The sequence below is a fragment of the Myiozetetes cayanensis genome, unplaced genomic scaffold, assembly GCF_022539395.1.
Source record: "Myiozetetes cayanensis isolate MyiCay16 unplaced genomic scaffold, myiCay2020 scf1, whole genome shotgun sequence".
Taxonomy (NCBI): domain Eukaryota; kingdom Metazoa; phylum Chordata; class Aves; order Passeriformes; family Tyrannidae; genus Myiozetetes; species Myiozetetes cayanensis.
The window spans coordinates 108,380,438-108,509,611 of record NW_026086604.1 but is presented as its reverse complement, the minus strand read 5'-3'; the positions used below and the strand labels follow the sequence as shown (position 1 = coordinate 108,509,611).

General features: G+C 41.1%; 2 protein-coding genes across 3 annotated transcripts; one reads left to right on the top strand and one right to left on the bottom strand.

The window, feature by feature from the left end:
- The first annotated feature begins 23,248 nt into the window (after positions 1-23,248).
- On the top strand, positions 23,249-75,621 carry SH3BP5 (SH3 domain binding protein 5). Its single transcript, XM_050315620.1, has 9 exons — positions 23,249-23,391; positions 25,475-25,537; positions 35,735-35,863; positions 55,844-56,008; positions 63,518-63,648; positions 67,711-67,753; positions 69,733-69,952; positions 73,197-73,457; positions 74,158-75,621. The coding sequence occupies exons 1-9, from the start codon at positions 23,311-23,313 to the stop codon at positions 74,337-74,339; spliced, it is 1,275 nt and encodes a 424-aa protein (XP_050171577.1). The 5' UTR covers positions 23,249-23,310; the 3' UTR covers positions 74,340-75,621.
- Positions 75,622-76,718: 1,097 nt separating this feature from the next.
- On the bottom strand, positions 76,719-109,670 carry CAPN7 (calpain 7). Of its 2 annotated transcripts, XM_050315517.1 has the most exons (21): positions 109,496-109,670; positions 105,261-105,369; positions 103,419-103,576; positions 101,028-101,095; positions 99,742-99,942; positions 99,260-99,346; positions 98,256-98,382; positions 97,444-97,529; positions 96,539-96,632; positions 94,809-94,955; positions 93,083-93,189; positions 91,473-91,593; positions 91,074-91,218; positions 89,221-89,320; positions 87,439-87,574; positions 86,934-87,009; positions 84,871-85,016; positions 84,134-84,196; positions 81,621-81,751; positions 80,875-80,967; positions 76,719-80,792 (listed from the first exon to the last, which is right to left on the bottom strand). In XM_050315517.1, the coding sequence occupies exons 1-21, from the start codon at positions 109,595-109,597 to the stop codon at positions 80,648-80,650; spliced, it is 2,442 nt and encodes an 813-aa protein (XP_050171474.1). In that variant the 5' UTR covers positions 109,598-109,670; the 3' UTR covers positions 76,719-80,647. The 2 variants fall into 2 exon arrangements, with proteins under 2 accessions (XP_050171474.1, XP_050171482.1); XM_050315525.1 differs by lacking the exons at positions 105,261-105,369; positions 109,496-109,670 and having other exon boundaries at positions 103,378-103,555.
- Between the last annotated feature and the right edge of the window lie 19,504 nt (positions 109,671-129,174).

The following is a 129,174-nucleotide window of genomic DNA, read 5'->3' as shown; positions in this document are numbered from 1 at the left end:
CTATCCAATCTAAACCTCACCTGCTGCAATTTGAGGCCAGTTCCTCTAGTCCTGCTGCTTTCGTTGCTTGGGAGAAGCAGCCGACACCCACTTTGCTACAGCCTCCTGTCAGGTAGTTGTAGAGATCACTAAGTTCTCCCTTAAGCCTTCTCCAGTCTAAACAGCCCCAACTCCCTCAGATGCTCCTCACAGGACTTGTGCTCCAGACCCTTTACCAGCTTTGTTGCCCTCCTCTGGACTTGCTCCAGCATCCCAATGTCTTTCATGAGGGCCTGAAACTGAACACAGTACTGGAGGTGCAGCCTCACCAGTGCCCAGTACAGGGCACTGTCCTGCTGGCTGCACAGGTGTAGTAGCTCACTGACAATTTCCTCTTGGATTCTGGGATCTTAATTCTACTCCCTGCCCCTGTCTTCCAACTGGGTGGGTTCCTGGAGAACAGCTGGTCTTACAGTTAAAGACTGAGGCAAAGGCAACATTGAGTACCTCAGCCTTTTCATTATCCTTTGTCACTATGTTTCCTCCTGCATCCAGTAAAGGATGGAGATTCTTCTTAGCCCTGTTTTTTTATTGCTAATGTATTTATAGAAACATTCTTACTGTCTTTTACAGTAGTAGCCAGATTAAGTTCTAGTTGGGCTTTGAGCCTTCCAATTTTCTCCCAGGATAACCTCAAGACATCCTTGTAGTCTGTTTAAGTAGCCTGCCCCTTATTACAAAGTTCATAAACTCCTTTTTTTCTTGAGGTTCAGATAAAACTCTTTGTTCAGCCAGGTTGGTCTTCTTCCCCACTGGCTTGTCTTTGGGCACAGGGGGACAGCCTGCATCTGCAACTTTAGGATTTCCTTCTTCAAGAGTGTCTAACCTTCCTGGACTACTTTGCCCTTCAGGACTGCCTTCCAAGGGACTCTGTTAATCAGTCTCCTAAGAAGACCAAAGTCTGCCCTCTGGAAATCCCAGGTAGCCATTCTGCTGATCCCCAGCCTTATTTGTTTGAGAAACAAAAACTCTTATCCTTTTGTGATCACTGTGCCCAACACAGCCTCCAGCCACCACATCACCTACCTGCTCACAAACAGGTCCAGTGGGTGCATTCCCTACTTGGCTCACTCACCAGCTATGTCACAGAGTTTTCTTCCACATACTCCATGAACCTCCTAGAGTGCTTCCTCTCTGCTGTATTGTATTTACAGCAGAAATCTGGTGAGCTGAAGTCCCCCACAAGAAATTGTACATAAGAAACCAGGAGCAGTATTTGGTCTGAATTCTAGCTCTTATTTTCCTACTACTGTTACCATCAAGTCTTCTAAGTCTAGGAGATTAAGAGTTTACCACAATGGATTCTTGAAAAGGAAAGGATTGGGTACAAAGGCAAAACTGGAAGTACTTTCCCAAATCGGAAAAGGACATGATAAAAGGCTCTTTCTGTCAAAGTGAAGGGGAAAAGTACATCTGGCTTCCTTGAGAGCTGGTGGCAGATCTGAGATACCAAAGGGACTCACACTTTAGAATGTGAGATCTAGTGCACCCTTCTTCTTGATGACCCTTGATCTTGGGAAAAGAGGATCCACTGATGCAGCCAAACCTGATCATAAAAACTGATGAAGTAGGTACATCCATGAGATGGAGTGGGTCAGGGGGAGGGGTGGTGGGCAGGGAGGAGAAAAAGATATAGAAGTGCCTTGATAAGGGATACAAAATAATTTTGGATTTAGTGGAAGAGTTTCAGTTATAATTGCATAGTGCCAGTAGCAGACAGTGTAATAAAAATTGTTAGAGAAGCATCAGTGTTGCTCTTCTCCTGATCTCTCCTGTTTTTCCTGTCTGCTCCTGGTCAGAACACTGCAAATCCAACTCTTGTGAGGTCCAGAGGGAGGTTGGAGAGTCGGTGAGCCCTGTGTTTGTCAGCCTGATGATTTTATAGCATAAACTCCTTTATATTCAATAGTTTTAGTACAACTTTGTCTTCTGCTGTTCGAAACCCAAGTGCAGATGAAACAGAGGTTTTAAAAAGAAACTGACCAAAAAAGGAAGGAAGGTTGGCCTGTCAGTGCTGGTTAGCAAAGTCTGCAGCTGACATGCTGTGCATTTCTGGACTGAGAGTAACATTAGGTATCGTTTGCAATGCAAGGAGAAAGGAATAGCTTCTCTTCCCATCAGCTGTACTGTAAAGTATCTATCTTCTTTATAGACTGTCTCTACTTTATCAAGCTCTTGTCTGGCCTGGTTGGAGGCTTAGTCTCATGTTTTGTTCCTAAATACGGAGCTCTTATCATAAAGTTACTTATTGTAAAAAAGTTGGATTTTTTTTCCCTATACTGTGCTGCATAGGTGCAGTTTGGCTAATAGGGTGAGGGAAGGGTGTTTGGGATTTTGTTCACAAGATGGCACTAGCCACTAACCAGTGCTACATTCCTTTTCATCCCGGCACTGAATTATCTAAGTCTTTAGCAGGGTGGTAGGAAGAGCTGGTAATGATTAACTATAAACAAGACAATTAGAGGCTTTTCTTGTATGCATCGAAGTCATCTTTTTGTCTACTTTAATAGTTCTTGCATATCAAAGAAAGTAAACCTGTTTGTTTTTTAAATAAAATATAATTGTACCTCAGAGTTAATTGTTATTTAGAGGGAATGTTCTTGGCACAATGTGAAGGAGTGTAAGGTGAAATAATATTACTGTTGATGATGGCTGGGATTCTAATTGCCTTTACCCATGAGGCAATAATTTGTTGCATTGACCACTTGCTGTTTAATTTGTGTCTCCCTAAATTGTTACCTTAGAAACTGCAGTGACTTAGACAGATTTCAAAATGTGGTGCCTTAATACAATATTTCTTTAGTTCCTCAAAAATGTTAGACAAATTTCTGTTTATATTGCCTGCTCCCATTTTCTTCCTGCTTCATTTGTTGTTTCATAGATGAGGTGCTCTCCAGTTGAGCAGCCATTCAAGCAGAGATGCGTAAGGTGCACATGACCAGAGAGTCTGTGATTCTCATTATTTACTGTGTGAAGTCAGCTGTAGTTTAGTTTGCCACTTTACAGTTTTTCCTACTTCAATATTCCCTATTTTGTCTCCAGCAAGCCTTTCTCATTTCAAGGGAAAGAGGCAGGATAGAATAAAATTACATTTCAATCTTGCTGGCTTTATACCTCACTACATAACACACTATGGTGTGTTCAGTATAATCCATTACTGCTAATAAGCTCTGTGTAAAATTGCCTCAGCTGCATTTTATGCAGCAGTAATTCTTTCAGATATTAAATATTTGAATTAGTGTAAATGATAATTAGCTGCCAGTGCAGAAACTGATTTGTAAGAACATAGCTCCTCTCCTTGCCTTTCTTACCCTTTTCCTTCTCTTTATTTAGGACTGGCTCATCCTTGCCTTTTGCTTGAGTGGGACCTGCCAACCCCCAGAATAAGTGACTTCATGGAAAGGCTTCTGTGAATGAAATCTCTAACCAAGCAAAGTGCAGAGGCTGTATGCAAGTAGTTCCTTCCCAGCAACTGGATGATAGGCAGAAATGGAACAGACTGAGAGCTGCTTTTTCCTACTTCCCAAGACAGTGGTGAGTGGGACTAGTGGGTGTGTTCAACCCAGAAGTGTTGCAAAGGACTTTCTTCCTATGGGCAGCCTGTTCAGGCACAGTTCTTTCCTGGCCCATTTCTAAGCAGCATGTCTATCTACTAAATCTTCTTGTAGGCTTTCTTGCTCAGAGCCACCTTATTTGTTATCAGGGGCCTGATCCTACAAAATGCTGAGTTGTGCCATCAGTTTCCACTGACTTTCATGGAGGGACCACAGCATCCCACAGTTTTGGGCCTTGAGACATTTCAAGAAAAGGGGAACTACAATAGGGGTTAACAAGTGAGTACTAATATTGTGGTACTGGCCTGCTATTATTCTTCCTTCCCATTCCACCAAACTTGTGCTGATTTCCACCATGTAGAAGTATTGTCTGGTCTGCTAGTTCCTCTCTAAATGGCAAGTGATCAAAAAGAAAATGTGTCATTGTCATATCAACATTCATTTGTCTGTACAGGCTGAGAGCTCAGCAAACCCAGAGACAGCATCAGCTGAGAGTGTACTGGTGTGGTTAGGCAGGACAAGAAGTCTTCCCTGTTTGGTTAACATGGGCTGCTGGGGTGTCACAGAGCTGTGGGACTGGCAAGTTGCCCTATTTAGGTCAGGATTGTGTTCAGACTTGGCATCTTTTTCCAGCAGACACCGAAACAGAGGTGGAGCAGCGGTGTAGAGTGATACCCTGGACTGTGGTGTTTCTGTTGGCAGGTTGGTCTGTGTCACTGCCTGTGGCTCTGAGGAGCTTTGGCCCATTTAAAGGGGAGAAGGGTTGAGACTGGATTGCTTGCATTCTACAATGCTGGCAGCAAGGTTGAGAGCCAACAGCTGTACAGCCTGCTAGAGGGGACTAAACCTGGCATCTGCCTCTTTTTCAACAGGTTAGATGATCCTCACACATACTTACTGAGGCTGCATCCAATACAAAGCTAGAGAAAACACTATAACCCCAGCCTTCCTGCTCCCTACCCCTCCAGCATTCTTCAACAGCAGCCAAGACAGTAGAATCACTCAGATAATTTGTATAAAGGATGTGCAGTGCTTTGCTCAGCCCCCAGTCTCACAGCCTCTTCCTTTCTGCCACGTTCTCAGCATGAAACTGGGAACAAAGGGCATCTGTAGGCCTACAGAGTGGTCGCTCCCTCCTGTCTTCAGAGAAGTTGAATGGAAGCATGACTGTTCTGTGTTGGAACTAATTGGTGGTCACAGCTGCCTCTGAGACTGAGCTGGAGCGTTGTACCCCTGAGAAACCATGGCACGAGCAGTTGGAGTTGGATGCCGCACTATGCGGCTCACGTTGTGCTGGGCCAAGCAATTAGGGCTCGTCCACTGAATAAAGCAGACTGTGACCAGGCTTCTTGGCAGTGTATGACTATTGTACAGCAGATGGTACACAGAGTATAATGGACTAAGAAAATACTCTGAGTGGGGGAAATGTCACAGCTAAAAATGGCACCACAACTGACGTTGCTCTGGAAAAGCAGAGGCCAACTGAAAAAGCCTTTTATGCAGACAGTGGGTACCAGCAAAAGATGAAGACAGTCACTAGATATTTTTTTTCCCCTCCCATTCTGAATCAGTTGATATGTCTCAGACATATCTTCTCTTAAGATAGGAGGGGAGGGTGTGGGTTTTTTGTTTTGTTTTAATACAGGAACACAAATTGAAAATGCAAACTGAGGCAGCAGCTTTTTCCATCAAGGGTGTTAATACAGTCCCTGTTACATTGCTATACACTGAGTGCGATCTGAAACAAAGCAATCAGAGAAAATGATTACTAGATAACACTAAACTGACTTATTATATTAAACAATTGTAATTTGCAAAGCAGAGGAAAACACCCAGGCTGTTCTATGAAATTTTAAGAAGGTTGAACAACTGTCCAATACTGTGGAGGTACTCAAAAATGAAATCTACTTGCTACAAGTAATGCAGAAAGGCATGCCAGAGCTCAGAATGTGTTGATGCAGAGGCTCTGGCAAACATTGTTAACCAAGACAATGCAGCATTTGAAAGAAGAATGTGAGAACACCCGTGGGTTGTATTATTTGCTAGTGGAATACAGGGAGTATAGGTTGGACTGGAAGACAGTGAGCTTCAGAAAGGAAGAAAAAGAAGATAGTGCTGCAGCTGAAGCAAATCTCCCCTAAACCAAATAGTTGTGTTAGCAGTGAGTTAGCCAGTGTGTGACAAACTGACGTGAATGTCAAATATGGGAATATCAACGTAGAAACAGTGCTGATATAACTGAAGAGAAACAGAAAAAGCCTAACTGATGATGGCAAGAGATGTGAATTGACTGTCTTGGTAGGTTGTGAGTGGGCACTATCGGTTTGCTGGGGACAGGAGGTGGGAGGATAATAGTTGTTATGGGAAACTGGGACTTACCTAGTTGTTGATCTCTTCAGATGAATATGCCCATTAGAGAGGCAGGAGGGAAAAAAAAAAAAAAAAAAAAGGTAGCATTTGAGAGTGTGTGTTCATAGATCAGCAGTATTTGCACCAAACAGCACCAACAGAGATAGTCCAACTGTCCCATACCATTAGTATAGCTCTCCTTGCCCTGAGGCAGAAGTCTGGGGAAAGACAGGCAAATTGATTACACTATGAATTACAAAATCAATAGGGGAGCTAACAGAATGGATACCCATTTGTCCACTTGCTCATTATGGTGATAGGGCAAAAATCTAGAATCATCCACTTCATATATGAACCCAAAGAAATTTAATAAGCATTTAGAAAGGGAGCATTCTCCATGGCCTAGAAGAAAAATGCTTGAAGATGTCAAACATTTAAGCATGGTGTACCAGCAAAGTTCTGAAAGCCTCAAAAGGGTGCATTCATGTATTTAAACCTGCATTCCTATGGCACTGCTTTCTCAGATAAACTGTGGGATTTGGACCTGCACTCTGGCCCTGAAATGAGTGAATGTTGGGATAAGACTTGTTGGTGCATCATTTCCCATTCTCTCTCTTGAAGTCCTAGTTTGCATTTAGAAGGAGCATAGCTGTGCAGACAGGGGGAGAGCCAGAAGTGTCTCCATGGGTACTCCCATGTGGCTGTATTATGGAATATACTCATCCTGGATAGCCATAAGATGCCATTGTTGATTTCTTGGCACTTGAAGGGTTTCACTGGAAAGTGCAAAGGATGGTAAAGGTTAAGAGGAGCAAATGTTGTCCAGAGTGCTTCTTTGGCAGCCTGGGTCACTGCCTGGGCCTCTTTTTCTCAGAGACAGTTGTGAGATAGATGTTCTTCTAACTGCTAGAAGCTCTGAGTGGTCAGGCCTGTGCAGTGTGTGGATGCTGAGAAGTACTGGCTGTGCACAGCTGGGAAGGGAAGCAGTGCTGCACTTTCTGTGAGGGTCCTCTGCGGTGTCCCACGTGCACAGGGGTGTGTGGTTGCAGCCCACAGACTGCACAAGGCAGACCTCTGTGCCTGCTTGGCTTGAGGTGACTTCTGAACCAGGAAATTGAGCCCATAAGCAAGTCACCTACTATCCAGCCCTTCTCCCTATTTCTTCCTTCAGTGATACCAGCTACCATATAATAACACTTGCTATCCGTGATAAACATTTCCTTCCTCCTCTGCTTTTATTGCCTCTATGCTGCAAATATTTGGGGCCGGGTTTGGCTTCTTGTATGTTTATGTGGTACTTCAAACAGCAGAACCCAAATTTGGGCTGAAACTATCAGAATTTAGTCACTCTCGTTCTTATTTATCATATACAGAAGATAAGTTCTACTGGTAAGTGCTCTGGAAAAAGCACTGCTGCCTCCATTGGTCTTAGTTCCTGCTGTGCCTCATTTGTGAAAAGGATGTGCTGGAGGAAATTGCTCTACACACATCATGGAGTTAATTGCTCCTTATTATACCCTTATTCAACATCACTCTTTTATATATATATATTTTTTTTCCTTTTTCTATTAAGCACTAACAAAAATATATACAGTTCAGATTATTTTTCTTTTATGAGCAGTAATAGCCTTCTCTGTCTCCTTGTTATGCTGACTACTGAGTTCAAACAGTTTCACATCACTCTTCACGTAGAGCTTAGCAGTGTATGCCATCTAACCTCTTCCCTTCAGACATTTGTTCCCATCTCAGCAAGTTCTTAAGCTAAAAAAGTTCCTAAATTGCCTTAATTGGTCTGTGAGCCTACATATAATTCAGCCTGGATTGTGATGCTGCACAGAAAGAGAGGAAACCTCATTCATTGTAAGCCAATGTTGTCCTAATTTCTTTCAGCCAAGTGGTGCTTGCAGATATTTATGCAAAGAAAGCACCTATTCTCTGTAGAGCCAGTCCTAGTGGCTAGACCCAATTTTGGGTCATGTTTCTTGCAGAAAGTAGGGGTGAGAGAAAGAGCAGCTCAGCTGAAGAGGAGAAGTGAGAGATTTGTGGAGAGGAGAATGGTGTTTGAATTACTGTCTCTGGCATGTATGAGAAAACACACAGAAGCTGGTGGGCTTCTGCTTTGGTTGCAAAAACCAAAGGTTCTGGGATCTTGTAATCACTAGAGAAGCATGTGAAGAGAGAAAATCATTACCCAGAGACTTGATTTGGTTGATGATTCTCACTGTAACATGAACACAGACAAAAGTCAACAGTGGTGGAAGACAACCTGAGTGCTACTGCTAGCTGTGCTCCAAGCAGTTTGCTTTGTTCCTAAGAGTTACCTGGCCAGTGGGATTTACACTGGCCAGGTAACTCTTGCCTAACTAGCTAAAAAGTGGTTAGCAAATGCATGGTAGTGCATAGTCTGGAGAAACTTAAAGAGCAGCTCCTGTTTCTTGAGGTAGGGAAGGATTAAGCTGTAGAAAGTGATGGACAGGCTCACTAACACCTGTATCACTAAGCTTGTATGGAGACTAACTAGGCTTAAATGGCTGCAAGGGCATGGACAAGGAAGAAAATGCTGGGTTAAGCACGTCTGAAGGTATTTTGGCCACTCTTGCAGTCTGTTTAGAACATGAAAAAAGGACCAGAGGGAGGTGGGCTCCGGTTTTCCTTGACACTGGAGTTTCTTGGCTGTGTTTGCTTGCTTTCAGCTCTGTAGTTCTCTGTGCTCTCAGAGTGAGTGTAGTCTGTGTGTCAGGCTGGGCTGAGAGCTTCAGAGGTGAATCCCCTCTTCCTGTGTTTCCCAAGCATCTCTAGGTGGCTCAAGGCTCTTAGCATAACATACCATACAGCAGCATGAGGCTCAAACTCTAAGTCAGTATAAATAGTGAGGATTGCTCACTTAGCAAGACTTGGCTTTAGCTCTCAGGAAATCTTTCATTGTCTTGCTTCAAGTTCAAGACCCTACCAAAAAAAAAAAAATTGTTCAGAGGGCCTTAAAGTAGGGAACACTTTTTGGGGAGAAGGAGGATTTGACATGAGAAGGATATTTGGCTGTACTGTACAGAAGCAGCAGAATTCCCTTCCCACACCCGCAGTTCTTGTAGAAGAGGTGGGAAATGTACCAGATTACTTGGAGTTGATGAGGGAAACCTACTTAGGATTTCTTGATTTAAAAACTGCTGGACTTCTTGTATTGTCACAGAAATACTTTACAAAACTCTGCTGTGTTTCATGTGTGTCTCTCCTCAGTAATTTTTAAAGTAATTTTTAAAGGTGTCCTAAATATAATGCACATAAAACCTATTTTGGATACTACAGACAAGAATGCATGCGTATAATGGCTGTTAGTATTTGCAGGATAGGAATCTAACTCAGTAGGTGTGTTAGAAACACCTAGAAGAGAGATCTGCTCATCTGAGAAACCACAGAGAACTGCAGACTCGAAAGCAAACTGTGTGGCTTATAAAAGCAACCAGTGCCTTTTGAACTTCTTGATGATTTTTTTATTGCTATGTGTAAGACAGCTCTGAGACCATTTTAATGCAACTTTTGTAAGGAAGGGTAGTTTTAAAACTGAAGTTTTATTTCTTTCTTGCATTTATTTTTCCCCTTCAGGGCATACAGGTGTTTCTTTGCTGTCTCTGTGCCTGCTCATACTGCAATCTTCCATTGCAGTGCTCGAGGCAGGAGTGGGCAGCGGCAGCCTGGCTCTTGGTCAGGCTGTGGCAAGCTCATTAGGAGGTATCTGGCAGACTGTACACTTGTTCTCCACCTCTGTTTTGAAACAGGCAGTGGATGGCTCTAGCCAACAACCCTTCAGTTAGACCATGTGGATTTGTGAAAATATCATTTGAAATGCCTGTCTGAAAACTATGATTTAGTAGAAAAGTATGTCAGTGTTCTTACTGAATTATACCAATGTAAAGAATTCTGGCAGTTCTAATAATAACCTCTCTTTACACATATTAAAAAAACCCCTCTAGTGTTCCTTTTCTACTTATTTTTCAGCAAGTTCCTCATTGTGAACTGTGGAATACAGCTTTCTGGAGGAAGTGTTTCTATTTTTCTACTGCCTAGAAGAATCAATGTTCTTTGTTGTGAAACAAGACTGTAAATATGTAACTCCCAAAAGCTTAAAGTTTATCTCTTGCATGAGAAAGCAAATTCAGATCAGGAGTCCAAATTTCAAGGTTCTCTTTATCTTAAGTTTTAAAGATTATGACTGGGGAGAAGTAGGAGGATATGAACTAATAACATTCCAGAGGAGACTTCTGAGCTCTGAATTTGGCATTCATCAGCAATGTTGAAGTTCCTAAAGTTTTTCTTATTTTAAGCCATTTATTTACTTTGCCTGTAGTCAAATTATCATAAAATTAGGAAACACATTAACCACACATCTGTTATCACAGTGGTTCTATCAAAGCCTGATTATAGTAATTTTTAAAATCAGAGTCTGTAAGTGAAGTCTGTAGTATCTGTTTTCATCTGGATAAAAAGCTGCACTCTTTTCTGAAGAGAAATTGATCTGACTCTGCACACTTGGATACCAATTAGGAAGAAATTCTCACTGCAAAAGCACAAGGAAGAGTGGGGGGAAGGTTGTACATCTCTTTAAAAAGGAACTGTAATAATACCGTCTTTACAGTCATACTAATCTTACCATATGAATCACAGAGTATCTGAACACAGATATCTGAACACAGGCTTCTGGGTGTGGGGAAGGTGCACCTGAAAACAAGCCATAACTGATGAAAGGATGCTGGGCCGTGCTCTGTTCCAGCAGTGAGATACTCTTAAATGTTAATGCAATGAACCTCTTTAGGTGAAGCTGTGATATGCAGTTTTTGCACCCATTTATGTCTTTTTGGTAGAGAACCTGTTTCCTTCCAAAACAGCCACGGTTACTGTAACCCTGTGTAAAAGGTATCATTAGCTTAAAAAGAGCTGTTGCTGTATCCTCTGTGGTTGTAAAGTCAGATCCATCTTGCACATCCTGCATGATGAGACTTAGGTAATAACTGAGTCTCAGGTGTGCTCTGCTGCGCTGCCTTCATGTCCAGCTTTGTGTGTGACTAGGATGGAGGAGAGGTCACAGTGTTATGGTGCAGCTGGGGTAGGTTTTGGAGCCGAGGGACCTCTTGCTAGAAGGTGATTTTCTATCAGTATCTTCATACCCGTGGCTCTTCCTCCATCCTGCACTTGGGAGTCAGCTTTGTGCCTTGCCATGAGATGCATCTGGTGATGCTGGACTGAAAGAAGGTGGGTAAGGTGCCTATGGGCTCAGATGGACAACGTGTGGGTGGCTGTCCATGGGCACACTCCTCTCCTTGGGAAACGCAGGGCAATCTGAACTAACTTCACCCTTCTTCTGGGTTTCTTTGTCTGTACAAAGATGGTTGTACTATAATACGTAATGGTTTTTGCATGCAGGCAAGTCATGTCTAACCCCATTGCCTCTGAGTCATAAAATTGTCCCTGCTGCTGCCAAGGCTATGGGCAAGCCTTCTTCTCCATAAGGGACCTGAAGGAGGTTACTCTGCACCCTCACCCTTCAGGGCTCCTCTGGCTTCTGTTTCCCCAGCTCTTGCATGTTGGACTGGCTCTTCAGCTAGGAAAGAGGCCCAGCTCCCTTGAACTCAGCTCTACCAACCAGTATGGGTGGTATATATGATCTATTATTATTAGTGTTCCCAGAGAGTGATATGTGCCCAGATGCTGTTACTGTAGGCAGGGAATAAGAAGCCACAGTTTTGTCCTTAATCTGTATCTTTGTAATGCTGTTGTGGGGGGAAAAGGTGAAGAAGCATCTTGCCTTCTCTCACTTCTGCTAGTATTTACTCATGGATGTGACAAGCTGTCATTTTCTAGTTTGTGTGAAAAGTGACACTTATTTCCCTTCCCCTCATTGCAACCTTGCCAATGTATTTGCTGCATGCAGATATAGATTTGTGTTCATTTCCCTAGCAGATGTCACAGTGATTCAGTGCAAAATCTGCTCGGGGACATGATGATAATCGAACTGTTCTCCAGCAAGAGGAGATGAATGTGTTGGTGTTTTCTGCTTTTGTTACAACAGTAGAGCTTTATATTCCAGATCCTCTGTTCAGAGTTTTAACTTTCCGTTTTGCACAAGAAGGCGGCAATGTGTGGAACTGTTTTGAACACTTCAGACTTCTGTAGAACCAAATATAAATAACTAAAATATCTGATCCTAAAAAATAACAGATCTCTGCTGATTTCTGCAACAGGGTTCCGAATGTCCAGGCAGTGGCATATAGTGCAAACTGCTATTTCTAAAGTGTTTTAAGCAAGGCTGGATGGGATCTACTGACATACTGATCTGTATTCAAGATGATGTTTCAACTGTGCATTGTCTAAAGTGTTTAGGAACTGACTTTGTAGTCGGTGCTGTTGCGAAGTGACAGTTTGATATATAGATGCAAGAAATGTCTACGAATAGAAGGTAAATGCTGCTGTTATTTAAATTAGGGTTTAATTAAATGCTGGCTCCTATTAGTCAAAATTTACTGAGAATGCTTTATTTCACTTCTGCATCCATTTATATGGAAAAATCACTCTCTGCCAAGGAGGTGGCTTGAGAAGGTTTGGTATTTTTACAGTGACAACCCAGGGGCACCACTTCCCTCTTCAGAATACAGGTTGATTATATAGCTGCAGCAAAATAAGAGAGGAGCCAAATTAAAAAAGAGTGAAAAGCAGTAACTAGCTGCTCACATTGCTGCTGCCGCCATGCTAATTGTTTGATAGATGTATAGTTGCTGGGATATGCAATTTCCAGTTTGCGTGCATGCTCGATGCCTATATATTCTTTCAGGAGTCCCAACTGCCTGCTATTTTCTGTTGTCACAAGTAGATGCTTACATAGAGTGCATCTCCAGCTGGCACTTGACCAAGCCTTCTCAGGGCTCATGGAAATACCCCTCCTTTAATAAAGTTAATGTCAGCAGAGATTGCCATCTTCAAGCATTTTGATATCCTTGGCACAAAGGAAATGCTGTTTCCTCCCTCTGGAGGATTAGACAGCATTAAAGCTGCTCCGTCTGTGAAGATTAACACACTGCTGGGTGGCTGGTTTTTCTCCCCTTCCCCCCCCTTGAAGGAATTACTGCTCCAAAGGAGTGCCTGCAAGAGGAGAGCCACACTGCAGACTGCCTGACATCTGCTTTGTTCTTTTTGCTCTGTCTGCAGAATGCCTGCATCTGAAAAATCAGTTTCATCTCCTGCTGTTTGGAGAGGGTGTTCCTGTGCTGGTATCCCATTGCGCATCCCTGGCACTGTGCAGTGGCAGCCAGAGGACCGAGGCTGCTGCTGCAGCTGTTGTTGTACCGGGATGCTCTCCCAGTCCTGCTTACTGGGACTGGGGAGTGGTGCAGATGCCAGACTCAGTTGGAGCAACTGCCCTTTTAGATGAAAGGGAGCAGTTTTTAAATCCGGTTACCTGCACAAAATAATAGAAGAATTTGCAGTAAGTCTTCCCTAGGGTTGAGCATGTTTTCTGTGGCAAAAGAAACTCGTCTCAACAGTACCGCAAAAATTCTCTAGTTTCTGCAACAGATGAGCAAACCTAACCCCAGACTGGAAGGTGGAATGATGAAGCTGCATCATTTTGACAAATGGTGGTGTTGAACCATGGCTAATGGCAACTGCTATGTAACAGTTTACATATGAAAAAAAGTGCCTATTTTTGAAAGAATTTATTACTGTAGCAAGAATTACTTTTTTTAGTTGTGTAACTGATGCTATGGAAATCTTAGTGAGTTTTTTTTTGGTTTGGGTTTTTTTTTTTAAGGACTGTGCAGTAGGGCCTGGCTCCTAAATGGGTAATTTTAATTCAAAAGGAGAAAAGGCCTCTTGCAGAATTAGTGGAATAGAGCAAGGATGAAGCATACCAAAACAGACAGTCCAAAAGAGCGGTTAAAATAAAATTTAAGAAGTGATTCTTGGGGTCTGCTTTTGAATTTTTTGATGGAGCTCCAACCACTCAGTGTAACAAAACTCTGAGGACCCCTTTCTCCTCCTACTCCTGCATACCTACACTGTACTTCCTAGACATAATGTCAATTTGTAGAAGCTGTGAGGTTATTCTCTAATCCTCAGAAGTCCCCAAGGCAGTGGGCAGTTTTTCTTTTTTCTTTTTTTTTTCTTTTTTATTTCCCCAGAACCTAAGCTGAGCCTTCTTCCTACTGCCTCTGTTCCTCCTTAGGTCACTCAGGCAGCTCCAGCAGCCTCTGCTTTATGCCTGCCTTGTTTGAGGGACCTGTGGGGAAGAGCTGATGAAGGGTGGGATGGGGGAAGGTTGGCCCGAGGATTGTTGTCCAGTCTGGGCTGCAGCACTGAGAGAGTGCTACTTGAGACTGTGTTTTGGTGGTGGAAAGTTGGGGTGTGGGGAAGTGATTGAGAGTTGGGGTGAAACAGAGAAACGAGGGGAAAATTTTCAGCTGGGGGGAGTGAACATACAGTTGAGGCATTTGAGAGAGGGGGAAGAGAAATGAAGGCCAAAGACTAAAAAAAGGAGAGAAGCAATGGGTTAAATGATACTTGTGATGATAGAAAGAAGGGGAAGGTATTGAGACTGAGGAAGAAACAAGGCAGAGCTTGGAAGCTGAGGGAGAAATAGAAGTGACAGAGCTGAAGAGCGGGAGCAGAGGTGAGAGGGGGAGCCTATTGTCTGCATTGCAATCCAAAGTGTTTATTCAACTCATGGGGATGTGAGACATTTGATCAGACACTGCTGGCAGCATGGTTGTGGCAGGGAGGCTTCCCTGTGTGACTGACTTTCGTTTCACAGCCTTGGTGCTGCTCTGGGCTGCTCTTAGACACCAAGATGGAAATGCAGGGATGTGGCTCTGCAGCATCGTGCCCCTGCAGGTTATGCCATGGGGAAAGGCAGGAGAGGGAACACAGTTAATCACTACTTCTCCTGGTATATAAAGTTGGGTGCTAAAACAGACTCTACTTCACTCCTACACACAATGTGCTCAGTCACTCCATTTTTATGTAACTGAAAAATATGGTTTTGCCAGGGCAGAAAATCTTTGTGTTAATGGTAAGAGAAGGAAAAAAAGGCTTTGTACACAGGAAGCATTATCTGTTGTACAAAGCTAAGACAGATTTTCAAAATTCAAGTATTTTAAAGATTTGTGGACTTCGATACATATCTGGAAGGAGACACTTGATGTGTGGACAATTTTGATCTTGCAGGCATCAAGCTTGAATTTGTTAAGCTGACAATTTTTTCAATATCCAGATACTTGATAAGCTCTTTTTTTTTTTTTTTTTTTTTTGGCACAAAGTAAATTAGGCTGGAACCAGCCTGAAAAGGAAACTAAAGATGAGGGTAGAAAAAACATTTCCTATTTCTTCTGTTGCTGTTTATGGGCAGTAGAGTGTGGTTAGGAAGCAAAGAGACTGTGCAAAGAATTTTCTTAATATCTTGCTAATGAGACTTGGCTGTGGAAGGGTCTGTCCCCATCTCTGGGCTTCCCAGCTGTTTCTCTCTTGGCTGCCAGTCTGCCTTCTCTACTTGAAAGCAGGAATTCCCCTTTGGATGCCAGCCCCTGTCTATTGTTTCTCTTTATATAGACCAGGATTCTGCCTTTCTTTGCTCTTGAGCTGGTCATGATGATAATGAGGTCTCAAATGTTTCTGTAGCTACATGGTCTACTCAGCCCCCTGTTTGGAAGCTCATTTTGAATAGGTAACTGTTGCCCCAATCCTCTGGGCCATCCTTGTACTTGAAATGTCAGCGCTGTTTCCCTTTGTTTAATCAACCTGTAAGAAAAGGGATTTGTGCTGCAAACCAAAGGAAAAGTTTCCCTGGATAGCCGATGCTAGAAGGAATGCCCCGAGATCCTCTGGAGGTGTTCTGGAAGCTCAAGGTGCTCATGTTGTGTGCTCAGCAGCTTAAAATAGTGTATGGGTGAATTTCCTGTCTGAGAGCAAGATTAGTAAGAAGCAAAGTCTGTGGTCGAGGAGCCTTCAGCGGTCCCCAGGTTGCTTTTGCACAGAGCTGTGCTCCAGCCTGCCCACAGCGGGTACCTTTGCTCCGTAGGAGATGACTCACTGGAGGTGGGAAGATGGCTGTTAACGGTGTCACAAAACATCTGTCAGGAGCATTGCCTGTGACCGGGAGGCATAAGGAGACCCTTTCCTGGTGAGCTGGAATGTGCCAAGTGCACAGAGTAACCGTGCTGTGTGAGGGAAAGGTTGTGGAAATTGCCACCTTGGGGCAACCCTTCATGGCTCTCTCACAGAAAGTGCAGCAGATACATGAATACCCTGAACCAGACCCATAGGAACTTCAATGCCTTGACTTTCTTGTTTGTCGTTGCATTTTCATAGTGCAGGGACTCCTGCCTTTGTCTGTCAGTGTTGCATTTGGTATCATGAGCAGTGTGGACTAGTGGCAAGAGATCAGTGAAGGGACTTTATCCTGTAAATTTACCAGTGAGAAACCTACTGATACAGTTAAATAGCCACAAATATGGAATCAGTCTGAACATTAAGCAAAATGAGATATATCCTTGCACATGGGTAATGTTATTTAAGAATTAAGAGGTGGTTCTTTAAATAAATGCTTTAAATGTGGTTTGCATAGATGTCTAAATATAAAGAATAAAAGATGAGGGTGGGTGTTTTTGTACTGAATAGCAATGATGTATCTGCAGTGCTGCAGAGCATTAGTGAATTGTTGGGCTGGGCAGATGAGAATGACACTTGCATCTCATTTTGGCTCTCATGAGCCAATGCCTCTTGTCCAAGGCCTTATTTTGAGTACAGAGTAACACCTTTCCATTTGATCCTGCTGCCATTGAAACTGATGGGAGACTGCTTATCAATGAAAGCAGATAGCAGGGCCAGGAACCTGGGCAGATATATTCAACTTAAAAGGGTGCCATGTGGGGTTTTTCCCTGTTCAAGTATCAAGCACTGTAAAAAGGGATCTTCCTTATCATTCAGCAGCAGATCTGAGGAAGAGTCTTATGCTACTCTGTTATTTTCTGGATCTGCAAAAGCAGCACACACTGTATTTTGGCCAGAGGAGCAGCAGGACTGCTTTGCTCCTCTGCAGATGCAGTGTCATTGCACTGACGGTTTCCAGTGGGAAATTCCACCACCACCAGCCTTGCCAAAAGATAGCCTGGAGGAGGAGGAAATGTCCCGTGGTAATGGGGGTTCTTTCCCAATGAAATAACAACAAGCAGGGAAATCCATCAAGCTGTTAGTCATGCATTTTATACGCATATATATCCATAGCATAGCGGGTGTGAGTGTGGATATATATGTATATAAAATACTATATTGCGCTCACACCACGTGTATGACGCACCATCAGTTTCAGACTTCAGAGTAATAACAAAAGTAGCTCATGGGATATAAATGTATATGCTGTAGAAATTGGCCCAGCAGATAATTTTCTAATAAGCTCTGTATTTAGTTTTTATGAAATATACTAAGATTAGTGTGGCTACAGAATAGGTTGTACCTCTTTAAATGAGCCTCCTTTCTTTGTAGCCCTGTGAAGCCTGAAGGTTATTTTTAATTTTAAATGGTGCTTGTTAAAAAGAAGTGAAATCAAAGGGTATTTTGGAATGTGGCTTTTTCTTTAAATACATTCCTTGTAGGTGGGGAAGTCTACAATTTTTTGTACCACAGATGCTCAAGCTCCATTCATGTGTCTTTGTGTGCAAGTTCATAAGGCGATACCATCTTCCAAACTGGTGTAGGAGAGGTAATTGATTTTTAGTGCTTTCTAAAATGCAGAGCACAGACATGTCACGATCATTGTGAGTATGGAAGTGTGAAAATTTACTTGAGAAATAAGCCAGGGGAAGTTTTGATTCTGACCACTTCTAAAGCGTTTAGTACCCTGCATGTGCGTTCAGGAAATTTAAAATCTTCCATAAATGCAGGACATATCTTCAAAAAAATATGTGCTTAGCCTCTTAGATTAAATTATGGAGGGCCAGATCTTCAAATGTACTGTCACTGTGGGTGAGATCCTACTTAATGTTTAAAAGTGCTTTGAACACATGCAGTCTACTTCTGAGGACCAGAAAAGCATATGGGATTTGAATGGTGACAGAGCAATGTCTTTGCTGCAGTTTGGAAGGTGGAGATGGTGGCTTTGGTTTTAAATGCGACATTCCCTGAGCTAAACTAATTTCTGGTGTAACATTGCAAACGTGAGTGGGGTAAACTGATCTTCAGTGTTAATTCAGTTAAGAAACTACATGGTGGATTTTATGGTAACAAAAATATAATATAATATAAAGCAAAATATAAAATATAATAAATATATTTTGGGGACTATGTTTTATTTTTCTTTTTTTTCTCCTTAGAATTGGACTGTTTATGCTTCTGTGTTTGTTTGGTGGTAAATTATTTAAAGTCAAATTGCAACAGTGCTTCAATAGTTGAAGGCAATTGGAAGTTAGCCTCTAGCATCATCAGCAATGGAAGCAGAAGAATTTTTCCAAGCAGAACTATTTCTCCAGTCCCCTTGAGGAGAGGGGCAGTGTTCTGTAAGGAAGGCTCTGTCTCTCAGGCAGTTTTCTTCTCAAAGGTTTCCATGAACTGAAATGTAATCAAATGTGCATTAATTAGTCCTGAACTCTGCTCAGTATGCTATCAGTGTTCAAAAAGAGAAGATATATGTTTCTGAGGAAGGAAATTAAACTTTGGTTTGTATTTTAGGCCCTTGCCCCTAGTGCTTGGGCAGAAGCAAGCTTTGAGGGCAAGCACAAGCAGAAATTTGAATGTAAGATGAGATTTGGAAAAAAGCAACAACTCTTCCTTAAAATCCATTCAGAATCTACTATTATCAAATATATGTAAAATTACACTATCCATTCCCTTTGAATTTTAGCCCCTAAATTAACTACAGTCATTAGGATGTTTCCTCAGGCAGTTCTTCACAGATGCATACTTCTTCCCAGCTGATTTTATTTAAAACCCAACTTCTAGTTCCCCAACGGCTATTCAGAAATGTAATACCTAATCTACAAACCATCCTCCAGAATGAGGGACGGAATTCCTCCCTGTATTCCTCCCTCAAAGTACAAACATTTCAGTCTTTCCTCTGCCAAATGTTGCCTGTACACTGAGAATTTCCATAGGACAAAAAAAAAAAAAGAGATTACCTAGCGACTTCTCCCAAAAGTATGATTGTAGCAGTGCTCTCGGCCAGAGCATCACCCTTGCAGAGGAGTTTCTGTGCTCCGGGATCTAATGCTAATGATAAGGCTTGTACCCCAAATGTTTGCTGTCATGTCACAACACGGAGGTGTTGCCTGTTGCAATTGAACTGGGCGTTGAAGCAACTTGGATCATGGCTTTTCCTGCACCAGAACCTCTCCTTGTGCTTTTTAGTTGAGCTGTACCATCTCCAGCATAGCTCATGTTAAGCTGCAGCCCAGCCTGACAGGTCTGGGCTAATTTTCTGCTGCAGCCGCTCTGGAATCCCATTAGTGAAAGAGCAAGCCGTTTCTTCCTGCCTTAACTTCAGAGTGCTTTGTTCAAATATTGAATACTTGGGACCAGGGTTTTGAAATATTGATACAGGAGAAAGCACAGACTGTCTCGGTCAAGCCTCGCGAAGGCTTTACTCAGACGCCTTGGCGCATGTAGGACCTGTGGGGGAAGCGAAAAGGTCAGTATGACTGGCTTTCTGGGGGTGGGGTGAGGCTGGGGAGGAGTCTGGCTTTTAACAGATTGCGTAGGAGAGATTTGCTGGGATGAGATCACACATGATTTGGCAAAGATAATACCCAGATGCCATCACCTGGAGTTGACTTCTTGCATAGTATTGACTTTAAGTGGGGCACAGAATAATAGAGTCATGGAACTGTTTGGGTTGGAAGGGACCTTAAAAATCCCTTCCAACTCCTCTGCCACAGGCAAGGACGCCTTGCACTAGACCAGTTTGCATAAAGCCCCATCCAACCTGGCCTTGAACATTTCCAGGCACGGAACATCCACAGCTTCTCTGGACAACCTGTCTCAGTGCCTCACCACCCTCACAGTAAAGAGTTTCTTCCCCATATCTAATCTGAAGCTACCCTCTGTCAATTTAAAGCCATTTCCCCTTGTTCTATCATTACATGCCCTTGTAAAAGTTCCTCTCCAGCTCTTTTGCAGGTCCCTGTCAGGTACTGGAAGTCTGCTATAAGAGTCTTCTCTTCTCCAGGCTGATCAACTATCTCAGCCTGTCTTCATAGGAGAGGTGCTCCAGTCCTCTGATCGTCTTCATGTCCCTCCTCTGAACTTGCTCCAACAGGTCTGTGTCCTTCTTATTTTGAGAATCTGAAGGCTGGCTGCAGTACTCCAGGTGGGGTCTCACAACAGCAGAGCAGAGGGGCAGAATCACCTCCGTTGACTGCTGGTCACACTCCTGTTGATGCAACCCAGGATGTGCTTGGCTTTCTGGGCTGTGAGTGCACACTGCCGAGTCACGTCGAGCTTCTTGTCCGTCAACATCCCCAAGTCCTCCTTAGGGCTGCTGTCAATGCATTCTCCTCCCAGCCTTTATTTGTGCTTGGGATTGCCCTGACACAGGTGCAGGACCTTGCACTTGGCCTTGTTGAAGTTCATGAGGTTCCCACAGGCCCACCTCTCACGCCTGTCAAGGTCCCTGTGAATGGCATCCCTTCCCCGTTGACCTCACCACACAGCTTGGTGTCACTGGTAAACTTTCTGAGAGTGCAGTCAAACACGAAGTCTGCCAATGTGATGTGCAGGATTATTCCCTGGATATTTGCGAGGTTCTGCTGCCCTTTGCATGTGACAGCTGTTTCAGCCAAAACTATTTCATGGAGAAGAGAAAAAATGGAACATGTAAATAATAGTCTTGACTCTTTTATTGATCATTATGTGTACTGAATGGTCTCCCTTTCCCTTTTTTGTCAATTCTTTTCCTTAAGGCCACTTTTCTGTTTATGCTTTAGTGATATCTGCAGCGATGACAGACATATGACGTCTGCATTCTTATATTTACATATAACAAAAACAAGTGGTTTTGTTATATGTAAATCTTCCCAGTGTCTTAATTTGATATAAAATGATCTCGGTAGCCTCTGGGCTCTGTTAGAGATTTCAGAGCTGTGGGGAAAGGGGCTTGTGTATCCGTACCATGTCTTGCACTATGCTATGCTCTGCGGGCAGCTCTCCCAACTTGCTAAATCCATAGTACGACTGAGGAAAGAGACAGCTTGCTCTGCCTCGATGGTAGCAGATTGATGAATTTGGCTGGAGATTTTTTCAGCTGTAACAGTCACAGGGATTGTCATGGTGGCAGTGGAAGAATGGAATCCTTTGTGCAAACATCACAAACCCCTTTGGGAGAGCACGTCTGTGCAAGAGCATTTCTGTACCCCAAGCAGTGGGCAGTGCTTTTGTGTGACATTGCTGTGGGTCAGCCTGCGTTAGTTTTGGAGCAACATGGCATAGCTGTAGTAGCTGTTTTACATAGCCTTGTTTTCTAGAAATAAAAGCAGGATTGCCAGCATTAACCCTTTCCTGTGCAGCTTTGTGTTTTCTGTGCTCTTTCAGGATGATGAGAATGTTGAACATTTGAGCACTCCAGTCTCGGCAGGAGCCACAGCACACTAGGGATGAGAGACGCCAGGGCCCTGGGAACTTCTGGCTGTGTGTGCACATTGGATTCTCTTAATGGACAGCAGTAAGAGTAAACACTTGGCTTTGGTTGATTTGTTTTTGGTTTTGTTTTTGTTTTTTTTTTTGTTTCGTTTCCTTCCCCTTTACATGATTTTTTTCTGCTGTGAGAAGTGAAGATGTTGCAAACAACCCATCTGCGTTTTTGCAACACCTCCTCTGTTCCTTGATTATTTTAGTTTGTTGGTGTCACTTTGCATGTTTATACTGTTTTCAAATGTTTGTGTCACTTTCCTCACATCCTTTTCTTTTTTTTCCCCTGGTTGCTTTATAGTGTTTGGAAGACCTTCACTGCTTTTCTTTTTCCTCTTTTTTTACCTTAGTTACCTTACGAATGTGAATTTTTATCTTATGCTTTGCTGAGATTTTTTTTCACCTTCAGTCTCATAAAGGGAGTTTCTTTCCTCACCACATCTAAACTTTCATTCTGATTTTTGTGTTATCTTTTGAGGAGTTTTATAACAACAATAGGGTTAAATCAAAGGTGGAGATATATTCTTCATCTGTTTGAAATGACTTGTTATCCTCCCAGAGGGAGTGATGAAAACATTTCAGTGTGGCTGGTGTGAACTGGGGAATGGTCTTGGCTCAGTCAGTTGCCACTTCTTGTCTTGTTTTTCCTACATGGGTTGCTTGGTCCATGTGCCTTGGTGGGACTGTCTTCTGTGCATCTTGAGGAGGGAAAAGACAAAGCATCTTGTTTTTTCTTTTCAGCATCAAGGGAATGTGCTGTTAATCTCCCGTGGGGTTTACTGTGAGAAGGGAAGAGAAAGTAATTGCTTAAAATTTTATTTCTTTGCTGCAGACCACAGAAGGGGTTTCAGCTGTGCCTGAGACCAGTGAGGTAAAGAGCTGCTGGCGCCCATCCCTGCTGGTACACTGCTCGTCAGAAGGGTTGCCCATTCTTTTTCCATTAGTGTTTGGGTACCAGTTTGGGCACTGCCCCTGTGATTAAGGAGACCCTACTCGGAAATGCTCTGCTAGACAGGGGCCATGCATGTACATATTATAAGTGCTTCTTATATAAGTGCAAGAAGTTCCTTTCTACTGACAACAAAGGAATGTGTCTTCAGTATGCCTTTTTCTGCTGCATGCAGTAGCTACAATAGTTGCTTGCCTAGCTGCCACACAATAGAAATCTGGGTTTCATTTGAATTTTCAAGGTTGTTGAAAGTGCCTTTAGTATTTTTCTCTCCTCCCCTCTCTCTGCTTTTCTTCTCCATAGGCATGTCAGCCTCCAACAGAGCTTGAAAAAGAGGAAGGAAGAAAAGAAGGTGGTGGTGGTGGTGGTGGGGAAGCCAGCAAGGTGTCGTTAGCATTTCCCAGCACCTGAAACTACTCATCCTGGTTTCACGCAGTGCCATCGCGGGGAGGAGTGAAGGTGGGGGGGGGATGGACGGCGGGGGGAGCATCAAGCGCGGCAAAACCCACAGGCTTCGGCACACCAAAAAAAGGGGCGTGAGGAAGGCTTTAAAAAAAATAAAAAAAAAAAAAAAAAGAAGAAGAAGAAGTAGGAAACCCCGCAATTTTGCGCCAATTTCCTCGTTGCGGAGCGAACGCACAAAGAGACGGGGGGGGCGCTGTGGGGAGGGAGGGGTTCCCTCTGGAGGCGGGGCCGGCCGCGGAGCCGGAGCCGGAGCCGGGAGCGGCGGAGCGGGAGGTGCCGCTGGAAGCAGCAGGAGCCGCCGCCATGGAGCCGGGGGGCCGGCGAGGCCGCCCCGCCGAGGAGCCACCGCGCCCCGAGGAGGAGGAGGTGGACCCCCGCATCCAGGTGAGGGCCTGCCTTCCGGCGGGGGTGTGTGGGTGTGTGTGCTTAATTTCTAAATTTATTTTAATACGTATGTAATGTATATAATAATTGCATAGAGTAAGGATTGCCTTTTATTTTGTGCTGCATATGTTCATATATATATATATGTACGTATATTTTTTTTTCTTCCCCTGCCGAGCGGCGGTGCGGAGCAGCCCCGAGTGCCTGGGCGCCCGCCGGGTGCGGGGGAAGCGGCCCCGGGGAGCCCCAACCCTTTGTTACCCCGGGCATCGCTCTGCGCCGGGCTCCGTTCGGCATCCCTCCTTCTCCTCCTGCTGAAATCCCCCCTCCCCTTTTTATTTTTTGACCATGACGGCGTGACCTTGCTGGTGGAACAGGGCTGGTGCTCAGAAATTCTTAATGCGGGAAAACGTCGATTTTTTTAATTATCATTTTTATTTATTTAAAAAAGGAGCGTTGGTGGAATGTGGTGTTTCCTCTGTGAATGCCTTCTGCGATGATTTTTTATTTTTGCATGGTTTCTAAACAAAGCTTTTCTCCCCCAAATCGTGTCTTGACCAATAGCCTGGTGCAAACTTCAGCACGCTCTGGTCCCCAAAATGAAATGTATTTTTAGGTCTCTACAGATTTATGGCTTTTGCCTCCAGCATTTCTGGGATTGTTTGTCGTGAGTGAATATAACGTGAGTACATTGCTGAGAGGATCCTTGGCGGAGGTCCCTGCTCGCTGTATTTGTCATTCTTTTCTCCATCGTGAGCATTTCTTTTTCCAGGGCTGAGCAGAGCAATTGCAAAATTCACAAAACATGGTTACATAGACCGAGGCCCTCAGCCAAAAGCCAGCCTGTTACTGCCCTGATTTTGAGAAGCTAAGCTCGGGTAGTGCCCATTGATCGGGTTTTGTCCTTAGGTTCTTCAGCTTGAAATGTGTTTCCATGTACATGATTTGTACATTGTTGGCAAAATAGTGTTTTTGTTAAGTTTTCTGTTTATTTGAAAAAACAGGCTGCTGTGTCTACTTCCCTGACAGCTGTAAGGTTTTTAGCTTTACAGTAAGAGACAGGTAATTTTCATATGAGTGTCATTTTTGGACAACATGAGTACACAAATAGGTATCTTTCAAATCCTAGGAGTGGGAAATGCAATCTGACCTCCGAGGATAAGAGAGCTAAACTGTTGCAATTAATTCTTTTCTCGTTGTAACCAGAGTCATTCTTGTAATCTAGTGGGAAATGGCTCAAGTGACAATCAATTTACAGTGTTTGGTTTATACAGCTAAACACTTGAAGGCGGATTCTGTTACACTGGTTGACAATTAAATAACGTTTGAACACTCCTGCTGAAATCGTAGGATCTCACATGGAGTAACATGTTGCTCAAATAAAGAAACCTATCAGAGTCTGCTCCTGAGGGTTGCTTTTCGTGGTAAGAAAGTAATTAAGAATGAGCTTTATTTTTACAGTAACTTCATTCATGCCAACACCACCTCTACTACATATTTATTCAAGGGATTTAACACCTTTGTTTTTGCTGTTAAGAGATCAAAATCTTGGCACGAAGGCAGGCTATGTAAACATAATCGTACGTCCCATTGACTGGTTAGGTTGTGAAACGGTTTGCCAAAAATCCAGAGTGAAATGTCTCTCGCGCTGCAAGAGCATTTCTTATCAATTCTGTGCATTCCCTGCATGTCTCATTTGATAGTACTAACTTAATGCTAATCCTTCTAGGGTGGGTGTGTCTGCCTCCTTAGTACCTCGCAGATACTGTCTATACTGATTAATAAGACAGAACTTAGTGTACCTTATGTTTATTTGTAATAGTGAAGAATTAGCAAGAACAGGAAAGGTATTGCCTTCACATAAAACTGTAGAGCTTTTCTGATTGTTTTTCTTGTGAGTAGCAAAGTAGAAGACCAGTGGCAAAGTTAAACTAATCATCTCAAGGTTTCCCCTTTTCACGGAAGCCACAGCCCTTGTGAGCTTGCAGTGGGGATGCTGAATGAGCCTTCTCGGACACGTTTTTTCCCCAGATTTCTTAACATGCATCTGATTTTCTTTCTTTCTTTCTTTCTTTCTTTCTAGGGGGAGCTAGAAAAACTGAATCAGTCCACAGATGATATCAATCGCAGAGAGACGGAGCTGGAGGTACAGCATTTATCCTTGCGTTTTCCTTTTGTGCATGTTGGATTTTGTGAACAGCAGAACAGTATTTCTGAGTAGGTTGCCTCCTGAATTGTGTGCATCCTGTGGTAATTTGGTTTCTAGAGTCTGGTGGTGATTTTTTTAAAGGTATGAATTGAACTAACAGCTGGAACAGAAAGGGAGAAGGTTGAGATATGCTGACAGTATAAATCCTTCACACCCCACCGCTCCAAACCTTATTTTTAGGTTTTGAAACTAAGCTTAGACAAGTTTTATTTTTACAAGGCACTGTTTTGGGTTTGCGTTCTTGTAATTACAGACAGGGAAAGTTTGTTTGGTTAAGAGGTTTTTTGCCATACAACTGTCTGCCAGGATCTTCTCTTTGGTGGCTGTTTGGGTGTTTTTTAGCTTGTTAACTTTGCCTTTTTTGTCAATACTTTCTGAGCAAGGAAGGTAATGAAAGAAAGTTAGAGGAAAAGACTTCCTAGTTGTAAAAAGAGGTTTTCTTGAATACCTAAAAATCTAATAGAAAGTTCTGAAGAAATTGTTTCTAAATCCCCAAACTTGAGCTTCAACTACTTGTTAGTCATTCTGGAAGGCTCAACATGATTGATCTAATAATGAAGCAAAACAAACTGGCCTACTTGTGTTTCTAAATTTTCTTTTGTTTGCAAAACAAAGAAGATAAACCCAGTGGAAGTGTAAGATGAACGTGCTGCTAAATAAAAACTGGCATAAAATATGACTTTGCATCCTAAATAATTTTGATGTCATTACAACATTTTGAATACTGTATCAAAACATGCTGAGGTTGCCGTGATGAACATACTCAAAAAGTACATAGATAGATGTACTTCTGTCTGCACCTTCCAAATGTCAGAGTCTGTGTTTTGTTGTATTTTTTCTTGTGTGTGTGTGTTTTCATGAGATGGATACCTGGAGCTTGGGATGATTCCTGGTAGTATTTTAAAATACTGGAGTATCCACTGGGTGCACTGAACAGAAAATAGGGTTGTGAACTTCTCTGGAAACAAAGCAGTCTTGTTGTGTCTTTTTTCTTCTTCCCACTTGTTTGCATTTTCTGTCGTTTGTGGAATGTAGATCATACATTTATTGGCAAAAAAACGTAACAGAATGGGAAACTATTTGTTATACCAAATTAAACTATATTTTAGCTGTGAAAACTGTTCAGTGTCACTAGCTTGATTTAAATTTTATGAGTGAACTCTAAAAATCAGTATGCTAGTCTGCAACAATATCAATTAGATGGACTTCAGGACCCTTTATATAGATGTGTTGAAGAAAATAATCATTATATATATCTTTTCACTCTCCTATTTCATGCTGAGGTACTGAAATTGAAAGATGATACTATGGATAGTTGCCTGGATTTCATTAATTTTGTCATAACCCTTCAATGAGGCCATATTATGAAGCAGATGGAATAGTAATAATAATGCAAAGGCATACTCATGGAATAAGTCCCAGTGACTTTAAGATGGGATTTCACTGCTTGATTAAAATTATTCATGTGTTCAGGTGTTTGTCGAGCTGGCAGATTTGTAGCTTGTATGACACATGCTGAGGTGTAAGGGCTGAAAGACTCATGGATATATAACTGTAAATAAAAGAGCAGTGTTTCCACGTTAGCTTGATCTCACATTGTTGCTTACTTTATGCAGTGTAATAAATACTAGGTGTCAGATAGTGCAGAGAATGATTATATGATTTCTACCTCTATGTCATTAAATCTTTACTGCAGATCTGTCTGCAGATACTTACTGTAAGCAGTCTTTGATGGAATGAAATTGAAATATCATCAACAGTATGCCTTCATGAATGTTTCCTCTTCATTTTTCATTCAAAAATCTTACTGGATTGAAGCCAGTTTGTGGTATCATGCAACTGCATTATTTCTAATCTGTAAAGGTTTTCTTCTGATCTGCTTAAATTTTGAAGACAGATGGAGTTGGATGATGTAAACAAGGCTTAATTTATATACATGTTGATAAATTCATTTTAAATGGACTTCAGACCTTCCTGCAGGAACCCCACAACACCCAACACAGAATATCTCTCCATTCATTCTCTGAATAAGAAAAGAAAGCTTTGCCAAGCCACCTTATAGGATAAATCCAAAGTTGGGAAGGAGGAGTTTAGAACTGGGTTCATTCTGCTTCAAAGACTTGCAAAATCCATGAATTCTGCTTAAAATGTGGGCTTCTGGGAGAGCCATGCTATGTTTGCCTTTAAAGATTTGCTCAATTGGCTGTTATTAGCTGCTTTGGGTCCCTCTTGCTACCCGTTCCTAGTTTGTGGTGCTCCTGCTATTGCAAGATAATTTCATTAGAAGAAAGATGTGTGTGGGTGCTTTTTAGCCAGACAATGGAGTTATATTTAGCCTGGCTTGCTAGTATCATTTTCTTCATCTTTTCAGTATCTTTAATGGGAACATGGATGTATCATTATGCTATTTACAGTACAAGATGCTGACTGCCAACTTCCTGTAGCATTACTTTGTGGTCCATACATTCCCACTGTTGATTATTTTTTCCCCCAAAATAATGTGGAAAAGCAATGAGAGTGTTTGAGTAGGAGGTATATTTCTTTGAAAGAAGTTTAGAAAAAGACACTCATGTTTTTGTGACCTGATAAGCAGGAAGAGTAACCTTGTGGCATCTGAGTTTTGCAAAGCTGTTCTGGACTTCTTGTGTGTAGCTTTGTGTGAGTTTCTTTAAATGGGACTGCTGACTTTTCCATTAAATGGAAAAAAAGGCTGTTAAATGCCTCCAAACCCCATGTTTTTGTTCTTCTTGTGCCTCAGGCCTGAATTCAGTAGAGGCTTGTAGGATTTTGAGACTACACTGTCTTGGTGTAGCCAAAGGCGCGTCCACGTTTGGACGATGTAGAAAATATTGACATCTGCTGATTACAGAGGTGATAAAATGAGGAATTCTGTTTTAAGTCAACCTGACATTTTTTAAAAGTTTTGCACTGAAACTGCCATGTGATCTGTTTTTAAGTTGACCGGCATACCTTTTTTTATCTTTTAAAATAAGTTTTGCACCCAAACCGCCTGTGAGAGCAGTGGATGTACATGCATGGTGTGACATGGACAGATGTGTTGAAGTTGGCTACACGTCTGTTCTTTTGGTCAGAAGAATTACTCATTTTTTGCTCTTTTGACCTATCCTATTAAACCCTGGAGGAATATCCTGACCTGGTGATGCTTGCAGCCTGTTCAGGAGTTGTGGGGCTGCTAAAGGGCACTGAGTGGCTGGTAGTTATATGTTGCGTTAATGTATTGCCTGTTAATGAATCTTTGATTAGGCTTGATTTAAAATCCATAATGCTGCTCATCCTAAGTGCAGCACTGAGTGTTACTGACACAGCGAAAGGATGATAAGGGTCCTCTGAGGGATATAACACTTGGCTTCGCTAATGTCCCTGTTTATGTTTGAAGTGTCTGTGAAGAGGTGGGGGAAACATCTTGCAGTGGAGATACAAGTATGTTTTGGCCAAATGCAAGTTAGAGCGGCGCCTTGCTGTTTAAGCTTTTTTCCTGTTTACTGGAAATGCATCTCCATCTGAACTCGCATCAGGAGTTGCAAATGTACTTAACAAATGTTCATGACTCACCAGTCCAGCCAGCTTATACACGGGCTTTGACTGGCTCTTGAAAGTACAATTCAGATGTAACAAATTCACCCAGAGACCCTCTGGCAGCATTGCAGGGAGGGGAAATGCAGCACATACCATTAAAATTACCACTGGAATCCCAGCTATCCCAAATGTGGTTTTTTTTAGAGAGGGTTTTTGTGTTGCTGGAGCTACGAACTTGCCAGTGTTTGTTCAGGGGAGATGGCTGCACGCGGAAACTGGAGCTGAACAGTACTGCTTTCAACGGTGCTTGTTATAAGAGGGCCTGGTTAGGATCCTTCTTCTATGCTTGCCTAGATGCTCTAGTCCTGATCTGCAAGACTTGGTGTTAATTTTGGTCCTGGATTTATCATAAAGGTCACCCTGGGTTAGTGCTGGATAGAGTCAAAGGGAAGGGGTGTATCAGCTGTGGTGCTCTTTCATATGTGAGCTTTGTCAGCATTTGAACCCCTCTCAGACGGGGAGGGACTGTTTGTCATGGTTTAACCCCAGCTGGCAGCTAAGCACGACAGAGCAGCTCACTCCCTGAGGGTGGGATAGGAGAGAGAATCAGAAGAGTGAAAGTGAGAAAACTCGTGGGTTGAGATAAAGACAGTTAGATAAGTAAAGCAAAAGCTGCATGCACAAACAAAGCAAAACAAAGCAAGGGATTCATTCACAGCTTCCCACTGGCAAGCAGATAGATGTCTACCAGCTATTTAGAATTGTTTCTTACTTCTTCAATAAAATACTTGGTTTTGGGGTAAAACTCAAGCTGGTGATCCTGTCACACATAGGAATTTTAAGTAGACTTAAAAAAAACCAAAACCAAATTCTCCATCTTTCAGGTTTTAGAGAAATGACCTGTGAATGGCAGGAGTCTCATTCTGAGCATGCCTGCTTGGCATCTATCTGTAGAAACATCCACTAACTTATCATCCCGCTGTGCAGTGTTTTCCGGTGTCCACAAAAGAATACACAGATAAGGGCAAAACATCTCACTGGCTGGTGCTCCTCCTGGTTTTTGGACTGTGATATACATGCATGATGTATTTGTCCAGCACTATGAGGAGAAATCTTTCCATGTTTCTTTATAATCCACTTGCTTCCATAGGAAATGGCTCCTGTGTGCAGATTGCTTGTTGTTTTGCCTTTTGCTTTCATCCACAGATGAGTAAGGAAAGGCTCCTTCCTCTGCTATGGCTCTGGAAAGATTTTGTCACCCAAGTGGGTTTCCAGCCTGAGGGAGGAAGGGTTAGGCAGAGAAATCTTGTTTTGAAAGGAGCACCCAGTGCCCTCCTTGGCCTCCTTTCCTCTCTATTCTATGAGAACTAAAAATATTTGTAGTAAGTATTTGCAGTCTCAGTTTGTAACTGTGTTCAAGCAGAAGGTTAGAGCAACTTTCAGATGGCAAATTAGTAGCTGCCTAAAAAAAACCAAACAGACCTTTTCCCATGCTTAACAATTAAGCAAGATACTACTTAACACCCTTCTGCGTGCTTTGTTTTTAAGGTTTGGTAGGCAGTCTGGTTTACTTGAACTGCTCAGGGACCAAATAGATGTTAAAAATGTTTTTAACTGGTTTGATGCTCTGAAGGCAGATTTCTGAGCACGGCATATGCGTCTGTCTGGTGTGCATGTATGATGCTGATGCTGTTTTGGCTTGTAGGTCTTTGTAGCAAAGAAGAAGGGTATGGATACTGCCAGTCTTTTGGAAATAGATGAAGCCCATCTCTCAGTCAGCAATTTAATTTCCCATGTATCTCCCAGGGTGTTTTAATGGCTTGTCAGAGGTTCTGCACACCAGACTGGCATAAAGATCATAGGACAACCTTTGTAAATGAAATTTAGATGCATTTGGTACTAAGATGTTTCATACTTGGGTGATGTGTTAAGTTCATTTTAAAAAGAAATTTGTTTGAAAATACGCATTTCATTTGATGGGCAGAAATAGTTATTTGCCTGTCATCTGACATCGAACACCAGCTCATCACCATCATTCCTGAGGAAGGAAAACAAGCATGCTTTGGTCTCTGACAGGTGCAGCGTAAGTGGAAAATTGTATTTTAGTTTTTTGCTGCAGTTGAGTGTGGATTTCCAAAATACTCCTGTATGGATGGCCTGTCCTTAAGTGTGATTCCCTCTTTTGGTGCAGTATCAAATAGTTGCCCCACAGCAAGTTACTGGAAACAAAGTGCACTTTAATAATGAACTATTGCAGCAAAAACATATACAGGGTAGAGGTCTGGCATGCTCCCTAAGACAGAGCTAGTGAAATCTATTTTGGGAGAAAAGTGCGAAGGATTTCCAGGAAGAAAGCTGGTGAGTGTGGAGCTCTTGCAGCCGTAGAACAAGATGTTGAAACGTAAATTGCAGCTGTTTGCGAGGTGCACTAAGTGCTATGCCTGCTCGAGCTTGTATATGACAAGCACCTAGGTAGTGAGAGTCTAGTTTTAAGGCTGTAACCTCGTGACACACATTGAGGATAAAATGCCTTAATCGGCTTTTGTCCAGCTTGAAAAAGGTTTGTCATCATCTCATTTGAGCAAATAGAAAACACTGAAAGCTGACTGGCTGGCATTTTCAATGTCACCGTTCTGTTTTTAAAATCAGCAGCAAGGTGTTCTTAAAAATGATCATGGAAGATTAGGAGTGAATGGAGGGGAAAATATGCTTTTAAAACTGTTTCCTGGGTGTTTGAGATGTCTTTTGTCAGTTGGATTGCTTCTGTTCAAGTGTATCTGGTCTGTATATATATTCTATTGTAGTGCTGAGAAAAACAAAGCCTTGTTCTCTTCAAACAAACAAACCCCCAAAACCTAAAAACGCACCCAGAAGTGGTGAGTGTGATGCACAGGGTTGGTTAGTACCTAAGGCTGCTTTTATCAATAACTAGCACTTCTGCTGGGAAGGCATTATCTTTCAAGGAACTGAAATACAGACACTAGGGATTGAGAACTGTGCTAGAAAATTCGTATGGCATATGCTGTGCTGTCTTGGTTCTGCTCATGACGAAAAGTTGCGGGGATTGACATATTTTCCTTTCTCTGTCATCCATGTGTGCTAGAGAAAGGTCTAAATGAAGCCAGAGTTTGGCAGTTAAATAGTAACGCTTGTCTGGAGGAACATCACATCAGGGGATCTGATAAGAACTCGAAGGTGGTGTGGTTGTTTTCCTAACACAAATGTGTTATGGACCATGGATGAACTGCAGTTCCTGAGCCGTTAAGCTTTTGACGTGAGTGTCCTTACAGAAAACATCGTTAAGAGGATTTATAGGTTTGAACCGCTTTACATATGGGTTGCAGTGTCTCACTGACAGTAACATAGGAAGCCAGACATAAGGCAGTGAATTAAATCGATTCCCAAGTTATTGTCTTGACCACAGACCCCTTCTTCCCATGAACCACAGATGCACTTTTCATGCCACGTAAGTGCACCAAGCCCAGTCCTACTGGTGCAATTGCCTTGGTACTTCTGGCCTCCCACCTTTCACGTGAAGGGTAAAAACAGCTGCTGCACCTGTATTTCTTACTCAGACTTCCCCTGGGTTACCTGCCGGGGAAATTTTGGACTGTCCCAAGGGTGACGTCTTTTACAGGTGCTCTGCCAGCACGTGGCAGGGCCAACACGGAGTATGGCTGCATGTTTGCAGGGGATCATTGTGACCCTACTCACATGAGATGTTGCCATAGCTCCCAGATAGGAGATGCAGTCACTGAGCCCACGAGAGCTGAATCAGTTCAGACTGAGGAAACTGGGTGGTGTGAATGCCCTGGGTTGCCACGGGAGCACATGTGGTGTAGATACACAGTGTGGGATCCTTTGCTTTTGTAATGTGTTTGGGGATAGTGGAGAGTAGTGTAGTGCAGGAGAAGGCATGTGCTTGGCATTACATCTTCTCAGAGACCTCAGCATCTTGTTGCTGTGTCTGAAGGAGATGGCTGGAAACGTTTGGTAGGGGTACTGATCCCAGCAGAGAATGAGCATCTGCTTATTCTCTCATGCAGAAGGTGTTGGAGCCTGCAGGCTTGTGTTTCTGACAGTCAGGAGCCTGAGAATAAGTGTCACTAAAAATAAATCATGTGGCGGATGATACAGATGTAAAGTTCTGGGGTGTTTCGGTTTTCATTATTGTTCTTCACTGGGAGAAATGAGGATGGTTGGACCCAAATAAGGCCTCAAAAGAGGAACCAGGCATGCTTGGGGTATGACAAACTGGAAGTGCACACCAGTATGTTTTTCAGCTGCAGCTCCCTGTTCTGAGTAACTAACTACTGTGTGTGGCGGGGCTGTGCTTGTGGGCACACATGTGCTTAACCATTTGCAACACCTGTGCCGCAGGTGCCAGGTACAGGAGTAGTTACAGTTTAGTAACTTGTATCTGCGTCATCTGAGTTAGTGGGAGATGAATGGGTACAAATTAACAGTTGCTGTTAATTAGACTGCTCTGCCCTTGGTGTTTCTTGGTTTATTTTTTTTCTTTTTCTTTTTCTTTTTTTAAGTTCCAGGTAGAGACTAGTCATCTTCTTCCCATTGGGTAAGACTGTACAAAACTATTACATGAATAAATTTGGGGTAGGTCTCTATGTACAGATTTTTAGTGATGGTTTCTTTGTTCTAAGTGCTTACCTTACAAACATGGGAACTGAATTTTTTGATGAATCGCTGCATAGGGCTTTTTTTACTTGAACTATTTACTACTTTACATATTGTAATTATATTTATATTTTAAATATAATTTTAAATATAATTTTATAATTATATTTATATCTTTACTTAAACTATTTTACATATTACATATCATAATATGTAGCTTTTACAAAAAAGTGAGAACAAACCTTCAGGCTCACTCATTTAGAAATGAGCTTTTAATTCTGTTCCTGCACTTACAGGAATATTTTTTTTTGTTAAATCTACTTCAGTACATAATATTTTTCTTGCAATACAATCATCATGCTTGTAGCTTTATTTCAGTTACTTGTGAAATTCATTTTGAGCAGTGAACCATGTATCATCCAGTCATTTAATTGGAAATATTCAAACTCCTCTCACTGAGAAAATCACTGACTCCATACATGTTGTTTAAGTGATACATTTCAGGCTTTCACTAAGAAATGAGATTACTGACTGGATTTGAGTTAATGAAATAATAAGTTATTGTGCATTTAGTTCTCCATTTTTGAACTTGTTACCCATTTGAATAATTCCTTAGAATAAATTAGAGTACCTTAAGAATCCAAAGCTATTTACACTGAACTAAAATATTACCAGTGCTGGTTCAGGTTTTAGATAACATCAAAAAGAAAACAAGGAAGCTTTTACAGAAGTATCTTGCTTTTTCTGTAAAAAACTGATGTACTGTTACATTTTTTTTTCCACTTTTGAGAGCACAGTGGCAGGTTCCAATGTATTTGAAATCTTCCAATGAATAAACAGCTTTGCATTCTAGAAATCCTCAACAATAGTGACAAACCCCTCCTGAATTAGGGCACTTCTTCAAGCCAGCTGCTTCCTGATAATCAACATGTCACTCCAGCAGTCTGCATAAATGCTACTCTCTAATTAGAGTTACAAGCCTTGTTGAGAGCTCACATGGCCCTTTCTCTTCATCTCCTTAAATCCTGGGCCAGGTCCCAGCCTGAATTTGCATTGCTCTGTGGTAGTTTCATGTAGTCAGAATCTGTGTTGTTTTCTGAGATTGAGATCAGAATCACTTTGCTTACAGATGTGGAAATTTCAGTGGAGCAGAGAAAATATTTTGATTGCTTTAGCTAATCATTTAAGGAGGGCAACACATCCGGTTTAGAATTTAACTGGAATTTACTTTTCTTAAATATAGTAAATATTAACAATGAAATGGAATGTAGGTGCCCTTAGCCATTGCTACAAACCATAGCTGAAAAGATGGGCTTTTATGGAAGGGACTCTTGCTGTGACAACCTGGAACCTTTTTGCTGCTATCAAAGTAAGTAGGATGTGTTTGAGGAGCTGACTTGAAAATATACCATGTGGGAAGTGTCCAGTTCTTCCTGCAGAAAGCATCCTCATTTGCATTGTGGAATGGTTTCTCTGAGGGGACTAATACTAGGGACGGACATGCTAAGGTTTAGGAGATGCCAATTCCAGCTGATTTGCCAGCCTGCTGTGGGAATTTGACCTGCCTGCGAGCACTGTCTATATGAGATGTCTTTGCCATTGAACTGCCTCTCAGAACTTGTTACCCTGCTGTTCGCCACCTCACTGAGTAATTTGCAAACTATTCCTCTCTGAGAAACCCTGCCAGAGGTGACATCTAGAACAGGCTATTGTAAACTTTGTGTAAGAGCTGTCTCTGAACGACGCTTGGTGTCCAGGGTATGCCAGCTTTCAGATGCAGTTCTGGGTTCCTCTACTGAAGAATTCTGGCTTAGTCCAAATGCCAGTAACTGGTTTGAATGTGTCAGGTCGTGTGTGAATCCAAAGAGAAACCTAAATAAAGGTAGGAACGAACAGTTAGAAATAATTTTTGAAGTTCTAATCTGTCTTTGTCCTTTCTTTCCTTTCTGCAACATTTTGAAGGATGCACGCCAGAAGTTCCGCTCTGTGCTGGTTGAAGCAACAGTAAAACTGGATGAACTGGTAAAGAAGATTGGAAAATCTGTAGAAGACTCTAAACCTTACTGGGAAGCTCGAAGGGTGGCCAGGCAGGTAAGAACTTTTGCCTTCCGAGTTTGTGCTGGTAGTTGGAGAGAGCACGTAGTGATGGCATTACTTTCCTGCTATTAATAACACTGTAAGCATGTGCACTTGGCTGATGCTGGTCTGTCTCTTCAGTTGCATGTCAGCCATGGGAATTGATGACAAAAGTGTATTTCTTCGCAGCTGCAGCTGCACATGTTCTTCAGCCCAGGAACAACTACAGCAAACACAATAGCAAAGGACTAGTTCTTTTCTCCTCTTGTTATCAATGGTCTTTCAGAGCCCTGCTCTTTCCTATCAGTAGTTGTAATTATTTGAAAGTACAGTGTAGACTTTGTGTTTCTGCTTTTTCTTCTTGCTCAGCAGCCAAATGGCTGCAACTGGAAGCTGCTGGGAAAGAGGCTGGAGTCGGGCAGGCTTGGGGAAACCTCTGCAGGGTTCGGTGCTGATTAGGTTGTGATGAAGCTAAATGTGGATATAAAGTTCTGGGATGAATGTGCTAAATGCGGCTCTAAAGTGTTTTGGTTTGGGGAGAAGCTGACTTCTGCTTTCTCTACTGTCATCAGGACCTTACCTCCCTTGTCCCCAGCTACCGCTTGGTTATTGATAGGCCTGTGTGGCTGAGGTGAGGAGGGATGAGGCGTGGAAATAAGGGTGTGACCTACTGGCTGAAGGGAAAGCAAGAGAGCTTGTGAGATATGAGGCAGCTTCTCATTTAGGGAAAAAGCTGCTGAGTGTTGAGTGTGTGGTGGCTTAGGCAGTGCTTCTTCTTGATGTCTGTAGTGGGGTTTGCTGGTGTCTGAGGCTTTTTGGGTTTTTTCCCCAAAGGGAGGCTGTTCCTGGTTGCTACTTGTGTTTTCTCTTGAGGCAGGGAGGGTCAGGAAGAACTGCCTAGAGCTGCTGCTTCTGTGCAGCAAGGAAGGATGTGTGAGGTGGCATCTGTGGCTGGGTAGCCAGGATGTGATTATGTTCCAGGGGAGAGTGAGAGATGGGGTAACATGTGTGAAATACATGAAAATTACAGAAGGATTTTGTTTGAGAAAATAGGTATGGGATGAGAGAAGTCATGTAGGTATGTGCCAGATGGCACAGCATAAGAGAAGGGGAGAGAAGAGAATGCATCCTCAGAACAATACACAGGAAAGGGAGGCATGAACACAAACCTCATTCCTTTGAAATTTGATGAAGCAGGAATTGGTTTGATGGGATGTGGCACTCGAGATAATATGTGAGTGTCTTGATGCTTTAAATTGCTCAGCATTGTTTTGGAGCCATTGTCTCAGGTGGTGGGGATGAAATGTTGGGCTTTTATGCTTAATCCTACAGACTGGTAGTGCAGCAAATAGGTAAACTCTGCTTCAAAGCACAGTGAGTAGAGTATCTACTTATCTCTACCTGCTCATGGGGCCTATGGTGTGTTGATGGGTGATGTGCTAGAGATAAACCAGTAGTAACCTAGAGAATTTAATAACAAAATAAAGTGCGATTTGGAAAAAAAAAAAATCCCCCAAACCCTGCCTTGATCATGACCTTTTACTTCTATTACTGTAAATAGCTGTGTAAGGCACAGCATGCATAGGACTTGCAAGAGTTCTACTTGGAAAAGTCAGTGGAAGAAAAGCAAACTTTTCAGTACAAAAAAAAAAAAAAAAAGAAAAAACTTCAATTGACTTTGAGGTTTGTAACATCAAACAGTGAGAGCAGTGAACTTTGCTCTCTATCCTGAAGTTGGCGGCCCATTATGTCCTGGAAATGCAATTTTGTATTGTTATGTCTTTGCTACCCTTGAAATCCGTTCCATCATTGTGGTTCAAAGGTGCTTTGCAAGACTGAAAAGAAGAAGAAACCCAAACCACTGAAGGTCCTTAAATTAGTAGAATTGCTGCTCTGGTATTGGGCTTGATAGAGAGAGCCATATTTTTCTCCCAGTCCATTGTGTCACTGGCTAGGTTTAAATGCCATTTATCCCAGATCTGCTAATTTGCCACAGACTCAGTTTTCTTTTAATTTCTTGACAGAATTTTATTTTAAAGCAGGGATTCCCATTCTAACTGTTCATTTCACTTTAGTCCACTTTGTATTATGGAGCTGGTCATGGAACAGAACTCCCTGGAAGATGGTCTCTGGTTTCCCTTTGGCTTTTTATCTAATAAAATCTTAAAATGAAAAATGTGAGGGCCAAGAGGAATACTAGCATTGAAGGACAGCGAGCCCATCTGGAAACCAGAAAGATTGTAAAGATTAGTACGAACCATCAGTAAAGCATCTGCCTAAGGAGTTTTTCTAGTTTTAATTTAGCCTAGAAAAATTCCATTTAACTGGGAGCAAATACACTGTATTAAAGCAGGGAGAAGGGCTGAGTAGATAGGGAAATGTGAAACTGGAGGAATGTATGAGAATATTAACACAGTTAGATGCCAATTCCCATCTTTCTTTTTACTTTTATTTGTAAAACTGTAGAGAAATGATGGCAACAGCTTTTTATTTTTCCATTTAAAGTTATAATAACATCTAGCCTATGAAGAATTGTCTTCCTCCTCCTGTCTTTACAGTTATTTTAGACCCATTAGGCTTCCTCCAAAAACATAGGCATAAGTTTCTTGGAGGCTGAAACAGCTTTAATTAAACTGTAAGGGAAAAATGCGTGACTGTACTTGTAAGGGAAAGGGAAGTGTAAGTTCTTGTTTGTTGTTCTCAGTAAAGGGAAGTAAAAATATAACCTATAAATTTTAAGTCTTTTGGGACTAAAGAACTACATAATTAATGACATTTAGTTTGGCAGAAACGCAGGAGTTGTCCAGAGTTACTTGCATGTAAGGTGTCAGTTGCAGGGTGAGTTGCCTGATACAAGCTGTATTAAGTCACGTTGAGGAGCTTACTTTCATTTGGCACCAGCATAACTCTCTTTTGGAAATACTTGTTTGATCTATTAAGATAAAACTTGGTAAGAAAGGTATGAGGGCAGTGACATGAGGTCAGCAAAAAACAGGTCACCAACTCAAGTAAGACACTTGAGAAGCTTTAGGGCCTTGAGCCCTTTTGTCTATCCAACCTTATCCCTACTTTTGAAATCCTGTGTTGGCAGAAGATGGAGAATTCAAAACAAATTAACTCCCCCGGGCAAAAGTCCTGTAACATCTTGTTTGTGTAATGTTTGCCAAGAGAGCCTCAGTTTGGCCTATCTCAGGGTGAAACTTTGTTTTAACAGAACAGTGGCCCTTTAGCGTTAGGATTTGAGTACTTTGCCCTCTGAAATAGTGGCACAGCGAATCAGGATGCTGTCTGTTGGCACAAAAGCAGTAATATTGTGCTTTTGCTGAGGTGGAAGTGAGAGCTGGCTAATACTCTTGCCCCTGTAGTTTTCTGCCAAGACAACTTTGTTGTGACTCCTCCTTTGGTACACCAGTGGGCCTTTTGTGTTGATTGCAGGCACACCTTACTTTGGGAGCATTTTGATGCAAATGTGTTGTTCATTGAAATTTTAAAGTATTTCTGCTGCAAGAACTTTTTTGTGGTTTGCATACTGTCTTTTCGCATTATTCTTTAACTGATACCGTGAGGCCCAGATTCAATGGAAGAACCTTGGCATATAGCAGAGGACTGTGCATGTACACAAGCAGTGACCACATCGCAGCAATATGCAATCCCTGTAATCCAGAAGGTGGCCCAGGTTCTAAGTGTTCAGAAGATCAAACTTCCCATGTCTGTTTGCTGTGGGTGTTGTTTTTTTCTTTCTTTTCTTTTTTTTTTTTTCTTCGTTAGTAATCCTCCTCCCTAGCTGACTAGTCAAAGAATTAGACTTCTCTTGCCCAAAGGTAATGGGGAAGAAGGGTGGAGTTGCCAGGAAACATTAATAGTGTAAACAGAAGTTTTGAGCCTCTGAAGTAAGGAGTGTCTTAAGCCACTGTTGACTTAACATTTTGGAGGGCTGGGGCTAGAAAGTGCCTCCTGCGCAATAGTATTCACAGTAGTGCCTGAGCGAGTGATAGAGTGGGGAAGTGTGCTACCTCCCCAGTGATAGCATGCCCTGGGTCAGGATGCTGTGCAAAAGCAAGTGTGGTCTGTTGCATAAATCACTGGGCTGGTAGGAGCTGATTTTGTGCGGCTGCATGGCATAGATAAATGACTTCGTCTCTCTCTTAGTTCCAATATAAAATGAAGCTGTCAAGCTGCTGTGAAGCCGAGTTCATTAAGCGAAGTAAAAACATTTGGGGGTCATCAGGTGAGAGGTGCCATTAAAACTCTGTTATCCGTACATCATCACTTGTGAACCCTGGGACAAACTGAACAGGAGAACTTGCCTTTCTGCTTTGCTTCTGATGGATAAAGACTCTGATAAAAAATGTGTTCCCACCCCCACAAATTAACATTTGTAGTGAACCTAAACTGAATAAAAGTCATGGGAGTATTGCTTCTAATTAAGCTTTAGCATTTTTTTGACGAACGCTGAATTGGATAGGAACGGGGATCCCCGGAACAGGAGGCTTCCTTTTACCCCCTGCTCCGAGGGGGAGAGGTGCTCCCTCCCCCATCCACCCCGCAGCGCCTCATGACCCCACAGAGGGACCACGGGGCCAGTCAGTCAGGCAGCAGGGAAGCAGGCAGAGAGAACTTTATTGATCTGACAACAGCTTAAGTACCTTTTGGAGGGATCACAAGGTGACCACTGGGAAATCAGGAGGTGTTACAAACAACCAATGATGATAAAGGGTTAACAACCAATAGATGAGTTTCTAGTTATCTCTCAGACATTCCACAGGTACACTGAGGTATTTTGGGAAGAAGAAAGGTTACGCAAAGGTTTAAAATCACCATCTTGGACACGTGATCAATATTACAAACTCCTGCATTCTTTTATATATAGCAGAGTTACCCCAACATTTTTTGGCTTAATTTTTGGTTCTTGCTTGTTTCTTTGTTTGCTTTTGGTTGGATTTTTTTGCAGGGTGAGGAGTTAACATTTTAGTCCTCGATATTGGCTCAGGTTGGGAGTAGGTGAGGATGCTTTGCTCAGCTGTAGTACTGAGCTTATTTGGGAAGGACGTTGTTTTGCTTTGTGATATTCCCTTCATCTCCCTTGCCTCATTTAGCTTTTGCAAAAAAGTGTCAGAAAACTTGCTTCAGGCAAAAATAGATGAAAGATCTATGCTAGGTTACATCTATATGTATCTCTTACTAAGGGGCCCATCTGTACCATGTATTCATACAACAATATGTTGAAGGATATGCATGTTCTGCTTCCTCTTGAGTCAAGTCTTCCTGGTTTGATTTTACAACTAATTCTTCTTTTCATGTTGTTGGCATACTTTCTTAAGCAGCACTCTTTTATCTCAAAAGGCTTGGAAAAACACACCGGAATCAGTATGTACAACAGTTCTTCCCCATCGGTGTCTAGGCATAGCTGAGAGCAAGTGCAGCTGATTGTGTTCAGCAGAGACAGCTAACCTATCCCGTTCACTGCAATTTTTATGTAGTAGAGCTCCTTTCTCTCACCTCACCAGTAATCTTTCTCTCATGTAATATTCTATACTGGATTGCCACATCTGTGTGAAGAGATCAGCTGACAGAGCAAAGAATTATCGGGGATGAGCCTTCAGATATTCAGATCCTGGGTCTCCGTTCTTCTTGTCTTCAGAAAACTGAGGAGAGCCCAGTTACCAATGGGAAATCATTTCCTCTCTCAAATGTGAATTTTGGTTGGTTTTGACCGGTGGGATCAGAAGTTAATAGTGGACACCGGTAGACCAAGGTGGGTGGTTAGCTTTACCTACTGAAGTGTTTAGTGTCTAGTCTAGGATAATAATTTGGGCCTTTAATCACTAACTGTAATCAGTGGTGGGAGGTAGGTGCATGTGAAAAGTGTTCTGATATACATCCCTTCTCAAATGCGAGGGAGTTCAGGCATCTCATCATGGAACGTTTCGCCCTTTGAAAGTTGTCGGGTGAATCCTGCACCAAGTGGTTCAATGAATCTTGTATCCAAAGGGAATCAGGATCAAAAGTAGCTGCTGTAACCTTGCAGAACAGGAACTGAGGAGGAACTGAACCACTTGTTGGTGAAGGTGGGAGGGTTATAAGCAGATAAGCACACTTCCCTAGTTGGAAGAGTCTTCCTCCACAGAGGAGACTGATATCCTTCTTTGCAGAGATCAGGACTGCAGTGCCAGTAAATAAAATTTTCCAAAGTGGCCATTGCATCTCATCTTCTAAGTGTTCATCTTGAGATGTCTGAAAGTAGCAAGTACGAAAGTTACAGATGGTAACTTCCTTAGCTCAGGAGACAAAAACTTTTTAAATCCATGTAAATTGGAGGTTCAAAACTGCCAATCACCCTTAAAATTTAATTAGGAATTGGAAACTGGGGTCTTGCTAGTGTCAATTCCTGCAACACCCAAGTTTCCCGTCCAAATTCGCTCAGTGAGTGAGAGCTGATAGGATCACAGCACCAGCTGTCTCTGTTGTGGAAAGGAGGGCAGCATTGAGTGTGGATGACAGCTCCTGGGTCCAGTTCCAACAGTGGTAAATATCCCTCTGGTTCCTAGCCACTAGATGTGTTATCCTTCAGTATATTGACTTCTCATGTCATAAGGAATCTCCTTTCCCACCCTACTTTTATGAGCTCATGTTTAAGACAATAAGGAGTTAAGACTGATTTGTATTATCTGGTAAGCTTATCTTGGCAAAAAAAGGTGGAGGGAGAGGGAACTTGAGAAGCAAAAATTAAATGTCAGCAGAACAGTGACAGACATGCATTCCTGTTTTGCAACTTGCCATGGAGCTAGTAAAAAGCAAAATTATTGGCACAGTTACAGTGGAACAACCAACTGACCTTTCCTGGCTGAAAGAGTGTTTCTGGTTAACTATTCAGAGACCAAATAACTATCACGTGGATTCACATTTTCAAAGGAAGAAATACAGAAACTTGAAAATAAACTGACAAATCTTCTACAAATCTTCCCAACTGTTCAAGAAAAAACTCGGAAGACCCAGAGTACTTGACTGCTTTCCTTGGCTCTAGTTTGGTGCTGTGTTATTGTTAAGTAATCATACAACCATGAAATGGTTTGGGTTGGAAGGGACCTTAAAGATCAGCTAGTTCCCACCCTGCTGCCGTGGGCATGGATGCCACCCACTAGATCAGGTGGCTTAATGCCAAATCCAGCCTGGCCTTGAACACTTCCACAGATGGGGCATCCATCATTTTTCTGGACAACCTCTTCCAGTGCCTCACTACCTTCTGAATAAGTAATTTCTTCATGACATGTAATCAAAATCTCTCCTCTTTTACTTTAAAGTCATTTCCCTTCCCCTATCAGTAGGGGTTTTTTGTTTGGTTTTTTTTTTAACATTTTGTATTATTGATGGTGTCTGAAACCATGAAGCATGGAGGCTGTGGGTTGTACCTGATGGCCTGTGAAATTCTATGTGTCCTTTTTGCTCCCTGTGGGCCTGCTCTAGGACTGAACCCCTTCTTCCCACAGACTCTTTCATTTTTTTATTACAAAACACATCATTAAATCTTGGGGAAACCATGCCGATGTGACGTCAGTCCTCTTGAGAAATGTGGAGTTCCCACTGCTGTGATCCCAAGGGGTGTTCTCAGTTTATTAATCTCGCTTTCCACATGGTGCATAGCTGGCTGCAGGGCCAAGCACCCATCTGAAGAGGAAACAAGCCAAGCGAGGGAATACGTAATTTTATTATTGAGGGTGAGGAGTCATTTCCTGGACTTCCACCAGGGAATCCACTGAGTTTCGTAAACTTTATTTCTAAAGCAGGATGTACTGTGGGTTCAGTCAAGAAAATGTTTTGCCATGCTCAGAATTTGGAGTGGGGTTTTTTTGATCTCTCTGGTCACGGTTGCACAGTTCTGTTTGAAACCCCCAGGTAGTGTGCAGGAGTTCCTGCCTTGCATTCAGGTGCGTGTGGCTCGGTGTTTCGCTGCTGCCGGATGGAGCTTATGCTTGATGTGTTCTGTTTGCTCCACCTGAATGCTTAAAACCTGGAAATTGTATTTTAAGTCTTGAATTATGGTTCTGTTGCATTTTCCTTCAGGCCAAAGTAGCAACAAAGCCTAAGAAGCAGGGAGTTTAGGTAGACTTACCTGGGTCAACAAGCTAGGTTTTATCTGGCTGATTTACATTATTTATTTACTTAAAGTATGACTCAATGTGACTTTTATATTCTGGCTCTGTCATCTGGTTGAGCAGTGTGACATTCAGGCATCTCAACTAGCTGTCCTTAAACTGCTGAGAAGATAACAGATGTTGCCTGGTCAGATTTGGAAAGTTCTGCCAAAGATCTGGTCTGTGAAAGAAAGCTCCTTAATGTGTTTGTCTTCCCATCAACCCTACTAATGCAGGATAGTGGGTCAGTGTGACTGGCAGGTTTTTACCCTCTTAATCCTGGGCAGATGGAAATTTGCCCCATGTCTGGGAACACAAACAACTGCTACTTCACAGATGAACTGAAAAAAAAAAATAATCCTTACCTGATTCAAATTTAGTGCTTGGTTGCTTATATTTCCTGCAGACTAGATGGCATCTGTAGCAATATCACCTGTAAATACTATGTTCTTGGATAGTAGGAACTAATTTTTAGCCACTTGTTTGTTGAAATACCTGTAGTGTCCCTCTTATAAAAATTAGAACTCCTGTGTCTCTCTGTGCTTTCTGTGCCTCAGTGACTGGGTCTAGTTATTTTGGGTTTGTATTTATACATCCTACATTTTTGTTTAATGTGAGGACTATTCTGTTGATGGATGATTAGTTTGTATAAGCTATTGATGCAAAAACTGTTTTTTCATCCTTACTTGATGTGCTTTGGAGGATTCCATTACACAGATTTGTTAGCTGTGCACTGTAAATTAGAAGTTCTTCCCTCTTCTTCTTTTGTTTGTAGAAATAGAAGAAAATACTCTTTTGTTTTGAAGAATTGTTTGTTTTACTGTTTTGAAGAATTTATCTGGAGAGAAGGAGAAAATTACTCTCTTGTGGCGTCTCTTTCTCCCGCTTTCCCCAACCCCTCCAGAGCCTCCATCATTTCTCAGCTATTATGGATGGCAGTAGTACAAAGCCAGATAGCTGTTCAACCTCCTCTCCATTAATTGTCAGGAATCCAATGACCTAATTATTTTTCCTACCTTCAAGAATGTTTTGGGGTTTCTTCTTGTTGTTTTTCTTCTGTTGTGAAATACTAAAAGTGTTGTGCAAGTAGGTCTCAAGTATTGGAATGCTGGGGTAGGTAGGTGTGGAAATACTCTCTGTTCTTTTGAGTAACAAGGAGAGGGCTAGGACAAGAAAATTTTGGGTTTTTTTAATATCTGTCAACTGATTTAGGCAGAAAGAAGTGATACAGGTGATCTGCCTACTGTGCTTAGCCACAGATGCAATGGCAGATGCTGGCACTGGCAGGAAGGTATAAATAGCTCTCAAAGGGTGCTGGAATGTGAAAATAGAAGTGAATTCCTTTTTCCTCTGCTGTTGTCTGAAGATTTGATTAACATCATATTGCATCCTCTTCAATTTGTCAAAACCCAAGAGATTAGATAGTGCGTTCCTTTGTGTAGCTGTAACACTTTTATAGCTATTGCCAAAAGGCAAATCTACAGGAAAAAAAAAAATTTAAAGGAAAGACTGCTTTGCTTTGTTCTCTCTCACCATTTCCCCTCCAAATTTTTTTCTGTCCACTAGTAAAGGCTATTTCAAGAGATTGTAAACCACGGACAGGATAATCTGTTAAAAATAGGAGTTGGCATTTGAGCCTGGGTGACTTGAGGTCAGGGTGATATCCTATGTACCTGTTTTGTGGGTAATGGCTCAGGGGTGACTACTGAGGGCATCACAGGTCTTGCAGCTTTGGGGAAGTTGTTCAGCCAACCCAGTCTTTGCTGTCTGTAGTGGTCTAAATAGGTGCAAGTTTATTATGAAATGATAAATGCTCGTGCTAGGTGCTGCTGCCAAAACAAATATGATATGGATGTTGGTTACTGCCTTCTGGGTGTGCTTCATTATGACTTCTAGTAAAACAGTATGAATTTAGGAGTTCTTGTTTGTTCTTGCTGGAAAAGATTATCTGAAGAGCCTAATCCCTGTGTAGCATGTGTGGGAATGGCTCTGCATTGACAGTTTATCTTAGAAGTATCTTTCAGTTGCAGGAAACTCGAGGTTCTACTATTAAATGAGAAATTTTGCTGCCAGGATGTAGAAGAAATGTCCATCTCTTTTAGATGTGTCTGCTTCTGGTGGGTGGGGTTTTTTTTTTTTGTTGCTGCAGTTTGGTTTGTGTTGGTTGGTGGGGTTTTCTTTTTCATTTGGTAAAGGGTGCTAATGGTTTGTTCTCAAAGGAGGATTTTATTGCTGTGAAGTGGAATTGACATTTTCCCTATTCCTGCTGCTACCTAGACTTTTTCCTTCATGGAATGGATTTAGCCCTTCATTTGTCCAGGGTACCACATGCAACTATTTCTTTTAAGTGAAGCAAGCCTATGAGTCACATGTGCTATGGTATCATATAATTCCATTAGGAAAAATTTTAAAAGGTCAATAGATAGTTATCTTCAACATGTCCCTTAGGAAAATGACTGTCTCAAAAGTAGCTGTGAGCGTGCAAAGATGTACAAGGTTACCCTGGGGCTTTCTTCCAGAGCATATCTCTGCTCTTGAGGATGGGCAATTGCTGGTGGGTGTGAGGCTTTCTGGGAACTGGGAGAACATGTCCAGAGCAGCTCATCAGCCAGGTGAAACTCCTTCCCATGTGCCTTGTTTTGGTTTGTGCCAGTATGCGTGCACAAGATGTGCTTTCAGACCAGGTTGCCAATCCCTTGCCAACACTCTGGAAACTTCTACTTAAAATCATTTGCTGCTTTGGTGGCAATTATGTGAGACAATGATCCAGTGTTTCTCCTGAATTTATCTGTTGCATCTGTATATGCTGAATGTTTATTATCTAGGATAATTAGCAAATCCACTAAGGCAGGCAGTGTACTTCTTGCAGGGTGCATTTGTGGGAGTTTGTTCCTCGCTTCTATATTTAATTCCAGCTAAGGAGGCTGATGCCAGGTGTAGATGAGCATGTAGAGCCTCTCTAAACCTAGAAACCAGCTGTAAACCCTAGACTCGCTGAGTCACTGCCTAAGCTCTCACACTGCAGGTGCATATTGCCGGGAGGATTATCTTGATGTTTTTCTCTCTTAATAAGATCTTCTACCTTGGAGAGAAAAGCTTGGACATATTCTGTGATCCCCTCTTCCAGAAGGCAGCAGAAGCTTAATAATTTTGGCCACAAACAAGTGCACAGCTAACAAGCAGATGGCAGTGAGTGCCCAAGATAGTATTAGGCTGCATAATATGTCATACTCTGGTGCCATGGACTTGTTAATCAGTGTGAGTAACTCCAAGCAGACCAGCGTCTCTCAACAACCGCATGAAGAACAAAGGAGGGGCAAAAGGCTTGGGGTAGTGTATCCCATACAATCTCAGTGCCCAAAATGAGCATCACTTCCCTATTCCTGTAAGGCAAGGAGCTGGATCAGTTAAAACCAGTGAGGAGACCAGTAAATTTCAAGTGACTGACTGCACAGTGGCGATGGTTGGCTCAGAGGTGATATTTTTGCCCTTGTTTCACAAGATCCTAGTGTACAGCCTAAATGGGAGCCACCAGAGAACAGAGACGTACTGGCAGCTGATTGTCCAGTCCAGGATTTGCCTTAACAGCGTTTAGGGAGATCGTATGTTTAGATATTTTATTTCCCGTTTCCTTCCGTAGCTCCTAAAAAAGGGAGGTAGGATTCTGTCTTTGAGGAGTCAAACTGTCTCTATGCTGGTAACAGAAGTAGTTAATGCTGGTTGTGCCCTGAACTTTCTGTCTCTTGGAACGTGTCTTATGATCCTAAGGGAGTTACACATATCACCTAACTTGAGCATAGAGCTGGATTTCTCTTGACATGTGCTTTGTAGGTCTACTCTTATTTCCTGGACCTTTTTATAGACTGCAGGTCTACCAGGAAAGTAACACAGAACCAGGACTCAGGTCAGTCTTGTGGCAATTAATCTCTTAGAAGAGATGGAGTAGATGCATGTAGGGGGCCAAAAAGCCCAGCACAAGAATAAGACACCTAATGAAAAGCAGAGACTAAGGGACATATGGCTATAGTGTTTCATAGGCAGCAGGGAGGAAATGGTTTGTCCTTCATAAAAATCTAGCAAGGCTTGTTTTCACTTTTTCCTCCTCCTCCACTTCTCCTTCTCCATCCGGTTAAAAATCTTCAAATCTGCTTTTGAAAAAGCAAATTTTAACCCATGTACAATTGTAGAGCTTTACAATAAACAGCTTAAAGAATGAGGGTGTTTCAGACTCTTCAGAGACTGTATTTTGTCAATAATGCAGTCATTGCAGATTAATGTGTAGCTCTCAAGGCTTCATAGGTCTGTCAAAAGGAGGTCACTTGCAAGGCTTTGGATTTTAGAAGTTGTTTATAAAACTTTTACGTGGCCTATAGCAAGAAGGGGTTTCTCGTGGTTTTCACTACTTCTCAGTTATGTTTTGGCTCAAAGTTTTCAGGCTGTCAGGAGAAGGGAAAGGAAGGTCGTGGTCCTTAAGAAAAGCAAACAAAACCCCTACCCCCAATTACACCACTAGTCTGTTTATTCAGGAGAGTGTGACTGAGAACCTAGGAGAACATTCAGTGTCACTGCAAAGTTTTTGCAGCAACATTCTTTGGGTTTTGAGAAACTCTTAAGAAAAAATGATGGTATTTGATATAAATACTGGTTGTACAGGACCTCTGGAGGTCATCTGAGCCCAGCTTCCTGCTCAAAGCAGAACTGTCACATTGCTGGATTGCATCAACCATGTCTTTGCTGAGTCTTGAAAACCTCCAGAGATGGAGATGTGTAAACTCTCTGTGGGTCACACTGCTCTCCTGATAAGAAAGACTTTTTTTTAGTGTGCAACCTGAACTTCCAAGCTGCTGTCTGATGGCTGTTGCTCCATGTTATACCATCCAATACTGCCGAGAAACATTCACTTGACTCTGTCTTTACAGCTCCCCTTGAGATATCAAGGGGGTATCTGGCACCTAATTACATTACTCCTTAGTCTCCTCCTTGGCAGACTAAATAAACCCACATCCCTCAGCACTCCTTGTAGAAGTCATTGTAGGCCTCCACCCTATCTTGTCATCCCTTTTGAACTGAGGGCCTGGATGTAGTGTTCAGTATACAACCTCACCACCACTGATTTGGGAGTGGCCAGGATTGGCCAGCTATAGCCCTCTTAACGTAGCCTAGGACATGGTTTGCCTTCCTCCCAGCAAGACTGCACCTTTTCAGCTTTTTCAGCCCGACACCTGTTGTAATGCACAGGTCCTCTTTGGTGGGGCTGACTGTGGGATTATTCCACTTACAGGTGCAGGACTCCACGTCTCTCCTTGTTGAACTTTGTAAAGCTTATCTTGGCACAGTCAAGTTTCGCAAGTGCCGTCTGGGTTGACGTTCTGCCATTTGTTTTTTCAACCACCTCTTCTGACTTAGTGTCATTTGCAGATTTACCATGGATGCAGTTGTGCCACTATCAGGATCGTTATTAGGATGTTGAGCATTATGGGCCCTTGTGTTGATACTTGGGCTGCTGCTCTTGTTAAGGGCTGCCAACTGCATTGAAACAGGTTGAGGAAAAAATGGAGCCAAAATAGCAGCACTCAGTGTCTGGTCACTGTGAAGGGTGCAGCGACCGCTCAGCTGCCTTCACCTTGTAGGCTTCTGAATTACTGAATCTACTGCAGTAGTGGATAAGACAGGTATGCTGTGGTCAGTGAAGGGTGATCCTGCTGTCTTCATCCCTACCACAAGCTTGTGTAGGATGCCCTGGTGCAGTCAGTGCGATCAGTGATCCCTGAAGAGAGGCACTACTACAGCAACTCTGGTGAGCAACTGATGGATTAAAGCTCCTGTTTTAAAATATGTTGCCTGCTATAATTTGCACAGCAAACTAACTGTGGGATGCTGATAAAAGAATGAGAGGAGACCAGAATGGAAACAGCTGAAACTTGCTTCCTTCTGAAAAGTGTGACTGGAACGCAGTTAATCGTTATCTATTTGATAGTAAGCAAGTACATGTTTGCTGGTAGCAATTAAACTATTGTTTTAAAGATTAATGAGTGGGAGAGACATTGTTTTCAGTGGCAAACAAGATCAAAGGCCTTGGGCCTGCATGTGTTGTGCCTTGTTCTGAGCAGCAGCTGTGTGCTCCCTTCATATTCCAGCTTACAGTGATTTCATAAATAGAGAAATTGTTCGTGCCTTTCATTGCCAGTAATGCAGAGATGCTGAAATAAAATGGATGTCAAGGCCTTGGCAGTGCAGGATGAGTTAGATTCACCTGGATAAATGAGAAGCCAGTTTTGTAAATACTTGAAAATAACAGATCTTTACTGACTGCCATTTCTGATGGGAAATCTGCTGGTTAGGTTAGTGATGCCCCTTGCATGAATTTGTCAACACTTGTGGTCTGGCCCTCTGGTGAGGGAGTCTGGCTGAGGGGAGAAATTCTGTATAGGCTTGTCTCCACAAAATGTACCCTCTGCATCTGTTTTTGGCAGCCTGGCTGGGCTGTCAGCTGCGTGCAGGTGTGCTCACGTGTCAGAGGCTGAGCAGTGTCTACCAGGGTGTATTGGATGTCAGCTAACCTCAGAGGAATGCTATAGCTGTGTTGCAGCGTGTTTCAGTGTCAGTGATATTGTTCAGAAACAAAAACATGAGAGATTGGATGAAATGGAGTATATGTCATAGATTCAAACTGTGTATCTTAGGGTGGGGAAAAATCCTCTATTAGGTCACCTGGGCAAGGGCTCTGACTACAAAGAGGGCTTGGGTCAATAAAAGCTGTGTGAACCACTCTGAAAATTGTATTTCATAATTAAAGAGTACAAGTTGTTTCCTGCTTTGAAAATGGACAAGCAGATGTCTGTATGCTGCTACCAGTTCCAGGAGGACTGCATTTGAAAAAGTGCCTGGGTTTGTTTTTTTCTCTTAGCTTGCCATGGCCTAGCTTTTTGTGTTTTCATCCCTATCTGTAACTAACAACATAATCCAGCTGTTGTTCGTGGTTCCCTTCTGTGCAGGGCCCAGTGTAGGCTTAGCAGAGGAATGCCCATGAGAGTTCAGCTTTTATACCCCAAAAGGGATTTGTTGGTATTGAGCACCTATGAGCAATACATTAGTATGTTGCAATTATGAACCCTGTCAGTAACCCTTTAATTTTACATAGTTTTTTATTTTCTAAGTTGACACATTTTATACTGCAGTGCTCCATTTGCTTCTGTGAGTGCTGCTAATGTGTGTCGCCTCTGAGTCCTTGGGAGCTGCCTGGGAAGTTCAGGGCTGTGCCTTTCGGAGCTTGGGCTCCATAGCAGGTGAGATCTCGGCCATGAGGAGAGGTCTGAGTGGGCAGAGCGGGGCTTCTGGATGTTCAGCTTGCTCTAAGGAAGGAATTGTTGTGGGAGATGTATTTGTAGCAGATTGCTTGCAGAGTACTGAGTTGCAAAGAAGGGATGAACAGAGCGGAGAAAGAGTTGGTGTCTCTGTGGATGACCTGTGACAGACACTGCTGTAAGGGTAGGATTCTCCTTAGCTTAAATCTCTGTGGCTGTTTGTGTTTCTCAAGGAGTCCCATTTTATATTACAGAGGAAGGGCGTGCGGTGGTGAAGACATTCAGTTGAGCTTCCTGGCAGAAAGCTCTGATCGTCAGCCACAATGGGCATTGTCACTGTGGCAGTGGGAGCTGGGGCGCAGGCCCCCAGTTCCTGAGGTGTCAAGACTTTCTCATTTTCAATGAGGGGTTCCACTGGCCTGGCTCCTTCTGACTATTTTGAAGGATATCCTCACTTTTATATCGGATAGACTCCATCAAGCACCAGCGATATGTGTGACAGGCAGAAAGCTGACATCCTGCTTGCCTCCAACCTCTCTCAGAGCTTTTTGTCCTCATCCCTAGTACGTTTTTCTTTATTATCCCCCAGGGCTAAACCTCTCTCAACTCAAATACAAGTTTGCGATGAAAGAAAAATAGCCTGGTTTTCAGCCATTCCTTTGAATTTTGAATTCTTATCTTTTGAGAGAAACAGCCACTGACTAAAGTGATAAATGTAAGGAGGTTGGATGGAGACGTGAGCTCCTGTTCTCTGTGGTTTTAGAAGCACATGAAGAACATGGCTGTTCTCTCATCCATCAAACAGAGTGACCTGCAGGCTTGGGACTGAGAGCATGAGAGCAGCCTGTCAGTGATGGTGCAGAACAACTTGTACATGCTGGAGGGAGTTTTAAATGAAGCCTAATTGTTGAGTAACTCTACTGACTAAAAAGTGTTTGGGTATCCTTTCTCACATTGGCAAAGCCACAAACCCGTTGATGATTTTCTAATGACGAATGTATCATTCTTTACCCTAGAGTTTGGCTTTTTCTTTCTCAGGCTTTCAGTAAGCTGCTTAAAATAAAAGACTGTAGATTGACTTCAGATAACTCTTGAAGCTAAATTGCTATTTGGACTAACTGTGTTGCTTAAAAACAAAGCAGTGTTTCCAAATTGCCACTGCAGAGTAGTATTCAACAAATGCAACTGGTAGGGAGTATTTAAGTATGGTTTTCTTTCAGTTTTCCGTTTGCCCACACAGTTACAGGACATGAAGCATAATAGATTATGGGCCTGCCTGTTAACAGCTTCAGGTCTTGATGTCCTACAGGTCCAGGTGCAAGTAGAAATCTAGCTGAATTGTAAATTTGGCCTCTGCTTTTCTTACAATGAGGTCCATTTTCCTGCTGTGCAGCCAATTGTGCTTTAGAGGCTTCATCAGAAGAGCTGCTAGTACTGCAAGCTACCAGTAAACGTTGTTTTCTCTGGGGATTTAATAACTCCTCTCCTAATGCTCTGCAAGCTTTTTGCTAGCTTAGATGTCTTGATCCCTGACCCGGGTATCTGTGCCAACAGAAACTTTCAAATGCTGATGCAGTTACGGTGAGAAAATTGTACTTCTCCTGTGCTCGCATTGCCCTTGGGATCTGGTTTTACTAGAGTTTCGAAAGCAGTTACTTGTTGATGAGGTTCTCTCTGTGCTAGGAATGGTTCTTCAGACTGTTTCCATGCGTTTAGAAGTTGTTTCTTGCATGGGCAGGCCCGCTCATGCAGCGAGGCAGCCGTGGAGCTGAAGCTACCTTCACAGCCTTATTGCTGGAAGTTATTGGGACCTGGCTCCCTCTCAAAGGGTCTTCCTTCAAACATTCTCAGTACTGTTCTGCAGTATTTAGTGCAGCTCCTACTGGAGCTCTGCATTTTATTTCACTTGTTAAAACCTATCTCAAACTATTTTTATGGGAAACTTTACTTGTATAAATACTTTACTTGTATTTGGTTCCTTTGCTAGCGTAGGTCAAACTTACTGGAAGTTAAAAAAAAAAGTTTTGAATTTTTTTGAAAATTCAGTAGAGGTTATTTAGTGCATCCATTAATATTGGCCCAAAGCTCTGTGCTGCTTTGGAATGTGCAGTTCTGCATGGAAATTAACACTTTAATGCCCTGGCTCTTCACCAAGGCTTTAGGCAGGGTGGTATGGTATAAACTGTCTGAAAGCAGGAAAGGTTAGATGAATTTCTTCTCTGTGGAAACACCATGAACCACTTCAGAAGGAAATGCACCAGGGACCTTGGTTGGAAGGAAATTACTGCACTGATTGTGATGAATTTTATTTCCCTCTCTAGCTAGTAACTGAAGGACCTCTGACACATAACTTCTATATTTTCATGGTCACTTCGGGGTGAAGTACCTCTCTGTGTGAGGGGGGAAGGAAGTAAGAAGAGCTTGCTGCTATTTCAAGACATAGTGAGGGAAACTTAGTGTGTTTTATTTCCTTTTGAGACTTGTGTTTAAATTAGGAGTCTGTCTCCCCCGCCATGGGGCAGGGAGGGAGGGTCTTTTTCCATTACCTTTACAAATAACTGCAGTGTCCTGAGTTTGAAAGTGTTTGATGCAGCTGGTGTTGAGGAGGTGTAGCCAGCTGTTTGCTGGAGAAATGCACCGTTGTTTTACTTATTTTGTACCAGGGATTTTTAGCCACTTCCCAAATGACCACCATTTCTTCACACTAAAACCTCTTCGTTTATTCATAACACTTTATCTTCCTCAGTTTAGTATTCTGTATATCAGACTTCTTTTCCCACTTTCATTCTCAGACTCCTATATATGTCATGATATGTAAAGTTTTATTCATTATTTTGTCCTGTCAGTCACGTCTGGTCAAAGACAATTCTTATAGGTAATGAGATATAAATAAACGGAGTAATCCTGGTTTATTTTTGAAGAGTCATTGAAGTGTAAATGAAAACTGTCTTCATAATGCTGGATGCTCAATTAATTAAATGTGAACCTTACACTGGAAGGGAGGCGTTTCACAGCTCAAGAATACTTCTTTAAATAGAAATTTGTGAAATATATATTGTAGAAAAATTCCGGTAAAGATTTTACTTTTGAGCTAAAGAAAGTATTTGTGTGTCAACCTCAAAAGAGCTGCAGAGCAGTGAAATTCTGATATAGCAAATGAACACAAAAGTTTCAGAAATTAAAAATTTCTGATGTGGAAAAACAACGTGAAATCTGCACGTTTGGAAACCGTGAATGTTAAAATTGCTACTCATTCAATGATAACTATAAAAAGAGAGGTTTTCTCATTAAAAAAACACCAAACAAACAAAACCCTGACAACACCAGTAATTTGTTTATGAATAGTCTTTGTCTGTTTACTGCAAAGTCACCTATTTTGAACATCTAAGACTTGTTCACCCTTGGTCCTCAAGTGTGACACTGCTGAACTCTGCTGTGGTACTACTGCATTATAATTAGCATTATTTCTGCTTTATTTGCTCTCCCTCTTTGGGCTGAAATAGGCAAGAGTTTGCTGCTGGCCCTGGAGGGCTGATGTTCAGCTGTGAAAAAGGGAGGTGGCTCCAGCCTACAAGATGGGATGTAAGCGTTTTTAGCTGCTTGAGGGGTGTTCAGAGTTGGATTTGGATATGGTGAGAGCCTTGTTAAAACCTTGAGGAAAGATGAAGGCAGTCTGTGCATGCAGTGTCACTGAGGATTTTTCTGGTCCAGAACAGAAGAGATCACAGCTCATTGACTAGATGGCTTCTAAGCAGTGCTTGCTTTGCTGGAAAGGTTGTGGTATATTGTTTTGGAGGAGTCTTTTCTCTCACAGCAAGAACAATATAGTTCACCAAGAGACTGTTCTCCCCTGCTTCCATGAAGACACTTGAAAGTGCTTCCTTCAAGCTCAAACTTTGTGTTACTTTGCTTAAAAGAAGCAGCAGTTTCCAAAGGACATATCAGGGCCTTTATCTGTGTTTTACATGCATTGCAAATTCCCTTGGTTACCTTTGTGTCTGTGTACTGGGGACTTACTGCACCAAGTGTGTCCCAGCAATGGCAAAGTAGAGAATGTCCAAAGAATTAGCATCCACTGTCTCAGAAAGCTTGTTTGTGCTCTATAGCAAGTTAATACTTCCAGAACGTTTCCTCAGTGTGATTAATGGTGCATCAGATAAAAATCCACCCTGACTAAACTCAGGGAGTGCCATTCTCAGTGTATTCTTGACACGCTACAAGTTTGCCAATGCGTTTTCTTTTGGTTTGTTTCTCAGTGAATTAAAAAAACCCCTACATCATAAGGTATTTATCTCTCAGCCAGGTGCTTATTTGTGGGCTGTGTGGTTTTTTGGCCACAAACACCATGAGGCAGTTCTGGGCAAATTACCCCTTTGGGTGGGAACTGCTGTCTTAGCAGTACTTATTCCAGTGAGAAATACGTGCCACTTCCAAGTAAAAGGTTGGGAAACAGTGGCGCTGGTGTGATGCTTTTAAAGTCTCGGAATTAGTGTTGTAGATCTTCAAAATGTGACTGTTTAAAACTTTTTTTTTTTTTTTTAAATTTTTTATTTCTTTAGGCACAACTGGAAGCTCAGAGGGCAACTCAGGACTTTCAGAGGGCCACTGAAGTGCTGCGTGCTGCAAAAGAGACCATTTCGCTCGCTGAGCAGAGGCTTCTGGAAGATGACAAACGTCAGTTTGATTCTGCCTGGCAAGAGATGCTCAACCATGCTACTCAGAGGGTAATACAATTGCCCCAGCACCTGTCTTTTCCATATTTTGTGTTCTCCTGTGGTGTATAAGGCTTTGTTTCTGAAAGAACAAATTTTTGTTTTGATCCAGATACAGGACATGTAGGAAATGAAGCTGCGAAAAATTATGAAGCCTAAGGTTAAATGGTCTGGGCATTAGGCTGCTTCTGGGACAACTGTATTTCTCTGTCTGGCTGTGCTAATAGCTAGTGGAGTAGCTCTGTACAGAAAGGCATAAATTACCATCTATATTTTAGGGATAACAGATAAACTTAACACATATCTGCATTTGGACTTATGCCAGAAAAATTGCATGAGGATGGCTATTTGTGAATACACGTGTTATGGGAGCTCTTACTCTGGAAAAACAGGGACATGTTCCAATTTTAGTATAAAGGGTTCTCAGTATGGAATAAGTTGAACAAGGCACTTTGCTTCAGAAATACATTTCTGAATGAAGAATTTCTCAAAAATGTGTGTTGCATTTTAAGCTTGCGTTCTGCTTTATCCTGAATTAACTTTCAAATTTAGACAAGGTCTTACCTCCTTTGTAAAGTCTTTTTAAACTTACAGAAGAGATGCACAAAGACAGTATTCTTTGTAGCAGCTGTCAAGAAGAATTTTCCTGTCTTTTGCTGTCTCTCTTTTTTTTTTCTATTAAAAAAAAAAAAAGGCAGAAAGGTTTTTTTTAACATGGAAGAACCAAAAATCAAAGTTAAAAATCTTCATTCTGTCAGAGTTTCCTTAATATGCTAGTGAAGCTGAACTTGCTATTCCAAATATGCTGGTGTGCCATACAATGTTCATATTGTCTTGCAGTCTTCAATGCAGTGGCTCTGTTCTCCAGTAGAAGCTTCTGAGTTATAAGAAAGCCTCTATTTCAGGCTGAATTGTAAAACCCAGCTGCCTGATGAGGAAGCAGGGAACAGAAAGGATGTTGGCTGAGTGTAGGGGAGAGATGGAAAACCTGGTATATATTAAAGAAAGAGAAAACGAACTCCAGGGTATTGTCTGTGTTATTGTCCCTGTTATCATTAGGTATTTGCAGAGCAGGTAACCACTGCATTTCTGAGGGGAGCCCCCACTTTGCATTGAGTGTGTGCCAGGACACCAGCAGCTGTCCTTTTCCCTGGTAGTTATCCCAGCTCAGTAGGAGCAAAGTCCAGAAATGCATCCACAACTTCTGATTCTCTGAATTGATAGGTGAGAAAACTGGAAGCATCTAATGAGTTGCTTAGACCTCCTGATTGCTAAACTGCTAACTTCTGGTGGAGAGTGACAGCAATCACATATTGGCCACTTCTACCTGGCTGGTATAACACAAACTTGTGTTGGGGTGGGTTAGTCTGAGTGTGGGTGTGTCGGTGAGGAAATAAACACTAGTAATTTTGGGAGTTCAAACAGATTCTTCTTTTCACCGGCTGTCTCAAGGGGATCCCTCTATCCTTCTACAACCCTTAATCTTTCCCTGCAGGTCTGTGATAGCTGTACACCTGAGATGAGCAAACCCAGTGATTTAGAGTAGAAGATCTCTGCTGACAGTGTTTGGTGCCATGCTGGGGGTGTTGATATGTATCATCACAGAATACCTGCTTGTTGGGGGACTGATTCAAGCTGTAATGTCTCTGATTTGTTACAGCTGAACAATAAATAGGAAACTTAGATTTTCTTACTGCAGCTGTAAAGTATCTTAGGCACTGAATGGAGTGCAGCTGAGGGCTCCTCGAATGGAGAACTTGTAACCCAACAATTCCTGGTGCTTAACATAGCCTGGGTAAGCTCAGTTCCCAGAAAACACCCACCTGCACCTTTCCTGGGTATAGCAGATTTTGAGAGAGTTACATGCAAGTTTGTCTCATGATTTTCATTGGCCATACTGGAGGTCTTGAGGCTAGAGCCAGAGCCGAGGAGGGTGGGAATGCTGTTGGAAGTCCTGACTGAACAGACCCAGCATGAGTTTGTTTGGAGGGCTTGACCTTGACTTTTATATCTTAAGAGGGGAGGAAAAACTTCCTTGTCTTAAGTGCATACAATTAATGAAGTTCTTAGTGTTCAGTGAGGCAAAGAGAATAACTGGGATCTCAGGGAGAAGAAAATGTCATCGTTCCCTACCAAGCCGTGGGTGAAAACAGATTGGAGGATGAGATCTACTAGAATAAAAGTTCTCGTTGACTGCCACAGTGTTGCTGATAACTCAGATCGTTAATTCTTAATCACATTACAAATCACTAATGGAAGATGGTTCGGAGAGTGAAACCTGAGGGTTAAGAAATAGAATTCTTTTACTTACGCGTATAAAATTGGTCTTGGAGAAAGCTTTTGCATTCTAGTTATTTGGATCTGCGAGCTTTTTTTTGCATGTATTTATAAATGGCAGTTGTACTGGGCAGAGGATAATCCTGCAGTGGACCTTGTACAGCAAGAGCTCAAGTGCAGAAAAGCACCTCTCAGCCAAATGTTAAAAGTGCCTACTAATTAATTTGTTTCTCTATTGATGGAAATGTCAGGCAGGAGTAAAGTGTTTTTGTTTGCTGTTCTTGGGCAGAGGCAGCAGGCTTTTTTGAATTAATCTGAAATGTGGAACAAAACCTGAGCCCTGTAGCAGCTTGGTAGCTGGCAAACACCACAAACAAAAAGCAAAAAGAAAAAGGGTAAGCAAGAGAACAAACAAGAAAGTGGTTTGTTATACAGCCATATGTGGAAATGCTGCCAGGTTAGTTTTGCACGTGACCCAGTGGATATGGACAAAGACTTGGGTTCCAGAGTACCAAACAGGAAATGCTGTTTCCAGACCCTCACTGGGAGGAAATAGAGATAAGGGTTACATGTTGCAGTTGCTTTTTGGTGTCTTGATAGACTGAAAAGCTATTAACACTATTTTTCATGTAACTATCTAACAGAGTACTGTAAACAAGGCTTTTGTAGCCATTTATGCAGAAAATCATATAATTCAAGTGATGCAAAACGGAGGAGTTAGAGAAATTTTGTTTATCCTGGGTGAGCTGGAAGCATAACATGTGGAAGGTCTTTCTGTTCATGGAGCAGATAGAAACGGCACGAACAGGTACAGGGAGTACAGGCTGTCACTCAGAATTTTTTTACACCTTGTAGTTTGAGCTACATTTCCAAAGGAGGCTGGGTGCATAAATAGGAGCTGGATGCCTGCCTGCCTCTCTGTGAAGATGCGACTTATCCCTATAGATGTCTGTGCTTGAGCTGTGTTGACAACAGTGAAGCACTGGACTGTGGTGCAATCCTGCAGATCAGGCAGCTGCTTTATCCACTTCTGTTCTTAACATGGTGTGTATTTTGGGGTAAAGTCCTATGGTTTTTTTCTAGATGTCCATTTTTCCTCAGATCTGAGAAGTGTAATGACAGGGTGGAATTTAGCTCGTCAGCGTCATACATCTTGACCCTGACTTTGTATCACAAAACCTGGCAAAAGTTCCATTATAATGAAAGGAGGTCTGATCAATGTGCTGATGGTTTTTGGAAAACAATTCACGTGACCAGAGGGGCAAGTTCATTTTAAAATAAATTCTCTGTTGATTGTAATAGAAATGTAGACAGTGTGATGAACTTTTAAGCTAGCTAGAGAAGAAAAGCACTGTTCATTCTTAACCATTGGCTTACTGGGTTTTTGGTGTGTCATTAAAATTTGGAGATTACGTTTTTGGGAAGTGGAGGTGTGTTGCCTGTCTGCTAGTACCTTGAATATAATGCTGCAGTTTGGGGTGCAAAGAGCAGGGCAATGAAAGGGCCAAAGGATGTTGAATTTTGGAGGGATGGAGGAGAAAGATCTTCACATTTATACTCCTGTTGAAAATAATTCATAAAGGTGTACAAAAGGAAAGTACTGGCAGATGTGTTACCTCTAGTGTGAGACAAACTGGAGCAAAAAGGAAGATCCTTCATGAATTTCAAGAGAAATTGCTAATTTCTATTTGCTGATGGAATCTGCAGTTTTTAAAAGGTTCTGCTTTTGCAGTATTTCCTGAGATATGTTCAGTTCATAAATTCTGGCAGGGAGAAGAAATGTTTTGGCTCTTGATCATGAAACATTTTAAAAAAGAAAGGATGAGGGGAGAGTAAAGAGGGAGGAGGCATGCTCCCTCTTGGATTAATTTGGCTTGTGAAGCTCCCTCTGATATTACACCGTGAAGTGCCATCTGTCAGTGTAAAATGTGTGGGTGCTTTCATGATGTAGAGAGGAGAGATACTTCCTGAAGCTAGAAAAACTTTGAGAAAAAAGGGGGAGAAGAAAAGTCTGTGAAAGAAACAACAAAAATACTACATCCTTCCTTGTTGTCATCTCTCTGTTACTTTATCTGGGATAAAGTGCAGGGATTCTATGCAATCTCTTGTATTGTTGATTCTCTTCTCCTGGTTTACCCATCTTGTATTGTCTCCTTCCGCTTTTACGATCAATTTAATTGTTTGAGAAAGAAACAGTTGTCCAGAGTAATCTTCTGGCTTAGATGATCAGCTTTATTGAACTCCACTGATAAAATTTTTCTTTTGCATCTGCTGTTATTACTGAAATTTTACCTGGAGCCCATTTTTTACTTCAGGTCATGGAAATATTTTGGTTGGAACAAAGCTTCTCATCTAGACTTAATCATGATGCATATACAGTCTACACTGACTTTTCTTTGCCAGATAACTGGTTTGGAAATAAAGGGTTGGGAAACAGAGAAGAGGAATTGATTGACACCTGCATTGGGGGTTTTGACTTGTTTTGTTTTCCAGTAGTTGTATCTTATAGCCTGTGCTACCTGGGAGAGTGAGTTCTGCCTGAAATAGGTGACCCAGTAGTTAGGAACAGGCGTGGGCTAAGAAATGTCCAGTGAATGCGTGGGCATCCTAGAATGGATGTTTTCATGTAAGAGTGTGTCACTTGCTCACCCCAAGGGTATGAATGGCAGGTACCATGTAAGGAGGAAAGATGTGCCTTGAGCAGTCTTCATTTGAGGAGGTGTCATCCTCACTTTTATCCCTCCCTTTTTCTTAGTGATGCTGCTGCATCTGTGATGGCTTAGGAGCATCTACAAGGCAGGCTGGTGGTAGAAGTGATAGAAGCACTTTTATTAGACAAAACAGCTTATTTTGTAACTGTGATCGAAAGTTTGTGTGCAAGTCCACACAACCCTGCTTTTTTTCTCGCCAAATGTATTAGGGCTGATAAAAAGTACTTCTTTCCCACACAAGCCTGTCTTTTTCTAAGCCCTTTTTAAGAGGGGAGGCGTTTCCCTAGCTGGTCTTACATTGAACTTGCCAGATGTAGAGGTGGCAGCATTGTTTGCCGTTTGTTTCTGTCCACCTGCCCTGATGGACCGCTCAGCCTCGGGTGTGCACCCTGAGCTACTGTCCCAGGGAAAGGGGACAGGTTGTCTCTGCAGATCTGTGGGAGTAACGTGAGTATGATGACAGAATGCCCACAGGAAAAAACAAGGAGGTGGGAGGAGAGAGTTTTTCTTATATCACTGGTTTCTCAAAAGGATGAAGTATATAGCCTTTTTTCTCCTTTTTTCCTGGAGAGGGTAATGAATGTGGGTATATATGGCTGACAGCAAATGTCATATTTTGTCAGATATTTTGAGGTGATTACAGTCTATCATCCTCAAATCCCAGTTCTGCAGGGTTCAGCACTTTTGTGATGTTTGATATGAAAGGTAGGAAAAACTAACATGATACTGGACACCTGACCTGCTTTGTGACCCTGATGTTGGTAGCACTTATCACGTGATTTATCCCAGATATCAAAGTTGATGCTAATTTAGCCCCAAGAATGGATGCGAGGGATTGAAATGTAATTGAGCATTGGCAAATTCCAGTCACACTGTTATTTTGTAGCTTCTGGCATTTTTAAATTGCAGTTTCCTTCCCACACTACAAAGGTGGTGAACCACCTTCTGTGCAGTCTTTGGAGACTGTATTTTCATTTAAGATACTTCCACGCTAAAAGCAGCCTTTTCTGCTTGTCTGACACGTTTCAGTAAGGAAAGTCATTGTAGCACCCAGGCTTTCAAACGGTTGTTTGAGATAAGAGGCTGCAGCTTGTTTTCAGCATGCAGGAGAGAGTCTGTTATGAACCTGGTAATTTCTTTTTCTCCCCTTTCTTTGAAAGTGGATGCCTTATATATATATATATATATATATATAATTGAAGGGCACTGGAGTTGAGTGCATTATTTTATATCTGATGAAGAGATCCCTTGGAAATCTTTCTTTCTCATAGTTCAAAGTTCTGTAGCAACTTCTTTGTTTAAGAGTAAGTGGTGTGTGTAGATGAGCAAAAAGTGGCCTGCAGTTGCAGCAAGAGCTACTAGTTTATGCTGATGCATTGCAGCTTTGGCAATTTCACACTTTCATTTGGGCATCAGAAAGGACAACATGACAGTTTTCCTGAGAGGAAGGTCAAAGTTGACCACCTATTTTCCCTGTTCAGTTTAGCCTGAGGGCCAGGAGCACTGCCAAGTCCACTACTGAACCCTGTCCCTAAGTGCCACATCTGCAAGTCTTTTAAATACCTCCAGGGATCATGACTCAACCACTTCTTTGGGCAGCCTGTTCCAATGCTTGACAACCCTTTCAGTGAAGAAATTTTTCCCAATGTCCAATCTAAACTTCCTGTGGTGCAACTTGAAGCCCTTTCCTCTTTCCTGTAGCTTGTTACTTGGGAGAAAAGGCCAATCCCCACCTTGCTACAACCTCCTTTCAGGTAGTTATAGAGAGCAATAAGATAACCCCCTGAGCCTCCTTTCCCCATCTGCCTCAGCTTCTCCTCATAAGACTTGTGCTCCAGACCCTTCACCAGCTTTGTTGCCCTTCACTGGACACGCTCCAGCACCTCAGTGTCTTGATACATTAGGGCAGTGCTCTGGTCATTGTGATAGGTCTGCTGGTTTGCATGATGGGGGTGTCAGCTCAGGGCTCCAACCTCTGCGTTTTCAATGTTTAAACTGCGATTTGAGTCTGGCCAGCTGTTTTAAGAGAAAAGCCGTCTTGGACATGCTGTTTTCCAGTGATTTAGGTTGAACTGTATTTAAGTCTTCCCTCTGCTCAGCCCTCTCCAGAGGGATGGAACTGCAGCCGGGGGCTGAGTGACCTGCCAGCTCTCCCCTGGGAAGGCCAGGCTCCTGTGGGGGAAGCAGGAGGGAACAGAAATGTCACTGTTAAGTGTAACTGGGTAGCTTCTGCTAGTGCTGTTCCACTTGTGAACATCTAACTTCCTGTTAGATACTCTGAACTTCCTGTAAGAGATATTATGCGAGAAGCTGCAACACCTCTGTCATCATAACACAGTGGTTGCAAATCTGACACACTGCTGTTCTTTTTGCAAAAGATTTTTGAGGTTCATTGAAAGTAATTTTTTTTTTTCTGTGCTCTCACTTTGCTGACATGAGCTGATTGGAGAGATGATGAAGTTGCTGTTAATTAAAAGGATAAGAAATGGATCATTGTGCCTTGCCATTCAACCTGTTTCTTTCCCTCTTGAAGGTTATGGAGGCAGAACAGACCAAAACAAGAAGTGAGTTGGTTCACAAAGAGACTGCAGCCAAATACAATGCTGCCATGGGAAGGATGAAACAACTGGAGAAGAAGCTGAAAAGAACCATCAATAAATCAAAGTATGTTTTAAATCTGGAGATGAATTTATTGGTGAAATCTTGTTTGGGGGAACTACTGATTCTGTGGGGTTTTTTGAACTTGTGAAAGGGTATTGCTCTTTGGGCTCCTGTCTGCATGTAGCAGCCTCACAACACATTTGGTAGTGGTATTTGTCTTCGCATTTGTTGTCCTTCTAAGTGTCTTTTGAAAAACCTGATTTGATAGACTGGAGAACTATGGGGGATAAGAAACCTTTCCTGGGTGGAATCTTGGTCTTGTTCTAGATTTGAGAAACAGGCCCATAGCATTCACATAGATGCTGTCTGCAGAGCAGCACGGCTCTGTGCGTAGGTGGTTTTGCAGCTTAGGATTGTTTGCAGTTTAGTTCTTATTTTTAGTTAGGAGAGCAACAAAGCAAGTGACAGAAGCCTGAAAGATGTGAGACTGCACTAGTGTAGCATGCTGTACATCAGACTTGTTTACTTCCTGATGCAGCCGTGGCAAAGCCGTGTGGTAGCTGTTCTTGGGGGAGGAGACACACTTCAGAGGGCATAGCTAAGCAGCATAAATTCTATCTGCATTTGATGTACATTTTTCCTCTGTTGTGGAGAAGTGAAACAGCTATTTGCTCAGAACTGGTTTAAAATTTTGGCCCTGTTTACAACCAATTCTTAATCTTCTTTATATTTCACAGCCTTTTTTTTTTTTTTTTTTTTTTTTACATTTCCAGACTGTAGCTTGTCTAAACAATCTGCTTGCTGTATTTAACTTTTAATCCCTCCGTCTAAAAATGACTTTTTGGTGAAATTAGTCAACTAAAAAATCTATTTTGATTGGTGTTTACTCAATTCAAGAAAGAATTAGCACTTCTCAAGCAAGATTCAAGCATGTTTGCTGAAACGGTGTAGCGGCTTGACTTCCTAGAATGAGCTGCATGCTGTTTGTCTAGCACTGCACAGGGACTGTGAAAACCACCATCAGATCGCTAAGTGACAGATTCCTCTGGATGAGAGCAATATCTGAGAAGTGCTTTGGCTGCTAGGAGTTCCTTCCTTCCACTGAGATTTAAAATAAAGGCCCTGATTAAGTTATTAGTGGGGTCCTACATAGCTTTTTATAGCCACGATAGTGTGGAGTCTGATGCCCCAGCTGCCTCTTGTGGGATTTGCTTCTGAGTCTTCATTTCCTTGCTGAAGCTACCCTCAGAGGGGTGTTGCCTTGTGTCATTCTCCTCAGGACAAGCTGCTTTTCACTTGTGTGGAAGAATCCCAGCATATTCCTTCATCTCACGTTAGGGCTGACTGCGGTTTAAACCACCTAGGTAGGGTGTTTTGGAGACCCTTTAATAAGGGATGTACAGAAATGCCACTTCTAACCTAGTATTGAAGTGGAAGATGCCTGATGGCACGAACAGTCACGGATGTATTTGAAGTCACGCTACACAGGGATGTTGGAAAGGTCAGTTGTCTCTCAGCATTGCTGTTTTCCTGTAAAGGAAAACTGAAACTGAGCTGAAAACATCAGTGCTGTCAAGTGGCTACATAAACTGGGAAATGAGGCTGCTGAACTTGCAGCTGTTTGTATTTTAGGGTGTTGCTGGCTACTAACTACTTTTCAGGAAGGATTTAATACGAGCATCCTGCTCTGACATTCTCCTTGGGTGGTTTGGGAGCACTGGCAGTAATACTTGGGCCTTTCAGGTGCATTTGTCCATCCTCTCTCACTGTAAACTTGTGGATAGACATGCTGAATGAATTGCTGTCTTTCAGGAAAAAGTTATTTGCATTTGCTCCCTACTTCAGTCTGGATTAAGACGCTTAAAGCATTACTATTTTGAAAGTAAGACTGGGACAGCCTGAAGAAAAGTAATTTAGATGATTTACTGTGGAAAGTTGATGAGCAAAGGATTATTGGATAGTTTTGTTTTGGTTTTGCTTTTAATTTTGTTTCTGGGTGCTTACTTGCTTGTAAGCTGTGAATGTGCGTATGGCTGCATGTTCTTAACAGTCATCAGATCTTCTGGCTCAGTGCCTCTGAGCTGTAGGATAATGAACTTGCCTGTGTTAGCTGGTTTTTGGAAGTCACTTTCTACTCCGGTGACTTGGGCAGAGTGCCTTTCACTCTTCCTGTCATCTACTTAAAAAGCACTTTGACTGTGCAGTGCCCTGGACTTGGACGACTGATGATGTAGGACACTGATTGCATGAGTGAATGATTTGCCCGCCCTGCAGAGTTATGGACCAGCTTTCAACAGTTACGGGGCCATGGATGTAAGGGGATGAAGTGACCCAAGGAGATGTAGGTCCCTACCCTGTCAGTGCACTGTTTTCTGCTGGCATCAGATACCTGGCTGTGTGTCAGCAGTGAGTGAGCAAAAGTGCTTGAGTATGAGCTCCTGCGTGTCAGCCTGTCGGTATCCTTCCTGTGGCTTAGATGGCATTTTTCTTACCTGTTACAAGTAAACATGCCTGCTCATATTTGCACATATTTGTGTATACACACACACACACATGCATGCATATACAATACTGGTTTTTTCACACCATGCAAACACATGTGTGCTGGTGGCTGAAAGAACGGGGACTTTTCCTCTAGGCTTATGGAAGCTGATGAAAGGTTAGGACTGAAGCCTGGTTGTTCCCTCCCAGTTGGTGTCAGGGTAAGGAAGGAAGAGAATCAGGTTATTTGAGGTGAATGGGTTTCTCTGTTTTCCCTGTACATGTTTCCCTGCAACAGTGTTCTGTCAGTGTCTGTGACTTCCCATTGCTTCGGGGTAAGGCTGTAGGAGTCCCTTATCTGTTGGATCCAAACTCTCAACTACAGTGTTTTATCCTGCCTGGCAGGTGCATCTGTGTAGCCTTTGGCAGGGTTATGTCCCAGTGAGGAAAGGCAGAGGTACAGCTTGACTGGATCAGTGTCCCTGGAAACATCAAGACTTGGCTGTGTGCTCCTAGTGATGGTAGGGGGGCCGATTAAAAATATCAGAGCTAGAAATTGCCTACTCTTGGGGACTCAGTTATTTTGTGTGTGACTGTGTAGTGAATTCAACCCTTCAAAGAATATAGGATCAGAAAACCACAGTTCTGCACTCCTGAATTCTAGTGCACAGTCCAAAATGCAGCTGCAGTAGGACTTGCTACTCAGAAGAGGCTTGCTGTCAGGGTAAAAACATGACAAGGGGAGTTGACGTTCTATTTCATGTAAAACCATATCTGATTGTTTATCTCTCCCCTAATTTCCAGCTTCTGAGAGTTAAGGAAGGTAGTGAGCTCTGCTAAAAAAATCAGGACTTTTGTGGTTTTGTTTTGTTTGTTTGTTTTGTTTTTTGTTTTGGTTTTTTTGCTCCTCAGTGTTGTATCAGATGATACTGGCTCGTGGGCTTCAAATCTTTGAGGCTGGAATGTGGTTTGTAGGCTTTGTACTGCACCTCCTATACCTCTGCCCTCCTGCAGCCTTATAAGCAAGTTTTTGTTGTCTTTTTGTTGTCAGAGGTAGGAAACAGACTGGGTGTGACACTGTGTTCTGTGTCCAAGCAAAGTGTTGGAGAGCCGTGCAGCATGGGGGAAGTGCCTGATGGGCCACTGGTGGGAAGTGCTGTGCCCTTGTATGTGATGCTCTGACCTCCCTTCATCCCCTTTCCTTCACTGAAAAACCTAAGAACTGCCCCTCTACCCCCCACATCTGAAGCCAGGGAAATCTAGTGTTCACCTTCTGTGGGGAATTTACACGTGCTGCGGGCTGCTCAGAAAATGGGTACAGAGAGGATGCCTATGCCTGAAGCTGGATGTTGCATTTAAGTATCTTGCAGAATCTAGGTCTGAAGGAATTGTGCTGTCAACTCCAAAAACTGGAATTTTGCAATTTTATTTAGGTCAAAAGACCCATGAGAAATAGATACATTAGCTAAGAAGAGAGAGACATTGAGAGCATGTGTAGGTGTCCTATCATCTAGATAGTGGTCTCTTGGGATTACAGTGATATACAAAATAGCTGTGTTAGTGCTACAAAAAAAGCAACTCCCACTCCAGTACTCTGCATTCAGTCCCAGTGATTGTAAACAATTGTTCTTTGTTTTTCCACAGACCTTATTTTGAGCTCAAGGCAAAGTACTATGTCCAACTGGAGGTGCGTATGTAATTCAGATCCATCTGAAACTCTTTACTGCTTATGGTAAACACTGAAATTACATCTGAAGTGCTCCGATAACTCTGTGTTTCTGTAAAAAACCAATTCAAAACCTCTTGAGCAATTTGCTAAGCACATTTTAAAGATAGAAGACTAAGAGAGGCTTTGTTTCCTTGTGTGAAATCAGAGTGTTCAAACCCTGCTGCTTACTGCCAGAACCAAACAAATACAGTTTGGCTGGGTTTATTTCTTGTAGTTTAATGTGTCTGGGGTTTATTTGTTTGTTGTGGGGTTTTATTTTTTTTTCCCTATGTTTTGTGCTTCAGACTGTTTGACTGTGCTTGGTGTGCTCTTTCATGTTTACTAGTTGGATCAATTAGCAGAACAAGTAACCTGCTTGTACTGAAACATCATGCAGACGTGAATTTCTGATTTGGGGTTTTGGGATAAGTGGGCTTTGTGATTTGGCTTGATAGCTTCTAGGGCTTTTTTTTTTTAGTACTTTTTTAGTACTTCATTCACACACTTCATTCTGTGTGGTGCAATGATGTCTGGCCAATGCTTGGGCATAGCATGTGCCTTGCAGGGCACAGTGGCCCTGGGGTGGCCATGGCACTTGTTCGTGGGATGGTAATCCCTGCTATTACAGCCCTTACTCTTGGAGCTACCAGGGCAGGGAGAGCAAAGTAGCCCTCCAAATTCAAATGCAAGAATCACTGTCTTTCAACTTGAGTGACTTTTGCTGCATGTGACCCCCAAAATGAGGAGCTTGGCTCCTCTGAGTTGAAGGGTAATGGGTTGTGCTGTAGTTGTGTGTGATGTGCACAGGGTTTAAGTGGGGCAGGTCGCCTTACATTGTTGGCCATGGGTGCAGGAAGGCTCCAGTGGGGTGCTAGGTCAGTAGGAACCTAACCAGAAGAAGATTCCTATTCCTTGCCTGGGATGCAATGCATGTCCCACATCTTTTTTTGTGAACCCTTCCCTGGGCTGCCTGAGATGCAACAGCTCTTTGTAAGCCTTTGAGACTCTGGTGCCCACCTTTTCCTTGCCAGGATCCAGGCTTGGGTGCTCTCTGCTCCTGTCTTGCCTGCCCATGTAGCTGTGGTCAGCAGCTGTTGCTGCACTGAGCTGAACCCCTGCCTGCTGGGTGCCAGCCCAATAATCCCTTCTGGCTGGAGGCATCTTTTGAGAAATACCCTTTTTCCCATGAGCAAAGGCCCATTGTTAGGGGTCCTGTTACTTCTCCCTGGCAGTAGCTCAGTGCCCTTCTGAAGCAAGGTGATTGTGTAAAATGTAATGCAAAAGACAGCGCAGATTGCTTTTAATGTGCAATCTAAAGTGCTGAGACAGCCACAGACACACAAGCAGTGTTTTCCCTTTGGAATACAGGGGATACAACACTTTGACCCTTGCTGTAGAGTGGTGTTTGTGCCTGGGGACACGGAAGCTGCTGTATAATAACTGTCAGGGTGTGAGGCTTGCTGCTTTCTGGTATGAAGGTTTAGTGACCAGAAATGATGGGTTTGGTGCTCAGTGGAGAATGAGGCTTAGTCCCCTCAGGGGTGATGATCCCCAGCCTTGCTCTGCCCTGCAGACAGGGGCTGTCAGCAAACCTTGGGGTGGTTCTCGAATAAGCAACGATGTTATGTTGAGATCTGCATTCCTGTAAATGAGAGATCCTGCACGTTAACTGAGTGGGGGCCCTGCTCTGTGCTCAGCCAGGGGCAATTACCACCCTCCAGAGGCAGTCCCAGCCCCTGGCTCCTGTGGTTTGCCTTGCTGGTGTCTCCTTCACAAGTGTCACTGCCTGTGCTAGAGTGCTTTTGAATTCCAAACTCTCCCATCCCCTAGATGGTATCTAGCCCTGGTTTGTGCCAGCTTGCCTGTGTAGAGCCAAAGCACCTGGACACGTAACAGCGAACTGTGTGCTGTGCGTTCTTCGTAGTGAAAGTCCATCTAACACCTGTCTTCCTTGTTAGCAACTGAAGAAAACAGTGGATGACCTGCAGGCAAAACTGGCCCTGGCAAAGGGAGAGTATAAGACTGCCTTGAAAAATCTGGAGATGATCTCAGATGAGATTCATGAGAGGAGAAGGTCCACTGCCATGGGGCCCAGAGGATGTGGCGTGGGTGCTGAAGGCAGCAATACCTCTGTGGAAGACCTGTCAGCAACTAAACCGGAGTCTGACACCATCTCCAGTGAGTACAGAGCACTGATGTGCTTGGGAATATCCCATGGGCATTGTAAGAAATGCTAAGATTAAGACTGCTCTGTGTATTCTGCAGTTTTGAAATTTGCTGGCTGTTGTGGGACTGTGGCTAAGTTGTTACGCTTCTTGTTATTACAGGATTTGATTGCATTCTTTTACAGCCAGTTTTCAAGGGGAAGGGTTATGAGTTGAAGTGCATCAGCTGTTCCCTTAGCATCACTGTTGGTTTTTGTACAGTGCTGTATGAAAGGAGCAAAATTAACACCCTTCAGAGCATGCATCCAATTTTTAGGCCAATGATGCTGTCAGTGACTTGCCCGAGGTGGTCTCAGGCTGTCGCAGATCATTCAGCCGGGTTGCTGAGGTGGCAGTGCTGTGTGGGAACAGACCTTTTGGATCAAGTGCTTGTCTTCCAGTGCTGGGCCTGTGGCAGAGGAACTAAAGTTGCAGCTGCAGCACTACAGAAGGGTGTGATGCTTGCACAGAAGTGTGTAAGGATAAGCTCCTTCGCACTGCAGGATCTTTTGCCAAGATGTGATTTCAGCAGAGCATGTGTGCTGTGAACAAGGGAAGTGAAGAAGAAGCAATATGCTGATGCAGTGTGCCGAGGGACTCTGTATGAGATGGGTGGCAGCAGCGTGCTCCAAACAAGCTCCAAGCAAGCTAGGTAACCTCAGCTTTCTGATGGTACATGGGGACCTTGCGTTGCAAAGTCTGTTGTATTTAGAGTTTGCATTTGTCCTGGCTCTGGGTGAAAGTGGATAGATGACCATTGCACGTGGCCTAATTTTGCCTCCCTCGTGGACACTTTCTCCCTTTCTTGATGCAGAAAGACTTTTTCTGCTGCCCAGTCCCACAAATTCCAATTTAATTTGAATTTCAGCTCCATTTCTGCAGGGAAAAGTCAAGGTCAGGATTGCAGGAGTTCATAATTGCACAACCCTGGTGCCCAAAGGCCAAAAATGCAGTTTCCCCATAGACATTGGGGCATACTGGCACTGAGGTCTTGTAAGGTCTGTGGTAAAGCCTGTCTGTGCCGTGGGAGCTGGGAGGCAGCTCTGGCCTGGTGCTTGACCTCTGCACTGGCAGGACTCTGTGCATGATATGTTGAAGCTCTTAACTCAGCTGGGGCCTGAGTTGCTGCTAGTGTCTGGGCCAGCTGATGCAGTGGGGTTTCCATGTGACTGCTTGTCTTCTGCCACCCTGAATTCCCAAGGTTGAGCCTTTCTGACTTTGGCAGCAGTCGCCTCTTTGGATACCTGCAAGTCCCCCCTCCTCATGTAGAAGGCGTCCTGAAAGCCTTAGCTTAACTGAGTTAAGGTTTTCTTGTGCTGAAGGAGTTCAGAGGCCTGATATATAGGGGCAGAAAAAACCAGAAAAAGTTAATTCAGAGCGAGTTGCTGGCTCTCCTGGTCACTGCTGAGGCTGTAGGCAAGGACTGGCAGCATGGGCTCGTCCCTCTCTTTTAATTGCACAATCTGATACAGGTGGAAGGACTTCAGGTTGTGCCTAGTGCCAGCACAACTGGGTTACAACAGGGCAGGACTAGCAGCCTGCCAGACTCAGTAGCTAAAACAGCCTGGATGAGTTATGTAATGTGTAGGGAGGGTTCCACCAAGGTCCTTTTATATCTTGATTTCTGTCTGCTAGAGTTGAGTAAAACACCTTGCCATCAGCAAGAGTTTCTTGGCCCTTGCAGATGCTCCTGTGTTTTACAGTAAGTTTAGATGGTGGAAAGTAAGCTACAGTTTAAGCTGTGCTGCTTGTAGACTGGCTGATGTCAGTGCTTCTTGCCAAGTAGAGGACTCTGTAATTGGAAACATTTTTTCTCCCCCCTTTCTTTGCTTTCACCCTCTGCAAAGTTATCTGTATTGCTCACTATATATTTGATAAAATGCAGCAAGTGAGAAGGCCACTCTGCAGTCTTGTATTTGACATCATTAAAAACAAAGCACAAAAACCACAAGAAAAACCTGTCTCTGAGCACAGAGTGCCCTAGAGGGGGCTCAGGAAGGTGGATAATGCTGTTATCCATTTTATTTTTGAAGCTTTTTCGGTCAATTCTGCAATGTGTAAGTACAGTTCTGCAGTGTGCAGATCCAGCAGAAAGAAGCTGGACATCCCTGCAATAACCATGTTGGTGGCTGCCTCTGTTGGCACTTTCGTGTCCGAGTGTTGCACGTGAACCCTGGGCTCTTGGGGTAACAGAAAAACTACCTTGAGTCTTTTCCTTTGAACCATTTTATTAATGCTGCTGCTTTGCTCCTGCTGCTCTTCCAAGGCGGTTCTGAGCCTCATTATCAAGGGTGGGAATCAGAAGGAGGCGGAATTGAAGATAACCTCAGGTCACTGGACACGTCTTGCTCTCTGTGGGACATCTTCAGGCCAGTGTGATTCCAGCACACGCTTCTGTTGTGTAGAGTCTGATGCACGTAAAGAACCGTCTGATCCCAGCAGGGCTACTTGTGTGCAGAAGTCTTTGGTTCATAGGTCCCCATCCTGCAATGAGCCATGTCTGAAGTGTGTTGAATTTTAGCAAAATGTGTGCACCCCTATATTGCACAAAATGGAATGTTCTTTAACATGTTTCTCCTCTGGTTGCTAATAAAGACCCTGCAGCTTAATCTAGCCAGACAGCTCGGAGCTGGTTTGCTTTAATTAGAATTCAGATTTGAGCAAATATGAACAGGGAAAAGAATATATGTGGGTGGGGCTTTTTTTTTTAATTTGATGTTGCTTGGTAATCCTCATCCAAAAAGAGATCCTGCGAGCCTGCGAGTCCGTGCTGGATTTTAACTGCAAGTGTGTGAAGATGAGGTGGAAGCAATCTGCCCTGGGAGCTGTGTCTTTCTAATAAGTGCCTTAAATAACCAGGAGTCTGTACTAGGATCATGATGCTGGGTGAGGCAGACACAGGGCATCAGGCCCTGGCCTAAGTTGTGTAGTGAAGACCATGAGTGCACAAGGCCAGATGGGCAGGGGGATCAGGGCCAGTAAAAATCCAAGAGTAGCTACTGTGAAGCTGGTCTTGTAAGCCTGGCTGGCAGGTGGGCTCTTCCTCAGAGCAGAGCCAGGTTGAGGCTTTGCACAGGACACAGAGAATCAGAGGAGGCAGCCTGTGGGTTAGCAGCGTGTTTGTGTACAAAGATGGAAACCTGGGAAACTGCCTGTGCTGGGGAAGGTGCAGGAGAGAGGGTACAGCTACTAACTGGGATATTCTCTGAACATTGCAGTGGCTTCAGAAGTGTTTGAGGATGATAATGGCAGCAGCTTTGTATCCGAAGAGGATTCAGAAACTCAGTCGGTGTCCAGCTTCAGCTCTGGTCCTACGAGTCCCTGTGAGGTACCCACTCAGTTTCCTCCAGCGACACGACCTGGAAGCCTGGATCTGCCCAGCCCTGTATCCCTCTCTGAGTTCGGGATGATCTTTCCTGTCCTTGGCCCCCGAAGCGAGTGCAGCGGGGCGTCCTCCCCCGAGTGCGAAGCTGAAAGAGGTACGCATGGCTGGACACGCCCTGGGCCAATGTTTCTCAGCTTTATAAAGGGAGCAGGAAAACCTTCTCAGCTCCCCTAGGTGTGTGCCAGCTCACTGAGCTCTGATCCGCTGGCCTCTTCCTTGGGGAAGGCAGTTGTTGAAGGCCCCATGTATCAAAGTTAAGCGACAGCAAAAATGTTTTAATTATTGTTCTCCTGGCTGGAATTGTTCCCCAGTTCTGTTGTAGTGGAGGGGTTTGAGGTTTCTCACGAAGTAAGTGTTCAGTGGGATTCTGATATGACATTCATTTGAAGGACAACGCAAGTCCTACAATTTATATCCTGATTTATCCTTATTTATTTTTTTTAAAATTATTGTCCTGCTTGGTAAAAATCTTGCTTTTAGGGTGGGGAAAAATACGACAAACAAAAAACCCACAAAAAATAATGTGCCAAAGGGAACCTCTTGTAGGCTCTGCCAACCCTGGCTGACTAATTCAGACTAAAGGATTACCATCACTCTTGTGTGCTCCAGCCTAAGGCTATGTTGATTAATTTGCTGATGCAGTGCACAAGCAACAACTTTGGTTTCGTTTAAAGCATTTTGCTCCTGCAACTTTTTGCTCACTTTGGCAAAGGAAACTGCAGAGGCACTCACTTGAAGCTTAACTCGCAGAATGAAATCTGGGCTTAACATCCAGTTTAATCCTTTCTTTGCAGGGGATAGGGCAGAAGGGGCTGAGAACAAGACGAGCGACAGAGTGAACAAGAATAGGAGCAGCACCAGGAGCAGCTCCACTGAAGGGCTGGCTTTGGATAACCGAATGAAGCAGCTCTCCCTTCAGTGCATGAAAATCAAAGAGGGAATATGCGCGGGCAGAAAAGCTGCCCAGATTGGCTGAGTCCTTCTTGTGCCCTGTCCTGATTAATGGGAGTCCTAAATATTTATACATGAACTTCTAAGTGTTTGAAGAACGTTGTGCCAATAATATATGCCAAATCTTAAGCGTTTACTCTGAGAACTTAAAAATGCACTAAGAAGTTTAATTGATGTGGAGGGCTGAAGTTTTTATTCAGTAAACCCTTTGTAGGCTGGACGAGTTATCAAATGTTTAAGCTGTGCTCATATTTCACAGACTTTGTAAATTGTTTTGTAGCAGCCTGGCTGAAGCAATAACTAAGTAATGTTCCCGTGTAAATTCATGCCAGTCGGGGGTCTGAAATTCAAGCCAGACATTTGCAGAAAGCGGTTTGGCTTCGGTTTTGTAGAATGAAATGCTCTTTAGATACAGCTGATCTCTTGAGTACAAGTGGCATATTCTTTAAACATCTGTATTTGTCTGTATTATGCTGAAACTGTAGAAATATTTTGTATACAGGAAAGCTGTTGCATGTGTGGGGTCTGAAAGCCTTCACTCTTCCCTTGGTGCTCACAGAAAGGATAAAATGAGTCTATAATGCCTATAAAAGCTTATAAAACAGATGGATGACAGAAAGGGGATGGTAACACTCAGCAGTGGTAGGCCCTTTCTAGACACCTTCCCGAGTCTGGCTTGGACTCTGTAGGTGATTCCAGTGACCAAAAAGAGTTGATTGGCCCCTTGCCCTTCCCCTCCCCTGAGAAGTGAAGTATTATTTTTCAGCACTTCAGGTGTTTGGGGTTTTTTTTCCCTCAAAAATGGGAGTCATAGATGTTTCCCAGACAGCTATGATAAGGGATTCACCCTTGAAATATGCATGACGAAAAGGAAATGCCAGTGTAGATTGACAATGTGTTCTTAAGCTTCTCCGTAGGTTGTACTGTGTGGGGGTTCATAACTGTTAAAGGGACTTGGGATTTTAGTATGCCCTAGAGAAAGTGTTCAATAAAACTAGAAAGGGCACGGGGAATGTTTTGCCAGCAGCTGTTGGGCAGTAGTAGTGTCTGATAATTATGCTAATAAGTGGTAGTAAAAAATCCTAGGACTCTTCAGTTTTGGTGACTAAGCATTTCTGAAAGCACCATTTTATCTAAAATGTCAGTTTATATTGTTAATTTGATGGGAATTTTAGTATTGCCCAAAGTATTTTCTATTCTATGTTTTTGCAGTCCTGTTGTATTTCATCCCTGCCACAGCTTGTGTATCTGTTCTCAAAGTTAATGTAAAATTCTTCACACTACAGTAAACATTTTTGTTTTCCACATCTTGAGTCTGTGCAAGTGAAGTTTATCTAAAGCTCCAGGAACCGAATCTTCTCAGGCAGCAAGTTTAGTCTCCAAATATCCACTTCCAGCTGAAGACTGCAGGCTGGAGTCACTCTGGTGTTATAATCACTGTTGCCTCCATCCAGCTTCCTGAATCCCTGCATACGTGACTCGCTTTTTATTCTGAACTGTGCCACAAGACCAGAGCTTTTTAGTTGGGTTTTCCAAAATCCCTTAGTGTGCAGAAGAAGGGAGATACTCTGTTACACAACACCTCTGTGCCTAATGCTGCTGAAATTGGCTGTAAGGCCGTGCAGAATTGGAGGTAAAGAATCCTATTTTCATAAAAAATAGATTAAAGACATTATAGCTGTTAAGTTGTAGTAGCTTTAAACATTTATACTTTTACATCTTATGAAGACCTGAAAGCTGAAATCTTCCATTGCTAGCAGTTCCTAGGCCCAAAAAATGCTTAGGAAAGAAGTCTGTGGTTCCAACTTCTGATGTGACCATTACAGGGGGAAAAGCTGGGGTAGGCAGTATTAAATATGAAATGAAAAGCAGCAAAGAAAGTGCCACATTGCATTAAATCTTTTTACTTAAACTTTTGTAGCTGACCTATTGTCTGTGCTGTATTCAGTTAGAAAAATTTGCAGAGGTAGTTGGGGTTGAATCCTACTTTTGCAGACCTCCCAGTCAATGCTGGTTACATTTTCCTGGGTTGTTTGGATGGGGTTTTGGTGGTGATTTTTTTTTTAACCTCTCTTTCTATCACATCTCCTCTCATTGTGCCAGTTCTTACTGAAAAGCCAAACTCCCTGCGCTTAGGCAATGAATTAGTTTTGTATTCCATCAGGATATAAAAATAGTTGTGTGTGTACTGCCTTGCTATGTCCTGATTGGGTTCAGCTCCAAGCAGGGTAAAACCATTGATGAGGAAGTACAGAATTACGTGGAACCCACCCTGCCCTTACTTTTACACCACACTTCCACGAGATTTGTTGAAAGACGGTGCTGCAGCCTTCTTCCTTTGGTGACCTCCAGACTTAGCAGGTAAATCACCCTTCAAACACACAAGCAAACAGGCAGAACTGTGTGTCTATAATAAATGAATGGAAAACTCATTTTATTTTAAACTTCATAAAAGCCATAATTATAAATGTGACAGACTTTTAAATGAACAAACATTGCTATGGATTACAAGCAAATGAACAAGCTTTCTCCAGTTACTTTTCTGTTGGAGCTCTTTATGGATTCTGAAGTGTAACATGATGGTAGCTGCCTTCATGGGTATAAAAATAAGCCTCTGCTGTATCAAAGTGTACGTGATCACTTCAGCTGCCCTGATGTGAGAATGTATGAAGCAAATGTTAACCTAGGAATTCTCCTTCTCTTTGGTATTGTCAAACAATTTAAATGTCCTTTTTGATGAAGCAAGGAAAACCTCTACTGTATGTACACAGACTTAATTCTAAATAGCTGACTGTTCAAACACCACAGAGATTGTGTGGTTAAGTGCATAATTACTGTACAAAATAGTTACACAAAGCTCGCAGCAGGAGACTAGGACTGAACTCAGACTCACGGGGCAGATGGGATAGAAGCTGTTGATACTGTTCATCCATGGTACTCTATCTCTCACTGAGTCTTTGAGAATAAGGGATTGGATTAACCAAGGCCTAACCTGTGTCTTCCTTAAAAAAAAACAAACTGGGAGGGGTATCTCAACCTGAGCTATAAACAGCAGCATTATGGGGTCTTGTATGGAGCTTTAAAGTAGGATTTTAAAGGAATACACAGAAAAGGCTTTGCAATGCATAAGTAAAGAGAACGTTGATACTTCTGAAGAGTCTATATTCAGTTATTCCTCTGCACTGCTGACAGAGAATAAAAAATAATTTCTTTGTAAAAGTCTTCACTTAATGAATCAGAAAATGTGTAAATCTTCTTAAAATCCCTTACAGCAACTGGCCTCTGTTTTGTCAGTTACGCCCTCATCTGTGGTTCTGGCTGTAGTTCAGAACTGTATCCTGTGTGACAATCAACTTAGGAGTGCAGGATGCTTGTTGAGGCCTTGGATTTCCATGTTTAAAAGCTTGAATTGTATGTTTAGAGGCAGAAAAGACTTAAGGGTCAAGGGGTGCATGACTGTTTAACATGTTCAATATTCCTCTGTTGGGCAGCTATTTAAATTTTTGCATGCACAGGTCTTATTCCTTTCTAAAAGTCTTGCAGCATAACCCAGCACCTCATGTTCTCTGTCACGGATCAAAAAAACGCTGAACAGTATAGGGAAAAGAAAAGCTTAACTTAGACCGTGACCTGAGATTGTGTTAAAATCTTCACTTCCCAATAATTTTTCCAGATTTCTTGGTGGAAAAAATATAACAGTATGTATTTGACAGAAAATATTAAAGCAAATCATAAATGCTTACACTAACATTTCTTCCTAAGACAAAATGACAAGAAAACTTCGTTGCAAAATCAATTTGCCATAACCAGAATCTGTAGACTAGAATTTATAAGAATATTTTGTAGTTCCTTTTAAATAGTCCACCTGAGTGTTCTGTCCTATATTTAAAGGAAATGCACAGTAATGGCATTCTAGTAGCCTATGCAGGTGCAATATTTGAATAGGATTTGTTTTATATAAATAAAAGACTGACATTTATTTTAAATCCTGTACATAAATGGAGACAAGTCCTGACTGTTCTGTATAGGTAAGAAACATTAGCACATCCTGTCTGGGACAGGATCCTTTGTCCTTAATGCCAAACAGTGAGTACATTTCTTGCTTTTAGTTCAGTTTAGTTTTAGATCAGTACAGAAGCTGAGCCTTATGCTCGTTTCGTGCAGCATAAGCTTGGCAGTAGCTTGTACTGAGGGGAAAAAAGAAAGAAAAACTCCTTCCTGCCGAGTAGAAACCAACTACTGAAGAACAACAACAGGTTTCACTGTAGGCAAGTCTTCCAGCTTGATCTCAAACAGCAGAGAATGTGCAAGAACTTGGTACTGCAAGATGACAGTTCTGGCATCTGCATTTTGTACTGCCAAAAAGATACTCAGTTGGAACTTAGTAACTACCTCTAACATAAGAGGTGATAAGATACATGCAGGACTCCACTGCAATTCTGGTTTAGCCTGAGCTAAAAACTTAACAGAAATCTGTAGGGAAAATGTGAGCTGAATAAAACTTTCATTTTGTAGGGATGAAGCAGTCCTTGGCCCATATTCCAGAAGCCAAGGGATAACTACAATGAACCTAATCTGTTTCTTTGCTCAGCTTGTGCCCATGCAGAAACCTTCCTGCAAAAGAAGGTAAGTCACTCTGTAACAAACCTGTCACAAATTTCCTATCCCAGATGGCCTTTGAGAGAACTGCAATCAGTGGGACATGGTTTCAAAGGCAGGAGCTATCAGTGCCCTTTCAACACTAGACACTTGTTAAGCAGCTGTCTGATGAAGGAAATGAAACAAAAGAATCTTGTACTTTCTGGAGAGGACTAATAGCAGACTTCTCTGGGAGTAATTTTAGCCCACAGATATTTCTGGTGCTCCTGTAGAATGTGTGCTCATTTTCCTGATGGCCAAGTGACACCTGTGCTCTAAAGCAAGATTTAAATGCTACCTTTTTTGCTTGGAAAACTGGCAAACTAACATGAATGAATGGCAGCAAAATTCCTGTGGCTGTTTTAAAAACATCTTCTTCCCCCAGCTGTCAAATAGTATAAATTTTGTGAAACAACCCAAAATTTAATGCATTTCAGGATCTGCCAGGCAGTTGGTATTAAATTAAAAACTTGGTTATCTTGAATCCTCTTCAGATACAATGTATATAGGTCTAGAGGAAGAGCACATAGAAGAGGCTTCCAGAAAAATCTCATTCTGCATTAATACCACTTCCACTGTTTTCTTAAAACTTCTAATCCTGTTGTTGACAGTGGCCAAGTGCTCAATTCATCCACTGGTTTCAACTTCCAAGGAAAAAAGTACCTTTTCAAAGATGTCTGGTATAATGGAATCATCAAGTGCATTCCTTGCAGCTGTGGTTTATTAGGGGGAGCGGTTAAATAATCCTTCCCTATAGGCTGAATACTTATAAAAATGATGAAAATAAACCATTTCTTTGCTAGATTTCTGATGGTGGGCAGTTCCCCATCTCCCTACCAGCAACTGAGACTACCTCAGTAGATACAGTGACTCTTAGAGTGGACCTTCAGATGAAAATCTTTCACATGGGCTCATGGAAGTCTATGCTGCATTTTCTCTGTATCCTACTGCTGGATAACCCCCTGTCCCTACTGCAGATCAGGATCAAGCTAGCTCTGGCAGCTAGTAGGAAAAAAACCAGAACCCTGTGCTGTTTCATGTACTAAAGTCACAGGATATGAACTAACAGTTCTCATAGTACATGTAACATGAGTGATGCTCTTAGAAATAGTTCTTTTACTCCTATATACATATTCCAGATAAGTTGGCACATGGAATACTGCATGCTCAGCAGTAGTAAATTTACATTTAGAGGTGAGAACCAGTTAAATGCTGAAAACATTCAAGATAGCAGCACAAATATGTAGTAAAAGCTATTTGGTCCTGAGACTGAATAAGCAGAAATACACAAGAATATTTTTTTCTTACATGTTTACTTTTAAGAATAAAATCTTTAACCCATATACCCTGTATTCTGGGAGAAGGGAATTTCAATGTTAGTTTTTTTCCTAACTCACTGGACTTTGATTCAAAGTGGGGAAAAATTGCAATAAATTGAATTCTGCCGGTTCATTTGAATATATGCTTTTTAGCCTATTCCCTGTTGAACAGTGCTCCCTCCAGTACCGTAGCAGCAAACCCCACAGCTAACTGCCTACCACAATTAAGTGGCAATCAGTGATTCCATGCTTTTGGCTATAACTTAGAATGTAATTTTCTTTTGTGCATATGTGTAGGAAGGGTTATTCACCTGTTCTCAGGCTGTAGGACAGATTGAAACCACCTCCTTTAACAGTACTGCACAGATATGTCTCCTCACTGCAGCTGGGACACCTTAAGAGGAGTAGTACTGTTAAAATCTAAGAAAAAAGGACCCTCTTGTTGAGGTAGGAATGTGGTGGGGATAATGTTGTAAACTCCAGCGAATATGTTCTCCACTTCCAAGTAGCAAAATCCACACCTATGATAAAGAAAACTACCTGTTAGAAATTAAGATCTCAAGTGTTTCAAACCTCTGTACAGATTTCACTCAGTATTATTACCTGTAGTCACCACTGCTCTTTTTGTGAAAGCCATAGGAACCAGGATCTCCTACTGTTGAGACAGTGATGAGTTCAAAGCCAACGCTGTATTGCCTGCAAGTGACACGACAGACTTCAGCCATCTGGGTCATCAGGATTACCACAAAGAGGGCTATTTATTAAAAACTTCACACTATAACTGAGAGACATCTAAAAGTTCTGTCACGCTTGTGACAAACATTAAGTCAAACTTACCGTGATATGAATAGAGAATTTGGAGGGAGACAGAACACAATTCAGGTCTGGAATTAGACTACAGGGAAAATGTCTGCTAGCAGCCTGCCTCTGCATTTAAGCAGACTTCAAGTAGTTAAGCTTGTGGAGACACACTCCTGTGCCACATGGCACAGATCCTGGGGTGTGATCTGATTGCTATGGGTGGACTTGGTGTCAGTGATCTCAGCAGGAGTCCTTTATACCTTCTTCCCTTCTGTATAAGGCCTAACTCTGCTCAGACCCCAAAACTATAGAGAAAGGAAGGCTCCTGCTTGCCTTGTGGGTCAAGGATTTCTTTCAGTAATGAACATGTAGGTTTAAAACACTATTGATGGTGAAGATAAAAATAGTATTAAATCCAAGCCAACTCTGATACCTTGTTTTCTGGATTTTCTGTGAGCTCCCCACCCTCCCCCAAGAGGACACTGACCAAGCTTTATCTTTGGCTGTAATGCTGTCACTGTGTTGATGCATGCTTATGCTCTACAAACCTCGGTCCCCGTAGTTCAATTAACAATGGTCCATTCTTGTCTAGCTGGATTTGATAAATGGGGTTATTTTTGTAGCTGTCTCTGAAGTTTCCACATCCTCCAGCACTGTGACCTTTCCACTGTCCATTAACCTGAAAGAAGTCAAAAGTACAGAAAATATATCCTGAGGATTTGTATTGCTTATATATACACACAACCAAGAGTAGAGGCTCCTCTCACTTTAGAGGTCACTGACTTTAGTAAACTCTCCTAATTTTTAAAGGGAAGTGAAAGACCATGTTAAGTATTCCAAGTTTCACTGCTGTCCTCCACCTCCCTTGATCAAAGCCTTACATCCCTTGGAAGGGTACTGTACTTTTTCAGCTTATATTACATAAGTAACACGTGACTGTTTCTGACTATGACAGATCTATATTCCCATCTATCCCATGCCTGCTAGACTATGCAGGTTATTTTTTTTTTTGCTCAGACACTTCCCTGTTGGGCTAAATGAGAAGCAGCAGTGATACAGGAAGTACAACAGTAATGGTGGTGTAACCTTTGCTTTTAAAAATTGCTGCCTCCAGCCCTGTCCATCACATCTATGCTAAGAACCAGCATTGCAGTGACAAGATAACCATAAGGATAGATTCCGCAAAGACAAAGACACACAAGAGGAAAGTTGCTGCTCAGACTTTGAGAAACAGGCCATCTGTTTCCAAGTTCCTCCTGATAGTCATTAAACTGAAAGGTTAGACTCGTAAGACATGCCAGGCATTCACACAAATTTATAGCTGAGATCCATTTCTCCTGTTACTTCCCTCCCCTTTCTGTCAAACCAACAAGGGGAAACACTTTTCCTCGTGATTTAATTGCTTTATTCAGTGTCAAAAAACCTCAAACACAGCAAGTTTGGAAGCAAGGGGGATTTCTCCCCCTCCCATGCTGCTACCCAGGAACATAAAACTCTGTGTGCTGTTAAGCTTTCCAGCCCTTTTCTACCTCTGCTGCACTTAATTCCAGGAATCACACTAGGGCTTGGTGAGCTCCAGAGATAACCACTCAGCTTGAGTGGTTCTAAAAGAACTTTCTTTTATGGGTAAACTTTGTATTAGTTCTCTGCTTGCTTTTAAACGTGATGACTGCTAAGCAAACATAAAAGACGCATTAAATACAGACAACTTTTTGTATTTAATGCTAAAGACAGAGTTGGCCTTGGATAGCTAGAACGTGCCTCTTTTTTTTTTTTGAATACTAGACAGACATATTCAAATCATTAACTGGAGGTTTCCACATACTTAATTTTCTTTTGAAACATAGTACAACATAAAACAGATGTTCTGCCTCAAACAGACTGGTACCTTTAATGCATTTTTGATCTCCTAAAGCACTCCCCCAAAGTAAGCCCAGCTTTTACAAGCAATAGAGGACAATGGTTTCTTGGAAGAACTAAGCAAATCATCTCACTGTTCCCAGGAATCTCTCTAGTCACTCACCATTCTCCAGAACAGGCTAGCTTCAAGGGGCTGTTCCAGAAATAACAGCTGGTATGGAACACAGTCTGAACTCGAGAGCCTCGCTGCAAGCCAGCGTGTGCTCCTGACCACACAAAGTAATGCAATCCTTGGCTTCAGGCACAAGTGTCCTAGAAAATGGACTGTTCTACTGTGGCTCAAACTCCCTTGTTTCTCTCTTCTTGAAGAAGTTATTATTTGAAGAGAAGACTTCTGAGTATAGTAGATTCCCCAGGGTATATGCATGGTAGGTACAGAGCTAAAGTTAAGAGCTGCTGGCTTATTCTTTCTTGGGGATAAAATTGCTAGTATATGAAAATACATCCAAGTTACTTTATCCTGTGAGTTCTTGGCTATATTTATACTTCAGCTGAAGGTGTAAGTGCAGCTTACACTGACAGCTGAAATATGAACAGCAGCTGGCCCCAAAACTGCCTGGGCTTCTGACTTAGTTTCAGTCAAGTTTTTCACTCTTACTTTTTTTTTTACTGTACTTTTGGGGAGCATTTTTACATGAAATGTACCATGGGTTTATTGCTTTCATCCTGTTTGGCAACGGGAGTGCTTATCCCAATGATTACAGACCTTTGAGATGTCTGCAAAATTTAGGAACCGTAAGTATTGTGATATTGCCATCTTAATTCAGTTTCTCACAGTCTTGCTATTGGTGCCTTCAGTTTGCTGATTTTGTCCCATCATGCCAAGAGTTTTCCCAAGAAAATCACCCAGTTCTCCCAAGGGAAGACAGTCAATGCTTTTGTGGTGCTGTTACTCTGTAGCATTACTAGCACAATCTGATCTCTGCAGAGAAATGACTTACTAGGGTACAGATTCTAAAGGCCAGTCTATTCTACAAATGCTTTGCAGAATGTCTGCAGTGGCACAGCTGCAACAACACACTCTGCAGTGAAGGTGGAGAAGTAGTATGAAAATATATTTAAAACCCTTGTACATCGCCAATACGGAAAAGCCAAACCAGAATTATTATCCAGTGACCCATAAACTAAAATGTTTCCTTACCCGTTTGGAAGTGGTGTAAGGTGTAGGAATCTTGGAAAAGGTGAACTTGCACAAGGAGTACACCTGTGTTGTAGAAGAAGCAGCAGGTCACACATTCACCTTGCACTTTTCATATGAAATCATGACAAATCAAAAAATTATTGCTTACACAACTTTTTTAGATACTTGTTCACTACATGCCCATATTGCCCATCAGACGATCCTGTGGCAAACTCAAAATCCTGAACAGTGCTGGGACTAACAAGACTTAGTTCTACTTAGTTTTTATTTAAACAAAAGGCAAAATGGAAACATTATATTTAAGTGACAAAAAGAGATATCTAGTGTTGACCATCACGTGACTCAGCAGTTAGAGAAAAACCCAAATATTAAGTTCAGAGACTTAGAAAAGCCAAAAAAATTTTAAATCTTAACTGGGATCTAAAATGGGCATATTTTGGATACACAGAGAGCCAATGATCTGCCTGTACAAAGATTTTTTTTATTCTAGGAAATAAGAGTATTTTTCAGCTGATTTCATTACTGAAATTTCACTGCTAAACGCATGCACGCTGTCTTAACTACAAACAGAGCACACTATCAAACACTTCCTCCAGAGGTTCTACTCCATCATTCATAGCCTCCCCTCCCCAAAATATCAATATGGATCCAGAAGTACATTTTTTAATCAAATTTAAAAATAAAGGATGCTTTATGGTTTAATTGCTTACATTCATTATGAAACCAACAGCACATACCCTGATGGTGTAATGGATAGTGTTTTGTTTCTCATACTGGGACACCACTAAGGTAAACGTATGGGGCCCTGGAGAGGTCAGCTTTATCTTAGTCAGATAATGAGGACTGTTGATCCGAATACCATCGATATATGGAGGAGGATCAGCTGAAAAAGAAAAGGATGAACACTTTTCCGGATCAAAAAATCCCCCAGCTCGGTAAACTTCTACAAAGATTAGACTGTGAACAGACCTGAGTGCTTTCAAAAGAACAGAGCCTCAAGACTTATAAAAAGGACATATAATCTTAAGAGCAATGACTTTTTTCAGGAGAGGTACATCACACATGACAGGACACATATTCTGTGCTTGAAAAGTACAGCTTAAATCTCAAGACTTGCAAGAACTGCTTATCTGTCCCCCACCAACGTCACAAGTAAGACCTACATGTGATCATGAAATTTCATGAGAAAGACAAGGAACGTTTGAGCACTCTTTAAAAAATCTCTGAGGTGTCTGTTCGTTCTCCATTGGCTGGACAGTTCCAGAATGCAAGCTGCCAAAATCTTTGGCCACTGGGTAAACAAGACTTAAAATATGTTAATTCTTTTGACTACATCACACACACTTTTTCTCCCCAAATCCTTACACAGATGTATTTGTATCCCAGTACCAATGCACATGTGGTACTATGAAACATCCTTAATGTTTGCTTTTACAATTAGACAATGTAATTTGTTATTTGGCCTCTAATTGGTTCTTTCCAGACTTCTTTTAATTTCAGTGAAGCAGGACCAAATCTAGCCAATTACTTCAACAGGCCGAGGATCAGGTCCTTTTATTTCCTTCCACAAAGCAACATGGGAGAGGGGAAAGGATTAATATAAAACAATAAGAAGCTTAGGAAAGGGAAATCTCGGCCTTGCTGCCAAAGGATTAACCTGCTTTGTTCTGATCTTATTTTAACAGATGGTTAAAAATAATACTGCAGCTTGACCAATCTATTTCCATGGAAAAAGGTTTTAAACAAGTTTGAGCTCGTGAGATGAAAAGTTTTTAAAAGAGTTTGGGTAGCAAGACAAAACATGAATCATTCAGTTGTTGCTAGTGATCTTGCTAGAAGACTGTCTCTTTCAAGCACAGCAGAATTCCCTCCACTACACAACGTGTCTAGTTTGCCAACTTCAGAATGTTTTCAGTGAGACACATGTAAAATAAGCACTGCTGCAATTCCTAGCAAAACCAGAAGCAAGTCTTGGGCTGTAAGGAGAAGCAGATGCTTTAAGAAAATCAGCTCTTGCAAAAACAGGTGATGATTTGGTCAGGTCTCAACAGATGCTTTCAGCAGAAAGACAGCTTGCATTCTATGGAAATTGGTCAGCAGAGTTCACTGAACAAGACCAGATGTGAACAATGCAACACTTACCTGCGTGTCTCAGCCTGTGTTTCAGATCTGCTATTTGTCTTGAAATAAAGCATACTTGGCTTTTTCACAGCTACAGCAAAGCTCCAAAAGCCAAACCCTTTCTTCTCAAGGTGAGCAGAATCTGACATATAATGACCAAGACTGGTATTTTGATAAAATTTGAACATCTAAGTATTTTTCTTAGGTATTCCTAGAAATATATTGAAGTGTTCACCTGTATCTCATGAGCTTGCTTTAGGTACTTTATTAAGCCAAATTCACAGAACAATTAACCTTGATTATTTTCATTTAGTGGAAGCTGTAGACCTTTAAGTAATTTCACAAATGCAGGAAATAATTATGCTATCAGAGAAACAGAAGCACAGCATCTGTTCCCGCTAAGCATTAAGTACTGCCACTGCAAAATAAACAGAAGAATAAAGAAAATGCTGCAGCAAAATAAGTGTCAGCACGACTATGTAGATCTCTTAGTGTGCTTATTCTTTCAGTGTAGACTGTTGAAGGTGATCAAACAGAGCTAAACAACTATTTCATAAGACTGACCTCTTAGTGAGGCATCTAGTCTTAAAGCAAAAAACGCCTTTCCTCTCCACAAAATTCTTTGTAATTCTTCATATATAATAATATAATATAATTTTGACAATTAAGGTACACTAACCTGGATAGTAAACTTTTTTGCCGTCAGTCTTGTATACAACCATTGTAATGAATTCCCGATTGTGTGCGAAGTCGTCCTGTAAAAAAACCAACCAAGCGCACAAATCAAGCAGATTGTACCCTTCTGTGAAACATAATTAATGCTTAATCAGAAACAAGGACACATTCTACTATCCCTTTTGATCACCGCATGATACAATCTGATATTTATATTTACTGAGATACCCAATGCAATTCTTTTTAAAATGCCTGAAATAAATATACTGCCACTAATTTAACCTATTCAGGCCCCAGGATACAAAGTTCTTCAAAAACTCTATGGTGGAGTAGAACCACTTAGCTCAAATATAACTCTGGGTCTATTTCAATTTTAAATATGTGTACCTGCTGAATTTAAAATTTATACATACACACACAGGCATAGACAGATGAACATGAAACATGAGTAGTAATATACCAATAACAGGAAGGTTTACAGAAAGGTTTACGGAATAAGCACCCAGCACCTTGTCAGTGATGTGCCTGCTGAGCAGGACCCAGACGGCAGCACCACCCTGTGGACACTGCACCTCCAGCTTGTACTGAGGATTGTTGGCCAGGCTGTAGGCATCCTTCACAGGGCCCTGCTTTGCGTCCCAGGTACTAAAAGTGATACAGACACGGTGTTAGATGAGTAAGAAACTAATTCATGCTTTGAAACTAACTCCAAATCCTACCTATACACAGAGCAAGCTATTATCAGCAAGAAGCCTAATTTTCTACTGGAGTCTGTGACAGTGGTTACAGAATACAGTCTCATCAGAAGCATTATCTTAGAACATTGTTTTATAAATGAGTTCACTACAATACATGTGTGATAATAAAAAACGCTAAATACAAACAGCTTGGCTGGTGACTGCAAGCACACAAAGCCCAGAAAAAAATGAACCATTCAGGGAGTCTGAGCTACACATATATTATAGTCATGATTGCCTACACCAATACTAAATGAAAAACACCTAAGCTATTGTAGCTACAGAAGTCCATCTATAAGCTATGGTTAGTTCCAAAAGCTTGCCAATTTTTTTTCATCCACTTCTTTTATTGAGGTAATTTTTATTTTAAAATTTGATCTGTTTCATGTCTAGAAGGGTGCCCTGCAGGAAGTGTTACAGATCTTTGAGGTATCCTACTGCAGAATCTGCCTGGTGCCTCATGAACTATCTAGACAAGGAAAATACAATGTGAAAATATAGAAAGTGCTGCTGACTAAATGCAAAGTGTGGCATACTGGAAACACAAATGTATACAGTTATTCCTAAGTCTTACTGACCCTCCCACATTTTTAAAATGTTCATGAACAGCATTTGTGGAAGACTGCATTAACTAAGCTTCAAATTATAATCATCATTACTCAGCTTTTTCTGACAACCGCCAGTGTGCTAAGGCACTTCCCTACACAGAAGTATGAGAATCACTAATAATATAAGAAGAGACAGACCAATAAGTGAACTTTGACATTGGCATACACATTACCTCATCTTACTATACCACCACAGTGTATCTCAGAAATAACTGGAACTCAAAGAAGGAGCCTTTACAGATAAGCTCAGCAGTCACACTGTGGATGAAGGAGCTTGTGCAGAGCTAACACGAGCAGAAGCAATTGTGGAAGCAGTGGCAAACTGCAGTATAGTGGAGTGCAAAAGTATGGAAACTCTTGCTTTCCAAAACCAAGACACAGATACTCACACATCCTCAAACTAGGAAACAAAAAATTGAATGTGATCGATATTTGGTAAGAGATGAGTATCACATTCAGGAAAAAAAAAATCATCAGACAAGGAAGATTACTTATGATAATTATAACTAGTGAGAAACAGAATTTGTTAAACTACTCTGACTTCAGGGAGCACCTGTGAAGACAACACACACTGAACAGCTGACTTGCAACAGGCCAGAAAAATTATTCCAAATAAAAATGAGGTCACTCAAGCACTGTCTGGTCACTGCTTAGAGACAGACTGCACAAAAATCTTGATTTCTATGCTGATAGATGTGGGACTGAGGTCAGAATCTGGTTATACAACCTTAGGTCCACAGCAACATCACAGATGTCACTGGAGCTTCAACTATGTTATAGAAGTAGTCAAGAAGAAAGCCTAGGCTAAGAATTTAGAAGTGTGAAGTCAGGCCCAAAGGTTGGAGTTCAACCTCCTAGCTGTAACCAGGAAGAATAGAAGGAAGGAAGCATCTACTCAGAACACTTACTGAGATTTTGACTCAAAATTTTTATCTTTTGGACCAACCTGTGAATACATGTAGATTCTTTAAAAAGACTTGGGTTCCAACTCAGATAAATAACATCATAGTACTGGCACAGGTCCTCCCAGGAAATCCAGAAAATGCCTAAAAAGGAAAGGCTGTTATTGTTTTCTTAGCAAATACCTTGATTTTAATTGTTTTTCAAAAGTCTCTTTCTGGGCAAATGATACTGCTCATATAAGCTAGCATTTCTGCAAAACTTAGTTTGCAGAGCTGCATTGCCCAAATGTCTAACTTCAAACTTATCCCCCCAAACGAACAAGCTAAAGCAAGAAAAAACAAGTTAGTCTTTGCTTATTATCAAGGACTTTCTGAAGCTGTCAGAATGCCTTTCATTCTCAAGCAGAAGGTATGAGAGGATCTGTTGTGTTGAAAGAGACATCATTAGGTGATTCTGACCTGCCTTCCCCTTTCCTAGGTTTCTGAAAACAAAAAAGACATAGTCAAAGGGGTTCCTGCAATTCAAAAACATCCTCCAGTAATCATCCAGCACAATCAAGTATGCAATCAACATATCAGCACGTTTGAATCTATTTGTAAGATACTTCATCTAATGCCTACGTCACTTGCTTTGGTATCCTGAATTTGCTTCACCTTTACAACATCCTCCCTTACAGCTCCCTTTACAACATAGCTGCCTTAATTGCAAGCTCCCTTAACTCCAGCCAACAACAGTGCCTGCAAGACAACAGATTCTTAATGGAATGAACTCTTAAAATGGTAACAGCCTTATAATTCAAGTCTCTGACATAGGCAGCTGCAGATCTTGCAGCACTAAAAAACAGTCATAATAGCTACACACAAAAAGTAAGACCAGAGTGCAAATCCAGTTAGAAGGAGCAACACCATTAAAATTACTAATGTAATTTTATATAAGATTTTAACTACTAGATGTTACAAACTACTTACTAAATGAATTGGTAAATAAATAATGAGCTACTCTCTCACAACTGTCACAAAGCCAGGGCTATTCTTATATTTAAATTAAAAGTTTTCCTTATGCATTTGCATGAGGCTTATCAATAAATGCTACAATGTAATGGATTTGGATGTTGTAGAAACAGAGTGGCACTGAACAAAAGGGCTCCCTCACAGAGAAATGCAGACAGCAACTAAGATACAGTAGAAAGCAGAAATTTCTTTCTGAAAGTAAAATGCAGCTGCTGCAGAATTTCTAAACTATTGGCAACCTGCCCTTCCACCACCAAACCCACACTGACTCTCCAGATACTAAACTCTGTTGCTCCCTAGGAAAGATGGGACAATGCTGGGCATCATTCCAAGTGGTTTCTCTGAGCAGGGACATAGTAGTACCACTGTCTCAAAGATGGATCTCAATCTAATCTTACAACCTGAAATAGAGTGTATGTAATTAATGTATCTATAAACAAATCTTCAGTGTGATGCAAGGGAGAAAGAAGCCACTTACCTCCAGTACAGGCAAGACTAATTTAAATACTGACTACAGTAAGCATGTTGAACATATTTGCTACTGTCACAGAGAAAACTCCACAGAAAGCCCAATCACGTATTAAAAAGCATGTTCTCTTTACACTGAACTTCCCCATACTCAGATACTGAGACAACACATAAGCAAGGAGGTACTTTCTTGTCAATGAATTTGAGATATATTTGACAGTCCAAATTACTTAAACCTCATTAAAACCTGAAATGACAGATTTAGATACAGAAACATTTCCTCAACTTTTGGACTACTTAATTCCTAGTATTTGTTTTACTCTTCTTGTGCTTAAGCATTTCTTTCCAGCTTCCTACAGGGATGTGCGACAAAGATCTGTATTATTGGAAAAAATAGTGACTTTTCAAACTTTATTACCATTGTCTATTTTCTGAGCTGTTCTTGGATCAAAGTTCAAGTATTTTTGTAAATCTGGGGTCCAATTTCTTGTGTCATTTTCACTGTATCTTCCCTTCCAACGTAAGTGGCTCCAGGGATTTTTCAACTGAAGAAATCGAAGTCCCTAAAGAAATATAAAATAAAATTCATCTTGTCAGGGTAATTTTTACATATTCAAAGTATTTTTTATATGGACCAATAGCTAAAGAAAAAACAGAATCATTAAGTTTTCTGGAATTTCCCAGTGGAGACCAAGACAAAATACACTATATTAGCCACTAGAGAAAAAAATCAGTAGCTACCCATCTAAGATAAACCTAGAAACCCACTGGAATTTTCAAACAGGCATCTGAAAAGGCCTTCAGTTTCATTTGATACCTTATATTCTCTTATGTCCAAGACTGCATATGCATGGGTTGGAACTAAACCCCATTTTTCTCCTTCCTCTTCAGACATCACCCCTGTTGCTGTGGTAATAAGGACATCTCCCTTGTGAAATCTGTTCAAAAAGAGGTGAAAAATACCTTAATGAAAACCTTGCAAGTTGCAAACTAATGTTTGCCAGACTGTTATAGTACATTTTTAGACTGTCCATTAGCATGACCCTGCTTTATAAACACTGGAATACAGGGGTTTTTGGTCAGCAGAAATCACTCCTGGTAAAGCTTGAGAAAGTGGAACTATTTTTCTTTCAGAATTAAGTATAGACTTTAAGTGAAAAATTATTATTTTAATGTAACTTCATATTTTCATAAATAAAATTCAGCATTTATCAACCTGAAGCTCAGTCTGTGTCACTTTTTAAAGATACCCTTCACAGATATTCAGCTGAGCACAAATGTGGTTTCATCAGCACTTAGCCAGTCACTGCATGCAGCAAATTAATAACGCTGTCACACCCCCAGGATTCTGAAGGTGCTTCCCAAAACCTGAAGAATGAGAAGTTCATGCTTCTATACTTTTGCAGGTGTTTACACTCAAGTTTCGTGTTATGAAGAGCAATTGTTAATTTTGCAACAACTATTACTGTGAAAACGCGCTATCATGCTTCCCAGCCCGTGCTAGAACTCAAGTACAGACTCAGTGTCCCCAGACAGTGTACAGGGTCACTCAGGGTCACTGGGCTATGGATGAAAACATTTTCAGTCTAGCACAGGTAAGCAATAGTGATGCTGTAATGGCTAGATACCATTCTAACTGCAGTCACACCTCCAAATTACAGTGCTGCAATATCTGAAGAATTGTGGACAGTCATCTAAAGAGCTCCTAACCAACTAAAAAAGCACCGTCAAAAGAGTTATGTTCTTTTATCATGAATACAGATGTTTCAGTCAACAGAATAAAACCCCTCTACTGCATGGAAATATAAAAGAAATTCGTTGCACAAAACCATTTTGAAAGAAATCCAAGTATTTGATAGCTGGCATTTATAAATGTCTTTCACTAGAAGTAGAATAATAGAAAAATTTAGTTTGGACCTTTAAGACCATCAAATCCAAATGTAATGGTAGGTCTGAAGACCAATATATCAGATTTTTGCTGCTCCTCCAGGAGACTTACCAATGGGGCATAATCTTGTGATATGATTAGAAATACTATATTATATCTGCTTGCTAAGGACAGCAGGTAAGTGCCTAAGTTCAGAGGAGCTGTGTGAGAACAACTTTTAAACACTTAACTTGTATGTTAGTTTCAAGCTGCTCTTCTCTGACTCTACGTTCTATTTTCTTCAACAAGAAATGGGCTATATTTTTGCTTTATATGTAAAGAATCAAAATTCCACAATGTTTTACTCTTCTGTTCTATCAAAGCCACCAATACCTCAATTTTTCTTCTTCCACAAAGGATATAGAGATTTTATAAAGCACAATTTGTAGCAGTGCCAAAATGCTATCAAAGGATCTGTGATGACTGTACTGCTTTTACAGTGGTAATGCAACTACTACACAGCAAGCATTTTAATTACTTAGGAAAGAACAAACATTTACCTCTGATAAAGCATTCTGAAAGTACTGTCTTTATTGAAAGCTTGATTGTCAGAGTGCATAGCAATTCTTTCAGGTATCCAACCAGTCAGTGCATGGAGATCAATGTTCTGAAAAGCAAATGCCATCTTATAAAAACACCTTGAAAGAAATCAAGTATACACATGGTACAGTACAACTCTACACCTAAAAGGCTCAAGCTAAAGACTAACAAACAAAAAATTCTTTGATTAGATAAGGACAACATTTCCAAATAGTTTAACAAAAACAAAACCAAACAAAAAACCCAAATAAACAAAAACTCAAAAAAAAAAAATCCACAAAAAAACCCCACCCAAAAGTTGGAATTTCAGAGTAACAGAAGCATAAGAGAATCATCAGTCACACTCATTTGTGTGACATGTTCTATTTATTTCATTGATTCACAGACTTTTAAAGCACAGTCTCAAAAGCAGTATATATGCATTTTAAATAATTAAAGTTTTACTTCTAAGGCTCAGGGTTTCGGTTTTTTATTCTTTTTGGTAAAGTTGACACTGACATGTATTTCCATAAAAAGATGCTTTAATCTCGCAACTCCTTGAAATATTGCTTATTCCTTTCCTTTTGCTTTTTACTCCTCAAAGCAAAAGCAGGCACTCTAAATGCTTGAAGTGTCAATAACCAGCACTGTTGGGTGGGAACTTGAGGAATTACAAGTACGAGACAGCCAGTAAGTAACCCTGATTACACAAGGAAGCTAAAACACAGTGGAAAGCGGAGGGGGTGGGAAGGGTGGAGATTAAATGTCACCAGTCAAGCTATTTTTCCAGATAGCAAGTTAGAGAACAACAATGGGAATAAAACATATCTATTCTCACCAGCTTCTGTCCTTCAAAACAAAGTGGCCTGACAATGACATATGCACAGATAAAAATGTGTGCTACATTTACCCCTTACACAAAGCCACATTTATTCCATAACAATTTTTCAAGAGGTGATGATTACCAAGTATACGCTCCAAGAATGTGATTAACTAGAATGCGTACAGCACCGTGAAATAAAAAAATATACTATTAAACTTTTAAAGAATTTTAAAGTGAAATCAGAAAGGCTTCCTGAGTAACAAATTAAGATTATAAGGGATACTCATTTCAGTAACCTGTCCCTCTTTGAAAGAATAATTTGCATGTCAGTTTAGCTGCTGTACAGTGACTGGTTTTTTAGTAACCACATTACAGGAACCCGATACATATTTATGTAGGTGAGTGGAACAATGTGATAAACAAAATTGCACAGATCAAACGTACTAAATGACTAGCCTGTTCCTCTCCTAGCTGACTCCATTACCTAATGAGGGAGAACTGCCCTATTTAGTGAAAGAGTTAGAAACCAAAATCACCAGTTTTGATATGGGCAAAGAAAATTTATGACTTCACCCAACACTTTCATCTAGACTCTATATGAAACAAATGTACTTCCCACCCACAAGTGTCAATACTGCAGTCTGAGAACTAAGATTAACTCTGACCATCAAGATATCTTGCTCATTCTACTTTGATGAAATAATTTCCTTAAGTACAGCTAAGAATATTTGAAAGAAACAAACAAACAGAAAAAAAATTAAGAAAATGTCATATCCAATATTTGTCTCCCCAAGCAATTCACTTTGATTACACTAGAAGGAAATTATTTGACCCAATATTATCTAAGTGGAATTTCTTCCTCTTAGAAATAATCTCATACTTACAGAATTCGATCCAGGAAAATCATATCCTCCCATGACCTTCATGTAAGCCTTTTCTATTAGTGATACCCATAATTCATTCTTGTTATTAGAATAAGAGCAGAGAAGTTCCCCACTATGATCAACAGGTAACTGGTCATCTATGATTACCTGTTTGAAATGAATGAAAAATCATCATAAACCTAATAAGGTATTTTGAAAGTGCTTAGGAAATAACCCAAACCCCTCACTATACACAGCTTCTCAGATACAGCCAAACCTGATCATTATTTTCACATATGGACACCTCTATCGATCCTGCAGTGGTTTGCCCAAGTGAACAAGAAATTCTATTGCCATCTCTGACTTGCACTGGCTCAACAGGGTGACCAGTGATCGGCTGCCTCTTTTTCCCCTATGTAAAATAGGAATGATGACATTACAGTCTTAAAAAGTGTTTAGTATCTATTGCAAAAGGTACTCGCAGGAAGGTTCAGTGTTATTACAAGCATAAAAAAAGTAAAGAAAAGCCAAACAATATTCCTCAACTAATTACGAATCAGAGCATGGACCGTGCTTGGTAGCCAGCAGAAAAACAAACATTTATTTGCCTATAAGGAAACAAACTGTGTCATATCACTTTCATAGCCTCTACTTCCAGATTTAAATTTCTTCCCACTGAAGAGGGAAAACAGCTCATAGCAGCAGCTGTGACAATAATAACATTTCTTCCTTAAATTAGGTAGTATATATTCCTCATTATCAGAGATTGTTACTGCATACTTGTAGTGGTCTGAGACAGTTTCCCTGAATAGACTTTCAGTTTTCTGTTGGCATTAGTCCATTACATACAGGCTACCAACGCAGCACATTTTCTGGTTAAATCCTATCTGTGCAAGAATGAATAATCCTTTTCATAGAGGGCAAATGGCCATTCATCATAACAAAAGGAAGCCATTAAGAGATATTTTGGAAGGAGTAATAAGAACAGAGCAAACACATAAATGATATTTTCCTTAAACATTGAGATTCCAGAATTTTGTAGCCTGAGGACTTCCTGACCCAGAGCTTATATCCTAGCAATTAAGAGCCTTTGAGGAATTTCCCCTTACTCCCCCACCCCCAAGACTATGCCCACTCAACTTCTGAACTCCCCTAAACATTCATCAGACAATATGATCTGCAATAATCAGTGCTACAGTTAAGTATTATATGAAGAAATACATTATTTTATGTCCTTGTTTATTGTGTTGAAAAGAAAATTAAGTTTTTTTGTCAGTTTACAAAGTTCTGTGTTCAGGCATGTCCTCTCCTTACTAAAAATCTGCAGTTGAGTTACTCCTCTACGGTCATTCCATATCTACACTCTTCCTGGATGTCCCCCTCTGTCCTTTTAAATTCTGCAACTTCTTTTCTAAGATGGGGTGGAAGAATGCACACCCAATTCATAAATATGGCATACATAGTTTTGCTCCTGTTTGGTTTTTATAATTCTTTTAAGTGATATAAGGATTTTTTAAAAATTAATTTAATGTAAGGTTATTTTTATGAATGTCTGTAGAAGAAGTACTTACATTTGGTTGCATACTTCACAACCAAAAATTAATCTCAAAAAGTTTAACAATTAAAAAATACTTTCAAAAAAATCTGCCTAAAGTTTTTGCTATGCAAGCATTCAGAGTGAAGCAGACCAAGCCTTTAAAATAACATGACTTAAAACAGTAATAGCACTAAGTCTCCACAAAATCATTTACCTTTCTAGGTACACCATTGATATGAAGCTTCACCATGTATTTACCACATGGATTATATTCTGGCTCCCCTTTCTTATTCTGAGGGTAAATTATACTGTTAATAGAAAAAAAAAAAAAGAGGAAATTGTGACAAATTACGTGGTTGATAGCAATAAAAGTGGGATTAACACTGTTTCTGGAATTTACATTTAACATCAATATGGAATTTTTAATGAAGAAGCAACTCAAATTTAAAGTAAAAAATAACCATGTGTAAATAGGTTTTATTTTTCAGGCCTTGTTTTTCCTGCAGCTTTCTGCTTAATATATTAGCAAAAAGAACATAAGTAACCTAATTGTTCCTCAAACAGAAGCAAGGTAAAGAAAATTATCTTACTGTTAAACAAATGGTATTTACATATCTGTAATGTCATTCAGGCAAGTACTGTGTTTATAAGTTAAACATTTGAAGGAGAAGGCAGTGCAGAACTCACTGCTGTTGAAAAGAACACAAATCCAGTTCTAACGAGAACTGAGATAGTGTTGTTAACATTAATTCTCTAGTGAGTTGCAAAGTGGACCACCTGTTGCACAGCAGTTCGCATAACAAAGTAGAAAAATGAAACTATTGAACATTATAAGCAAAATTTCTATTTAAAAAATCCCAAACAAATAAAAGCCCCTTCCAAACTATTCATTACTCCTTGAAGCAGATCTAAGTTAAACTCCAGTGACTGTATTCATATCTACATATAGCATATACATATATATATAGCTCTCCTCTTAGAAGTGCTGAAACCATAAATCCTAGGGAGATGAAGGTGAAACAACTGCTAGTTTTTACTGTGTACGAGTGTCACAGAACATATTGTAAAAGCTTGGCAGTATTAAGTCTGGAAAGACCTTAGACAGCAACAGCCACTTACCTCGTGATCAATTTTTTGTTATATCTTCTTTCATATGCTGCACTGATAGCTAGTGATGCCACGAAAGAACAATCTGACACTATTGTCTGCAAAGAAAAGAAAACTAGTGAGGACATTTACTAATAACTCAAATACTGAAAGATGAATGCAGTGTATGGAGGGAAGGAAAACCATCAGGTAGTCATTGCCTTCAAAAAGGCAATGATTGGAACCAAGAGAAACAAAGCCACCACTAAAAAGGCAGGAAATATATGCCTGTTCAACACGAATCCCCTACAAAGCAAACCAAAGTTAGAATTACTAATGACAATCAGAGGCAAGCACAGATACCTCAGCATGCATTCACACTTACTCCTTCCTCCCAAATACCATATCCAAGAGCATAATCTATTACAGATTCAAGAATAGCTTGAACCATCTGCAACTTGACACTGAGACATGTCCCTATTCTCAATGGGCCACTCTGCTTCCTGTCAAATAAAAATTAAAAGATCTTGGTCATTATTTTTCCCAGGCAGTAACTAAGTGAGCCATTTTTGCAGAGCACACCTTGTGCCTTTTTCATACTACCCTTACCACTATTTCTGGAAAGCAGGATTTTCAGTTGGAATTCAAATTCTAATTTTCACTGTCACTGCTAACATCTGTTTATTCTTGTGGACAGAAAACTTATGGAATCTGAAGTGATACTATTTATTTATTTATTTATTTAATCTCATGAGGCCCAAGGACTGAACTCTCACATCTGGGGATTCCTTTTTTGAAGAAGGTTCTCTGCGAGCAGCACACATTCCTCTTTAGGAACAATTTACCTGTTTTATGCTGAAACTTGATACAGTGTAGATCATGGTAGGGTTATTTGTTATGTCATCTGGTCGCACCCACTTGGCAAACATTGCTTTCTGCTTGGGGGATAATGGTAACTTCCCACATTTATCACTAGATTTAAAAGACAAAAAAAAAAAAAGTAGAAATAAATCAACAGCAGTTTAAAAAAGCATTTCATGGTTTGTCCAGTCCTATGTATGTCTGATAGATGGTGCAAAATATGTATAGAACAATTACAAAGCTGTAAAACTTCAAAGAACATCACTTCTAAGTGTGTGATTTTTAGAGGAAAAAAAATAAACCCCTGGGAGTTTCCTTCATAAAAGACTGAATAGAAGGGAATTCCAAAAAGCCACCTATACCAGTAGAAACTCAAATTCTTCACTTTATTTGAATATGATGAACTTAATAATAAAAACTTTCTTTAGTTTTAAAAATTGAGGCTTGTCTGATCGATAAGCCTTTAGCAAAAAATTGGAAAAAAAAACAAAACCCACAAAACAAAGCAAAAAACCAAGCCAAGTGTCTTTGTGTATTATGGTTAGGCAATCTTTACATATTATTACTGCTCATGAATGAAGGTCTGGTAGTTACATATCACCCTTCCTTGCAATAGTCCTTTACAGAGGAAATGGCTACCACCCTCCTTTTATAGGTAACTGATGCAGAGGGAACTAAACTCTGTGTGGAGCAGAATCAGATAACTTACCAGCCCAGCCCAATATTCCAAAAAGCCAAATATAACATCGTCCTTATAGGCTTGAAGGCACAACTGCAAAAGCACTACCAGGAAGGTCAGCCTATAATGAAGTCTAAAGTTCAGACTGGAAGAAGGAAGTGGTAGTAGTTAAGTATCTCTGTCTGAATTATGCTTAAAACCCTACCTTACCAATTTTAATCTCCTGAAAAGAAAACACTGAAATACCAAATATGGGAAAGTTTTGAAAATAAAAACAAAAGTGAAGTTCAGAAATTGAACCATACTTACGAAAAAGGCATAGGGAAGGCGAAACGTTCCCTCAGATCAACACTCATGAAAGGTACATATTCAATGCCATTAATTTTTGAAGTCTTCCTGAAAGTCATAAGGAAAAAAATACAGTTGCAAACCTATCTATCTCTTTCAAATATTAAGTTCCAAAAGGTAATAACAACAAAATCAGTTTTTAAAAACTAGTAAAAGTGCTTCTGAAAACTAGACAACTGCCACTTGAAATTGATACATTTGATAGTTTTAAAAAATTCAAAATTTAGGCTAATGGTTTCATAGATTATTTGTAGCTTATTCTACCTGTAATAAAAATCTAAGCAAAAGGAACTGGATGCAACAGAAGTCACAATCCTGCAAAATATTATGCTACCTCAATTTCCAGTGAAGTAGCAGTTCCTTAATCTACAAAAACATCTCTGTACTTTGGCTTCTCAAAACCAGATCTCTCATTATCTCATTTTGGAAAATCTTCAGCTTACCTGAGCACTTCAATCTCCTCTGCAGTGTATCTCTGACCTTGAGATTCACTAGCTTGTACTGCTCTGATTGTCTGTGGCTTATCATTTAAAGAAAAATCAGGTCCCAGTGGAAAGAACGTTCTCACTGGCTGATTTGGTTTAGCTGCAGTTGACTTTTCCTTCTGAGATGACTTTGACATAGATTCCTTCAATGCCTCTGCTCTAAAGCAAATAAAAATGCATTTTATTTACAACAATGATAAAAACATAGTTACAGTTCAATTACTGATTTTCTTGGTTCATGTTCCCACATATGTTACATGGAAAGAACAAATGCCCAATTTGACCACTTTCCCTAAAAAAAAAAACCCCAAAATCTATTTCTGACTCTGGTACTTTACTTTCCTGTTCTTCAATCAATTAAAAGATAGCATTACCAAGTCACATAAGCTACTTTTGGCAGACCTCATTAGATATTATTAGATTATATTTATTGCCTCTAAATTATGCTAATAGGAGAATTTGTGTAAGTGTTCATTATCTGGAATCTCAGAACAAGATCACTGAAACACGAAAACTGATTTGCACCCTCTCATACCTTCCAATTTATTTGTCTAGCAGCTACAATAGCAGTAAAAAGCCACAGGCATTCTCACAAGGCAGCACATCAACTGCTTGAAGACTGTGTATTCAGGAGTCACATTTTGTTGTTGCTGCATTAAGCTGGTGGATGGTCACACACATGCAAAATACTGGTTTCTTTCTGAACACAAACGGAGCTGCGCTAAAAACCAGTTTGTACTGAAACTCTGCCCAACATAGGCCATGATTCACCATTGAAGAGCTGATTTAAAAAGAGGTATATTGAACTTATACTTGCGTAAATTGTTTCAGACAGACACTTCATTACACATATACCATGCAATTAGATTGCTATCGTCAAGGTAAGTGTCTCCCAGTTTCCAAGTCGTCTTCCTTATGAAGGGATGCTGGCACCTTAACTCTGTGCTGCTTCAATTCAGCATTTTCATAGAAGCTCTGATATATATCTCTGAAGACTGAAGCACTGTATTTGTTCGAGCACATACACAGTCCTTTCCTAATTCTGCATGTCCCAAGATTCCCAGAGGGTTGGTACAACAGCTGCTACATCCAGCAGTGTAGCAGCTGGCAGCTAGCTCCAAGGAGAACTCTAGGGGAGCCTGGTCTACCCAGAAACCACACAGACGTGCGAGACTGAGAACCCAACTCAGAGGGTGCACTTAGACCTGACAGCAAGTATATTTACTAACATCAGCAGTACTCACCTATCCAGTGCTTGTCGAGCCAGCTGTTTCAGTTTGGACTGGAGGCCTGCTTCTGAAGTTTCAGTAGCCTACAGTACAAAATGAAAGAAAGAAAAAAAAAATCTACACATTCAAAGAAACGCAGCATGTTTTAAAAGCTCAGTTTGTCATAATTCTAGATTACACTGAAGAGTAACTAGCTATTTTTCCAATTCTCTTTTTAAAATGAGTAAATACGGAGGGTTTGTAGGAGTTTTGCTGTTTTTTGGGTTTGTTTTGGTTTTGATTTTTTTTCAAATCTCATCATAAAAAGCATATGAAGTAAGTAAATATCATTTAGCTGTTATAGGGAAATGTTCATAGAATGGAAGAGATGTATAAAATTCTTCAGCATGGGAAACACGACATACAAAAAAAAAATTGCCAGAAGAATTAACTGTATTAAAACACTGGGCAGAAAGAAGACAAAACCAAATGTAACACACACTACTGAGCTTGGATGTGTTCTCATTCTTCTCCCCAAATGAGTCAATAATAACATGGGTAACTTAGGAAAAAAAATTACATTTTTGAATGTTTACTTTCACAAAATACAAACTAACAAGACAGATGTGCAAGAACAACATTTTTAACTTGCAATCAAAGGCATAAAATAAATTGTGACAGGGAAACGAATCAGGTATCAAGAGTGTTAACTTCTGTTCCCAGCTGGGAGGTTAGCTATGACAGTTTACACTTTCCTTTTCCTTACAGGTGAAGCATGGCTTCTGCTGCTAAACAATCTGCAAGAGGCACAACATGAGGTGTGGCTTCTCCTGCCACACCCACAAGTGTGACAGGTTTCAGGTTCTACATTTGTAGCTTGACCAATTATTCCAGGTCAGCCAGGTCAACTGAGGATACAAAAAGCAAGCTACTTTCACCCCAGAAAACAAAAAGAGAAACACTCTCTACAAGCTACTAACTTCATTTGCAAGTAAATTACACTCTGGAATTCCTGGTTGTAAAAGGCTCTGAAAGATGTATGAAGGTAAGCAAAGGAGATGGAACACCAGCAGTCATCTAGGAATCAGCCACAGAAGAGCAGGAATGGCTGCTCTCTGAGTACTTTAAGGGTAAGGAAGAAACAAATTTCTCCACCTGCATATACTAAGGAGAAAAATAGAAGTAAAATTTCAAGATAGCAGAATTCCTTCAATCTTCTTTCAGCCTGGGAAGAAGAAGGTACTTTTGGGTCACCCCAAGGGACAAAGCTTACCATCTCATGTCAACAAAATAATATGCTAGTCAAGATTAAAAGAAACTTCAGCAGTATCTTGTACCTCATGAAACACCTGATATATGCAGTTATTAATAAAAATATATTCTTTCAGACATGAAAAACATATGTACAAAATATGCCCTTTCAGACTAACTTCAGTAATATTTTCATGCACTGACACAACAGAAGGAGGAACACAGCAGAGGAAAAACAGTACACTGCCGCAGTAGATGTTATGTAATAAATTGAAAATGTTCTGCTCCAACAGCTCAAGTGGAAAAACTCGAGCAGTTCTACTAACTCTTGATGTGGTTACACTGCATCACCAGGGGTTTTTAGCCTAGGTATAACCTGTTAAGAGAATTCAGAGAAAAGAACTTGCTCTAGCATGTAGCAACAGTAACATACCACTCTCAACAACCCACATATATTTTTACATTATAAAAAGGGAAAAGAAGGGAAAAAGAAAAACAGACTTGGTGGAGTTACATTATGATGGTGAGCTCTTCTTATAAAGAGTTAGTTAAGGCAACTGGACTTCGGGGAGAAAAGCAGTACCTGTAATTATATTCTTCATCGTTTACATACTGGCCAATTTGTCCTTATTAATTTCAGTGTGAATTGAATTCACTCGTAACAGCTTTAATGTTGAGCAATCAAGTACTATTTTTACTAGTTTTGGCATCAGTAGACCATTACATCTTCAGAAAGTGTTACACACAAAAATTCCACTTAAATGACTTCCTTTAATGTAGTCAGAAAGTAATGCAGCTGACACATTAGCAAGTCATCTTCAGTTTTAACAGTTTTTAATTTGGTTTAGCACTGTATTTGTTCCAGGGCAAAAATTAACATGAAAAATGTTCCAGAATCTTTCTAGTTTTTAGTGTGATCCAGTTCAGAAAAAAAAAAAAAAAAACCACAAAAATCACAAGACCTCATAAATTTACAGCATTGTATAGCAACACAAAGACTGGAAGAAACACTAAAAAAAAAAAAAACTGTGGTGGAAAAAAAAAGATTAAAAAGTAGTTTTTAGAAATACAGGTACTCCATTTTCAAGCCAGCCTTTAAGAGTCAGTCACTTGTGTAAGTGGAAGAATTTCTTACCATCACATAATTCCACCAAGTTAACCTGTAGCTTAACATACTGTTTTCAAACAGAGTTCCACGGCTTCTGTGTACAACTCTATAGCTTCTTCTGCATTGCCTTTATCATCTTCATCAAAAGCCTGGGTAACTAGGAAGTGAGCACGCTCCAAGTCCAACTGTTGTTTCGACTTCAGAGGGTCTGTTTTCTGTGACTGAACTAAACAAAAAAGAAAGTATTTAGCTTTCTCCAGCAGCAGACACATAAAAACATCCTTAACATGGTATCGAAACACTAGCAGCCCTAATCAGATGGGTAATAGCTATTTTCTGTCTGGAAATCAAATCTTTCTAGACTTCACTAAAAACATCTAGGCAAGCACAAGAAAACACCATCACCCCCTCCCCGAAACAGAGATACTCTCTCAGGATATTTCAGATGTCAAATAAAAATATAATCTCTTTCATACTACACTGAGAACAAGGATGTTTGATTATGTCAGATACTGCACCATTTGTGAAAACACATCACCTATGACAACATACAAGTTCCTTAGGTGTCCACTTCATTTAATAGCTTGATTAATGACCTGAAGGAGAAGGTAGAGTGCACCTTCAGCAGGGTTGCAGACCCCACCAAACCAATTCATTCAAGCACACAGCTACTATTCAAAAGGACATAGACAAGCTAAAGTAACAGGCTGACAGGAACCTCAGGAAACTCAGGCAGGACAAATGCTTTGCCCCGTGTTTGGGACAGACTAACACCCTGCAGCTTATAGGCCCACGAAGAAGGATCTGGGGGACAGGTGGATGAACCTGAGCCAGCAGGCCCCTGGCAGCAATGAAGGCTAACAGCACCCCGGGTTGCATCACTAGGAGTGCAGCCAGGAGATGCGGGGGTGGGGAAATGATTGGCACCCTCCACTCAGCACTCGGTAGACTATCTGGAATGCTGCATCCCACCTTGGGTCCCCAGTGAGGTTGAGGCTGGAGGACTTCGCCTTTAGAGAAGCTGAGGAAGCACAGCTTGTCCAGCCAAGAGGAGAGATGGCTTCAGGGGGAACTAATAAGCAACCTGCCATTAGTTGCATGGTTGTCAAGAAAGAGCCTGAATCCATTTTCTTCAGCTCGGTGTGAAGAAAGGGAATGAGAGTCAGTGGCTATGGACTGAAACAGGGGAGAATACAACTAGATATATATATCAAAAAATAATCTCTAGAAATACAATCACACCCTGGAATGGGGGCTCAGAGGCACCACGAAATTTCTCTCCTTAGGTGTTTTAAAAACACCTGACTGAACCTAAGCAACCTGGTCCAAAAATCAATGTCTGCTCTGCTTTCAGCTGGACAACAGGCCTTCCGAAGTCCCTTTTTGGCCAAGTGATTCTATGATTCAAATTGAGAACTGCAGGTGTGCAAAAATTTAAGGATTTGGTCTAAGCAGAAACACTGGAACTGGATCAAACAAGGAAACTCTTATGAGAGCAAAGAGCTCCTTTTCCCTCTCAACATTAGTAATTGTAAATAAATATCAGAACCCACTTGCTTCAAATCCATCATGCAGCTAAGCCTCAGATGTGAGTTTTGATTTGTTCCTAATCAATTTTTGTTGCTATATTTAATTACTTTCTCATGTTTTCTCTGCAGATGAGATTCCTCAGAATATTTAAAACCAAAGAATACCCACACCCAAGTCCTTAGGAAGTTCAGTCTCCACTTAATGTCGGATGTATCAGAATTCAAAGCACTGATATGCTTATTTGTGGTTCTTCACAGAGCGCAAGAAAATTAGAATAATGAAAAACAGAGCAAACACCATTGATATGTATTTCACAGCAGCAAACAACTTTCTAATTAAACCTCTGCTTAAATTAATTGAGTGGAAAGCTTCTTACCCACCTGCTGAATGGAGAGCTTGAACTCTCTCCAAGTACTCATTTATTTTTTCTTGAATATTTTCCAAGTTTGACCCAGCCATCCCAGCATAAATCAAGGCTTGTGCAGCTTCCTGCAGGCAGAAGAATTTGAGACAAAGTTAATGTTTGTTGCCTAGAAAATTACTTTCCGTAAACAGAGGGCCTACAACAGCCATGAGTTGCATGAAAGCAAGCCCTTACATCCGCAAAAAGACTCAGTGGCTGAAGGGGAAATTCTGCTGGAAAGAAAAAGTTTCAAGTTATAAAGTAGATCACGTTCAATTTCTTATATCTGGAACAACCTGTAAGACTAGAAAAATATTTAGAAGTTCTGTAAGACGAGATCTTAGGTCTGCCTGTATAGTAACATATGAAATTAGGAGATTTTAAGTAAAACTTTCCAAGCATGCACTGAGACCAGTTTGGTTTTGAAGCTGTGTATTTAAGGTTAGGAAAAAAAAATTAGCTACTCAAGTTATTTCCATTTCATCTGATAATAATGATAAAAGCTTTTCAAAATGAGACGCAAAGAACATCGGGGGATTTTTAATATTACTCAGATAAAGCTATCAAATGTGGAAAGTCTATAGATTTGAGGTTTCCTATCTTCTCAAACTTGTTTTTTTAAATGTTTGCATGTACACAAAAATACTGGATGCAAGTCTACTTCCAGCAGGGAGTGTAGGCCTCCAGCTCAGAAGCACAGTATGATACCCACATAAAGGCTTTTTCCATACTGTACAAATCTATTAAGAAAAAACGCCTTCAGTTGCATAAGCTGTCTATTCATTCACTAAATTTATGAAAAACACGTAAGGTTTGGCAAGGCTGCAATAAATAGCCAGACCTGACACAGCCTCAGAACCACATAGGGAATCCACACTTGTCACCTACAAAAATGAGAATAAAAACCTTATTTCGTCCTCATTATTGGCATGGGGAGAAAACCCACAACATTCTTGTGGCAGTGCTCATCTTCTCTGCAGCACAAGAGGAGAGGAGGTGGTCGTGTAGCAGGCAGGTTGGGAATGTAAAAAGCAAAATAGTAACTAGAGAGCTGCTTCACAAAGACAGTGCTCAGAGAGGCTGCTCTGCACAAGGCAAGCACAGATCCATGGCCAGTGAGCCCCTCGTGTGCTTTATGGCCATTGTTTTTGTCAAGCTTTGCAGTTTGCTCCCCTATTCATCTGCCCAAGCTTAAAACTGATCTTGACACAGCCTGTACTTGTTATCAGGATGAATTTTCACTGAGAAGCATCACAGAACCAAGTACCACATACTCCCTGTCAGCATCCATCTCCATATTACACCACATAAAACATCCACAGCCACAGAAAGGTAAATTGAAGTTCCATTTATATGTAGCAATTAACTGCTATTAAGGTCTAGCACACAACAATTCTTTGCAGGGGAGAAAAAATGCACTACAGTTATGTGCTCAAAGGATGGATTTATTTTTCTGTGGCATACAAGAAGTACAGACTGACAAAATAGGTACTCTATCATAAAGGTGTGTTGTCTACATATGATGCAAAGAACAAATGTGGATTTTCAAACCAGTGCAGCAAAATCAATGTAAAACTGATGTTGCTTCTTGTTCAAGAACAACTGTTTTGCCTGGTTTTAACAGGTAAACATACTGAAAACAATCTTTTATAAATTAAGCCTCCAAAGGACTAAAGAAGTTGACCTGTGGAGCCAGCCCGCTAGCTGTTCCCAGTGACCAGATGGACGTGCAATTCAGAGTTAGCATTTATGATCTCTTCACTATCACTATTGTTCTTCTTCCACGAGTAGTGTGCCACAGCCACACTAAGATAACTAGTCATTGTCAATCTGCAAGATGTTACCTGCTGGTCAACAGCCAAACTTAGCAACAGCCTTCAGAAGCTTTGCTGAGGTCATCGGGTATCCAAAGATGATCTCGACATTTCTGCAGAGCACCATTAGCAAGCTGCCCCAGGCTGGTTCACATGCAGCCCTCCTCTAGGGATCTATCAAAATTAAGTGGCAGCAGGAAGTGAACAGCACTTGCAAGCCATAGAAATTCCATTCACACTGGTCTGGTTTGCTGTTGTCCATGGGCAACAACTGTAGCCTTTTCCATGTTTCATCCTTAAGGTCACGTTCTTGCAGAAGTCAGTTCAACACCTAAGCTTTCCTATGTGCTTCGTAATTGCACCAGTGGGCTCTGAACTGCTTAGATCAGTTGATAAGACAGTTGGTGATGGGCCAGAACTTACTTGCATTGTCCAAAAAGAAAAGCATGAAGGTCCCAAAATACTAGATGATATTTTGTAACTACTTTTGTTTAATCTAACGTGGCAATGATTCTTCAGGCAATATCCCGAAAACCACACCTATCTCGGCTGAAATATACATAACACCAACACCTTCACATCAAATCTGACACAAGCATCAATATCTAGCGTTGGACTGCCAAGAGTCACCTGTCTGAACAGCAGACACCTTACCTGTGCAGTTGTGATTCAAAGCTATAACAGGGTCAAATCTGTGATGGTGCTGCTCTCTAGCATAGCTTTTGTACACCAGAAAACACTGCCTAGGTTACACTCTTTGTCATGTGTAAGCTTGAAGTGCACCAAGACTGTCAGGAATGCGTTTCTGCACTCAGCAAGAACACTACCCATATGCAGCAAGTGAAAAAGATTTTCCACACACTGTTCAAAAGCGTACAAGGGTGATTACTTGCACAAAGAGATGGTTTTATGATGTAAAGCAGTGAATAATTTCTTTCAGATATATGCATAAATATACACTACTAAAGCAATACTGTGCATGGATATCAGACCATGCACACACACTGCTGCTGATAAGCACAGAGTTTATCAGTGTTATTACGGGTAACTATAACTTTTGTATATATATGCTTTACATATATAAACCTAACTCAGACTATGTTAACAACCAGGGTAAGAAAAAAGATACTTCCCTTCCTATCCCTGCACACGTACATGCACAGGACACCATAATAATAACACTATGGTTTTTAAACATTTCATAGACACCTAGCACTCATGAAGCAAAATGCCAACTACCAAGCCTTCAGCAAGTGAATGGAAAAGAATTACTTTGGCAGGATAATGGAATTTGTGGAACGATTAATGTGACAAGGATAAATGTAGCCGTCAAAAAAATCCCTCCTCACAGGTGAGAAGTAAAGCCAGTGGGATATGGAACTTTAATGTAAGTATGCAAAACATAAACCCAACAAAATGAGACAACTTACAAAGGTGAAAAATATATAATGGTTGCACAATTTACTAAATACCATTAGTAAGTCTATAGATATTGAGCAAGGCACTGAATCAACCTCATTACACCCTTGGTTACACCAACCTGAAGCTGTACTGAAATAATAAAATCCAGTCCCTAATGGAAAGAATATTCACATGTGATTAAAAACACATCACTGACAGCTTATGATCTGAAGCTGTCTTACTGCTGAGCATCTTGTATTTCACCATGGACTTTTTTGTTTAATGAACGTTTGTACAACAGAGTTGTTTCCAGCTGCACGCTCAAGAACAGCGGCATTGCCCAGTTGTGGTTCTCCAAAATGCCCAGCGCTTACATCTCCAGCACGAAACTGATGAGCCTTTCCGGCCTGGCGGGGGTGGGGGAGAGGCCAAGAACGACAGCGTAGGACCAGCGGGGAAGAGACGTTTTTAGGTTACGACGAAGCTTCCGAGAAGCATCGAGGGGGTTGCGCTTCCAGCAGCCAGAAGAAGCGCCCGCAACCCACTTATCCAGCACAGCACCTGCGGTGCCACCACCTAAACGGCAGCGCAGGGGCAGCGCTCGTTCCCACCTAAAAACCAGACGCAGGGAAAAGGCATTTCGCAACCCACCCGAGGGACGCGGCTCCTCCGGAGACTGACTGACTGACAGACAAACTTTGGAGGCGCACGCCCGGCCTTCCGCTCTGCTGCCGGCGGGCACCGCCTCGCCTCCCCCGGGCCGAGCGGGCCGTCCCCGGGCACACCCGCTGGGGGCGGGCGGGGGCGGCCGCGCTGACCCAGCGCGCCCTCCCCGCCGGCAGGGCCGGGCCGCGCCGCGCCGGCAGCCTCTCCCTCCCCGCCCCGGCCCTCCGGGGGCTGGGGGGAAGTGCGAACCCTCTGGTGGCTCCGGAGCATCAGCGCGGTGAGGGAACGGCGACACCGGCGCCCCGAGGGAAGCGGCCCCCGCCCGCCGTACCTTGTAGTAGAAGACCGCTTCCTGGTAGCGCCCGCTCTGGTCCCGCTGCACCGCCAGCTGCGCGAACTTCACCGCGTCCAGCTCCAGCGTGGTGGCGTCCATGGCCCGTGCCCTCCTGGTGCCACCGCCGGCGGCAGCGACAGCAGCGCCCCTCCGAGCCCACTCGATCCCCGCCGGCAGCTCCGCGCCCGCCCGGCCGCTTCCCCCGCCCCGCTGACCCCGCCGCGCCCGCAGGACACGCCCCCATGTCTGGCCACACCCCCGCGCGCCGCTGGTCCCGCCCACCCTGCTCTGACAGCTGCTGTGACCACGCCCACCCGCCCGGGACCGCATTGCGCGTGCTCGGGCGCGCGGCGGTGGGCGGGGCTCGCGGCTGAGGCGGGCAGCGGAGCGTGAGGGGAGGCCGGGTTTGTGCGTGGTGTGAGCGCGCGCAGGGCCCTGAATACAAAATCACAGAATCACTGACTTACAGAATCAGCGAATCAATTAGGTTGGAAAAGACCTCTGAGGTCACCGAGTCCGACCTGTGACCGAACACCACCGTGTCAATTAGGCCATGGCACTAAGTGCCATATCCATTCTTTCTTTAAACACCTTCGTGCGCGGTGACTCTACCACCTCCCTGGGCAGCCCATTCCAGTGTCTAACCAACCTTTCTGTGAAGAAATTCTTTCTAATGGCCAACCTAAAACCTCCCCTGTCACAGCTTAAGACTATGGTTACTTGGGAGAAGAGGCTGACCCCCACCTTGCTACGGACTCCTTTCAGGTTGTTCTAGAGAGTGATAAGGTCACCACTGAGCCTTTTTTTTTCTCCAAGAGAAACAAGCCCAGCTCCCTCAGCTGCTCGTCATAGACTTGTGCTCCAGACACTTCACCCACTTCATTGCCCTTCTCTGGACTCACTCCAACACGTCAAATGTCCTTCCTGAATTGAGGGGCCCGGAACTGAACACAGTACTTCAGCTGTGGCCTCACTAGTGCCCAGTGGAAGGGAAAAATCACTTCGCTAGACTGCTCCCCATCCCACCTTTCCCATGGTTGTCAGCTACAAGCGAGGGGAGCAGGCATGGCCCAAGGGTACCTCTGCAGTGTTTTAAAACAAAGTGGGGTTTTTTCATTCACTTTTTGATGGAGGTGCTCATGGTTAGCTCTTGAAGCCGGGTTTCTAGCCTTAGAGCACTTTCAGTGTGTAACCAGGTTTTTTTTGTTTTCTTTTGTTCATACTTTCAGAGTTTCTCCTTAATCTGAGAGGTGGGATACTTGAGGGCTGGGGTCCTTCCAGAAGGAGCCACATGGCAAAGACAAGGGAAAATGCGACCAAGTTTCACAGGAGAGGTTTCATCTTGACATAGGAAAGTGTTTATAGTAAGATCAACTGTTCATTGGAAGAGCCTTCCCAGGACATGGTAGAGTTCCCACTGCTGGAGGTTTTCAGGAGTGTTTAGACAGGGTGCTAGATAATCTTATCTATGGTCTTTTTCCCACAGAAGGTTGGACCAGGGAATCTTTCAAGGTCCCTTCTAACTTGGGCAATTCTGTGATTCTATGGGCATTTATTTCTGCCTGAAAATACAGCTTATTAGAAGGCATTGCTTTCACCTTATCTACCTTCCTTCCTAACCTCATCTAATGCTTGCTTTCTTATCTTCCTTGCCTGCCTTTGCAGCCAACATTATCTGAGAAGATCATAGCTCTATATGTTGTCTTACTCTTATTCCCTCCAGCTCCTGCCTTTTTGCAGAGCCAATATCAGATGAAGAAATTCAGGTCTCTGTTTCTGTGTCATACTCCTCTACTACTAACAAGGCAGAATCAGCTCATTCTCATTTGTTGTTCTTCTTTGAGATGTTTTCATCCGTCTTTTCCTTTTGTCTCCATTAATGCTATAACTTACTGTCTCCCAGCTCCTCTTCCTGCCTCCTGATTTTGATTCTTGCTTCTCTGCCTCTTCCTCTCCTCATTTTCCCAAGTATATGCTGTAGGGGTAGACACTGGTATGTTGATGATGCTTTGTACCTAAATTTTGCTTATTGCCATACCTATTTTCATTTGACTACAGCCAAAGCTTTTAATGCTTTTTAATGTTTTGAGGTTGGTTGTGGTTTTTTTGTGTGTGTTTTGTTTTGGTTTTTTTAATCCTTTTTTTCCTGGGCATTATAAAAAAACAAAGATCCAAAACTTTTATATAATCTGGTCTGTGAATTCTTCCATGGTTACTTTCACTCTATTGTGACAATACAGAGTCAGAACAGGAGTCACTCTAATCATGTATTCCTCTGACTGGAGTGTAGTTGATGCTTGTTGAAAGAATACAAGAATAGGGCAATTTTACAGTATTTTGTCTCAGCTTCCTGTAGCCTGTGGAACTCACATCATTGCTTCTGATACTACTTGCTGGGCATATTTTCAATTAATTAGTCTAATTGTTGCTTTACCACATTTTGATTTTGGCATTCAAAACATTTGGTGGGAATGTTTAAATTTGTTGTGTGAAAATAACATTGCCTTTAAAAAAAAGCCCACAAACAATAAACCAACCCCCACCCCTTTTCTCAGGGTAATTTTTTAGCCTTATCTTTCCTACTTATAAAAAATTATGATAACATCTCACACACCTTTTATTTTGCCCATAAGTTTGTGTTCTTTGGTTCATCTCTTTCTTCCGTTCCTTCTTCCATCATACATTAATTCTCTTTTCAATCCCCTCTATGTTCCTTTTACATGGAGCAACTAGAATGGTGTGCAGTATTAGTGTTGTATCATTAATTTTGTATCCTGGTGCACTGTTTTATTCTGTTTCATAATGACTCCTAACACTTGTATTTGCCTTTTTAACCACTGCTGAGCATTTACTGAAGTTCTGAGTGCTCTCCAGAATGACTCAGCTTTCCTGGGAAAGGATAGACAGTTTAGCATCTACCATTATGTACCTAATGTGCTGTTTCCCCCTGTGATTTAGCAGCATTTAATTTCACAGGCTGTTTACTACATACACAGGAGAGATCCCTGCACAGCTTTCTGTAGAAGGCTTTCACAAACCAGAGTATTTGTTAGAAGTACAAATCTGGTCCTTTGAGGAGATAGTGAGGTGCAGTTTTAACATGCTGATGGGATTAGACTATCAGGCGGAGGTCAGACATCCTTTATGGCTGCCTCAGCTGTGTGGAGCAGGAAGCGATACTCAAGTGTTGTGGTTCTCTTCTGCCTTTGATTCAACTCTAAGTCCTATAGCTCAGCTTGACCAAAGGTAACCAAAACCATCACTATCCTTCCTTTACACATGGAAAAATACACCCACCAATACAAAAATGAGAAAGAGGCTGCCCCTCCATCTATGATAACAACATTTGACCAATTATATTTGACTACAGTCCCACCTCCATTTATCCAAAACAATAAAATTGATATCTGGAATCCTCCACGTAGAGGATGAAAATACAACCACAGTTCACGAACAAGCTGGCGGGCTTTCTCCTCTCTCCTCCCCGAAGCAGGAAAGACTCTGGTAAGATTTGCATCTCTGACTGTATCAGAGCATACCTGGGTGAAACCAAGCTAATTAACAGTGAAGTTAAGCTTAGTGAAAAGCTGAATTTGTTAGTTTGATTTGAATTGCTAACTCAGCTTAATTACTCATTTGCTAGCCTTAATATATTTAGCGCTAATGCAGGAAGTATATTTATCAATGGCTATTCCAAATCTTTATTTCTGTTGCTTCAATAAACCACACTGGTTGTGACTTTGTGATTGTGAAATTTCTTATTGAACATGATTAGACTTAGAGTGCTACGTTGGTTATAATGAGAAATTCAGCCTACCTGCACCCAGCCCCTCTGATCTCTGAGGACTAGCTGGAATGCAAGGGGGGTTAGCTTCTGCCAAATTTCATACTCTAATGCAGCATTGTCATACCTCTTCTCCCTATTGTTTCGTGCCATTTTGAGGTAACTTCTGAGTTTTTACAGTAGTTGACCACTGTGTTCAGAAACAGAAGTCGGATATGCTGTATTTAAGTTTTGTAGAGGCCTCCCCCTTTACCACTTTAAGAACTGGCATCCCATGTATTTTACCAGTGATTTCATTTTCCTCTACCTGTTAGAGAAGGGCACTGTGTGGGAACCTCTAAGTACCCCTTTATTGAACTGCCTTCCAAATTTTCACTTTCTTATGAAAGACATAAGAGATTGTCCTTTTACAAGTTCCTTACCAAAACTTGTACAGAAATGCTGTTCATATTCATATTGCTCAGCCAGGACAGTGTTATCTCATCGCTTCCATGGACTGTATTGTTTCATGTTGAGTCAGACTATAGGCAATCTCTTTTTATTTTTAGTTCCAAGTATAGCAAGAATATGATAGGTGTCACTACTGTAAAATAAATAGTAAAACTAATCACTGTATTGGCCCCCTTCCCTTCATGTAATTTTTATTATTTCAGTCATTTAAGTATGTTGAATAATCTTTTTATTTGACATTAGAAAGTTCTATCTTTGTGGTTTCCCTTTTGATTCAGTACAGTAAGTGCCAGGTAAAATTATTTTAGACATAAGATGGTTAATATTTTAAAGACTGGGACAGACCTTAGACTTAGAGGCATGCACTGATGTGACAAGAAGCTAAGGAAGGTAAAGTAAGTTACTAAACAGTGACTGCTATTTGTTCAGAACATCACTGAAAATCAATACTTGTTTCATCAATAACTTGTTGGACGTGTACACACAATTGTTAAATGGATTCTGCAAAACTCTAGAGATATGTTGCCTGTATTTTTCACCTATGTAGGAGCAACTCCTTGTATCTATGTTTGTGGGTCTGCTTTGGTTGGACTATTCCAGAGTAAATCTATGTTAACAGCTGACTGGAGTTTCTGTATGTTATCTAATTTTCCTAAATAGACTAACTGATATTGGCTCATTTTTATGTGAAGTATCACCAATTTATTGTTATGTAGAGTACCTAGGTGTTATATTTTCAGGGCAGAACCCTTATATATAGAGTATGTTGAACTCTTTTTGCTACAAAATTAAATTTTCCTTGATTGAAGACTTCTAAATATGATTCCAGACCCCTGATTGCTGCTGATGCTGCTTAATGTAATAAAATTAGGAAGGCAGGTAAAGCACAGCTGAAAATAAAGTCTTTAAGTTTATATATAATATTTTCATTTTTAATATGCTAGAAATACCTTCTATAAATAGGGCTTTGAATATAGGAAACTACTTGGAAAAAAAGAATCAATTGTATTATACCACTAGATGTCCATCTACGATTAGATTGAAGCTAGAAGTTTTTACATGGTTAAAGTAATGGAAATTGAACAAATGCATTTTTAGTTTGGCTCTGGTTTAGCTACAAGTGTGGTTGAAGTTGCTTTGGTTAATTTTGGTTTTGAAGTTTTCTTGAGTCAGTCACAGAGATTTAGATTTGGGTTTTGCAGTCAAACATCCAGCATCTAAACTGGTCAGAAATTTTGGGTCCTGCTGCTCCCCAAATATGAGAAATAGCAGTATGAAATATAAAATCATGTAACTGTAGATTCTTTAGATTTTTTTTTTAATTAAGTAGCAGAGTTTCAGCGGAGATTATTGCAGTTCTCTAACATTTCTTTAACTATTTTCATACAAAAAGTAATAAAATTTTCTAAAAGTAACTTTTAGAACCTTAGAAACCTTACACTTTAAAAACACTGGTTCTTAACTTTATAGGCTGCAATTTGTGGCATTTGTTTAGAAACAAACAGTCATGGTGATAGGAACTGTGATCCTAACTACGGAGAGAGGGAAGAAAAAGGAGAAATATACCTTGATAACAAAAATATTCTTCACCTTTGTAGTTAGTAAGCACACTTTTGGGAATTGCATCTGCTGACTGTGTTGACTGGGAAAAGAAGCCTAATAATGAAATAAAACTTTATACAAAATAGGTTTGAGTGAAAGGCACCAATGACACTACGAAATAGTGCATTAACTAAGAGATCTCCACATGCTATTTACACATATATATATATGACTATTTATATGAATCAAAGTGTTATGCAATCTTGTATATAAAAAAATTCTGCAGTGAGTTATGGCAGGATGGTGTTTTTCAGTTTACTCAAGGTATTATTGGGTTGATGACTCTTAGAAGTTAGTCATCAGAAAATTGTAGAAAATGTTAAATTCTGGAACTATTGCAGTGTTCTCCCCTTTACTTAGATTTCAAAGATTAATTCTGTGGTTTTATAAGGAGTCTACAAAACTTGGTTTTGGTTCAAGAAAAAATTCAGACTATCAACCAGGATAACCAAAGCTAGAATGTTTGTTGTGTTTTGTAAATGAGCTAATATGAAAACATTATGGAATGCGGGAGGGAGAGGAATACAAGTTTTGTTCAAGCCTCATACATGTGAGCTGATGTGTTAAGACTTCATGAGCATATTAAACTCAGGTGGCATTTTGAGTCTGTTGAATGACTTTGCCGGGGACAAATTTTCCCTTTTTAGGGACTGGCACGAGAGACCAATATAACTGTGTTTGATAATCAAAGGTCTAGCTGGCATCATTAGTGCCAAAATAAATTGTTAAACACTAGTATCTGTCTTAAGTGTGGCATAACAGGTGTGATACCAATAGAGTCAGTAAAATATAAAGGTGAAATGTAATTCCTATGTTTTCTTTCACTTATTTATTCTGACATGAAACCAGAAAGGTTACTCTGTTGAGCACCAAAAGGTATCTAGCTTGCTGGTCAGTATACTCTTTGTAATCTGGTTCAGTTTCTTGCCATGAGTTCTCTCCTCCGCCTTTCCTTATCACAATCACTGCCTACTTTTCAATGCTAATTTTCTCTATTCAGTAAACAGATTCCTGTATACATGCATATAAAACATTGTCATAATAAAAACTATGTTGTCACTTAACAGCAATTTTTTCCTTCCTGTGTGCTCCATTATCCTGAGGAAAAGCTCTGGAGCAAATTAACACCTGGGCACTGACAGTTTCTTGCTGTTGAGGTCCCAGGTTACTCCTCAAAATTGCCCAAAGTAATCAAAATGATTAACATAGCCCTGGTTAATTTTCTCAATTTCAAGGACAGAAGGGTTCTAAAATAGATACCCAAATGTATCTCTCTCATCTGTTGAAAAACATTTCTGTAAAGAAAACATTCTTTACAGATAGCAAATTTTTACAGGAAGCAACTCCTAAAGGGTTAATATTGGCTGATTTTTTTTCCCTTTTTGAGGAACAATTAAAATTTACGCTTTATGCATTGGGCAAGAGGGTCCTTTTTTTAAAGTGTTCTTTTGGTGCTACTTATTTTCTCATTTTCGGTGAAGGCATTTCAATTAGCATGAATAATGTTATTTGCAAGAAACTTGAATTTAATCAAGCAGGTCCTTTACTGAAAACAGCTTGTTATACTGTCACATTTGTACTCCCAGGGAATTAAGAATTTAAAACACATTCCGCATTGTGATGGGGTGGCTTCATCTAGCAGCCAAGCTCTCACACTTCTACCCCCACGCAGGACAGGGCTGGGGGAGGAACAGAGAAAACAGGAAGCACAGGACTGAGAAAACTCATGGGTCAAAATAAAGACAAGGAAATAATTCACCAGTTACTGTTGTTGGCAAAACAGACTCCAGTTGGGGAAATTAAACTAATTTATTGCTCGTTAACATAAACATTTAATTAGTGGTTTGGGCATTGGAAAACAAAGATAACAAACATTTAAATGCCTTCTGAAAACACTTTTCTTCTCCCTTTTCTAGGCTTATCTTCACTCCAGACACCTCACCTCCCCTCTTGTTACTGATGCAAGTTACACCTAGTGAGTAGTGAGGTGATGTGTGATGCAGGAGTTAGAGGTTGCTGTGTAACAGTTTCTCTTTTCTGTTCCTTTTTTCTCTTCTGCTACTCCTTTGTGCTTATTTATTCACTATGCTCTGGTGTGAGTCCTCCGTTGACCGAAGTCCTGTTGGGAGCGTACCTGCTCCACCGTGGGCTGCAGTCCTTTTGGGGTTGCACCTGCTCCAGCCTCCAACTCTGACTTCGTTGCTCCTTTGCTACTTACACTGATCCTCTCAGTCTTAGCTTTTTCTACCCTTTCTTAAAACTGCTTTCAGAGGTGGGACAAACTTTGGCTGGCTCAGCTTTAGCCTGCAGTGGGTCCATTACTGAGTCAGCTGTGTTTGACACACCTCTTCTCATAGAGGCTGCTCCTGCAGCCCCACCACTACTACCAAAACTATGTTCTTTTTACCCAGTACACTCATAAAGGGATTAACTTGAAGGGAAATAAGAGATAATTACAAATAAGGAATTTTTCCCCCTCTGATTTGTTTGCAGGAAAATTGGTAAAGCTAAGGCAGTCAGCTGGACTGGATTAGCTGCTATTTGATATTACTTATGTAAGGCACAACTGAAAATATTTTGGAGGGCAACAAGACCCATAGAGAGGCTACATGGAGTCCAGGTTCCCTTTGTAGGGTTACCCTCTGCTATTTGCAGTGGGTGTACCCTGGAGTGCAGGTTATGGACTAAACTAAACCCACAGCTGCAGACAGCAGCAATCCCTGCTGCCTCAGATGATGTTGCTGAATCTGAGAGGGAAGACCCTTGTTGAAGACCCAGTTGTAACCTGTTAGTGATCAAGGGGACGTAAGTCAGAAACCACTGATACCTCCTGTGCATTGTCCTTCATGTACCAGTGGTATTCTCCTGTGGCTACTGCTTTTGTGAAGGGTGTTAAGGATGTTTGCTTCTGCTGTTGGAAGGATGTTCATGTAAGAAAACTGTGGTCTGAACTTGATGTGTGTCAGCCCCACTGTGCCAAGTACTGTGTAAATACTTTCACCCCACAATACTAAATAGTGAGATCAGTGAGAAAGAAAAACCACTTTGTGCATACTGCCTTTAATAAGATAATGTGTTTGGGGCAACCGCTGACTGAGTTTGCATGTGACCTTCCCATAAACTAATTTTGTTTGTGTATCATACCTTAACTGAGACATGCACTTCAGGTGCATGATGGGTCTTGACTATCTTTTTTTCCCCTCCTTCCTCTGAAGCTTATATTACATAGTAGGTTCATCTGAATTGAACTCACTTTCAATTCCAAACTGTTTGGAGAGCTTGTCTCTTCTTCAGAATATGACAAGACTGGGTAGTTTACCCTCCTGTCAATACTACTAATGCAGTTGGTCTGGAAACATCCTAATTCTTTTGCTTGATATACTTACTCTAATTAAGAAACAGTTTTTTGTTCAGTTAAAATAAGGCCAGACACATTATTGTAAGCAGCAAGTAGGCAGGCAGCAGGCAGATTCCACGATGACTGCTAAAATAAAGCCATTTGCACTGCATAGGAATGCAGCAGAAAAAAATAAGGACAGTGAAGTCCAGGAAAAAAATGTGTATGTAATGGTGGACTTCATTCAGTTATTGCATATGCTAAACTTTTACTTTACCCTTGAAAATTTCACTGGGATTCATGTTCATATGTGTTTGTAGAGCTGGAGCAAGAGAAATTATAGATACACTGCATTTGAATCCCTTAACCTAACCATAACTCTACAGCTATTAATAAAAAAAGCATGAAAAAAAACCCCTAGTCAGTTTTTCAAACGAAAAGCCAACTATTATTTTTTCCTTCTGTAAGTAACCAGAGTATCCCTTTAGTCCTATGGGACCATTTTGCAGTATTTAACTGTGTGATAAACTAACAGTGAGCCTAATGGGTAGTAGGTTTTATAATCATTGTTGCAGCATGTCTGCTCTGAACTACCAAAATAAAATGGGTGAGTACAATCAGAAAGAATTAAGGATAGAAAACCATGACCTGGAAATGTCACTTCTGATCTGGCTGTCATACCCTATAACCTTTCCGCATGGTGGTGGGCTTTGCATGTGACTGTCTCATTTTTATTACACTTTTACTTATATGTTGAATATTTTAGAATTAAAAGGCAATAAGATATTTGTTTAGTTTTCAATGAAATTATGTCTACCTCACATGACTGAATGAACAGAAAGATGATATAAAAATGTCCCTCACAACTAAGACAACTCCTGTGCTTTTTTTATTTTTAAAGTACTCCAAGCAAGGAAGCTAGCACTGAACTTGGTCTGGAAAACAGAACTGTGACTTCCATAAGTATTGGTGGATGAACATTTCTTTGCCTGTTTTGCTGCCTTGAAATAGACAAAGAAGCAGTTTAAAGCTGGAACTGGAGCAGTCTGGAAGTTATAACTGCTTATGGCAAAATCCCCAGTGTTTCTTGCAGGAAATTGTCTTTCTGCTGTGTTTTACAAGTGACTTGTGCACATGTTTTTTTAAAGTGGACCCTATTGTTAGAGCTTAACTTCAAGCTCTCTGCAACGATCTTTAACCTGAGTTCTAAGAGGAGGAATCCTTGTATTCTGTATGATGCTAAATTTTTCAGATCCTTGATTTAGCAAAAATTTTTCAATTAATTTTTCCACCCTCCCTGGAAGTCTGTGTGAGATGTGCTGCTCGAAGAGCTCTTATCCTTAGGCAAGTAGGAGTGCCATTTGGTAAAAAATAGTGTCACTCCTTAATAGGCATAATCTTTTGCTTTTCAGAAGCAATAAATAAAATACTACAATAGCACTGTTCTTGATCCACAGGGCTGGACGGCTTGCTTCTCATTTTATGGCAACTTTAGCATTTGAATAACTAGCCATAAACCTCCAAATGGCAACAGTTGATATGACCCACTGTCCATCTAAGCTGCTATCCTGTTTTTGATGAACAAATGCACATATGTAAGGAAGAGTAAAAGAACACGGCAGACCTGTAGTAATGCTGAAGGATCAGAGACTCTTAGAGCTAAAAGGTGGCATCTTTAATGCCCTCTGATATATTTACTTTCAATTCATCAACTATTTGTGCTTGTCTGAAATCTTAGCATTCACAACATCCTGCTGCAAAGCATTTCACAACTTAAGCACCCAATACATGAGCCTCCATTTGACCTGGTGTGACTCTGCCAGCATCTAGCTTCAGTTGATATCCTGTCCTTTTGTTGAAGAGCCATTGTCTCCAAGCTACTCATGGCTCTAATAAACATCCATCGTATGTTTACTCAGTCGTCTTTTTTTTTTCACTAGACTGAATAGTTGTTTTATACTGGAAGTCATAGAATCATAGAACCATAGAATCAATCAGGTTGGAAAAGACCTCTGAGATCATCAAGTCCAACCCTTGATCCAACACTGCTGTGGTTACTAGACCATGGCACTAAGTGCCACATCCAGTCTCATCTTAAAACCTCCAGGGACGGTGAATCCTCCACCGCCCTGTGCAGCCCATTCCAATGCCTGATTACTCTCTCTGTAAAAAAAAAAAATTTCCTAAAAAGTCTTTCTATACCTTTTGTTTCGCTCTTTTACCCTGCCTTGTGCTTGGATGAATCTGCAGAGTTATTGCTGGTCTCTGAAATCACTGTTACTTTGCTCCCCTGGAGACATGGAGATTTGATCATCTGGGAGAAAAAAAGAGCAGGAAAAAAGCACGTGGGCTTGAAGGGTGTGAGCTGTCCAGTCAAGTTTTCCTCTAATTGGAGGCAACTATGCAAACATTGCTGCTTTTTTCCTCTCATATGACACCCTTCAATAGATCAAAATCTTCAAAACCAAACAATATGTCTCAAGAACAGAAGTAAAAATCAAGCAAAATCAATGTTTAGGTGAGGGTGATATGGGTTATGAAGCAATAAAGGGAAATCAATCAAGTAGTAAGGGTGTGCAATTGTGCATGTTTTATTAACTTGATCTCATCTCATCCTTATGTACCAGTCAAGTGGGAAGTGCTCCAATTTCTATTAGAGCTCAATAAACCCTCCATTCTTAGGAACATAGCAAGGTTCACTTTGCCAGATGTTCTCATTTCCTTTCTTTTGTATGAAAATTGGTGATTGCCAGAGGAGAAAAATATATTCTTCTGTAGAAGGTGGGTGTGTGTTTGAGGAATTTCTTTATGTGTTCTCTGGTTGAAATCCCAATTACTGTTGCTAAATACCAAAATTGCCATGACAAGGTTTGACTTCAGTAATGACCTATGTCAAAAGCCAAGAATGTAGAGATCATGCAGAATGTATAGCCTTAAAGTTTATACTTTTTGTTTCAGTGTTAAAGCTTTAGAGGTTTTACTTTTTGAATTTCCTGTTTTGAAACACTCAGAGTTTTCTATATCTCTAGTAAGACACAAAATTAGAATCAAATAGAAATAGAACTTATTTAGAGCTCAATGTATGTTCTTCTAGACAGTGCACATGCATTCAGATTAAAGACATGGTGAAGACTTAGGTTGCTGGGGTAAATAGGTTATGATGCAGGGGTGGTATTCTAGAGCACAGCTAAGGACAGCAGAGTTTTCACCATAAGCCTGAGTCTGTTCCCTTCACCAGTAATCACACAAAAACTGTACTGTGCTCAAAAGCTGACCTCAGCTACAACAAAGCAAGCCTGCCTAACGCTTTCTCTCCACCTCCCCACTTTGCTTCTATCTATGAAGCACCTTAATGTTCCCAGCAATTTATGCAAAAAAACCACCCCAGGTTCCCAAGAGACCCAGTTAAAAGCTTTGCTATTAATCATGAGAAAATAAATGATATAATAGTTTTCTTTTGACCCAGAAAACAATATCGTACTTTGAGTTAATTAAGGAATGAAGACTGATCTTACATTAAACTATGGAAAGGCCTACAGATGAATTGATTTTTTAGACTAGAGTGGGTTTAGTCCTAGGACTTGTTTCTGACTGAGCATTTTAATAGGGATTTTTTGTAAGAAAAAGTTAACTTTATTAATACATGGTATTAATTCACCTCTTGCTGGCTTCTGCAATGCAAATATAAAGCTCCCTGTAATGATATTCATGTGATGGCTTCAGCCCTCTGAAACTAAGATAATGTCTTTTTGTCTACTTGAAACAGAAAACTCGTCCTTGTTAGGATGAGTGGGAGTCTGTTTTTCTAGCAGCTAATGTTTCTCCTCTGGCCCTGCTCCTTAACTTCACTAAGCCCTGCCTAATTCTTGACATGGGATGCAAGCCTGTGTGCAAAAAAACCCAAGTACCTTGTAACAGGCAGTATTTTGTATTAGTTTTGTTTGGGAGGGTAAATGAGCTCAGTGTTTCCAACTAATGGGGTTAGGTCATCCCACAGTAATGGGATTTCTACAGTTTTCTACATGTAGATGTTTGTGTTCCTTGGTTTCGTCTGTGTTCTTTGACGGCCTGTGTTCACTGCTGGAACTACCATGGAGCCATAAGATGTCACTGCAGGGTTGAAAACTGAGCTGGAGATGTTTGTAGGAAGTTTTAAAAGCAAGGTTTTTAGATGTGTTTTTATGAAGAATTCTCACCTTCCTAGGACTTTTTACCTGTAGAGGATTAATGCATTACCCATGTACTGTCACCCTGTGAATGTGCTATAGGATCATGGTGATCCTGAAACTTTTCCAGGTATTCTGCAAAGAGGTATAATTTGATCCATCAGGAAGAGCAAACATTCAGCAGTGTTAGTCCCAAACACTGACTGGTGGGCTCTCTACCCTCCAAATGCAGGAGAGATTAGCAAAATATTACAGTATTTAATACCAAGGCACCATAAAACATAATTGAACCCACTACGTCGTCTCTAAAAAAAATACACACAAATGTGCAAAAAACCAAGAAAAAACCAAACCCAAACCCAACCCAAACCAACAACCAACCAACACCCAAACAAACAAACAAACAAACAAGTACAATTGTCCCATTACTTGGTGTGATATAGTTCACACTGTGTAGAACATCTTTTGATGGGAACAGGGATAGATTTGACAGAAACATTAACTATGTGATCTCTGTTCCAGCATTAGCTTTCCTTACAGTGGCATTACAAGCTCATCTTTCTCTTGGGTTTTACATCTTTGCCTATTACTGTCTTCAGAAGGGATGAACTTTCTCACTAAATCTTTCTTTCACTGGAAATAACCCAAAAGATCTCTCTTGTACCTTGAGGTACTGTGACCTGTAGAGTCACTCTTATAATAGCTGGTCACTGCCAGTGCCAGGCAGTCTAAAGTACAACATCTTTTCCTTCTAAGGGAAGAGATTACTGGAGAGGTTGGAATGAAAGCCCCATCTGTACACCAGATCCTTATCTACTGTGGACTGTGCTGTTGAAGTCTGTGGTGCTTTGCTGATTTGTATCCCAAGGGATATGTTGAATAGGAAATAAATCGGGGAAAAAAGCAGAGTCGCTGCCTGTCTTTACTGAGACAGCTGATTGCTATAAAATGGAACAAAAAGTGTGTGGGTTTTGAGACTGTATGATACACAGAAAATATTTCCTGGAGAAAAAAAGATTACACAGCTGTAGGTTAAAACAAGTTGAGAATAAAATGAAAGGTTGAATGAGAAGAAGTCAGGGTGCAGGGAGGAAATCATGAAAGCCAAGGCACATCTGCAGCTGAACCTGGCTAGGGATATGAAAAATAACAATGACGTTTTTTCAGGTACACAGGACAAAAAAGGAAGAGAAGGAAACTGTACCATCCCTGACTGGTGAGAAATGAGAGACCTGTCTAAAACTGACGTGACAAGACTGAGATACTCAACAACTTTTTTTCTCAATTCATAAAATCCAAATGTAGAGGCTGGGAAAAAGAAGTACTGCATACCTCAGAACAAGATCAGGCGTGAGACCAGCTGAGGAACCTCAATGTGCACAAGTCATACCAATTCCAGGTGCCTTGCCTTCCATCCCCACCTTCCCAGGTGCCTTTGCACAATAGATTGAGGCTTTGCAAGTAGAACCAAATAATGACAGATGATGGTTCATCTAGCTTGGGAGTGGCACTGAGGTTAAGTCACCCTACTCCCTGCATCAAAACTGCTTCCATAAAGCAAAAAAGATGGGTGAAACTCCCTTCTGAAGGGAACAGAATGTCACGGCTCATGAGGAACAAAGTGACAACTGCTCCAGACTCTTGGTGGAAGTAGGTCTGACTTTATTAAACATGGCTCCCCTTATATATGGGGAGGATAGAATTTTCCAGAACAAGGGGTGTTACCATTCCACTAAAGAGGAGTAAAGGAGGGGACAATCTATATTAGGAAAAGTATAGGAGGGATTATAGAATATATAAGGTAAAGAGTAGTGGAACACAACCAAATAAAGTAACTCTGCACTGTGACAGTAACTGACCAATCAGAAACTGGGAATAAAACATGAGGAGAATCATGAAGTAAAATAACTACAAATATAGGGGAACAACATAGGGAATATATATTATTGTTAAAACATTAAAAATTTTGAGGTAATGGTAAGACTCCAATGAATCCACATCATACAAAGCTTTCTTTTATCCTGCTTTCATCTAAATTCTCTTGTACTTTCTTTCTGCAGTATTCAAACTTCTCATTGTCCCCAACTCCCACAGACAATGTGTTCTGATCCTTGACATGACTTCAAAATCAAAAAGTTTTTTGCTAGACAGCATTACAAATTCATTAGTTATGTATATTAATGCAGTTTAAAGACCGTTATAATTCACTGAGAAAAATTATATCCCTCAAAATATTGCTTAGTAATTGAAAACAGGCTTATTGATTAATTCCAAAACTCTTACCGCAATCAGCTTAAGATACAAATTTGTTCACAAGTAGAAAATATGGTAGGATATCATATGGTAGGACCACTGCTTTCTGAAGGAATACAGCCTGTACTTAGCCTTGTTATCAAGCTGTTGTGACAATATTCTTTTACAAGCCTTGGTATCTGTCAGGCCTATGGTGATACCTAAAAAGTTCCATGTAAGTAAAACACTGATTGTTTATGTTGCAGAGCATTTTGCTTTAAAGAAAGGTCCTATTGGTGAGAATATGTGTTTAAAATTTTTTTTTTTAATTTAATTTGATGAATACATTAGAAAAAGGTGTCAAGGGACAACAAAAGCCTCATGGAAGCAATTTTGAAGAGTGTTGTGCTTTTTCATCCCCACTCCATTAATGGAAAAATCTGAAAGAGAAGTTGTATCCAGATGTAGCTGTACTATATATAGCTGATGAGCACAAACTTGGTGTACTTATCATGTAAGTGAGAAGATACCTAGGAAGACTGTTATTTTTAATATAGTACAAGGTTATATATATTTTTATTAAATTATTATTTTTTTCTTTTTAAGCTTTATACTTGTGCACTCTTCCCATTGGAATCTTGTGTTCAACCATTGTCTCTGATGTGCCCAAGTGAGCATAAGCATTTTCCTTCCCATTTAAGTCTGAGACATCTCAAATGTTTCTGCAGCATGAACAAGCATTGTCCTTGCCTAGGACTCCAGATAGATTTGGTTGCATAGTTGCTGCTGTCTCTCCTTTCGTTGTTGAGGACAGAGCCACCAGGTGGTATTTTAACCCATTTCTCAACTTTCAGAGGATGCCAAGAACTCTGCTTGCAGTGTTTTGAAGTAATTAACATGTCTTAAAAAGGGACTGAACCAAAGTTAAATTATCTGTGTGTCACTACACTGTGCGGTACAGTGTGTAAGATTCCACTTCTTTTTAGCTTTTTTGACAGCAGACAAAGTAAAAGCACTTGTTTAGAAGCCCTTTTACAACTAAACTGAACCTACAGTTTCCAAAGCAAAATTTCCAAAATAGAATTGCCCATGTAAGAATTCCAATCAGTAAATAAATAGAGATATATGGTAGTCTTGAGCTGAAACATTGGCCAGGAAATGTCAGTAGCGCTCAAGGAAAAAACAGTGATGCTATAGTTGTTTTCTTTTGTGTGGTCCTAAGGAAACAGAGGATTCTTTTTGTAGATGATGCTATAGAGGCCAAATTCCATTACTATTATTATCTGTATGTTATCTCAAAATATTTTTTCAACATAGGTTTTTCCGTGGGCAAGAAATGGATTTCAGTGTGCTTTGAGGATTTAAAAAAAAAAAATGTAGTGAAGGAGTTTATGCGCACAATTCTTGCTGGATTGGGACATCAGGGACAGGGCTCTGAAGGAAGAGTACCCAACACCTTCAGTACTCCTCTGGAGACTCGAGAGATATTCCTGCATATGCCAAGGTAGTCTAGTCTTGTGCAATATTGGCTAATCATGTATGACAAACCCTAATTTTGTAAGTGTTAAAAAATCAGAGGACACTAATTTTTGAGAAAATACAGTACTTGAGGGATGCCAAATTATATTAAAATTAATTTACCTTGAAGGTAAAATTGGAATTTTTGGCTCTTATTTTGATTCAGTAGAAAGCCACATTTTACAGTTTCTTAGCTCCTTGCAAAACTGTTTTTCAAGCTCGGATATGTTGAAATACCATTTCTGAGGATCATTAATAAATGTTTGCATATGCATTAACTTAAATTATATCTACTGCATGGTAACTTTATATCTAGTGTCTGGTAAGTGTCACAGAAAACATTTTCTAAGTTACCTGCATAAGTGTGCAGACACTGAGAAAGTGTCAGCTTTCTGCATTTACTTTCCAGCATTTATTATGGATTCTTCTCACAAAGTGGCAATATATAAAACATACTGTTTAATTTTCATTGCTTTTGCAACAGCTGCAGTTGTAAAGATGATTGCCACAAAGCTACTCAGCTCTAATTGGCCTGCATACAATCATTTACATAATTCTTCCACACATTCAAATCCAGATACAGTATCATTCAGTCAAACAAATTTCCTTCGTGTCAGTGAATAAGCAAAGAGCCTTTGGATAAACAAAACTTATTCCAAATGATTCAAATTAAGATATGCACCTAATAGTAATATTAGGATGCTTCTGAAATGTGTACATCTCTGTGCTTTGTTCATATCACAAAGATGTTTCATCTGACACGATGAACAAATTATGGGTGATATTGTAGTGTTGTGAAGATATTCACAGGCAAAAGTCTTCATTCTTCCTAGCTTCATATTTTCGTGCTACCAAAAGTGATAGATCCAGAAAAACTGCATGATTTTCAGCACTAGAAATGAGAGAATAATTAGGGGTTTTTAGCAAGTATGTTGGTAGAAGTTTTACTTCTGTTGACTATTGCAAGGTTACATTTTCCTAACATAAAGCTTTTAGAAAACAGGAACCTGCATCTTGCCACCACCAGTAGCTCATATTCTTAGAGTCTCATCTCAAAGGTACATCTAGCTGATACTAACAGATAATTTTATGGTGGTTCTAAAGCTTCTGTAACATCACATGTTAACTGTTGCTCTTAATTTTGAATTCCCCACTTTGTGGTAGTTCAACATGAGGTGACTTAACACTATTTTTATTCTAAAACAAGACTTTTTATAAAAATAATCTCTTCCAGATGAGACTGGGTTTGAGTACTTACTCTTGTGTATGGGATGCTTTCCCACTCAATATGCCTGGAAGTAGGAGAGTCACATCTGCTGGTTTTCTTTTGGCTTTGAGAAGCTGTTTTCATGAATGAAATGTTTGTGTTTAGTTCACTTAATATCCTTTACTAAATGAGTCAGTGAAGCACATGTGGGTAAAGTTTAGCATTTATGCCGTTCACATTTGTCTACTTTCCAGTCAGAGGAACCAGCAAGGATACGACAAATTACTTGTATCATCCTCCAGGTTTAGCTGGCCCATTTTACAAGACCCATTGGATGGTTTTGGTTTCCTGTTCTAATGCTTTTTTATTGATCACATTTATATTCTTTTCTGTAAGTAAACAAACTTGATCCATGGTACTGCCATGATACTGTTTTGGTACTGACATTATGTTACATGTCTTATGCGCAGCAGGTCTAAAGCCGGAATTGATAGGAAAGAAAGCGAAGAACAATAACAAATGCTAATCTTCCATACCAAGGAGCTCTTTTGACCTCCTTTACTCTCTTCTAAGAAATCCCTTCATAGGAGGCAACTCACCTTGCTGTGAAATATGTATATATAGGTTATTGTTTACAGTCATATGAGGTTTCTTTCTGCTCTTCTTTTATTAGGGCTCTTCTTTTATTAGGGGTTTGAAAGTGAACTCTCTCTGGGTCAGAATGAATCATTGCTAGGTAAGAACTCATTTAAGAAGGTTAAGAGACTCTTCAGCTTCACTGCTCCGTTTACAGCACTTGGTTTTCAAATTCTTTCCCCCATCTGGGATGAAAGATGAAATGTAACATTCAGCCTGACTTCATTCTTGAGGAAACTAAATGAGGAGAAAAGTCTAAAGCCATAGTCCTGTGTGCAGTACTGTTCATATTTTAATCACAACATGGGATAGTCTTGTTGAATTCATACACCTAAAAGCAAACTTTAATTACCTTCAAATGCTTCAACTGAATATAGCAATTTAAATTAGATGGGTGTGATTAATAAACAGGTATTTACAGAGTGTGCAGAGTGAAGAAGTGAAAGCTTGTCAGGCTCTTAGAATAGCCAGATGTGGCCTTAGGTAGATGGTAGGTTAAGAGCAGTTTGAGGCTGCTAGGATACCAAGGTCCGTTTTAAAAATTTTGTTAATGTATACTCATTGCAATCTGTGCAGTTTAAACCAGTAGGAAGACAGAAGTAAGAATGATAATGAATGTTTAAGGTTTACAGGATCATAAAATACTAATTATTAAGCTTTACTGAGAAATGGAAAAATAAACAATAGGCTTATAAAGGTGTGCCAAATACTTAAATGGAAAATTGTTATATCTCCCCATTCTTT

What these genes read in the sequence shown, in the direction of transcription:
- SH3BP5 (XM_050315620.1), top strand. Translation starts at nt 23,311, where the DNA reads ATGGAGCCGGGGGGCCGGCGAGGCCGCCCCGCCGAGGAGCCACCGCGC. An exon ending in GCAGAGAGACGGAGCTGGAG is followed by an intron (nt 25,538 to 35,734) that starts GTACAGCATTTA and finishes AACATTTTGAAG; the next exon opens with GATGCACGCCAGAAGTTCCG. An exon ending in TCAACCATGCTACTCAGAGG is followed by an intron (nt 56,009 to 63,517) that starts GTAATACAATTG and finishes TCCCTCTTGAAG; the next exon opens with GTTATGGAGGCAGAACAGAC.
- CAPN7 (XM_050315517.1), bottom strand. Translation starts at nt 109,597, where the DNA reads ATGGACGCCACCACGCTGGAGCTGGACGCGGTGAAGTTCGCGCAGCTG. An exon ending in CAAGTTTCAGCATAAAACAG is followed by an intron (nt 97,530 to 98,255) that starts GTAAATTGTTCC and finishes TTTTCTTTGCAG; the next exon opens with ACAATAGTGTCAGATTGTTC. An exon ending in AACAAAAAATTGATCACGAG is followed by an intron (nt 96,633 to 97,443) that starts GTAAGTGGCTGT and finishes TTCTATTAACAG; the next exon opens with TATAATTTACCCTCAGAATA.